This window comes from Megascapheus bottae, chromosome 30 (assembly GCF_031878675.1).
Source record: "Megascapheus bottae isolate mThoBot1 chromosome 30, mThoBot2.hap1, whole genome shotgun sequence".
NCBI lineage: Eukaryota > Metazoa > Chordata > Mammalia > Rodentia > Geomyidae > Megascapheus > Megascapheus bottae.
In genome coordinates, this window is record NC_143538.1 from 14,392,336 (window position 1) to 14,529,047 (window position 136,712).

The 136,712-nt window shown below is 46.8% G+C and overlaps 3 protein-coding genes across 7 annotated transcripts in view; 1 reads left to right on the forward strand and 2 right to left on the reverse strand.

Moving 5' to 3' along the window:
• Nucleotides 1-15,564, reverse strand: part of Abhd17c (abhydrolase domain containing 17C, depalmitoylase) — a 17,060-nt gene extending 1,496 nt beyond the window's left edge. Inside the window, exons 1-2 of the mRNA XM_090321533.1 lie at nucleotides 14,876-15,564; nucleotides 3,796-3,975 (exon numbers count right to left, since the gene is read on the reverse strand). Of these exons, the coding sequence (XP_090177659.1) occupies nucleotides 3,796-3,975; nucleotides 14,876-15,528 (833 nt within the window). The 5' untranslated portion in view covers nucleotides 15,529-15,564. The remainder of the gene's footprint in view (nucleotides 1-3,795; nucleotides 3,976-14,875) is intronic.
• Nucleotides 15,565-33,875: 18,311 nt separating this feature from the next.
• Arnt2 (aryl hydrocarbon receptor nuclear translocator 2) lies at nucleotides 33,876-100,959 on the reverse strand. 5 transcript variants are annotated; one of them, XM_090321650.1, is made up of 20 exons: nucleotides 89,887-90,033; nucleotides 88,044-88,183; nucleotides 85,609-85,723; nucleotides 84,099-84,146; nucleotides 77,376-77,589; nucleotides 74,447-74,660; nucleotides 60,840-60,942; nucleotides 58,099-58,164; nucleotides 56,924-57,009; nucleotides 56,339-56,415; nucleotides 54,381-54,515; nucleotides 51,155-51,229; nucleotides 49,878-50,029; nucleotides 45,568-45,640; nucleotides 44,670-44,793; nucleotides 43,803-43,902; nucleotides 42,575-42,713; nucleotides 41,720-41,885; nucleotides 36,567-36,703; nucleotides 33,876-34,670 (listed from the first exon to the last, which is right to left on the reverse strand). In XM_090321650.1, the coding sequence occupies exons 3-20, from the start codon at nucleotides 85,719-85,721 to the stop codon at nucleotides 34,572-34,574; spliced, it is 2,121 nt and encodes a 706-aa protein (XP_090177776.1). In that variant the 5' UTR covers nucleotides 85,722-85,723; nucleotides 88,044-88,183; nucleotides 89,887-90,033; the 3' UTR covers nucleotides 33,876-34,571. The 5 variants fall into 5 exon arrangements, with proteins under 5 accessions (XP_090177776.1, XP_090177774.1, XP_090177775.1 ...); XM_090321648.1 differs by lacking the exons at nucleotides 88,044-88,183; nucleotides 89,887-90,033 and adding an exon at nucleotides 100,792-100,956; XM_090321649.1 differs by lacking the exon at nucleotides 88,044-88,183.
• Nucleotides 100,960-106,907: 5,948 nt separating this feature from the next.
• On the forward strand, nucleotides 106,908-112,883 carry LOC150044510 (ubl carboxyl-terminal hydrolase 18-like). Its single transcript, XM_090321620.1, is given in 7 exon segments — nucleotides 106,908-107,115; nucleotides 109,417-109,496; nucleotides 109,708-109,856; nucleotides 110,216-110,318; nucleotides 110,746-110,916; nucleotides 112,001-112,132; nucleotides 112,830-112,883. Coding segments are annotated over 7 exon segments (897 nt in total).
• Nucleotides 112,884-136,712: the final 23,829 nt, after the last annotated feature.

Consider the following 136,712-nt stretch of genomic DNA (forward strand, 5'->3'; position numbering starts at 1 on the left):
AGGGAGGAGATGAAGGGGGAGAGAAAAAAGGAGAGAAGAGGAGGGGAAAGAGAGGAAGGACAGAAGAGGATGAGGAGGGGGGAAAGGAAGGGGAAAGGAGAAAAGGAAAAAGAGGAGGGAGACGGAGAGAAAGAGGAGAGGGAGTAGGAGGGAGGGGAAAGGAGAGGAAGGGGAAGGAGGGGGAGAGAGAAAGGGGGGACACTTTCATTACACACACAGGAAATAATGTCCCACCTGACAACACCACCTAGCGGATGTCATGGGCAAAGAACAAGGAAATTAGTATTCTGAGTTGTTGTTTTGTTTTGTTTTGTTTTAAATTAAAGACTAATTCCCACCCCCCTGAGCAATTTTAGGGTTACAGTAAAATTAAGAGGACATAGAGAGACTGTCCATGCACCCACATGACCAGGAGCCCCCACCAGAGGAATGCACCACATGACTACACTAAGCTAACCCTGCTTCCCTGCCTTCTTTTTCTAACAATTAATTTCTCCCTCATATACACTCAACTTTTCATTCTGGAATAAATTTGAATCTACACGAGACATATAGAGATAGTATAGGGTTTCTATATACTTCCCGTCTATTTCCTACAAAATGAACGCCAAGCATGACATGGTTTATTTGTCAAAGCTAAGAAACTAAGTTTGCTACATCATTACTAACAAGAAATTTGAGACTTTATTTGGATGTTATTTGTTACATAAATTCCCTTTTCTGTTTTAGGATACAATCAAGAATACATGGCATTTAGCTACAGCGGGGTTTTTTTTGTTTGTTTTTGCCAGTTCTGGGGCTAGAACTCAGGACCTGGGCACTGACCTTAGACACATTTTGCTCAAGGCTATCACCCTGCCACTTGAGCCACAGTGCCACTTCTGGCCTTTTCTGCGTATGTGGTACTGAGGAATTGAATCCAGGGCTTCGTGTATGCTAGGCAAGCACTCTAACGCTAGGCCACACTTCTGACCTTGTTTTTTTATTTAAAAGAAAAAAAAAAACTACTACTTAGCTTCACTGAAAGCTTAATGTGAAGCTTATATTGGGCTTCCAATTACTTCTGTGTATAAAAAACAACTCTCTCAGAGGATAAATGTCTGATATCTTCAAACATGGTACTTTACTTTAGGCTCTGAAGACACATTCAAGGAATGAATCAAAGGATTGTTAGCTTTGTTGGGCTGGGTGTCTGGATAGCTTCATTTAACCCACAAATAAATCAAGAAAAACAAATATCTCCTTTCTGTCCTCTTGCCAAAGATCTCTTAGCACTGACCTCTCTTTCTATAGTCCATCTCTGTCCAGAGTTACAAAAGAATATGCATGGGTACTGTTTGGGGAGTCTTTGTTAAAAGTAACAGCTAGCATGCACTAAGCATGCTCTGTACTTTCACATAGGATCTCATTTAATCCTCAGTGAATCACAGCCAGTGAGGGATGGTCATTTCCACATTATCCAGAAAGAAAGGGGAGCCAGGAGAGGATATGAAGTCGTAGACATGCAGCCATGGAGATAACAAGTGCTCTAACACCAATTACATGTTCTGAAGACTGACACGCAACCCACATGTGAGGATGACTCATGAACTGCAGCCACTTTGGGACAGATCCCATCGGCCACACCGTCTGCAAGGACAGCCACACCGTGGTGGCTTAGGAATCTTGTTTACAACTACACTTCCTTCCTTTCACTCAACTGAAAAGGTACTATTCCATCATCATGGTGGGCTTGCATCTGTGTTCACACTGCAAACTTAGGGGAATCTTGGACTGTCTACAGAGTATATCTGAAGTTTGATGCCATGGTCAGATCCTCAATGCAATGAAAAAAATATTAAAAATAACAAGTAAAAGAATAATCAGGACTTTGTGTTTATTTTTAATATTAAAAGGAATGAGAGTGTATCTCCTTCAAGAATAGGAAAATAATCAAGAAACTATTTTGCCATTTGGTAGAAATGCTAGAAAACATTCTATAGGCCGGGAGTGTGGCCTAGTGGTTCAGTGCTTGCCTAGCTTGCACGAAGACTGGGATTTGATTCCTCGGTACCACACACATAGAAAAAGCTGGAAATGATGCTGTGGCTCAAGTGGTAGAGCTCTAGTCTTGAGAAAGTCCAAGGACAGTGCTCAGGCCCTGAGTTCAAGCCCCAGGACTGGCAAAAAAAAAAAGAAAGAAAAAGAAAAAAAGTATTCTACAAATTCAGGTAGTGATCAAACTTAATGTGATATCAATAGTCTGCAATCTATCTTTCAATAGTTTATGCTACTGAATATGAGAAATAGCTTGTTTTTTCTGTTTTTAGTCAATCAACTTAATTAAGCCAATTACTTACCCTCTCTAAGCCTCAGTTTCCTGAGGAGTAAAGAAGTACAGCCAGTACAGAAATGCACAACAAACATCTGGTAAGTCAGACACAGCCTAAACTGTTGCTCATTATGAATAAGTAAGTGGTATTATCATGGATGTATTTTGAAGTATTGGGTAATTTAAGAGTTAGAAAAAAAAGGTTATTAATTTTGTTTACAGGGTAGCCCTGGCATTGCTTTCCCAAGACATGCAATAAACTGGCCTCTCATTACCAATTCAGCTCAAATAAGGCCACATTTGATGCATACTGGCCTACTTAACATTCCTAGACACACCACTAGAATGTGCAGTGCCATTTTCCATAATCCGGAGACAAACAGCACAGAACTGGAGTTCACCACGGAGGTAGTAGAGGGGTTTTTCCCGTGGAACGAGATAATCTGTACAACTGATGCTATGCAACAAAATGTTGTCCATGTTATCCATTTTCCCCTGGCAGTGGAAGAAAAGGGACAAGGAGCAGGTGGACAGAGTCCTGACGTCATATATCACTGCTTCTGCTGGCTTCTTCTGTCAGGGGCAAAATGAGCTGGGCACTGTGCTACTTCAGCAGTGCACTATGGGAAATGGCCAGGGCAAATGCTTTTTATTAACACTTCCCCATCTTTAAGGATTAAAAAGAAACCTACAAATTTTCAAAAAGAGGCTGCTTTACCATGTGTTTTCCCATGTGTTTTCTCTCGTCTATTACTGGGAACCAGGAAAGAGCAGCGGGGGTGGTCCACTGTTGCTCTGCCATCTCCACTGGGCTGGCAGGTGCTGCAGCATTTCTGCAACTCAAAGGGCAAGAGCAGCTGGAAATGGTGGCCAGTGGCATGTTCACATCCACTGCCTCTGCGGCTGGCTACCCAAATCACTTCACCTTTCTGTCCTTTACAAAGACAAGCTTTGTATGTTACCTTTCCCTTACCTGTCGCTGTCGGACTTGAAAATGTAAGAACAATTTCAGAGGTGTGCTTGCGTGTTGTTTTTGTCAGGCAGTGTTGGGACCACTACCAATTGCCTCATCACACATCTGTGGGTCACTCTTTCTGATTTAATCAGTAATACAGGTCCCTTCGAATGAATGAACGAATGGACACAGAACAAATGAATTGTGCTCAATAATACAGGTGGTGGCTCTGAATGAATGGGCCAATGAATGCTCAACTCTAAGCTGCCTCAGGTATGCAGGTGCCTTTTCTGTATTCTGTGTGGTAGGTTCAATCATTAGTCGTAGTTATCAGCACATTCAAGGTTCTCATATGCCCTCTGGAGACTTTCAGTGAGGCAGGGAGGCCAGCCAGCCTCGTTTCACAAACCCTATGGCCCCCAGCACACAGCCTGGTGCCTCTCTGCTCAGTAGACATTTAGGAGTGATATGTAGTTACAGCTACTCTAAATGTTAATCTCTGGCCAACTGTGCACAAATGTGAGCATACCTGGGGAAGGCGTCAAAGCAGTATGTTTTCCTGGTGTCTGGAAAAGCCACTCGCAAGCCAGACATGAGCGGGGAGTGGAGGATTACTGCCGCACACTCGTACCGCGAGGCCAGGTCCACAGTGGGCACAGTCCCTATGCTCTGGCCATAGAGGATGATGTTCTCAGGGCTGACGCCGTACCTGAGGGGACAAGAGGGCGCAGGCTATTAGCTGGTGGAAGGAGGGGGGGAGGGAGAATGAGAGAAAGGAGGAGAGAAGCAGAGAGGAAAGGACGGAGGCAGGGAAAGGGAGGGAGGGAGAGAAAGAAACAAACAACACCTCAAAACTACCACATATTCTAGATTAAAACCACAACATCTCACTGTATACTTTAACTTAAAATGAACAAAACTTGATTTTTTAAAATGTTAGAGGACAATGCTAGTACTAAATGATGAACATTCTACAAAATTTTGCGCATTTTTTTCTGGCTACTTAACTAAATGAATGTACTACAAATTTAATTTCAGTTCTACACATTCATCTCATCTCCTACTATTTCTTTTTAAATGATTTCTTTGATATCAGAAGTGAATTCTGCAGTAAAAATGAACACATGCTTGGTAAATTACAATTATTAAGAACTCTTCAGTGAAATCCTAATGATATGAAAGAGAATTCATCAGAAAGAGTCACTGAGAAACAATAGACACTGGAAGACAATTATATTTTCCTTAGCCTCTTCTCAGCTAGGTGCTTGCAAATCTTTCCATTTGTTCTGTTAGTTTTTACTTAAGTTAATACCACCTGGATTAGAGACCACCCCTCCAGGTCTCCAGGCACAGGCCCCTGCCAGGGCCTCCCCCATGGCTCCCATGGGCAGGATATGAAAGGAAGGTGTGATCTTTTTCCTCCCTTCAGGTGGGAGGCAGAGGTCACATGGTAAGGATATAGAATGCAGAATCAGTATGGATTTCTCACTTCTCCCAGCTTGCTCTAGCACGTATTTTTAGTCACTAAACCCAGCCACTTCTGTTTTGGAGGTGCTTTCCAGACACCAGTTGCTGCTTTGTGGTACCCCTATCACATAATCAGGGCCTGCCTATTAGAACAGGGTGTGGACAGGCTATGCCTGTCCAATAACCAGGGTTCTCCCCCCACTCACAAGGTTTTTATGCAGTCCCTACAACTTCTGCTTCTCTGTGCTTTTCCATGCTTTGGCTGCTCCAGCAGGTCTTCCTTCAATCTGTTCTGTCTCCTTGTGACTTCTGTGTATCACGGCATGGCAGATGAGGAGGCAGGTGTCCTAGTTCAGGAACTACTGACCTGGTTTTAATTCCCTATATCTCTCTGACTCACACTAATGGCACACTCTGACAGCTTTCCAGCTTCTACTTTCTTCCCAGAGCAGAGCCTGGGGAGACATCTTTCCCCTCCTGCCCTACTATCCCTGTCTGACCCTTGCTGCCCTCGCAGCCCTCCCTACACAAACCTCAGCACTCTGCAGTTCAACCCTGTATTTCCATCTCACAGGTGTCCTTGGAACCAAGAAACAAAACAACTCTTCTATGTCACTTTGCTGACCAAACTTCATAGCAAGTCTGAGGAACAAAGTCCATATCCTCACAGCAGCCTACCGCTGACTGTCTGACCTTTCTCCTGGGACCCTCCTGCTCCTGCAGGCTGGCTCCTCACCAACTCACTAATACATGAAAGGCCCTCACTGCTCTGGATCAGTCAGCTTGGCGGCATCTCTAGCTTTGAACAGACTGAAAATGGCCAAAGAACTAAACTTTATAGTTATCATTACAATGGGTACAAAATCTATTCAAGTTCAGAATGTTGGAGCTGGGAGATGAGTATCACCTGATCTAGGAAGCACATGAACATTAGTGCTTTTAGGCATGAGGTAAGATCACCTCAGCTCCAGCACAAGAATTTGTCTCCCAGTTCTTGTCAGGGAAAAGCTAGGGTCCTAAGTTACTACTCTAGAAGCAGCATGTGCCTTAGCAAAGCCACACACTGAGCTCTCAGCTCTCACACACAGGCTGCAGAGTCCAGGCTGACCACTGCATACAGATGTGCATCCAAGAGAAGCCTACAGGAAGAGGGAGGGCTGGGGCAGGAGACTGGGGAAGGAGGCTGGAGCGAGGGGAAGGGCTGGGGCAGGAGACTGGGGAAGGAGGCTGGACTGCCAAGGTGATGGTGCCCATGGGAAACTGGTTTGTTTTCCTTTCATTGTAAAGCTTTCTTTTCTTTCTGTGTCCACGACCCAGCCTGGCCTCCGAGACACATGCATCCTGTTTAAATGAATGGGCCCGGACTTACTTAGCCTTTGTCCAACCTTTCACATTTATCCTCAGAAGGAGCATGCTTGGCACAGTTCCTCTGGCTTTGAAGTCAGTATTTTAAATATTTCAGAGATGAAATCCTAGGGGAATGTCTGACGACAAAGGATGAAGATACACACAGAAGTACCATGAAGTGCAGAGGCCAGGGCATAAACAGGCCCTGTGTGACCACATAAAGTCCACGGGCAGAGAGGGAAAACCAAGCCTGTGCTTTCTGTGGTCATCAGCACACCCCCACTTTATCCTATGACCAGGAGGAAGCGTGAAAAGGCACTCACGACATAAAACACGGTTTGGAAAGCATTTTGGTGCTTTATTAGTAAAAAACTCAGAAATCTGTTTCTCCTGGTGTTAATTCCAATGGCAAAAACACAGGCAACACTGAAAATTCTCTGCTTCATTGGTGTTGTTTGAGAAAAGCAAAAATTTAAAGGTGGTGATGTTGGCTGTGGCTATTTCTTCTTGTTTCTAATTTGAAGTGATCTGGTTAAAACAGATGCTTATAAACAATGTGATTAATTAATTATGACCTCTGAAGTTTTAAAATGCCAAGCTAAGGTAGCACTCCACTGTAGTTATAAAGTCAAATAAGCCAACAATACTGTTGAAAGTAGCACCATGACTCCAATTCAACACTGAATAAACTATGTGCTCCTGGCTTCACAGAGGTGGGGAAACAAGGAAAAGTAGATGCAAATAAGAAAGAAGGGAAAAGGGAGCTGATAGTTGCCTTTAGCAGAAGTCAGAGCTTAAAGACAAGGTCAAAGGAAAGAGTGTGAAAGCATCAGAGGAAAGGCAAGCGTAGCTTAAGAGAACACCCCTGCTCAGGCCTGAGGAATTTTTCATGCTAGGAAACAACAGAATGTACAAAGAGGGCAGAACAAGGGAATGAAACGGCCTGGAGCTGGGCACAGACCCTGAGAACATGAATACTGGCTGAGCTCATTTCTGGGTACATCGAGACTCTCCCTCCCAGGCAGAGGCATGGCTGCCAAATGCTGAAGGCTCTCACAGGCCCAGCTTTGACTCAGAAATAAGAATCTGGGTAGAGCACCATCCAGAGCACTGGCTGAGCACAGCAGAGGGGAGAGCTGCCCAGGGTGACGGCTCCAGTCCAGGGCAGAGAGCCTCCGCGTCTCTCGGGAGGGGACCCTGGTCGCTGTGTAACAAAGGGGCACAATGCACTCAAATGGTTACTATGGTAAATTCTGTTTGATTTTAACACAACTTAAAAAGAAGAGGCAATTATTCCTCTTAAATAATGTCCTTATTAATACAATGGAAAATTCTAGTTCTCTTGAGGTCCAAGTGGGATTTTACTATGAAACACAGGAACAAACAGTAAATGTCATCTTTTATTGTTTAAAAAAACCTCTAAAATCTAAGTGCATTAAAATCGTAGTAGTATGTATTAAAGTTAAATTGTAAACATTAAAATTGCCTGTAGTTCCAGCTACTTGGGAGCCTGAGGCAGGAGGAAAACTATGGCTTATCTCAAAATATGTGTGTGCAAGTGTGTGTGTGTGTGTGTGTGTGTGTGTGTGTGTGTGTGTGTGCAGTGTGCATACAATCCTGTGTTCTTTACAAATCTAGTGGACCGTCTACTCCTGGTAGACCTTAGGGGGAGGCAGAAGGCAGAGGGAAGTCTGAGATCTTAAAATAACTCAATTCAAACATAACATTGACCCCTCCTGACGTGAAAACTCTCCTTGGTTAAAGCACGATGATCCTGCCATCCCTCTTCTTGGGAGATGAAAGGGCTCCATCATGAACATTACAGAAGACAGTCAGTGCACTGAGTGGGAGCGTAGGCAGCGATATCTTCCATTGGAATAAGACCTCCAACTTCTATATTTGAACACTCAAGGGCAGCTGCTACACCGGCCAGCTGCATACTAATGTGCCACCCCCACCCATCTGTCAAGGACACAGGATTTAGGATTATTCACCTCTAGAACCACCAAACAGCGGGCTAGGACTACATACTTCAGAGACCTAACCTACAGCCCTCCATTTCCTCTTTCAAGTCAGCCTAAAATAAGACCTGGAGTAATTTCAATGTTACCATTTAATTAAAATACTATGTAGTATATAAATTCGGTGAAGTAAAAACTTACCTCCTTATTTATCCTAAATAAGAAGCCGCTTCTGGCCCCTAAGAACATCATGTATTATGACATTAATAATTCAAAAAACCCACCTAACCACATTCCATTCCATTCACTCCACCATAACCACTTACGATAGGTACACTTATAACACAGTCTCTTGAGTAAATGCAAGAACCAGCATAAATAGCATCACATATATACAGGCAAAACTGAAAGCTCAGAGGTAAGCAATCAGAGGTGTGTCTGTGCACTTGTGTGTGCGTGTTGGTCTTGGCGCTTGAACTCGGGAAGTACAAAAGCAAACAAGGGTGGTGGTTAATATCTTGGACCTCACTAGTCAGCACTGTGAGGAAATGAAGTTCAGGTACTCAAAAGGATTTCTTTCCCCACCCCACTCTGCCCTTCTCACATCAACACTGTAGCAGAGGAATGCCACTGTACTGGAATGCTGCTGCAAGTCCTCTGGTTACCAGATGCTCCTCTGTGGTAACTATATTCAAGACTCATCCAAAAGTCAAAGTGGAATATTAAGACGGTCAGGGGCAAGGAGTTATTGATGGGTGGAACATATGGCTTAAAAACACAGAAAGGCCAGTAACAATGCCGTTCTATGTCTCAGGCTCGCCATAGGGATGCACTGTGTTACATCCACCCTTTTAAGATCTCTAAGGGTCATCAGACTGTTTACTTGCTGTAAACCATAATCACTTCCCTAGCAATGGAAAAGGTAGAACTTTAAAATCCAGTGATAACTGTGAAGCACTCATAGGAATCAGAATACCTAACCAGAGAAAGGACTGTGTCTCCTAATATCTTTGGCTATAATTCAGGAAGACTAACCTTCCTGGGAGTGAGTGGGGAGGTAAGGAGTTTTATGATTTCCTTTATTGGTGGCATCTTGTACTATCAATGCATCCTGCCGAGACCTAGAGATGCTCAGGACAAGGCTCAGTCCTCTACTGCAAAGCCCCTCACTTGAAGACCAAAGGGGCTTATACTTTCTAGGAACTTCAAGGGACCTGGCCTTCTGACTGCTAAGAACCCCAGGAGGGTAGAGAAGCTTCCAAGCTCAGGACCCAGGAAACCACAAGGCCAACTCAGGCTCTCCCCAGAGAGGAAGCCCTCTGTCAGGCACACTAACATTGCAGAGGATCCATAAAAATACTGCATTTTCTCTCAAAGATTTCAAATCTGCACCTAAACAGATCTAGCTCAGTAGAAAACACTAGTTCTTGTTTGAAGAACGGGAGTAAAAGATGTGGCCAAACATGGAAAGACTGCATTCCTGGTCCACTTGGATGCAGCTGTATTTTTTTTAACAACTATTTTTTATAGACTGACAAAAAGCATTAGAGAGCAAACTACAAAAGTGACCATGAACAGTGACAAACGCCGACTGGGTGTGATGCTATGACCCAGGAAGGAAAACTTGGCTCCTCACCTGCTTACCACAACACACGGCAAAAAGATACTGCAAGGACCAGCCATAGCTTCTGTCCTTGAGTGCTGTGCTCGCTTCCTTTTTCAAACAGCTACAGAAAGTACTGATGCTCGGGCAGAGAGGGGGGCAGAGCAGCTACAGGATGCAGCCTGCTGGCTACTGCTGGAGATAGACGGGTGCACACAGGGGGCTTACTTCCACATCTGCTTTTCTTTGCAAATAATGTGAGATTTTGTCATGCTGCTTTTGTTGTTGTTGTTGTTTTAGAATACAGCATGGGAAGGGAGAAAAGGGAGCACACAGGCCTCATAAGGCAGAAGGGATGAAGTTAGTCAGGGCATTAGTAGAAGATAATTTTAAAAGAAACTTTCTTGTAAATTCTGCCCTGTCCTTGTTATCTTACACTTAAAGCACCTATAATCCTTCCTTAATAGCCACAACCACATGTCCAGGTATCAGACAAACATGAGAACAAGACAGTCACAGATACACATCCAGAGGACAGTGGTCTGCCCTGAGACTAGCTAGCCTCAAACACGTATCACCTCACGAAAGGCAAACAACTCCTTGCTCCTCTAAACACCTCTGTGGCGTTTCTTGAAATGGTCCCAGACAGGTGAGATTTGCCATAAGAAAGTAAACTTTGTTTTCTGTTCCCTGGGTCCACATCATCCCTTACGGTGTCCACAGGCTGGGTCATACTTCCACTCCCCATCCGGGACAGAATGTCAGCAGGAAGCTGGGACTGTGACAGCTCCCGGCTGATACTGCTATGGCAGAGTCAAGGAAATTATGATCCACCCATTTTGTATCTGCAAACACTGCTAGCTGCAGTGTTTATGTATGTTTTTGTTATGTGTTAATATGTATCCAAAATGTGAACATATCTCACCACTGCTGCTGGTACTACTGTGGTTTGAGCCACTATCACCTCTCAGTCAGTAAAGTACTGAGTCATCTCCAGTCCTGTCCTCTGCATCCCAGACCTCTTCTGCTCCAACCCCTCTGACTTCACTGGAACTGGCCAGCCACACTTCAGTGTCTTCATTGTCAGGAGTCATTCCTGTGCAGTGCTAACCCCTAGTGCTGTAGGCTAGACCATTCCCTGGACGAGGCAGACCCTAACCACACTCTTAAACTTGCAGTCCGCACATCCACTCTCTAGTTCTCCCAACAGCAGGTGTGGTGGTTCAGGGACCAGTTATCAGGGGAAACGAAAAGGACGAAGGACAGGAGTCTTCAGTGTGGAGTATAGATAATGGAAAGGAGTGCTACATGGCTGGAATGCTGTGTGCACAGGACACAATCCCAGGACAACAGGAATCCTGGCTTTGCAAGGTCCCATTAAGCATCAGGAGAGGAGGCAAGGACAGAAGGCCTCAGTCCTTCTCACCCACCACTGCACACCTGTCTTATTCCCTGCCTGAATGTTTATTTTTAGCTAACCATGTCTCTAATCTATCTTCTTGAAGTGTTGAGTAGAAAAACTAATTTACTCCAATTAACATATGACAACATAATCATTTTTTACTTACTTTATTCAGCCTCCTTATACGATAAGAAATATGCTTAGAAATAATATTAAGTTTGAAATAGCTTAGGTTTAGAGCTGTAAGGACAATGGTGATAGTTAAACACCACTATCTCTAAATAGGGAACTTCAAATCTCCTTAAGTGACTATGACAACAGGAGTACAGTCAATTTTGTGAACCAAATCAGCGCAAAAATTTTATTTTGGCACCACAACCTTTGAGTCAACCTAGTTATCATTGTGTAGGGTTTCGATATGTCTATGATACTAATGGCAGTTTGGGATCAGTTGGAATTCTCCTGATTACTGATGGCTGTGGCTGGCATAGTAACACCGAACATTGAGAAACTTGCTCTGTAGATATGTTCTGAATACAGGCTTGCTCTACACATACACACACCCAAGAAATTTCACTGTAACCACTTACAAATGTAAAGTATGATCAGAATTGAGAGTTAGTTCTCTGAAATCCTCAGTGATCAGCAAGTCACTAATACACACAGGAAGGCCGAGTCTGAATGACCCAGACTTCCTGGAAACACGTTTCCAATTTCACCATGGTGCCACAGTCCTTTCACACTCTAGAGTGAATCAATAGTGTGAAAATTATCAATGCGCTCCATTACAGGGTCTTGAAAACTATGAGTCGGAGACACACAGCATTATGGGAATATTCAATATTTTAAAGGGAAATAAGTGGTTCAGTTCCCTTGGCCAACTTCAGAGAAAAGGCAAGATAATTCTCTCTGCTGAAGACTGTCCTGTTAGTATAGAGCCCCTAGAATATCCCGAGAGGTACAAAGGAGAAATGTGTCACCGGTCTTTCATCCCTGATTCTGCCTACAGAATCCAAATCCTCTGGTTCCACCTCCAGTCCTAAGAGTTACACCTGGAAACAACAAAGCAAGAGCAAGAGGCGGTGGTTGGCAAAGTAATTGTAGGTGTTAGATTAGGGGAAGGTTTCCTCCCCTTTAAGGATCTCCTTTAGGGACATAAACACCTTGATGGATGAAGTCCTTCTGTAGTATATACCACTCCCCAAAGCTCTTTGAGCCATAAGGACCAAACCCAAGGACAGCCTCTTTCCTCTAATCTACAAATTAAAACCAAATCATCTCTGCTCCTCTTCTACACCCATACCTGGTACACTAATCTTGAGCTAGGTATCAACACACAGGCAATGCATAACACTTGAGACCCATTTGTCTGGTTTTCAGCACCATCTGACAATTCTAGAAGCAGTCCTCAAAAACAGCCTCATTGTGTGGAAGGTATCATTAAGCGTCAGACATGAGGTAGTTGTGGCTCCCCGTGTTACTGCTCTTGCATTATCATTACTTTAACTAAGGCTCAAAAAGGTTAGGACAGCAGCTAGTCAGTGGCATGGGAAGGACCTCAACTCAGGTCTGACAGACTCCCAAACCTGTTCTTAATCACAAGATACCTGGCCAGAAATCATGGGCCTCGGGGAACAAGACTCCTCTTGACAGCTTTGCCTGTGCTCCTGGGACTGACGAGATGGAGACCATTTCAGGGGTAAATCTTCTAAAGGAAGGAAGAAGACTAGGACAGTTCTAGCTCCAGTCACTCTCCCCTTCCCTTACTCAAGGCCTGGCTGATTCCCATTCAAAAAGGCACCTGCTCCCCTCTGTTTTCCCTCTGTTATGTTGAGGTTCACTTACTGTGACTTTACTGTATCAGTGGCTTAAAAAAAACAAACATACATAGCTATAGCTCACGTATGGTGGGAGTTACATTCCAGAGACCTCAGGGTAGGTGAAAATCCACAAAGTGGCAACAAGTGAACCATGATTCAGCGAGGGATGACAATTCCATGCTGCTGGTTCGTGGATTTTCACCTCTCACAGGGTCTGTGGACCATAACTCCTGCCATAGGCGAGGATCACTGTAACAGCTGTTGTAACACCATGCTAAGTGTAAGCAAGCAGACCAAGTGCTACATCCTGATATGCCAGTCACTTGTCATTGCTATGACAAATGTTGAGAAAACTTAAGGAGGAAGGATTTTTTGGCGGTTGGCCAGTTCCTGCTTTAGGTCTGAAACATCATGGTAGAAGGGCATGGTAGAGGAAAGCCGCTCATCTCATGGCAGCCAGGCTCAAACAAGTGGGAAGAGGATGCACACACGATGGACCCATCGAAAGTACAATCTTGTTGACCCAATTCCTCTCATCAGGTCCCATCTTCCACCAGTTCTAGTCCCCCAACAGTCCAGTCAATTATGCCTTCATCACTGGATTATTGAAATGTAGACATAGAGGTAATTCAAAATTTAGCATTATCCAAAACAGTATCTGCTAATTCACCAAAATGTGCCAGAAGTCTTCGAGAAATAACTCCTATCAATCACCGACTTGTTACAAGACACAATTCAGGGCAAAGGCTCAGGCTTTCATCTGATAGATGGTTGACAAAGGAGCAATGTTTACATAAATTTTTCTATAAAATATGAAGTTTGAATTTTTTTTCCTATTTTTTTATTGTAATTAGTAAAAGGGTTACATGATATTTGCCAGATAGAAAGTGCATTAATTCACATACATTGATACCCTTTGACATGTCTTGGTACCCATTTCCCTCTGAAGTTTGAATTTTTATGCTCTACTTGTGAAAAGATCTGATGTCAACCTTATTTTTAATATCTATACTAACGGCAATTCTACCAATTAATCGTGTGTGTGTGCGCGCATGTATGAGAGACAGACTGACAGAGACACTTTCCTGGAACAGGCGGCTTTTAGGTACCTGTGGATTCTGCCCCACACATCAGCATATGGCACACCCTTATCTGCTAAACCATTTTCCTAAGGAGGTGGTCTTCTTCAGAACTGGAGAAGACCAAGGATCCTACAAGACACACGACTCACTTCCCTACTGGACAGGCCGCTTGCCCAGAAGGGCACAGGAGAACCTAAGAGCACACGAGAGAATGCAGATGGAGACAAACCACGCGAGTTGCCAAGTGTGTGAGGCGGGCGACAGCGTCTGAGAGGGAGCAGCAGAGGTCTGCTAGGGCTCTGGGAAGAAACCCAAGTTCATCACAGCAGGGCTGCGTCGAGCTGGGCGGGAAGGGGCACAGTCACAAATAGGTGACTCAGTCTGCTCACTCACAGACTTTCGTCTTGGCTGGGGGGTGAAACTCCAGCTCCAGGTCTGCTTGTTTCACCCGGTCCACCCCCAGGCCCCGCCCCAGCGTGCCCGCCCTGGAAGGGCTCAGTGAGCCTGGGCTCCGAGGGCGTTAAGTCAAGGTCAAGAGACCCCGGCGCGGCGCTGCCACCCGGGGCCAGCCGCAAACGGCCAGCCCAGCAGGGCCGGCCCGCCCCCTGTGCCCCGGGACGCCGGCCACCACCTGGCCCCCCACCTCCTCCGCGGCTGCCCGGGGAGCCTTTTAGAGGTCATCCCACCCAGCCCCCTGCCTTCACCGGGAAACGGCGCGGCAGACTGCGGAGTCTGGCCAAGGTCACTTCTGCCTGGGGACTCCAGGCTCGGGCGCGCGGGCTGCGTGCTTCCTCCGCCCGGTCCTGAAACACCCCGGGCGGCCAGTGGCGGGCGGGGGCCACGACCGACCCGGCCCGAGCCCGCCGCGGCTCCCCGCAGCCGCCTTGCCCCCGCCCGGCCCGCCCGGCCGCCCAGCCCGCGGCTCACCGCGTGCGCAGCGCCTGCCAGGCGGCGTCGATGTCGGCGTACAGGTTCTTCTCCGAGGGCTTGCCCGAGCTGACGCCGTACCCCGAGTAGTCGTAGGAGAAGATGTTGCAGTTGATGCGCGAGCCCAGGCCGATGTAGAAGCTGCACATCTGGCCCAGGTCCACGGCGTTGCCGTGGGAGAAGAGCAGCGTGTAGCGGCTGGCGGGCGCGCAGCGCACGAACATGCAGCCCAGCCGGTTGTCGCGGGCGGTGCGCGAGAAGAAGACCTCGACGGCGTCCAGCTCGCGCTGCGAGTACTGCCAGTCCGCGCGCTCGCTCAGGTGCAGGCTGCACGCGCCGGCCGCGGGCCCGGGGCCCGGCCCGGGCCCGGCGCCCTCCTCGGGCGGCGGCGGCGCCGGCTGGGCCGCGGAGGCGGAGGCGGAGGCGGAGGTGGAGGCGGAGGGGGCGGCGGCGGCGGCGGCGGCCGGGGCGGGGGCCGGGACCGAGCCCGGCGCGCCGGGGCCGCGCTGCTCCGGCGCCAGCACAGTGTAGGTGGGCTCAGGCGGCAGGAAGGCCAGCTTGGCGGCGATGCGGCTGGGGCACGGCGGGCAGCAGAAGAGCCAGCACAGCTCGCCCAGCGAGAAGCCGTTCATCCTGGGGCCCGGCTCGGGCATCGGGGCGGCCTGGGCCCGCCGGCGGCGGCCGGGCTGGCTGGCTGGCCCGGAGCGGGGCGCGCGGCGCGGCGCGGCGCGGGGCGGGCGGGCGGGCGCGCGGCGGCGAGCGCGGAGCGCGGAGGGCGGCGGCGGCGCGGCCCGCCGCGGAGGCGGAGGCGGAGGCGGAGGCGGAGGCGGAGGCGGGGCGGGGAGGAGGCGAAGCGGGGCGGGGCCGGCGCGCCGGGACCCGTCAGGGGCGGCCTCGCGGCCCGGGCGAGGCGGGAGCGGCCGCTGCCCGCGTGCTGCACACAAAGCCTGCGGCGGCCGCCATGGCTCCCGCGCGCCGCCCGCCCCGCACGCCCGGGGCCACTTCCGGCTTTCGGAGACGCGAGCCGGGCGCTGGGCGGGGTCCCGGAGGCCTGCGGGGCGGGCGAAGGCCGCACCTGTCTGGGCCCCCCCGCACCAGCACGGAACCCCCGCACCTGCCCAGACTCCCCGCACCTGCCCGGAACCCCCGCACCTGCCCGGAACCCCCGCACCTGCCCGGAACCCCCGCACCTGCCCGGACTCCCCGCACCTGCCCGGAACCCCCGCACCTGCCCGGAACCCCCGCACCTGCCCGGCCTCCCCGCACCTGCCCACTCCCCCCCACGCACCTGCCCGCCGCCCCCGCACCTGCCCGGCCCCCCGCACCAACCCCCCAGCGCCTGCCCGGCCCCCCCAAATCTGCCCGGCCACCCCGCACCTGCCCGGCCCCCCCAAACCTGCCCCGGGACCCCCGCACCTACCCTGGCCCCCTCACCTTTCCTGGGCTCCTCGCACCTGCCCGGCGCCCCCCGCACCTGCCCGGCCCCCCACACCTGCCCCGGGATCCCCGCACCTGCCCCGGGCCCCGGCCGCTCTCCACTCCTCCGCTGGAACCAGGACCGGGGTGCGGGGCAGCGTGTGCGGGTCTCGGGGTGATTGCCCCTTCTCGCCCCCTTCGCGGGGATTCCTTTCCCCCATCCAGGTCTCTGCTCGTGATGGAGATTTGGGGTGCCGCTAGGTGGAGGGAGGAGAGAGCCCCGTGGAGAGGCTGCCATCCGTTCAAGACCAGCGTGTGGATCCCCTGGGAGACCCTCGATGTGGATCCCCCGGGAGACCCTGGGTGTGGATCCCCCGGGAGACCCTCGGTGTGGATCCCCTGGAGACCCTCGGTGTGGATCCCCTGGAGACCCTGGGTGTGGATCCCCCGGGAGACCCTCGGTGTGGATCCCCCGGGAGACCCTGGGTGTGGATCCCCCGGATGACCCTGGGTGTGGATCCCCCGGGAGACCCTCGGTGTGGATCCCCGGGAGACCCTCGGTGTGGATCCCCTGGGAGACCCTGGGTGTGGATCCCCCGGGAGACCCTCGGTGTGGATCCCCGGGAGACCCTGGGTGTGGATCCCCCGGGAGACCCTCGGTGTGGATCCCCGGGAGACCCTCGGTGTGGATCCCCCGGAGACCCTCGGTGTGGATCCCCCGGAGTCCCTCGGTGTGGATCCCCCGGAGACCCTCGGTGTGGATCCCCGGGAGACCCTCGGTGTGGATCCGCGCTCGAGGGAGGAGCGCGCGGCTCCTTCGGTGATCCGAACCTCGGGTCAGTGTTTTGGAAAGGTTTCGGCGTCACGGGTGTCTGTTTCTGCTGCGTTTCACCTTTCCAGGGGACATGCCTTTACCTCCATCGCATCCTCTCTTTACCTGTGAAATATGCTCAACTGCTATACCGGGCTCTACTGTATTTAGCAATAAATCATATTGAGGTTGTCGTTTCTGTGTCACACGAAGTCGATTTTCTGGTCGTCACTAGGAATTCCGTCGCTTTGCAGTGCTGATTTCTCCAGAATTGTTTTGGTCTCGGTTTTTAAGTGAACTTGATCATGATGTGTGAGACAGTCTTGGCTCTGGTGCTCTTCTGACACTAGCGGAAGATTCAGGACTGTTTTGTGTGTGTCTTGAGAAAAAGAGGTAAATCTCCATGGAGTGGGGTTGAGGCTCATTGGTCAGTGTTTTATTCCGTAATGCAGGGCAGGAATAGAACTTCCAGAACCAAGATAATAGAGTGAGCAAAATTGTCATTTTAGACTAGATGCCCAGAACTGTAAGAATTCCACATGTAAAGCACAGCTGCTCACCCCTAAATGCCAAATCAAGAGACACAGTGAAGGAAAGAGGAAGGAGACTTCTTACATGGCACAGGCATGCCACTGGAGGAGGCAGTCAGTCATCTTCCCAGCACAGGTGTTAGCTACAGATTTAAATATAGGAGTGGGGGACCGGGCAAATACGCTCAGACAGCCCCAGTCTCTGTTCTGTGTCTCAGCTCTGGTGTGGGGGCAGAGTCCACTGCTTTGCCGCCCAAAGGGTGCAGCTTGGGGAGGGCAAACATGTCACTGACACCTGGCCCATGGTCTGGTCCTTTCTATATTGCAAAAACACAGGTGAAACATGGAGACTGGGACTCCCAAGATTTTTTTTTTCTTTCTGTTTTTGGTTAATTTGTGTTTCTAAATACTGAGTCAGTGGTTTTCAGCAAAAGTGATCTAAGCACCTGTTACATGGTTTCATGTCTCTTGGCCAATCTTTCTCAAACACCATTGCTCTCACCTTCCTTGGTAATAGTGGAAGTGCAGCTTAGGAGAGGGGCTCTGATGAGAGTCACTTTTTTATATTGAAGAGAAAGCCTTTTGTGTTACAGGTGTTCTATTGCAGTGTTTACATTGTTAGGAAACATTTAAAGCTAAGAGTTTGCCTATTTAGTCTCTGTGACTGTTCACAAAGTATTTTTGTGCATTGAGAATCATTATATTACTACAAATAAAGAAGCAGATAAAAAGCTTTTTATTTCCATCCGGTTTCCAGGGTACAGAAGTAGATAAGGGAGCACTAATTCCCCCGGGGAAATGTGTTTATTCATGTTTGTGCTCATGCTAACTCTAAGACTAACTTTGTGGGGCCATGTGCCATCCTGCATAGCCACCAAGTTTCTCTCGCCATGTACACACCGTGTGCATGCCCCTACAGCCAATGGGAAAGTCTGTGTGAGCACAGATTTGAGACACACTGCTTGGAGCTAGAGGGCTCATAATCAGAGACATCTGATTACACATCCACAACAGTGCAGCAGTGTGGAGAACCTTGACATTCAGCACAGAGAAACAAAGGTCAGGGATTTCCAGGGTTCCACCCTGTGTGATTCTTCCTAATTCTGTGAAATTGTGTAGAGTGAGGTCTAACTTTCGTGAAGTACTGCCGTGAGTCAGTCACTGAGCTGACCTGGGGAATGTGACTGTACACGCTCATGGTGTGATCTTTTACTTGGAATGGTTATGCCCTGCCAAACCAGCCAGGACGGATGAGCAAAGCAATATGCTAAGTAACTGACTGTGCAGGTTTCTTGGATAATACTGTGCCTTTCCATCTTCAAGTTTGTCTTCTATGTTGGTCTTCTGGTGTTGAGTTGCTTAAGATTGCCTAGATTTATAACAATAAGACTATCATTTGGTAAGAGAATGAGCTATATACTGTTGACCATGGAAGAAGAATTTTCATGCTCAAGAATCAAATCTGTGGGTCAGATCTACTGTCTTTGTTTTGCCCTTTCCATTTGTTTACTCTGACAGTGAATGTGTTGTGAAGTCAGGGACTTTACCTATCGTGTCTACTGCTGTTTCCTATAACTAGGAGGTATTATGTAAGAATTAAATTGGTCAACACTGAGTGACTGATTCAGTGAGTCTGTCAGCAGACCAGGCCTGCTCTTTCTGGTGTCGACAAGAATCTGCACTTGGGCTTGAGTCATGCTGAAGGAGGAGGGCCCTGGACGCTCCACTTCACCCTCTCCGTCATGTCAACCTCACTGCCAGAGTCATCCTGAGACACCAGAAGGGTGGGATTAACTATAAGCATCCTGTGACAAATGATAGAACTTCCCCTCAGGTAGACAGTGTCTTCTTACCTTGACCCAACATCCTGGGATTCTGACATCAGAACATCTCGGAGTATTGATCACCAGAGCACACCTTGGACCAGAGGCGCCGAAGCATACACACCAACAGAGTTAAGTTAACTTCTAAAGCCATTTATCAGTGCAAAAGCTTGGATTCACCTTCGTTCTTCAACACTACTTCATACTGATTTTCACTGTGTACTCAACAAATATTTATCAATGAAGTATGTATTTTTTAATAAATCATAAGCCACATCATACCAATAAAATAATAAGAGATGGGCTATATAGTACTGAAAAGAATGCCAGAGAGTGGTGGTTGTCACCAACATGGTCTCTGCTAAATTCCATCCCTCCCTCATTAAGAGGTTTATCTTATTCTTCCACTCCCTCAAAATTGGTGTTGCCTAGTCCTGTTTTGATTAAGAAAGTTAGGTAGGATTGTTCTGGGAGACTTCTATGCTTAGATCCTAAGAAAAGTTATAGTTTCCTTTTGATTGTCTTGACATGTTTCTTTGGAGGAAGCTAGCTTCCATGCTGTAAGGAAATTCAAGCTGTCCAAATGCAAGGTCTGACCAAGCCTCAGATCCTCAGTTGTTCCAGCTCAAACATCAGACATTTGGGTGAAGAAGCCTCAGGTAACACCAGTCTTGACCACCATCTGACTACAACCTTGTGAGGGGCTTAGAGTGAGAATGGCTTGCTGAGCCAATCCTAAAAGCCATGAAAAGCAGTAATCAATTTCCTGTGCCACCAAGCTTTGGAGTAGTATGTAACAGTATAAAACTGGATTTTATCATGCCATATGAAGTTCTCTTTTAAAAATAAGAGCTACCATGTGCTGTTCATAAAGGTCTGCAGACTCCTATTTCTATAATAGCTCACTTCCCCAATTTCTCTCTCTTTTGTCTTTGGAGATGTGCAGAATGGAGCATTTGAAAACTGAACTGAAACTCTGAAATAATCTCCAAATCAAGGTGCAGAGGGCAGAAGTTTTTCAGGGTATAAGAAACATAAATGAAAGTTCATAGGCTCTAAGGCCATAGGGTTTTGGGCCTTAGAAAACATGTGCTTAAGAATCTGCAAATCCCTTAAAAACAGGGGCTGGGAGTTTGGTCTAGTGATAGAGTGCTTGCCTAGTGTGCACAAAGACCTGGTTCAATTCTTCAGTACTACATACATAGAAAAAGCTGTAACTGGTACCCAAGGACAGTGCTCAGGCATTGAGTTCAAGCTCCCAGACTGGCAAAAAAACCCCAAAAAATCCTGCAAGACAATCTTATCATTTGCTGTTTTCAGCCTGACCCCATACCCCAGGGTAAGTTGTGGCAGAGCCAAAATTTCAGCACTGGGGCTATCTGGAGGCTCCAGACAGAGGATATATTTGGCAACACATGCACTTCAGTCCAGATTCTGGAAAGACTATGTCCTTAGAACAAGAGCTGTCTAGTAGTAACGGATGTAGCCTAAAGTCTAAGGGAAAACTATGAAGTTTGTTCTAACAAAGCCAAAAAAACAGTTCAAGTTTTAGCATAATCAAGGTGATTCACTGGCAATTTCACTGTAAATTCTACAATGTGAACCAGATTTGGCATACGATAAAATAAATCAACATACATACAAGGGGACAGGCAGAAAAGAGACCAATTAATTGTCTGGGGGGGGGGAGGGTGTTAGTCCTCAGTCCCTCCTGACCTGCAGGAGAGAGAAAACCCCCACCAGCAGGCCGACCAACCTCCCGCACCCAGCCCTCCCTGGCTGGAGGACAATCAGATGCATCAGGGAGACCTGTCAGGAACTCGTTTATTGAGGATGTACCTTCAGCTAATATAGGATGCGGGAGCCAATCAGCACAAAGGCGGGCAGGGGGGGGGGAGGTCCACGTGTTTACTCTCACTATAGGTAGAGACGGGGAACTGTCCAAGAGGTTGGGAGGGTTCGGGGCCTATCCCAGAGGTGGCCTTACTTTACATCACAAACCACAGCCATGCCTTCCTAACCTTGGCAGGCACCACCTCAGCCAGGTGCGGTCCCAAGGCCAGGAAGTGAGCATTGGGCCACGAATTAGGCCTCCTTTTCTACAGCATAGGTTTCCATTTCCCTGATGTGACGTGCTCCACAATTAGTAAGAAACGAGGCTGTCAATAGAGTCAGGTTGAGATGAACCCCGTGTTGGAATTCTCAAGTGAAGATGCCTTTGTATTAATATTTCTTAGAAAATAAGGGAAAAGATGACAGAGTGGATTAAAATAGTGAGTTTTAGTAAACAATAGCTATACATTCATACATACATACACACACACACACACACAGGCGAGTGTATCTGTGTACTGGATGTGCATCTTGGTAGCACTGAGGTTTGAACTCAGGGCCTTAGGTTTGCTGAATAGGCACTTTTCCACTGATCCATGCTTCCAACCCCTTTTATGACTAGTAACTTTGAAATTGGGCCTTGCCTTTTGCCTGGGCTTGTACTTTAACAGTGAACCTCCTATTTTACACTTTCTGCAATAGCTGGTATAACAGGCATGTGTCCCACGCTCCCAGTCTTAGGGATACTTTAGCCTCCGCTTGCCTGAAGCCTGGCTTCTCCTGGTCTCAGCTAGGAGGAGTGAGCCAGACACCCAGCTCTGAAATATATTTAAGATGTCTAAGTAGGCATTTTAGAAAAAGGAATCATAATACATGAAAAGAGAAATTTATTAGAAGAGCTTGATAACAGAGTGGTCACACAGAAAACAGGATACTTGGAATAAATCAAAGAAAATATGAAATGGAAGCAGAGAGATTAATAAAGTGGGAAAGTGCCTCTTGTCCCTATAAGTAGAAAGGACCAAAAATGTGGTAGAGGCCTGTTTGCACAAAATGGGGTGGCTGACATTATCCATGAACCTGTATTCACTCTGGTGAACTGAGCTCAATGGCATGGCAGGTAGATATTTAAAGAAAAAGAAAACAGACAACAACAGTGAGCAGATACCCATCAGATGCCCATCATCAGGCGTCCATGGGGAATCACTCCCGACACCTGAATTACCAACTTGTTTTCTGAAGAATGAAAGAAGAAATGGGATTATCATCTACTAAATAACTGGACTTTCTGATTGTTACAACTGCAGAACTTACTCTCCCCCAGAAAACCACAATTCACAGAGGAAGGGACTCCATGAGAAATAAATATAAACAAGCCCGGCCAGAGAGCAGGCAGGGGCCAGAGGTCCATCAGTTGATGTCATAGTGAAGTCAGACAAAGTGATTCATCGCTGTTAAGTTTGTTAGATGAGGGGGACCCCAGGAAGATTGTGGAAACCATGCTGATTACAAATGATTCCAATCAAAGCCACCATGCCAGGCACCCTTAACTTATGCTTTAATGAATAAACACAAGGAATGTTCTGGTAGCTGCTCTACCTTTGCCCATCCTCTGACACATCTGCACCCACACCCAGAATCACAGGAAGAGCAGCACTGCAGAAGTCCTGCTCCGCTGCCCAGCCCAGGCTGACACAGAGCATTTTTTTTCCAATCTAATTGACAGAGTTGTTGCTGGAGTCCAGACTCTGGACCCTCCCAGGTTCGTCCTTGCAGAGCCATGCAGGTGGACACAGACACCTTATTTTCTCTTTCTAGGCCAGTCACCTTCCTTATCACTCCTCTGTCCTCAGTCCAGCTTTTCAGTGGTTAATGAAAGGGAGTGTGATTTTTTAGTGACATTAGCAGAACTATAGGAGCCCCAAGAAGAGTGGATAACCTCCCCAGTCCTGCTACAGCAACCTGGTCATAGGCTGAGGGAAGACTTGGGTATAGAGTCCTTAGCACTGTACTGTTTGATATATAACTTGTTCTAATTATTTCATCCTTAGAAGCTGTGTTCCTTTGTCCTAGGGTTCACAGGAGCAGGCTCCTAAAACACCTGCGTTTCTCCAGGGCAATCTAGGAGGTAGAGCACCACAGAGTGCTCTGCTCCTCAGGCAGGCCAGGAAGACAGTGAAGACACTGCCGAGTCTACATCTCAGGAGAGAGCTGAGACCAGGGAATGGGACCAGGAACCGGGGGAGGAGGACTGCCTTATTCCCAGCATCTCTCCCAGGACCTCCCTCTTCCGCGGTGGCTGGATGCTGTCTGCCAGCCCACTGGCTCTGCATAGAACTGTGGCGCTGTGTGCTCAGTCATCTCTGTTTGAGCTAGGGACAAGACTCTCAGCTTCAGTCTGGCTCTAGTTGGCTCAGTGCAAGATTTCTGAGGGCCAGGCCTGTGGGCTCCTGGGCAGATCAGCCGGAGACTTGCTTTTACAGAAGGAAGTGTCCACCTTGATGTGGTACAAGTTTGCATCTCTTCTGAACACTTCCAGAAACAGTGCTGACTTCACTCCTAATTTCAGCTTGCCGGTCCTTTGTGGCATCCAGCCAACATTCTCAGAAAGAGAGAAAGGTGACGTGCACAGGGCTGGAGCCACTTAACGCAGCACGACTGATATTTGTGCAGTAGTTACAAGCCACATTGTGAAGAGTCTCGGGAAATGGAGGGTAGAGATGGTTGCACAACATTGTGAATCTATTTACGGTCACTAAATATACACTTAAAAATATACTTAACCATTATTAACTATTTACAAATAGTTAAAATGATAAATTTTAGGTGGTCACAGCTTTTTGTTTTTTGTTTGTTTTTAAAGATGAAGATTGGTTGGGCACAGGTGGCATAAGCCTGTAACCTTAGCTACTCAGGAGGCTAAGATCTGAGGATTGCAGTACAAAGCTAGCCCAGGCAGAAAAGTCTGTGAGGCCCTTATCTCCAATTAACAGCTGCAAAAAACTGGAGGTGGAGCTCTGACTCCAGTGGTAGAGTGCTAGCCTTGAGCAAAAGAAGGTCAGGGACATTGTCCAGGCTCTGACACTGAGCTCAAGTCCCAGGGATGTTTTTTTTGTTTGTTTATTTGTTGTTGTTTTTTTAATATGTAGCCTCAGCTACAAGGGAAGTTTTGTCTGAGGCAGGCTCCAGACAAAAACACAAGACCCTACCTGAAAAAAATCAAAGCAGGCTGTGAGCATGGCTCAGGTGGTGGGAGCTTCAGCCTAGCAAACACAAGGCCCTGAGTTCAAACCTCAGTAAATCCAAATTGGGTGTGGGGTGGTGGTGTAAGAGGATCTCAGGTGATTGCTAATCAACCTCCAGGCAGAGCTTAGGAAGGTCGGGGCCTTCCCAACGAGAATGTATTGCTCATAGAGTGAGGCAGCTTCTTCAGGCTCTGCCTCTGACCTCCTGTGAGGTCCAGGCGAATCCCTGAACTTTTTGAATCCTGTTTCTGCATGTGTAAAGCAAAGGAGTTTGGAATAATGAAGTGAGACTGAAGTTTTACTGTACTGAATGCACAATCATTCCAGTTTGCTCTGGCTTAGGGCGTTCCAGGATGTAAGATTCTCAGTTCTGAACTCATATCCAATCCAGGCAAAGCAGGGGGCTAGTCAGCTTTGCAGAGCCAGCACAGAGGTTTCTCAAGAATTTCAGTTGTTATTATTACTCCTATTATTACCCGCTAGTGCTGTGGGGGGGAACAGGGGGTGACTTTATCAGGCCCTCATCTATGAATTTGGTATCAATTAGCTTATTTTATCTCCATAATCAGAGAAAGGCAGGTAGCTATTACCTCATTTTTCTTGAGGAAAAAACAAACAGCTAGGATCTGAACTCAAGACAACTGAGTTAAGATCTATGCTATACAGTCTTAATCTATGAGCTATTTCTTCTTTCTTCTAATGTATTCAGCGCCATATTCGTTGTCACAGTTCGCAATACTTAAATAAGGCTCTTTCCTTGTTTCTTACAATTACCCTACTGCTACTATCATAGAAGAAAAAAGAGAAGGAAGGCTCACTGGTGGGAGGGAGAAGGACTTCTTCAGCACAACCATCACAATTGCCCAAACAAGGTAACTGGCTTGTCCCGGGTTTAGCAAGCCCAGGCCCCACCTTAGAGCCTCTAGTCCTGGCAAACCCAGCTTCGTCCGTGTAGCATGCAGGCCCAAAGAAGTCACAGACCAGAACAGAGAGAACTTGTGCTAAAGGAGTAAACAAAATAACTGGTGCCTGTTCAAACTTCCCACTTAACAAGGACGTGCAAAACAGTCCCATAAGCTTCAGTGTCTAAAGATGAATCAACACACCAAATAATAATAATGATCAGAATACAAGTTACAGGAAATTAGTACACTCATCCAGCTGGTGGCTTGGCAACAACATCCAAGGAGATGTTGTGCAGATGTGACATGACACAGTGTTGGTAACATTCTTGATGAAGTATATGTTGCACACATGTGTAGCACACAGCATGTGAGACAGAGCAGCTGACTTTCAAACTGTTTACCACAATGTAAAATTCTTGTAAATGTCACTGAGACCCTGAAGAGAACTTGGAAAAATAAAAACATCTGATCTGCAAGGAGAAAGACGGTGGTGATTCTCTTCTTCCCCCAGCCCATTTCCACCAATGCTGTTTAATTGGTTTGTATAACAGTGACCTACTTTTCTTTCTTCAATGGCCTCATTACTAGTCGCTATGAGGATCTAACAAGTAAGTCAAGGCATGTTATGACTGGCAGAATTCAAAGGGAGAGCTGGGCAGAAAAGAGAGGAGGCTAGTGAAGACTGAGACATGTGACCAGTGGTGAGTACATCTGCCCATCAGTGACTGGAAAAAGTGCTCTGACGACCCTAAAGGAAGAAGCCCATCCCAGTGCCTTAGTTGGCAAGGTTTGATGACTTGCTGAATAAATAATAAATGCTCTGGACAAGAGAACTGAGGAACTTCTCTTTTGAGAACCTTCCTCTTCCAGCTCCCACGCCTCTGCCTCTCACTTTGCCACGCACTGAATAGCATTTTTAACTATTTAGACTGGAAGTTGTTCCCCGGTACAGGATACAGAGCACTAGGACCCAGCGTGGGAAGAAGGTCAAGGCAAGCAAAGCCATGACAAAGGCACAGGCTACTTCTTGAGTCATAAAAATGACCCAACTAGGTGTTCAGAATGCCTTCTGTGAATTAAGCCATTTAATCCTCATGAGAACCCTAAAACAACCCTGTTCTACAGATAAGGCAACTGAACCAGAATTTGCCAACACTTGATAAGCTGGATAGTTCATAGTCGCAATGCAGTGACACTTGAGAAAGCCGTGGTGGACTATGTACTGTCCACCGAGTGTTATCTAGCTAAAGGAGGTGGTGGAGAATGACTCCATTCTTAGCCCAGCTCTTACTATTGAGATGTACCCCAAATGAAGCAGTTGGATGTTTCCCAAATTGGTTTCCATGCTGTAAGATGGATAGGCAGTGAGAGAAGTCTGGAAGAGTCTTCATCTGTAATGAGAAGATCTTCCTGTTAACTCTAGTTCTCCAATAGCATTGTGTACTGCTGGCTTAGGTCTACAGAGACAAAAATCCAGAGGAAGTTGAGGCTTCAAAGTCAGAAAAGATGTTATTTTGCAAAAGTATTTTCAAAGGAGAGAATGACTAAAAACAATTGAGGGGTTTTCTTTAATTTCCAAAGGAAATGATTCAATATATCCAAAGGTCAAGAAGGAAAGAGATGAGTTCAATCATGTCATAAACATCACAGATTCTGCAACTCTTACCAGCTAGTTGCAGGGCAGGGGGTGGAGGTCAGGGAGTCGGCTTAAGCTCAAGTGTGTGTGTGTGTGTGTGTGTGTGTGTGTGTGTGTGTGTGTGTGTGTGTGTATGCATTGCTTTAGGCTTCTCAAAGCTACTTAAAAAAAAACTGATTCTTAACCTTGACTCCATCAGATTTATCTGATGGAGCAGGCCTCTAGGAAGCCAGGATTGTGTTCAGCCTAGAGCTCCAGGTACAGTTGGGTTGTTTGCTTGTTGTTGTTGTTGTTGTTGTTTTTTTAATGTATGTGGTATTGAGGAATTGAACCCGGGTCTTCGTGCATGCTAGGGAAGCACTCTACCACTAGGCCAAACTCCTGGCCAGGTTGTTTTTATTTTTGCACAAAAAGTCTTTCCAGGGAGCCCTTCAAGGCATCAGAGTTGAGATATGTTGTTCTAAACTGTGGTTCCTGAGTTTCAGTACTCACAAAATCATATGGGTCATCTCTACACTGACATGTCCAGGCAGATGCAGTAGGTACCAAACTGTGGCCCCTCAAAGTGCATCTGCTCACTCATTGCCCTTCATGTCCTCTGCAGCAGGAATGGTGTAGTCCAGTTGCATGCAGGAACCCTCTAGCAGCTCTGAATACCCTCATGTTCTAACACCATCACGATCAAGCCAATTGAGATCAAAACTCCTATTACCACATAATATCAGAAATATGAGTTTCAGAAAGATAGGCTATGTATCTAGAAAGCAGAAAGCTGGAGCATTCATTAGATTTTTTCCCCTCCACTCTTCACATAGTCTGCAAACTAGTTTAGATACCTAGGTATCTAAGCCAGGTTTTAGGTGTGTTTTGATCATATTGCTGGAGGAGATTAGCACTTGAATCAGTAGAGGGACAAACAAGATTAATTCTCATCAATGAATGTGCATCACCCACTCTTTGAAGGGCCTTCTGAATTGAATTCAGAATTGAATTGAATTCCATTCATGTGGTCTTCCTTTGCCTAGACAGAACATAAATTGGGGAAGCAGGGCCTATTGGAGAAGGCTGGTAAATAAATCAACGTACAGCCAGGAACAAGAGCCCTGGGACTTTTCTAAGACAAATAAAGGTTTTAAAAGAACAAAATTCCTACTCCCAGATTAAGAAAACAACTTGCTGAAACATTTAAAAGAAATTCTAATTTTTATTATTAAAAAAATCCCCCAAGTTTCTCTCACCATAGCACCAGAAAAATATAGTGATGTTTAAGATGGGAAAAATTGATTTTCCAGTTAAGGAGGACATACTCTTTCTTTAACTGGTTCAATTCCATGGTTTGGCCCTACTCTTCCTTCACCCAGTTTCCTCGTTGCTTCATTTCCTGCTAACTTGCTGTTGCTCCTAAAGCTCCCAGTTCCTTCCCCTAGGAAATCAATTTTCCCACATTTGCCCTTTTGGAAGAGTGAGTCAAAGCTCAAGGGAATTGCCAAATGTTCCCCTTGTGCAGTCTAAGCTCTCTAAGGAATGAACCTCAAAATTAAGAGGTGAACAGAGAGGTGAAGGGGCCATCACTGCTGAGCTTGGCAGGGCATAGCAGAGGATAGCGCTGCAGGGGTTGAAATCACAGAGCCAGGATACAGAGTGTTTCCCGGGGAACCATCAAGGGTATAAGCTTTACAGAATCAGAGTCCAGCTCCAGACCCTTGAGAGATTGTACAGAACAGTCTCCCACCCCAGTGGATGCTGGGATTAATACACATTCTAAGCCAAGGGTCCACATAGGGAATATAATGCCAGGCTAGCCCAGACAGAAAGTCTGGGAGGCTTTTCCTTCAAGGAAGGGAAGCTGGATGTGATGGCTTGCATCTGCATACACGGAGATGATAAAGAGGCTAAAATAGCTCATTTGCAGGTTTGGCACATACCCTGGCCAGTTATTTTTATCCTAGAAGTAATTAGTGAAAAACATGTTAGAGATATAGCTTAGTAGTATTATGCCATTCTAGCAAGTGCAAGGTCCTGAGTTCAAATCCCTATAAAAAGAAAAGGAGAGAATGGGGGATGGAGGAGAGAGAGGAAAGAAGGAGGAAGGAAGGAAGGAAGGAAGGAAGGAAGGAAGGAAGGAAGGAAGGAAGGTAGGTGGATCTAGGGGGCAGAGTGAGAGCATACTGCATGAAATATAGAAGCTATGGGGGCACCCAAGTGCTGATTCTTATCCTAAGAAATTAGGATAAATTGCTGTATGTACCTGAGTTTAATATTTTGTAGGATCATCTCTCCTTTCCTTTTTCTCAGTTTCAAAACTATTTGAAGGCAGGAAATGATGGAAGCAAAAGGTAAACAAAATAGTTCCATCAGTTATTCACGCATCTTTGAGCAGATGGCGACTGCGCTGTGTGTGAGCCTTCAAGGCTGTGGCATCGGTGAGCACTTCCTTTGCCAGGACATTGCCTCACACTGGGTCGCTGAGTTTATCCCAACTCCAGAGGGTTGGACAAAGAGGAGGCATTTTCCAGATGCCAAAATAGCAAAAACAGCAATATGTTACAGATGATCGCTGACAGGGATTTGGGAAACAGAACAGCACATTAATCTGTTTTATTTTTTTTTAAATGTTTTCCCCTAATGTTTTATAAAACCACCAATAAAGAAACTCACAACTGAAAAACAAGTCCTGATGCTGAGCAATTGCAAATGCTCCTATTTGCCTTTCCTGATAGTTTCTGAAGTTCTGGCATTGGTGACTTAACAGTTTAACTACAGGAGGATTTTAAAGCACAGATCTGTCCACTGCTTTCCAGATACCAGGGAACTGGGGCTTTGTCCAGATGAGAGTAGCACAAGAAATTTAATCTGGAGGAAAGCAAGTACCTTGACTTCATTTTAATCCAGTTCTTCTACTGGGTGCCAAACACTGGATCAGACATCAGCGGCACAAAGGTACACTGGACCCTGACCTTCCAGGAGTCTTCAAGTGAGGAGTACTCAATAGATGATTCAGTATAAAGAAGTACCATGCATGGGCCAGAGTGCACAAGGGAAGAAATGGTACACCCAATTCAGGAGTCACTTTATTAGAATAAGCTTGAAGTATTCACTAATGATCCTCTGAGTTTCTTTTTGTGTGATGTGCCCTTTTCCTCTCTAATTTTGTTAATTTGGCCATTCTACATCTTACTTGTGGTTACTTTGGCAAATTTAGTTGGTTTGTCAATCTTATCTTTTCCAAGAACCAACATTCTTTTGCTGGGATTAGGGCTTGAATTTGACATTCACGTGCTAAGCTGGTGTCCTGCCACGAGTCGAGTCGTGTTTCCAGTCATGCTTCTGCTGATTATTTTGTCGATGGGTCTAGTGAGCTTTTCTGCCTATGCTGGCCTTGAACCATGGCCTTCTAGCACTCAGTCTCCTGAGTGGCTACAGGGAGCAGCTAGGATTTTAGTCATCAGCCAATGAAGCATGGCTAAGGATCAGATTTTTGTCTGATCAATTCTTTGTACTCTTTTTCTATTGTGATCATTATTTTTTGGGGGGTTTGACCTGTTCTTGTTTTCCTAAAGCATGAGATAGATCCTCAAGTTATGCAATTGAGACCTCTGTAAGTTTGTTTGGATGTGGTTTAAACCGAGGGCCTCACACTCACAAGTAGGCAGTGACTGCTGAGTCATGCCTCCTGAAGGAAATCGTACAAGTTTTTAAACAGAGGCAGTCATATCTGTACACTCCCTTATCAGCACTGTCTTTGTTGTGTTCCAAAGGTTGGATAGGTTCTATCTCCATTTTTACTTGAATCTAGGAATTTTTTGGTCCATGTATTTCTTTAATAACCTATTAATCATTCAGTATGAATGGCTCAATTTCTTTGTGTTTGGAGATTTTCTGTAGCTTCTCTGGTTAGTGATTTTAAGTTGTACTTTGTTGTGGACTGATTAAAAAAACTATAGGAAGTTCTTTTAATTTTCTTATATTTGTCAAGCATTGCTTTATGTCCTACCATACAATCTAGTTTGGAGGAGGCTCTCTGGATCCTGGGAAGAACTTGCATGCTGTAAGCACTGGGACAGTGCCATTTAATTTTTAGGTTTCCCCATTGATTTTTGCTTGATCTGGATAATCTGTCTATTCCATGTCACAGATGTCCAAGAACTATTGGTCTCCTTTTCTTTTCTAAGTAGTAAATACCTGCAAAAGGTGTCTGTTAGCATGCCTGCCCCCAACAACCTGTGGCTGATAGGCTCAGATGGGCAAATGAAAACAAGTGCAATGAAAAAAAATCCCAAACTGCAGCATTCACAAGTCTATTAAGAGTTGGTTTAAGCCATTTGTGTTCAGAGCAAAGTTAACTTTATTGTAATGAAATTTAAAAGGCAATTACATTAGTTACACATATACACAATCCACTTAATAACTGTTAGTCATAGAGAACATTCAAGAAATACAAATGATAACCCACAACACTGGTCACATCCATAAGAAAGCTAAACGAGATGATTAAGTGCTTATTGTTCACTTAAGCCTGCTTGTGAAGTCTTTTTTTCCCCCTTGAAGCAAACATATTGCTAAAGGAAGCCAGCTATTCCACCCCTGTGCAGCCTGTAAAACTTCTATTTGCTAGTCAAAACCCCGCAGACTCTGGCCAGCTGCTTGACCATCAACCGAGGTCTGCTACAAGCCCCATGCACACCTGTGTATGCAAAGGAGCAGGAACCTTGTGTGGTGCTCCTCACATTGCCCCTACTCCCAGCAGTGAAGAGAAAAGGTAGATACTCAGGCAGCTCATAGCTCCAAAGGGCCTAGAATTGGCCAACTCATTCATTCATCCAGCCAGGCAGGTTCTACTTTCCCCAGAGAAGCCTTTACCTCATGAACTCAAACAATGTTTCCTGCCTCAGCCTTCTGAGTAGCTGAGACTCCAGGTGTATGCAACACCTGGTTTATGCATTAGATTTGATAGTGACAGGGAATAAAGCAACCCCTCCCCCAAAAAACTCTTATGATTGAAATATTTTCTGGCAATACAAAGAGCCTGGCTTCAGGTGGTACTGTTAGGTAACGGCCTTGCTCTTTACGTGACAGGTTTTAGATGTCAGGGAGAGATGGGCCCAGGGAGGGGCATGTCCACTCTTCGAGCACAGGTCATTGGTTGGATCAAGTACTACTGAGGAGGAGTTGACCAGAACTTGCTTTTGGAGGCTGCCTCATCTGTGGGCTGAAGATGCCTTCGGAATGCCAGCCATTTTACTGATAAAGGAGGTTTGGATTCCTCAGTACAAGTTAGTGGTCAGAGCCCTCATTGCCTGAAATACTCACTATTCATAAAGTAATAAAAGGATTGAACTTGATATACGGGAAAGAAGTGAGAACACCCTGTTGTTCATATTGGTGCTGTCAATCCCTGAAACCAAAACCAGAAACAAAATCAGGGAGGAATGATATACAGAGTATTCTAGAACCTTCCCTAACCCACAGTGGTGGAGCCTCAGTGTGGTGTGCTATGCCCTTGCCAATGGCTCACATGGACCCTCTGGCTCTTTTCTGAAGAAAGTTATCTGATTGCAGGGTGAGAGGTGCCTGCAAATTCCATAGTAAAAAGGTGAGTCACAAAGCTAAAGTCTCTCTCCTGTCCAATCCAGCTTAGACACTTTCCAGGCTGAGACTACCTGGTTAGGCAGGTACTGAAGTCTGGTTTCCAAGAATGGAAAGGATGAGTGTGCAAGAAAGATCACTAAACACTATTAGAACTCCCTCCTCTGGCATTGAACAAGGACCCTGTCCTGTTTCTTCCGTTTCCCCTATGTGCCTGGCATAACCTAAACATGATCCAACTCCACACTCAAGGTGCTCACTGCTAGTGGACCCATAGAAAAGTCAAATTTTTCTTCATAAAGCAGAAGGCATGGGCTGGGAGTGTGGCCCAGTGGTAGAGTGCTTGCCTAGCATGCACGAAAACCTGGGTCTGATTCCTCAGTACCATATACATAGAAAAAGCCGGAATTGGTGCTGTGGCTCACATGGCAGAGCACTGGCCTTGAGAAAGCCCAACGACAGTACCCAGGCCCCGAGCTCTAGCCCCGGGACTGGCAAAAAAAAAAAGAAAAAGAAGGCAGCAAACAAACCCCCAGACTCCAAATTTATCCCCCAAACTTCAAACTCACAAACTAAAGGCCATCAAAAGCTTATCTTTATTTCAAGGAAAAATATTTTTTTGTTCTAAAAGCCATTTTTTTAACCTTAAAACAAAACATCATCACTTATGCTTACTGTGGAGGGCAAGGCAAAGACTGCTGAAGGCAGAGGCAGCACTTGGGCAAAATAGCAAGCCAAAGATCCTGGACTCGGCGGTCCGCTAGGCAGAAGCCTCTAAGTTGGCTCAGAGCTCACAAGTTGGCTTACAGTGTGTCCGTAGACTACTTGGGAATTCAAGGCCTTGGAGTCTGTGTAGCAGGAGCAGAGAGGTCTAAGTCCCCTTCCTTGCACTGTGCCCCCTCCAGAAACTACCCTACCCAGCCAGGGGAAGACAGAGGGCTCAAGTGGCCCAAAGAAAAGAGATTGAGAGCATCTTCCTCTGTCTAGGTATGCTGTTTTCACCACCATCCATACTGGTACAGAGGGCCCCCTGTGATGGCCTCCATAGGTGCCTCTCTGTAGGTGCTAGGTGGCAACAAGATCTTCCAGGGGGATCGGAGACCATGGGAGTCACCTACATGGAATAGCCTGGTGTTTACATGGGGTTCAGGGGAAGGAAAGCCTGGCTCTTCAAGAAGAGGGGCCTGGATCTTTAGTAGGGAGCTATACCTGAGTGACAGTGCTGAGGGCCAGTCTGCCAGGCTCAGCCTATCAGCCCAGCTCTCAGGCCTAGTTTTTGTGGGTGGAGGGGCTGCTGGATGAGGTGGGGCTGCACATTCTTGTTCTCACACTCACTCTGGCCACACAAGACAGACACAGCACAACATAGCCATCAGGATGGAAGTTCAGACCTCATTGCACAAGGTTCCTGGATCCCAGGGCACAATGGGCCCACAGTAAGACAGCAGAGCATGGTGGTGGTGGTTAGGCAGGCCGTGTCCCTATACTCCTTGCCTCCAGACTCTGCCATTTTTCCAGCTTTTGTGGAACCCCCATACAGTGAATGTAAAAAGCAAGAGGAAGCTTGATTTCTGCTTTAGGCAGGCCTGCTACGTCAATCTGGATCCTAAGAGAACTTTATAGGAGTGTAAATAGTCCACTAAGAGATTATTCACAACCAAATACCAGGACACAATAGGCTCACCTTCTGAACACATCCAGATAGAACACAATAAATACAACCTATTGTCCAGTGTCTAACAGGGCCCCTGGCTGAAGCCTTGGCTGCACATTATAACTGAGGAAGGCCATGCCTGGGGGCGGGGAGACAGGTCTTAGGGGACAAAGGTGCCCTGCACTAGGCATGCTCAGTGAGGGAGACCTCGTTCATGTGGGTGGTGATGTACAGCAGGAGCCCCGCTCTGCCCACAGCTACTCAGAAAAGGGTGGAAACATGCCAAGGTCAGCAAAGTCCTCGATGTTATAGTTGCCAGTCCCCTGGGTCGGGTCTCCGGGTATGGGCAGCATGTCCTGCAGAAGAGAAAATCGCCACAGGGGTCAGCTTCTTCCCTGTGCTCTGTGCATGTCCCAGGAGCCCAGCCTGCCACTCACCCTCATGGCCACCTCTCTAACAGGCAGCCCAGAAATGCTCCCTGGCTGAGGACCCCCCTGCAGGGGTCCTCAATGTCTAAGACCCTGAGAACTGTCTTCCTTGAAGAGCTGTCCTGTCCGCAGGCAAACAACACTGCACACAAGGCTGAAAGCTGAGCCAGGACCCAGGACAGACAAAAGCCCCACCTGACACCAGCGAGGGGGGGGGGGGCACATGATCAAAATGCAGCAGACTTGAACCACACAACAGGAGGAGGAGCCCAAAGTGTCTGTGACCAGTGCACACATCAGGACAGGATCAACCCCGGACTAATGGTTAGACTGCCATGTACAAGTCCTTTCACTGTCTGGGTGTCAGGCCTATCCACAGTAGTAGCAGTATTTCAGCTCCTGATGGTGAATGACCCATTGAGTATTTTCTCAGATTCCTAGCTCATTGGTGATTGTCAGTGAGAAAAGAATTCTGTGGACAAATAAATTTGTGAAAGGGCCTAGTGGTACAGTGCTTGCCTAGCATGCACAAAGCCCTGGGTTTGATTCCTTAGTACTACATACACAGAGAAAGCTGGAAGTGGTGCAAGGGTAGAATGCTAGCCTTGAGAAAGCTCAAGAACAGTGCTCAGGCCCTGAGTTCAAGTCCCAAGATTGGCAAAAAAGAAAAACTAAAAATAAATTTGTCTAACAGCATACCACCTCGTAAAAATCTGCAGGCCTCATTGGGCCTGATAAGTCTCTGCAAGAAAGAATCATAATGACCTGTTTTAACCAGTGTTTAATAGCCTTATTTGACCAAGAATTGTTAGTATTGTGTTTTGGAAGACTCCTGCTGAGAAATTCTGCTTTAGAGGGCTTCTGTGAGGCTTATGCTTGGTGAGGCCTACGGCCTGAAAGAGGAGGGAGGAGAGGCAGCTCCAGATCAGAGGAGAAAGGCCTGAGCAGGGGACCTGGGCATACTGGGGAAAAGGCCATGCGAAACCGTGCATGACTGGTCCCTGGCTCCAGACCCCAGCCTCCGAAGACGCTACCTGAACCAGTGGGAATGGAACTGGGAGGATGGTGGGGTCAAAGCAGCAGGAGTCTCAGCAGCCCCTGGGGTCGTGGTTCCTGCCTCTCTTGCTCTGAAGAGTAGGTGGTACCCTGGGCCTGATGGCAGAGGACTGGATTCCTGTTATAGAACCTGGTGGGAGCGGCCTGAGGGTGGCCATGGGCTGGTGGCTCCAATTTTCCAGTGGAGAGGACTCTAGCTGGAAGTCGAGCCACGAAAACCCAGGGGGCAGCACCCTGCTCGATGAGCAGTGACCCTCTCTGTCCAGTGACTCTAGGCTGGTGGGCCAATCAGGGAGGAATCCAATCGGGACCTGCCCAGGGCCAGGCTGACACTGGGGAAGAAACTTTAGGGATGGCCTTACCTGTCCCCGGGCCCTGGTGAGGAGCCAGAGCCAGGTTTCCAGTGACAGTGGAGGCCAAGGCACCTGTAGCTCTGGGGAAATGGGGATGAACTCTGCCTCAGGACAAGCCTTGCAGGTATCTGCAGCTCCTGAGTCCCTGCCTCCCAGCTCTGGAGTAGGGGTGGAAGTGTTCCAGGGCATCAGCCCAAAGGCTGCAGGCCCTACCCCTCCCAAGTTGCACCTACTTCTCTGGCGCCTGCAGTCTAGGCAGGCTGGGCTTCCTACTGCTGGGGCTTGTCTCTTCCAGGCAGGGAACTCTGGCTAGCTACGAAGTGGGCAGTGACAGGAGGCAAGGAGGAGGGGGACGAAGGTAGAGAGGAGGCGCCAAGTGCCTACGGGAAGGCAAGGTGGTGCTGGCTGGATTTACCTGGAACACTTCAGTCTGACCGGGCTGCTGGTGGGAGTGCTGCTCACCGCTCTGCTGACCGTGGTGCTGGCTTTGCCACTGTGACCAGACTTCCGAGGGCCGCCCCTGGAACTGCCCGCTACTTTGTCCACTTTCAGCTGAAAGATCCGACGTACAGGACACTTCCTTTAAAAGCCATCTGTGGTTCCAGGAGACCTAAGAACCACTGTAGCTTGAAGGGCCCCCTACTCCTGAAAGGCACATTCTCTCTATCCAGAGCAGGCTGAGAGGCACTGGCCACCTTTAACCCCTGGGTGGCAGATAATAAAGTGAGTAGGTAAGTGACAGAGCTCAGCCGGAAGGGTGGCTGGCCTGTGCTGCGAGCCAGTGACCCTCCATGCCCTCCTGGAGGACTCAGCGGGACCCGTGGTGTTGGAAGTCCTAGTGCTGACCAGGAGAGGTGAACCCACGTCCATAGGCTGCCCTGCCCAGCCTCCCTGGAGGAAGAGCACACAGACCTCACCCACAGCCTTTGTAGTGAGCCAGCCACTGCGGCCAGAGGCTGTGGGTGATGAATGCAGGGCGCGGCCATGACCTTCCTGTCAGGCCAGAGCTTCTCCGTGTATGTTGAGAGAGGAAAGGGACTTAGACACTGATCGGACAGGAAGATGAAGCCTCTGTGGGTAGCAGCTAATTTGTTTACAAATGGCAGCTGTTTTGCTTTTATCCACAGTTTACTAAAATTCCCAATGGCAAAGCAAAATATGAAAAGTGAGCACAATTTTGTCTAAAATATTTTTTAAGATTCAAACAGAGAATTCTTAAGAAAAAAATCCTTTAAAGAGGATAATCTTAAGGTACATCGAAGACCTTATGATTTTTTTCCTATTTTGTGAAATTAACATTGAATACAACCAAGTTCTCAGTGAACCTGGGTGGAGCCCATTTTTCCTGAACCTACTCTTTTCAGTAGTTGGGCTGATCATAAGCAAATCTCACCTGCCCATGCCCTGCCCTGGCAACCAGGTTAATCTGAGGGGAGGTCCAAGGAGCAGGGGAGAAGACTCAGTCATCTCTCTGCTTATCTCTGTCTCGGTCTCATACAGCCACCTACCTATGTTGCCTGAGGCACAAAAGACTTTAAGAAGTACTTACGCTCCATGTAACGACTCACCACTAGTGATTTTAATTCTGTGCATAAAGAGAACAGTTGGCAGGATTCTAGAAAATCTAGGCAGTTAGAGCACAAGGGTGACGAGCTTACTGCATGTAAAGGAATCTGCTGCAAAAATAATATCTGGTGATGTGAAATGCCTTTTCCTGATTCTCACACCAGGCCCCAAGGCTCAGGGGGAGCTGCCATAGACTTGTGGCCTGGCCTGACTTGGAGTTCTAGGATCTGGAACTGGCTGAGGACAGAGGGCAGACCTGGTACACGGACAGGTTAAATTAAATAAGCAGCAGTAGGAGGGCCTGTGTCCAGGAGACACGTCCACCTCGGACGAACCTGTTACATTTCAGAGCATCCAGACTGGGGACAAGACTGTCCACTGTAGGAAAGATGGATGGGCTCTGCTGTCCTTGCTGTAAAGCATAGGCTTCAGGGCTGTTCCCCATATTAGGCTGGTGACTATACACAAGCTTGTTCTGAGACACTGCTTTAGCAAGGTCTCCTGCTAGGCAGTGCCAGTCAAGATTCATTCCTCTGTGTCCCTCTGCCATCTAGGTCCTAAAGTCAACCATAGATATACATATTGCCATCTGAACTTTCCCTCAGGCCCAAGTACTATGCAATAATCACTCTGCCAAAGTCTGAACTGCCAAGAGCAATGAGTAGGCATCTGCTTCTCGTCCACCACCTATCTCCCTGAGTCCCCCGTGACTTCTTCTTGGAAATGTTTTGTTAACTTACAGGACTGCATTTGATTTGGGTTCTACTACTTCTGACATGACTTTTTCATGTGCATGACCAGATGTCTCTGATCCTTACCTAGGTGTCTCTTAACACATGACAAGAGTAGTGTGTGTGTGTGTGTGTGTGTGTGCGTGTGTGTGTGTGTGCGCGTGTGTGTGTGTGTGTGTGTGTGATGCACGCATATGTATATAGTCAGGACTTCCCTTCTATCAACATACTTTTGATCCCATGAACTGACTCATTCATTTCCTCGTTTTGTAACTATGTCCTGAGCTCATCCTGTGATGCAGGCTCTATCCTGAAACTGCACAGATGCAGGAAACAGGAATGTTTCTGTCTTGACAAGCTGCTACCTTGGGAAAGGAGCAAGAAGCAGCACAGGGGAGAGCTGCCATCACAGGGCTATGCAGAGTTAGGATGAAAACTATGTCAGTCTTGGCTATGCAAAAGGCTGTGCTAAGGCAAGAAGAGATTCATAGTTGAGCAAGTGTGAGGCTTATAGAAGGGCTGAAAAATCTTACAGACTAAAGCTCAATCTGTTCAAAGACATTTCAGAGAAAAGGCTTGCTTCACCCAGGCTCAGGACCCATCAGGAGCGTGATGTAGAACTCCTGAAGGTTTCAAGCAGGGGTGCAGAACACATGGATCAATATATTAAGGAAGGTCATTCTACCAGTGAGTGAGTAGCTGGATGACAGAAAGAGATCAGCCGAGAAAAAGAAACTCCGCAGCCAAGAGGAGAGAAGGAAAGCTATAGGAGGAGGTGGTGGGAAGGTGGTGCCCACACGTGCTAACTGCTGACCGTCAGCAGCAAGGAATGTGGCAGTGGACAGGGCCAAACCAGAGACAAGGGATGAGGAAGAAGGCCAGTAACAGCTCTTTCTAGTGGTTGGTACCTGTAATCCTAGATACTCAAGAGACTGAGATGGGAGGATCTCAGTTCAAAACCAGCCTGGGCAGGAAAGTCAGTGACACTTTAAGCTCCAATTAACCACTAAAAAGCTGAAAGTGGAGTTATGGCTCAAGTGGTAAGAGCTAGCCTTGTGCACAATTGCTCAAGGTCAGCACCCAGGTCCTGAGCCCTAGTACAAGGGCTGACTCTTGGTGGCAAGATCCAGGACAGAGATAGCCATATCATATTTCAGATTATTGAAACATTGTAGATTACCAAAACATTTTATAGAGTTGAAATGGCATTCTCCCTGGTTTCTCTCTTAAACCAAGTCTGGACTGGGGAGACAGCAAGGCATGGGAGGAGTGTGTTTCTTCCTGGTTTTGGTGGTTGGTGGTTGTGTTCCTCCTACAGTGTGTCTCTCAGCAGTGCTAGATTGCGAATCCCTGTCAACCAGCCCACCACTGCCTCACAGAAGCTTTCGAATTCCTGCAAACCGGCCTTTCACTGCCACACAGCAGTGCGACACAGACTCAAATTCCTGGCAAGCCTCACTTCCCTTTGGGGTGGAATTCTCAGTCATCTCGTTGGTGAGTTCTGAGGCCAGTCAGGGTCCAACTGCCTGGTGTACAGAGTTTCTCAGATCAGCTGCAGCCCTTGGTTTCTGGAAAGTACAGCCTTATGGCAGATACTTTCTCCATAGGGCTGAATCTCAGACTTTGCGCAGTAGGGTTTTGCCTTCCGAGTTCTTGCTCTGTTCCCGTCTATGTTCCTTCAGCCCTAGAGGTATTTCTCCACTCTTCCTTCACCACCGTTGATGCAGCATAAACCCTTTAAGCTTTCCTATTCTAATCAGTGGCATAGTTTCTGACTCTTGTCTGGGGCTCTGACTGACACACACTTTCCCTATTGAGCCTGTGAGGAAAATAAAGGCTTCGACTTCTCAGTTCTTACATCCGTGGCTGGTATGGTTTCCTGTTCTGCCTCTGGACTCTACATTTCACATGACTAGGCTTTGCTGTGACCTGAGTCAAGACGAAAGTGAAGATACTACTGGAAACATAAAGATCACAGTTGTACAGCCCAAGAGAGCTCAGTGGGAGTAGGTGGAGGACATGCTTTGGACTGACTCTTGGAAGCTCCTGAACAAATGAGCATGTGGTTTGCAGACAGGACTGAGAACCAGGAGGACCCTTTTCTCATCCAGCATGAGGACTCAGTTGACAAAGCTAGCCTGACAAGACCAGCTGCTGTGGCAGCACTGTGTGAAGTGACATGGTTTTCTTTCTGGCCCTGATGACTGCTCCTGGCCACCCAAGGGATGCCCTGTGAGCAGGGCTCCCGCCCTCTGCTTGCGCTAGCCAGTTAGGTAGAAAGGTCAGGATCATCTCTGCCATCTCCACGTGCTCTGGGATCCGAATGAAGACAACTGGCCTGACCACGGTCTTGTCTGGCAAGGTGCTGTCACATCACACTCTAGAAGTGGCCGGGAAATGCCACGCCAGGACCATAGGCTGTTCAGTGCAGCGGCCCTGCGTTCAGGAGGGGTGGTGAAGCATGCTTAGGAGCAGCTGATAATCTTACATTGTGGTCAAAGGCTACTGTACAACATTTTTAAACAAGACTGACAGGTGAAATGGAAACTTTCAACTGGACAAATGGAAATTTGGTTGCTTGAGTCCCACTTCATGGCCACTTCTGAAGGCAATGGGTTCTGTATAGAAAGGCCCTGTGCCCTCACTGCCGTCGGATGCCTCCCAGGGACAGCCTGGAGGAAGGGAGCTAGACTCCTCCTAGGAGAATTCGAATATGTAAAGTGTCTAGCACAACCTAGGGAGTAGAAGCTGGGTGCTCAAAGCAGCACCGAGGACTCACAAAATGCACAGAGAGTGAGCAGCTGGCCAGGGCTCCTGAGACCTGTACAAAACCCTTTATGGCCTGAGGCTTTGACAGCCAAATGAAGAAAGAGGTTTTTAGGGGCCACAGGGTCCCCTTGTAACATAAGAGTAATAGTGCTAGTGACACAGTTGGTTGTCTCTATGTTCTCTAGTTGTTTTTTTTTTTAAACAAGACTATACGGTTTTTAAAAATTAGTGTACTTAAAAGTCCCTGCCAAAGGCCATAATGGGTTGAAACAGCATTCAGAGATCAGAAACACAGTCCTTGTGCCTTAAAGATGACAAAGCCAGAGTCTCTAAGCCTCCAGGACCTTAGGAGCATCACAGGCCTGCTCCTGCGATGCAGAGAGGAGAGGTTCTTAGAAACTTCCAGACCTGGCCCAGCCACTTTGGGTCTTGGGGCTCAGCTCCTACATTAGGCATTTTTTTCTGGCTCTCCCAGGAATCTTTTCCCTTATTCCCCACCTACCGAACCCTGGAGTCCTGTTGGCGAGGCTGGAGTAGGCACTCCCACTTGGTGAGGAGGTCGCAGGGCTTGACAGAGGGCTGTAAGAAGAGGGGTCTGCTGGGTAGGCATGGCTCGTTCCGATCCCAAAGGGAGATGCCTGGGTCTTGCTGGACTGGGGTGGGATTTGCTACAGGTAGGATAATTGAAGAGAAGCAAGTGTTAGCAACAGACCTCCACACCAACTCCCCAGACTGTTAACACTCCAGGCTGCTGCTTGTCCAGGCAGGTGCCACACACAGAAGAAAAAGCTCCGTCTGGATTGATGGTGACACTCCCTGGCTGTTTTGGCTGGCCGCACATGCTTCTGGGATCAGCCCAGACACAGTGGTCTGGATCCCTATCCTGAGTATTTAGGGTAGGGATGGTTGAAGTTACTCCTACCCTATGGCTACAGAATTCTGGGTCCTTGGACTCGGGTTATGTGCCTCAGCATTATGAATACCAAGAACTTTTTTTCTCCCAATAGACAGTCATCCTCTCAGCAGCTAGGAGGGAGCTGGGTGTGTCACGTAGACAGGTTTTTTACAGGCACTCCCTGCTGTCAGAGGGAATTACGGGGGCTCCTTCTTTTAGAGTGGCTAACCCCTTCCTTCCTGCTTCCCTGAGGCAAGACTTCAGGGAGAAAGGGTGCTGCAGTCAGCAGCAGTGAAAATGCTGGGCCCCTGTTCTCACAATGCCTGAATTGTGGTGGCTGCCCTTGAATGGCAAGCTGCTGTTGGAGAGAGGTTGGCTCTGACTTGGGATCACTGATCCATCTTTAGTGCTGGGGTGTGAAGTAAGTACATGGCAGGTGTTCTGCCCCCAGGATGCCCATACCTGTCCTGGAAAGGGTGGACGGCTTCCCGTCCACGCCACTTGGCTCTGGTTCAGCTGCCGGGAGATCTGGGATATGTTCTGCCCAGTTGAGGAGGAGGACTGAATATCATTCACTCCAGGCACATGAACCACTGAGGAGCTAGAAAAGAAAACCCAGTTACCTGGAGGGAACAGCTGGTTTGTGGGTCCCTGCGGCCAGCTGCCCTCACTGGCCAGTTGTCTGCATGCGGCCACCCCAGGGCAGTAAAACAATGGAGAATGGCGCCCTCTAGTGCTGCCTTGTAGTCTTGCCACATCCACACTCTCGCCTCCTCTGGAGTCTAACAGCTCTCACTCCTACTCAGCCTGTACTTCTCCTTGCACAGTTCTCTAGAAGAGAGAAGATCTCAGGATAGAAATCAGTCTACCTGGAGCTTTCTGGCCACAGCTGCATCAGCAGCAGCCTATTTCTGGACAGTTTTTTGGTAGGGCCATCTTCCTGAATTGCCAACCAACCTGCCTAACTAAGCTTGGTCCCTTCCTGCATCTGGAGGCTCTGCTTAGGCTCTCTGGTCAAGTTCAGCAGAGGCTGGGCTTTGTGAGGTACTCCACCCTTTTGACATGGAGTCTGGGATCTCCTCATGAGCTTGGGGTATCTGGTGTGAAATGTGACTCTTTCCTTGAGGGCGTGGGGCTCTCTTTTGGCCACTCTCCCTTGTTAATGTTCCCATTTTCCCAGATGAAATCAGAGCCAGGCCTAGCCTCCAGTGATGACACCGGAATGCCCTCAGTGAGCTTCCTGGTGCCCCTCCCATGCTAAGTGGTCAGGCAACCTCTTTAGTGGTCTTTAGACTGAGGCTCCTCTCTTTTCTCAAATTTGGCCATAATCTCTGTGAACTATGGAATAGGGTGCTTCCTCCTACTTTGTCTGCTTCTTTTACTTCTACTGTTTCTTGGTTTTGACTAGAGACCAGTTTATCTCCTTTTCCTCAGCGGGTACCACAACAGAAAATCCTGACCTGTGGCTTTTTGGTCTGATAACAAATGAGTGACACTAAGCACCCATGGCAACTCACAGAGGCTCTCAGAGCAATGCCAATGTCTACAGAACCCTCTGCTCTGCCCAGGAATACAGAACAGGAACCAGCATCCTGCCTGCAGCTCCCAGACAGGACTCTGGGAATGATAAGGTCTTCTCTCGGGGGGGGGGCAGAGCATCTTCTCACCCCTCCCAGTTCCCCATGCCTACCTGAAGGCCTTGCCCGTGTGCCCGGAGGGGAATGGGCTCCCTTGGGAGTAGATCTGCTGGGTGCCTGTGGCAGAGGCAGAGCTCATCAGCTTCTTCTCCGCTAGGAAAAATGGGAGTCACAAGTGAGTCCCTGCCTGCAGACCTGGGGAAGGCTGTCCAGAACTGGTAGAGAGTGGCTGCAGCAAGGTAGAGGCATCTCCCTGCATTGGGCATCATATGGCCCAGGACCTTCTATGCACAATAGGCTATTGTTTTCCTAGGGTGGCTACAAGCCACAGGTAGTCAGGGCACTTGGAGAGTTAGGAAGATGTGTCTTTAACATCATTTTCTGTGATCCTTCCAGCTGTGTGGGAGGCTGTGAGAGGGTCTCAGTACATGGGTCCAGGCACAGAAGCTTTCTTCAAAAGGGTAACAAGGAGAGAACTCCCGCTGGCCTTCAGCCTCTAGGCCCTAACCAAAGAAAAAGGTGACAATCCCAGTCCTCACAGGTCTGTGGTGGGGACTCAGTATGTCAACATGAGCAACGTGACTAGGAAGGGACTAACTTTCAAACAGCATCTACACGTCTACTGTGATCTCACAATCCTCCTACTTGCAATTCCGTGCATAAGCAAGGATGACAGGTGTGCCGCTGCACTGTCCAGCCATGGGAGTCTAATGAACCTTTATGCCTAGGCTAATCTGGAGCCTCAATTCCCCAATTTCTGCTTCCCAAGTAGCCAGGATTATGGGCATAAACCACTGGGCTTGATCTGTAGTTACTCAAAACTTATATTTCCAGCCTCTCTCACTAAGAGTGGTTGTCTTCACATGGCCTGCAACCTGTAAACCAACCTGGCATATGACCACTGCCATCTAGAAACTTACATGCACTGATGCCTGCAAACATTTCAGCAAACCGAGGGTCTCTTTCCTGGGAGAAGATTGTATCTGCCTTTTCCACAGATTTTCCAGCCTCATGAACACCAGCAGATAGATTAGGGACAGGGACCTGTGGGTGTATGAAAACACAGCACATGTGTACCACATGTGAAGCACATGTCCTTCCAGTGGAGTGCTCCTCCAGCTGGAGTCATGGTCCTTTGGGCCTGACAGTGCTCACAGGTGGGAGTTTTCCTCTCTAACATGGCCAAAGACATCCCTGGCAGGAGTCACCAAAAGGACACCAGAGCTGATGGCCTTTTTGCATAGAAATGGAAAATCATGAGGCAAGTTAGTTCAGGAACAAGGTCAAACACAGACATGTGGCAGTGTCTCTGTGTGGCAACCATCAGAAGCAGGGAGTACGACTGGAGCAGTGGAGGGGAAAGAAGCATAGAGGAAAGGTGGAAGAAAGATGAGGCAACGCATTATAGGGGGAGACAGAGCATTACAGGAAGGGGACACTGACAAGAAAGGGGCACAGGGCCAAAGGCAGTAGACATGGATGGGAAGCCAGCCTACCAAAAAGGTCAAGAGTCTACTTTTTTGGCCTGTGAGCACAAGAGGACTAGTGTTCACACGCTGGCTTTCAAATTCCAGTCGACCCTTGATCACAGTACTTGGCCTTCCCAGGTCCTGTTGCCCCCACCAGTGCGCCTAAGGAGTCGCAGGGGGACCAGAGCATTCGTCTTACTGTAGAGGGCAGATGGGGCAGAGCAGCCCTGAATGGAGGGACTTGACTCAAGCTTGGGGCTGAACTGAGTCCCCGCGCTTGGAGTGGCTGAGTGCCAGTTCTTAGAGTTGGAGACCATTCCAAATGGGGAAGAACTTCCCAGAAATTCACCTGGGATAAGTCGTATGATGACAACCCATCTCTCTGGTGCACTTCCAGTTCGGCCTGCTGTTGCTGAAGTTGCCTACAAAACAAAAGAGGTAAGTATAGGCCAAGGTCAGAACACCTCCCTGGTCCCCAAAGTCTCAGTGGGTAATGGCTTCATTTCATGAGGGTTACAAGATGCCATACTAAAAAGAATTTAAAACAAAATTCAGTTGGCTTCTGCTAATTCACACCAAAAACTGGCAAGAGTTTGCATTATCTACTTCAACCTCAGACAAGAATTTCATGGTGGTTGCTTTACCCATATAGTAAAGTTAGGAAGCTGAAGTTCAAGAAGTTAGGTGGTTGTCAAGACCAGGAGGCTGAGAAGCGGTTTTCAGTACCAGATTGGCCACGGTGAACTTGGAAGGTGCCAGGGCGCTTCATTTGGGGAAACAAAAAGTTTACAGATGAAAGTGATGTTTGAAGTCTTGAAATATGGAACTCAGGTTGCTTTGAAGGGAGCTAGAGTCCTACAAAGCAGTGCCTTCAAGTGGGGAAGCATAAAATTCTAAATGTTCAATTCTCAATGTTCCAGGTGAGTCCCAGCGGAGGGACTTGAGGTGGAGGGTCTGGTGAGCACGCTGTGTAGAACTCCACCTAGAGAAGACATCTATTCAGAGAACCCTACAGTCAAGTGAAATCATGTGGGACACTGGGACGTAGCCATGATTCACAGCTCACGAGATGTCTGCCTTCACAGAGCTGAATCTCCAGAGAAGACAGATTTCACCAGGTATGGACTCTGAAGCACACAAGGAAAGTGAGGTTCTACCTGAGCATGTGATCTCCCCTCACCCTGGTGTGAAAACCTAGGATAAAGGAAAGAATAAAGCTGGAAGCTTGTGATTCCCTACCTGGAGTCTAAGCATATGTTGGTGGCATCATCAAACAAGGGTATTGGAAGCAATTTTCACATCTAATTGGTGAGCTGGGAGTTGGCATCTCACTTCTGCAATCCTAGCTACTCAGAAGACTGTGTTTTGAGGATCTCAATTTGAAGCTAGTCCAGGAAGGAAAGTCTGTGACAATTTTATTTCCAATTAACTACCAAAACCACTGGAAGCAGGACTATAGCTCAGGGATAAGAGTATCAGACTTGAGCCAAAAAGCTCAGGCACAGCACCCAGGTCTGGAGTTCAAGTCCCAGGACCGGTACAGAAAACAAACTGATACTTCAAACACCACCAACATAAAAAATAAACAATGTACTCAGGAGAAAAAGAGCTGTCACTCTGTACTTCTTGATCTTAGTTTGTTGTTTTATTTTTGGCTTACATCTTGGGTGTGACATCTTATTTCACTTGTAGGGCTTCTAATGTTGGAATGTAGGTAGATGTCCAGAACTTTACCAAAGTGTTCACATCTCTGTGACATGTACTTTCTAACAGATAAAGAAAAGGAGGCTCCAAGAGTTGAAATGAGTTTCCAGGAGGACACCGCTAGCTGTGGCACACAACGGATTGAGTTCCGGGTCTGTCTGTCTGTAGACCATGTGCTCACCCTTTGGTTGTGGTGGGAGCTGTTCCTCAACTTCTCCCACTCCACCACTTTGGGCCCAGCGGGGCAACATCATGAGCCGTACCACGCAGTAGAAGAACCCGCCCCTCCACTTTTCTTTTCCTTTTGTTGGATTGGAGCAGTGAACTCACCCTCTCAGCAGGAGTACAATGGGCTCTCTATGCACTTTTCTGAGAGAATTTTCCTAGGAACTCACCACCATTCCTTCCTGGGCTTGCAGAATGTAGCCCAAGTCCAGAACTGAGAGAGCAGACAGGACCACTGTGTGGGACCATGCCCTGGGAGGAGAGGGGCACTGGCTATCCCTTTCCCCTTGCCTAGCACACCCTGGTGCTTCAGGGAGGAAATGTGCATGCTTCTCATCTGCATGGCATCATAATGGCCTTGACAGGAGGCTGCGAGGCTGCTTCCATTTCTGTGTCTCTGGGCATGTAGACCAGGAACAGCTCCTTATCGGCAATAGAAATCAAGGTCTTAGGTGTGGATGACAAGGTCCCAGCATCTCAGCCTCATGCTCTGGGTCTGAAGGTCAGCAACTCTCTCCTACAGCCTTTGGGTTTCCAGTTCTGTAGCTGAGAGCATGGGAGAAATGCTGACTCCAGGCTTCCCCATGCTAAGAAAAGATTCTCATACATTTCATGGAGCTAGTAGAAAAATAAATCCTGGTGTGCATGCACATTCCAGGGAGAGAAATGGCTGACGGCAGCCATGGTCTCACTGCAGTACAGTGCTGTGATCCATTAGTGGGGGATGATGGCTTCGGACTGGAAACCAGTGCATCCGGCTCAGCTTTCTGCCGGTGAGATGCAAAAGTAAGCAGATGCTGTCAATTGCCGCTGATACTCCCTGGAGAAAGGTTTTTACTCACTCTGAGTGAGTAGCAAGAGCCATTAGGGGTGTTCAGAAGCTGTTATGGTTGTCCCCCAGAGAGCAACCTGGATCCGGCCAGAGATATCTGGGGCTCAGAAAGCCTTGCTGGCCAGAGAGCAGATGGTAGCCCCCTGCATGCGGAGCCATCTATGCCTATTGTGAAGGACTCTGTGTGACTTCATTCAGTTAAGGAGTCTGGGACTGGTTTGATCAAGGTCAGGCATGGTGTGGTCCTGGGGATGTTTCAGAGAAAATGCTCCCTGGGCCTCTTGGCTGGCTCAACAGGAGCCTGACAAAAGATAGGGAAACTAGGTAGGAGCCTCCATGAGAGCACAGCGGAAGGGGCAGAGGGGTATGTCACAAGGAGGGAGTGCGGCGCCTCTGGCTCTGCACCAGGTTGTCTTTCGGTGTGGCTGATGAGGTGTCACTGGCCATTCTAATTTTATGCCAGCTTATCTTTCTGTGCAGGTGAAGGAGAGGCTGGAACAACTCCCAAGTGTAGGGCTTGTGACTCAATGGTATCGCAGCCCTTTACTGACCCTCATCAGTAAGACCCTCAAAACTCCAGTTTTCAGGAAAAGGAAGCATATCACAGCAGGAACTGGTTTTAGGAAGATACATTACTTTGCCTCCAGGTCCCAGCAGGCGTATCTCCGGTGTTGTTTTCCTAAGCAGTGGGGCATGGCCTTTCCACTAAGCTCTGCCAGGACCTGAAATATGATCTTTTTTTTTTCTTTGCACCTACATTTTCTGTCTTCCTTCCACCTATCACTAACAGGTAACCAAGAAATTATCACTAAGAATGGGTAATGATTGAACAGCTTAAAAAGAATCATATGACTTAGAGCATAGATGAACTTTAATAAAACACATACACACCAGGTGTTAGTGGCTCATGCCTGTAATCCCAGATACTCAGAAAGCTGAGATCTGAGGTTCAAAAGATTTTAGGTTTAAAGCCATCCCAGCCCAAGCAGAAAAATCCGTGAGACTCCTATCTCTAATTAAGTTACAAAAAGGAGGTCTGCAAGAGGAGGTCTGCCTTAAAGTGGTAGAATGTCAGACTTGAGTGAAAAAGCCAAGCAAGAACACAATACCCTGAGATCAAGCACAAAATAGTATTGGCACAAAAACAAAGCAAAACAAAAGATGCACGTACAGCACAACAGGCACTTGTCCTATGAAAACCTGAGACCACTTTAGAACAATGCTATCACAAGAACAAGGACTCTGGTTCACACAGATACAAGGACATGACTGTGGGGCACACCCCACAGAGAAGTGGGATATGAGGAACACATAAGAGGAAGCAGGCTGTGCAAACATTATCACAGTGACTGACACTCAAAGCCAGCCCACGATTTGCTCAATGGAGTGGCATTCTGTGCTTTGGGCTCTTACAAACTTAAAGGGAAATAAGGAGGTACACAGAGGGGCACTCCTCACCACTCCTCACCTCCATTCCCTCTATTCTTGTTCCTTAGCCCTAAAGGGATTTCCAGCTGTAGGTGGGGCCTGGCAGGAAGAAAGGGCCACCAAACAAAATGCACAGCTTTACACATAGCAAGGGTGCAAAATTGCCAGAGAGGCGCCATCAGAAGGAGGAGCCAGAGGAGAGAAGAGCCATCCGAAGGAGGAGCCAGTGGGAAGAGGGGCCAGTAGAGGGAGGGTCATCGGAGGGAGAGGCCATCAAAGGGAAGGGCAGCAGAGGGAGGAGCCAGAAGAGGGAGAAGACGGTGGAGAGAGGCACCATCAGAGGGAGGAGCCAGTGGAGAGAGGGGCCAGTAGAGGGAGGGGCCACGCGGTGGAAGAATCGGCAGAGGGAGGAGTTAGAAGGGGCATGGCCAGCAGAGGGGGGTCAGCAGAGGGAAGAAACCCATACATACTTCACATTGGTGTTGGTGCAGATGATGTACTCAATCTCGTCAGAGTACGGGTTCTGGAAGGTGAAGCTGCTGGTGCGGATCAGCGTCCACTCCCGGTTCTTGGTGCGGAACCGGTACATGACCGACAGCACTTGGCCTTTCAGCTTCACCACCTGAGAAAACATTGGGGAGGAAGTCTGGGAGGGGATGGGGGGGATGGTGCCTCTCCGGAGGGAGAGGCACGGAGGATGGTGTGGCTGTGAAGACCAGGAAGACACTGCCACCAAAGACTGTAAGAGAGGGAGTGGGGAATGGGCTTCCTGCACAAAAACCATGGTGGGAGAAAGCAGCCTCACCTCCCAGACCATCACCATCATCAGCATCATCATCACCACCACCACAGTAGCTGTCATGATGAAAAAAGGAAGGGGCAGGGACGGGAGCAGGAGCTTGCCTTAAGTTTCCCCGGGTTCAGCTCTTCCATTTGATTTCTCAGTAAACTGATCCAGAGAGGGAATTGGAAAAACGCAAATTTCCTGGCCTTTGGCTTGGCACACTGTTACTGCACCAAATTCAACTTCTTCACAACTTGCTCATGTTCTAAGGTCTCATGTCCAGCTATTAAGGGCCTTTGTTTGCCTCCAGAGTCAAGAGCTGACCCCTAGCTGACATAGCTCTTCCCATGCTTTCACAAGAACAAGCCACTTCCTTTCATCAACACTGTTCCCCCACCTTGCCTGCTGGTGGCCAGAGCCCAAGGAACACAACCTCATCTGGCCATGGTCAGGCTTAAGCCATGACATCCCTGAGACTGCACGGCTGCTGCCAGCTAGAACTAGGCTGGGACTTCACTCTTGTGCATCCCTGCCTGAGAAATGAGGCCGCTGCTCACAGAGCAAGAGTAACGGACCACCAAACGGGACCAGATTCCTTCTTCATATTTTCTAAATCAACTAGGTTCGGACAACACCGATTGTTTACACCTCACATGCTGCTGGGTGAAGGGGCACTGGATGTGGTGATGTTACCAATGTGCCGCTGGATGAAGAGGTGGTAGATAATGTGACAGTGGTGTTCCCAGGTGTTCCAGTGCCTCCAGTCCTCACCCTGTTACCACCTTGCTATGTGACCTAGGTGGGCAGCCAGGTCTCTCTAGCCATGTACACACACGCCTGGCACATCCTAGGACTCACAGCCCTTTAGTCTTGTACACGTGTACCTGGCACGTCCTGGGACTTATACCCCTCTAGTCATGTACACGTACACCTAGCTATGTATGAGCCGCAATCAGTCAATACCTGCTGGAAGCTCTCACGCAGATGGCTCTGATCCTCAGGGTGACAGAATTCCAAAATGTCCTTTCCCAGAAGATCCTAAATAAAGATAGGTGCCAATAATCCCATTTTTTAATTTTGTAAAATCTATTCACCAAGGGAAAAAGAGGTTCATTTATATGTCCATCTTAAATTTGCCCTACCACAAGCTTTTTTTTTTTTTTTGTTTTTGTGCCAGGCCCAGGGTTTGAACTCAGAGCTTAGGCACTGTCCCTGAATTTTTGTACTCAAGGCTAGTGCTCTCTCTACAACTTTAGACATAGCTATTTTCTTGATGATTAATTAGAGATAAGTCTCATAGAGTGTCCTGCCCTGGACTGTCTTTGACCCATAATACTCAGATCTCAGCCTGCATAGCTAAGATTACAGGCATGAGCCACCATAGATTTTTTTTTTGCCAGTCCTGGGGCTTGAACTCAGTGCCTGGGCACTGTCCTTGGGTTTTCTCAAGGCTAGTGCTCTACCATTTGAGCCACAGCACCACCTCTGGCTTTTTATGTATATGTTGTACCAGAGAATCGATCCCAGGACTTTGTGCATGCTAAGCAAGCACTCTACTACTAGGCAAATGCTCCCGGCCACCACAGATGTTTAATAAAGCAAGGCCCACCAGTTTTGTTTAGGAGCCACCACAGAGCTGGCTTCTTCTACTCAAGACTCTATAATAATTACTCATTTCGCTAAGGCACTAGGATCAGTGATTTCAGAAGGCAATTTTATTTTTGTTTGCCTTGGAAAGGCAAACTGCAGTCAATATATTTTAATAAACATCAAAAGAAAGCACAATCATTTCATGTGGACAGATGTGTGGCTTATGAAAACTGAAATTGTTTAAATGTGGAAACTAGCTGTCTTGTAGCTGAGGCAATGAGGCTATCATAAAATAACCGTGGTATTAAAAGTCTGTTTGCCATCTATCTGCACTAATCAATGCTCTATTCGGCCTTAATCCAAAACAAAAGTGTTTCACAATTAGATAGAGAATAAAAAACTGGAAAGGAAACTTCAAATGTGTTATGGGGAAGTGGTCCATTTAAAGTCCTGGACAGCAAGGGTGTAAGCTGACTTGTTCACTGGAGCCTACAGAAGTACATATTGCCCATGTGTGAGCTGAGCCAATATCAATGGGTAGTCCACGAGCATGTCCAGACCATCCAGACATTCTTGGCAGAGTGTGACTGGCAACACAATGCCAACATATAAGTTTCCCCTTATTCCATCCTAGAATGTAGGATGAAGGGCTCTAATATTCTGGGTTTGCATTGTTTCTAGTGTGAAACATATATGTAGGACTGGAGTATAGCTCAGTGAGGTTCTGAATTTGAACCCCAACATAGCAAAACCATAAATAAAATGAAAATATACATGTAATTAAAACATTCATATCAGCGTTCCTCAAAATTTGCTCTTCAGAATACAGATCTTTTTTCTTTACTTTAAAAAGCTTTTTTTTTTGTATCTAGGTTTTGCTCTATTTTAAATCTCTGCTAGGAGAGCCCAAGGTTTCTACTGATTATGACAAATGAGAGAAACCATTGAGCCTATGTTCCTTTGAGTCTGGCTTACTTCACTTAATATGATTTTTTCTAAGTCTTTCCATTTCCTTACAAATGGGGCCATGTTGTTCTTTCTGACTGCAGCATAGAATTCCATTGTGTATAAATACCACATCCTGTTGATCCACTCATCAACTGAGGGACATCTAGGTTGGTTCCATATCTTTGCTATGGTAAATAGTGCTGCAATGAACATTGTTGTGCTAGTGGATTTAGTATGTCCTTGTTTCTGGATGACTGGGTAAATGCCAAGTAGTGGAATTGCTGGGTCATAGGGGAGCTCTATGTTTAGTCTTTTGAGGAACTGCCATACTGCTTTCCATAGTGATTGAATGAATTTGGACTCCCATCAATGATGCTAAATGAAAGGGCCTTCAGGATATAGAAACAAAAGCCATATAATGAGTGATTGTTGTCCTTAATGTACTATGTTGTCTCTCATCTCTTTTGCTGTCCCTTGGTTATCTCATATTGTTACAGTATTTCACCTTGTTATCTGATATATATATATATATATATATATGCTTATTTGGTTATTTGAAATAGGATAGGGAAGGGGGGGAAACAAGATGAGGGGCAGGGGTGGGGGGAGGGAAATGAGGACCAAGATATGAGAAAGGGTATCAATGTATGTGAAGTAATGCACCTTCTATCTGGTGAATATAATATAACTTTCTATTAATTACAATAGAAATAGACGGAAAAAAAGAAAAGTAAAAAAAAAGCTTTAAAAAAATTGCCTCCAGATTTAGGTCTCTACAGACCTTAAATATAATAAATACCTGTATGTTCTTCATGTAGAATGAATTGTCTGTAGTTGTCACACTGGCATTTTATTTTTTTCTGTGCACATAAACATACATGTGCAATGTCTATGTTGTGCTGCATGCATGTAAGCATGTAAGCTCACATGTCCATACACACCTAATGGGTTCATTGTTGAGCTTTTTGGCAGTTACTTGCAGAGATCATAGCACTTCTCCCCAAAATGTTTTATCATGTATCTCATAAAAAATGATGCATGCTCACAAAACTACAGCATACAAATACCATACCTAAGGAAAATAATATGTGTTTGATAAATTTACCCAATATCCCATGTATGTTGACATGAAACTTGCCTCCAAGGGTCCTCCCTAGCTAGATGTCTTCAGGCTGGGACGCAGCTCAGCTCTCCTGTTGCATGTAGTTGCTGAAGCTCTTTGGTGCTAACTACTCTTGCTTTTTTCTGTTTCTCAGGACAATGATTTGCTAAAAAAAATCTGCAACCAAGATCTGAAAAGGTGCCTCAACGTAAGCAGGGGATTAGAGAAACGTCAAGGTGGTATCCTAGCAAGATTCTGCAGAGTCTTTCGTGTTGTTAAACTTTGTAATAGATTGATTGATCTGAACTCTGGTGTGTAAAAAAATCAGCTGGAGAGCCATCAAGATCAGAAACAAAGATAACAAGTTAATCTGCAATAGTATAGATGTTTACAGTGAACTTTCTTTCTTTGAAAAGGTGTCACTCTATCCATATCTTTATATGATATTTCTTTACAATGTTGCTGTGTCGTATCTCAAGTGAGATAAATACATTTTAAGAAAAGTCAAGTTTCTAGTCAACTGCCACGAATTTGAAATTACCTACTGACCTGGGGTTGGTAGCCAATCACGCTAATGCATCTTGGATCCACAAACGTGATGATCCCATCAGAGTTATGTCGGGACAGGAATTCTGTGGGCACCGACATCCCATTCATATCCATGCATACAGGAGAGCTGGTCACCTGGAACAGGGGAGTCCACAGCCAAGGTGTTAACGATGGAGATGATGGAGATGGAGATGGAGATCAAGGAATGCCAGAGAGAGAGGGTGGGAATAACGCGTGTGGCTTAAACTTCTGGGTCACTGGCACAGAGCGTTCAGAGAGCTTCCAAGTGTTCCCTAAGCAACCAGGAATGCCCCTACCTGCCATGGTGGGGCACTGAAAACTTTACATCTCTAGCTAATGGGAAAAAGGGAACCTATAACTTCACAGAGCAGTTGTGGGCATAAAAGAGACCCTGCATGTTCAGCCTTGTCACCCTGCCCGGCAAACGGTGTTCCATACATTTTACACCCTCCCCTTCTCTTGTCTTTCCTTTCACTAAAAATGGCAAGTAAACTTATGTCACTGGTTAAAATATTCCAAAAGCACAGGTTTTCAGGTAAAATTTACCCACATATTCCTTTTTATTATCATCCTCAAGTAGTTGTACAAAGGAGTTACCACTTAAGAAGGCAGTTTACAGATACAGTGTATCTTTTTAAAAAAAGATTTTATTAACATTGACTTTTTTACATCATAGTTCAGATAAGTTTAACAAATAGGTATTCAAGAATGAGATTTCTGTGTGCAATCACTGGCACATAAATTTAAGGACAAAATTAAAATTAAGCTGAGAGTTTGTATGTCATAGATTCATATCAATCTATATAACATTGTGGGTATAGAGTATATAGCCCATTGTAGAGTTTTATGCCTATGTAGTTATATTTATATCTCCAAGTTCATGTCAATGACCTTGAGTACCCAAATATTGAGTCTTCGCTCTGTTTGGATGGATCTAAGGATACAAGACATCTTGATCACTCCTTTCAATATTCTCACCCATCCTTCCTGTACCCACCCATTCCCTCACTCTTCTTCATTTTGTAGGATATACACAAGATTCTTGACAGCATTCTCTCCCTCTTGTCCTCTTCATTCATCTGCGTCTTTCTCCTTCCTCTTGCCCCACCACTTTTGAATGCCCACTCCCTGGTCCATCAGTAAGGAATCCCTAGAACTTGTCATACATTAAAGGAATTGCTTGTTCATTTGTCTAAAAACATAGTCAAGCTTGGGAAAGCAGGGATGGAAGACTACTGTCCTCACAACTGCTCATTTTTCTCCCCTTGTCAGTTAAAGGTTCTCCAAGTCATGAGGACAACACTGTTGTCCACAATTCACTGCATGAGTCAGACCTTGTAGGGAACGAGCAAGCATTCAATCAAGTTCCCAAAGTGGGAACTTAGTGCTAGCAGAGCACGGAGGAGGGGTGGATGGTTTTGATTAAAAACATCAGGAGTTATTTTTGATGAGTCTTGAAGGATGAATAGATAAAAGTACACAGGAAGAAAAGGAAGTTTAAAAGAAGAACAAATACATGACAGGAGAAGGAACATTCTGTGGATACCCACAGAGGTGAGGAAGTGTAGGTTAAGCCAAAAGGAACAGTGGTTTAGGAAAAGGATGTGGTGAGAAAAGAAGGGTAGATGAAATTGAATGATGAACCTGGTCTGTATCCCGTGTGCCCTGGTGAACCACTGGGGGAGAATAAGCAGGGATGTGATGTAAACAAACTAGACTGCAATAACCAATCTACAACGATGAGCAACGGACTAATAAAAAATGTCAGTGCAGCACGACCTCCACTGTTGACAGCTTATCACTTGGCCTCAGCCCATCCCAGAGTGACACACAAATGCCAGTGAATACTGACTTCACAGGCATCAAATGTATAGTCCTTGTCCTTGGCCATAAGAAGGCCTAATCTGCGATGGAGACACCCAGAAGGGATTCCTTACCTGGAGTCTCCCAATTGCCACGAGGCAGTATTTACTGCCTTGTCCCACATCAGCGTCTTCATCAGGGATCGTCATCCCTACAGTGAGATATGTCAGCCTTATCAGCTTGCCCAAAGCAAGTGGAAAAGAAGGCAAGTGCTTGTGATTTCAGTTTGTGCAACCAAAACCCCCAATTCACTGCTGCTGCTCTGGACAGGGAAGCTAGCCAGTGACCTCACCAGCCCCCCTCCCACTTCCCACTTCTCTCTGCTCGATGTAGTTTCACAGTTCCAAAGCCACCATCATTGCATCTGTGAGTGATGCAGAAACAATGAAGGGAGATATGATTCAATTGTTCATCTAGATGTTTTCACAATTTTGTCAAAACCTTTAGTTAGGAAGGAAATTGCAGTAAGAAGCCTAAGTGATTCTTCCAAGTCACATAAACATTTTACTTTGCTGTCCACAGAGACTATGACAAAGATTGTTTTGTTTTAACTATCACAGAAAATAAGAGTTGTTTCCGGCTGCTTCTAGGAGCAGGTACTCTTTGGTCAGATATGAGCAGCACTCAGCCTTCTGGAAGATACCTTATCGTTCTCTTACCTGCAGGGGGCCAGGCCTTGATGTACCCTGTGCAGTGGACCACAGCATACTGGGCTTCACCCTCTTTCACAGGGCCAAGGCCATTCCTGAAGAAAGAACATCTGTGAAACTTTTCAGCACATGAGAACCATGATGTCATCAGCTTCTGTAGCCTCTAAGCTACTGGGCTCCCTTGTTTGTCTCTTCACTTCTGAATCTTAACTTCTCGTCACCCTGTTTTACCTCCTCCTACATGGCCTGAGAGTCACAAGTAAATTCTATTCAGCTTCACTTTCTTTTTATTTTTTGAATGTGTGTGTGTGTGTGTGTGTGTGTGTGTGTGTGTGTGTGCGTGTGTGTGTGTTAAAGTTGACATACAGGAGCTAGTTACATAATCAGGTAATGAGTATATTTTTTTCTTTTTTTTCTTTTTGCCAGACCTGGGCTTGAGCTCAGGGCCTGAGCACTGTCTTTGGACTTTCTCAAGGCTAGAGCTCCACCATTTGAACTACAGCACCACGTCTGGCTTTTTTCTATGTATATGGTACTGAGGAATCGAATCTGGGTCTTCGTGCGTTAGGCAAGCACTCTACCACTAAGCCAAACTCCTGGCCCCTACATTTCTTTTTGAAGAGTGTCACACCTTCCCTCGATATCTCCCAGTTATTTCCTCCCATCCTCACCCACAAGTTGTATAGTTCATTTTCAATATAGTGTTCAGTGAGTACCACTGCTGGGTTTGTTTACTCATTGTCCCTCCATTTCTGCACCTCCTTATCCTCCCAAAGTCAAATAAACTGACAGACAAGACAAAGATAAAGAAAATAAAAATAGCAACCAAGGGAAAAAAACCTGGTTTCCATTTCTTAGAGATCATTTTGATAAATATCTTATATGCTCATATGCACATAGGTATTGAGCCTCTGTGATCCTGTGGTCTCAATGTGTGACTGTCTAGAGATAATTTATCATGTCATGGTGCATTTTTGGCGTTTTACCATCCAGTATGTTTTCTTATAGGTATACAGGCACATTCTAGTCAACTTTACATTCTTGCCTTAGCCACTGCCTCCCTGGAGCACAACCTCAGTTCTCCCTAAACTCAGCCCCCTCTTCGAGTTGGGCCCCTGCCCAGCTTAGGACATCAACACCATCAACCTGCATAGTCCCAGAGAACACGCCAGGAGGGCACTGACCTGAACCTTTTCCTCATGGTGGTTATTCTGTTCAGGGGCAGGTGATCCAAGGGAGCATTTCCACACCTAAGATTTGACAGACAAAGAAGAGTGAGCAGAGGTCCAGGTAAGTTTACGAAACATACATTGCTGCTATCAAGTTCATGGGCCTCAATGGACACTTTTGTATACATTCAGGTATGACCTATGGACAATGCCCTGCAAAGGGAAGGAGCAGGCTTCCAGGCCTTTGAATTTTAATTGCCACCACAGAAAGGTAAGTTGATCTACTTTAAAGTTCACCTGGAAAGTATTTCTGAGCCTGCCCATTGCTCCTACACAATGACTGCAGAGAAGCCCAGCTCCACTGAGTCCTACAGCCCACTGCAGTAACACAGTGGCTCTCAGGAAACAAGGGGGGGGCGGAGCATGACAGTAGCAGTGTCTCTTCAGGCCCAAACAAAGACATTGACTCAAAACAGATGCTGTCAGCTGATGAATGGTAGCATCTTCTCATGCTTCCACATACAGCTGTGGAATCTCTCCCTTCCCTCCTTCGTGGTCCAATCCTGCAACTGTCTAGACAGCTGTAAGCCTGCTGATGGCAGAGGAGATTATAGGAACAGAACACAATGAGGGGTAGAACCAGATCTTTCTTTGTGTCCCTCTGGGAGCTAGGGAAAAAGAAGCAGCACTCCCTGCTCTGGAAGGACCTTCTCAGTGGACTTTCTAGTACCCCAGGTTCCAACATCCAGAGCCTACACGTGGCCAGGCTCTGGCCACTGGTGGTTACTCCTACTTCTAGTTTGTAAGTGACTTTCCATTCTCTAACTACATGGCAAGGTACAGCCTAGGGATCTTAACTTGAAGTACAACAAAGGTAGGGGTGCCATTACACTCGAGACCTTGGAAAGCTGCCAGACTTTGAAAAGTTTTCACAGCAGTCTGTGGCATTGTTGCCCAGGGATGCTGGCAGGATCTATGCCCTTTTCCTGCAGATTGTGCCCAGTGTCCTGCTGATATTAAGTTGCTTTATCAGCAGAGAAGGCTGCTTTTGGCAGATCCAGTAGTGTGGGCCTGGCACTTCAACAAGCAATTTGGAGTACACCTAGAGAGATGCCAGGGCAGAGAGAGGGCTAAATGGATTTAACTGATACGGGGCAGTAATAATGGCATTGTACACAGCTAACAGAAATGTATATATGACCATGCCAAGCAATGAATTCACAAGGGAATTGATTGGATGATGCAATTAAGAATTTGTTTCTGCTTCGGGTGGTGGTGCATGCCTGTACTCTTAGCTACTCAGGGAAAAAGTTCACAAGGCTCCATTTCAACCAGTAGAGGCTGAGATCAGGAGGACTGAGGTTCCAGGCAGGCCTATGTTGGACACAGTGGTGTATACCTATCATCCCAGCTACCACAGAAATTGTAAATATCAGGACCAGATCTAGGCTGGTCTGGGGCAAAAAGGGAGACCTATCTCAAAAATAAAAAGGGGGAGAAGAACGAAGAAGAGAATAATTTGTATTACCAGGGTACTATTGAATGTTTCTGAGCAAGGATGGCACTGGTGCCATTCACCAAGCACTGCAGGACAACCTTGCTTAACTTCATTAGCTGATAGCACCTGACCCTGGGAGAGTGCTGCTCATGTGACTCCAAGACCCAGTGTGCCCCTGCCAGATGAACAGGAACAGGCAGTGAGGCTCCACCCTAAGTAGAGGGGTTTTGTGGATCATGTATTATCACCCCAATACTGTCTTGTGACCTGAGGGGTGGTGATAGGGGTTTCACCTATGCCTTCTGGACCAATTCCAACTGGTCAACCTGGCGAGGGCAGGAGCAGGGCAAAGAACAGCTAACCCCAGATCCTGAAGAGTCATGTCTTTGAAGGGACCCCAATGCTGCTGTCAGAAGACCTAGCCAAGGGATCGGGGGCAGATGTGAAGCATCTTCTGTTGACCACTTTGTGGTTCCCTAGAGACCCACAAGTGCAGTTGCGGGCCTCACAGCAAAGCACATCAAACTGACCTTGGCCAGTGGCTCACAATGTTGGGCCTACTGGAGCCCTGCAGGGGTCAGGCAGCTTGACAGAAGGGAGAGGTCAGATAGTGAAGGCCAGTGTAGAATCTTTCAGCCTTGTAGAGGGGCTCAAGGAAGGTGGGTACTGTATGGCCAGGAAAGCCTGGATAGGCTCCTCCTGGAGGAGGATGAGGAGGTGGAAGTTGGCCTTGCTCCTTTGCCTGTAGTTCCAGCTCCTGCTGAGTTCCCTTCTGAGGTCAAGAGATGCAGCCTCAGTCTTCATGATTTGGATGTGAACTACTCCCCACAAGGCTCACGTGTCCTCTAAAGGGCTTGGTTCCTGGTTCTGATCACAGGGGCTTGAGGAGAGACTGGATCACGAGGGCTCTGACTTCATCCATGGATTAATCTACTGATGGACACATAATCTGACAAGTAGGAGACAGGGGTGTGCCTTGGTGGGACAGGCTGGATGCACAAACAGGAGAATTGTAGATAGCAAGCTGTGAACTATGAATGGGCAGAAAAGTGTTGTGTGTATGTGCGCGTGCTGTGCAGGGGTTGGGGAGCAGATGGGAAGAAGAAGGGCACGATTCCACAACAGACCAAGCAGTCTGAGGTCCCCGGAGAGAAATCAAGTCAACCCTTGAGACCTTCACAGAGCCCATGCTGGCTCTGAATGGCAGATCAGAGGGAGCATACCAACCATAGCCATGGCACTGCTGTCCCCAACAGACCTCATTCTGCAGATGAAAGAGCGCCGTGAACCCATGCACATCCGCATTGACGACTGCTGCCCCTCTTTCTTGACAGTTCCAGTCTTCAGGTCCAGGATCCGGCCTGAAAGAGAGAGTCATCATTGCCAGCTGCTGCCTGAGATCCCGAGACAGAACAGGGAGGTGGGAGAAATGTTCCAAAGCTCTGCCACATGAGGACAAGTGGGGCTGTACCAATTGCTTATTTCTTGGCATTCTCAACATTCTTTGGCAGACAACTTGCAGGACAATGAAATCCATACAATTCAAAATGCCTTGTTTTCTTCCGGGCAATCTACACTTGCTGGCTCTACTTTGTCAGATTCCAGAGCCTCAAGTCATTGTAATCTGGCTGTCTCTTCCCCTACTCCAAGCAGTGGTTGCCAAGGTCACCAAAGACTTCTTCCTGGCTAAATCCAAAGCACATTTTTTTCCTTTGCTTTATCCAACTGGAGTTTACCCATCCACACTGATCCCTTCCTAAACCCTTCTCTACTCTGGGCCTCTTACCCAGCATTCTGTGTTCTTTCTCTATCTGCCAGTTCACGGTTTAAGGACTCCCATCTTCAACTATCACTTTTTCTCATCCTGCCCATCCATCCCTTGTGCAGTTTTATCATATCTGAAGTTTTAGAGATCACTTTTGGATGCTCATGACCCTATATCTGCATGTCCACAAACACCTTCACTTCCTTTACCAGTTAAATCTATGATACTAGCAGATGACTACACCCAAAAGGCAGCTTCATTCACTCCTTCCAGAACACCTCCTAAACACCCGTAACAAGCATCAACACCAACTTGGATGTTTCCGTTGGGTGGTTGTTGTAAGCATTAAGTGAGCTAAAAGTGAAAGCTAATAATCTGGGGGAAGATCCAATGTGGTCTGTAAATGCTCATAAAAAATATGAAAATATCTTATCAGTCACCAATATTTCTCCTGGGACCTCTGGCTTATGCACTTCTCCCATCCACATAACTCTTGCACCTCTAAGCAAGGTGTGCACAGAATTCAACTGCATTACCAGGCTGGCACAGTCTAAGGGCTATGCACAGTCTGTGCAGGAGGCCCTGAGAGTCTGCTGACTGTGCTGTCAGCAGATTTGATATCTGTCTGTCTCTTTCACAGACTACTCCTTTTACAGCCCTTTTAGTGTAAACTGTCACTTGCTCTATCATCTACCAAATGGCCAAGGGTTTCAGCTGTGAAATAGGCCAGCATGAGAGTCTTTCAAATTCTGAAGGGTGCACTGAAAATAAATCACAGATGCACAGCACATGAGCAGCGGAACATGAGGAAATGAATGAACATGTTTTCATGATCTGCTATGGTGACTTGGAGATGGCTGCTTCAGAGCTGTTTCTCTTGTGCTTTTCTGGTTTCCTTGAGTACCCTAAGGCCTCTCTCCAGCTCCTCTGGAATGTAAATATCCCTAATTTCGTCTAGTAATTATGGGGTTTTTGGTTTTAATTGTTTAGATTACCTATAAATAGGTGAGCAAAGAAGGTGCCATTTAACATGTGTTGTGAATACAACACATCTTTATCAGTATCATCCCCATTGAGATGCTCTCACCTCCCTCCAACTCACCCCTTCCCTTACTCTTCTTAATTTTGTAGTATAAACAATGAATTTTTTTTATTGTGTTCTCAGTCCCTTTCCTCCTTCATTTATCACCCCCTTGTCCCCTGTCCTGCACTCCAGGTACCCATTTCCTATTGTCCAGTCTGTTGGGCTTTGACCTAGTCTTTCTAAAAGCTCTCTATTTGAGCTCTCTATAAAGTCTATTATACTTTGGTTAATTCATTTGTAAAGCACGTGTCCCAATGTGTTTACTTATAGATTTACAGGTACATTTTATCTACCACAAATGCAGAGAACTATGCAACCTTTGTTTCTTTGGGTCTGGATTATTTCATACAATTTTTCCCAAGTCTTTCCATTTCCTTACAAATGGTATAGCAGTAAGTGCTTTTTAAGAGGGGTTGTGCAAGTGAATTTTTGACAGACTGAGTGACAGTGAAGGTATACGATGGCAAGTGGCATGATCCTGTATGGTGGGATGTGCACTGGTCTCTGTCCCCAGGCTACAAGCTGGCTTGCAGTAAGTCTCCCACTGGGGAAGCAACATTGCTATTGTTTACACTGATGCAATTCTATGCTGGGTCACCATTTCTCCATTTTAGACTGTGGCACATCTTCTCTAGTCTTTCTCTTCCCTTCATTTGAGATGGGATGTTTCCTGTTGGAAATACAAGCTGTTGTTCTGTTTTTCCATGCAGACCCATACAAATGTACTCTCTGTATACCACATATGTGCACATTCTATAAAATATGTACATATGTATGTACAACAGAATTACCTGTGTACAACTGTACCACTGCTGAGTAGCTTCTCCACAATGGATTTATTGCATGGCATAAGGACATTTAAGGGCATCAATTCTAATCCCCCCATCTATCTCCACAGCTCAGTGATCCCCACCTTCAGTACTCTACCTACATACAGTTTTTGCTTTTGGTTTTTACTCCATGAGAGAGGGATAAAAACTATGATCCATTCACCTCAAAGGTTATTTTTATTATTTTTTTTCTACATCTAGATTTAAGAGGGTTCAAAGCAGAAGATGCTTTGGAGCCAAGGTCAGCCACTATGGCTTCTGCCACAGCCCTGGACCATCACCTATTTCTGTAAATGTAGCTTTATTGGGAAATAGATGCACCTACACAGGTGTTCATTGTCTAGGGTTATTTCCATACAACAATGACAAAGTTGAGTGACACTGATAGAAACCATATGAACTACAAAGTCTAAAATATTACTTGGTCCTTTACAAGAAAAATTAAAAAAAAAAACCTAAAGCAGAGCAACCTTTTCTGTGGGTGGAATCCTACATAACTGTTTTTAGTAAGCTGATTTTTTAAGTATCACTTTGGCTAGTAGTAACTTTGACAAAAAGAAGAATCAGAAGTTTGTCTTAGATAAGATCACAAAATAAGACTTTGAGTATATAAAAATGCTCCCCAGGCTACAAGAGAAATAAAAAATATCTAAATTAAAATTATTTCACCAAAAGAATCCTGAAGAAAACTGGAAATATCCTATCTTGGTTTAAAAAAGAGGAAAACCAACATAGCAAAACAGAGGAAAATAAGGAAAGAATGTTTAACAACAGAAAAAAAATCACAAACCAAAACCAAAAACAAACAAAACACACCAACAAACAAAACGCAATGTAGTGGCCTCATGATGCACAATATGTGATGTGGTTCCAGAAGAACATGGTGTCTCGAACCAGGAATCCAGGGCTAGAAGAGGCTTTGGTGATTGTTCTAGTGGCAATGTGTTCCCCTCAGGCGATTGACCCTCACAATCACAGCAGCTGTGTACACAGGAAAAAAAAAACACTGCACCACAGGACAGGCACCCAGGCAGCGTGGCAGAGCCTGTCCCTGAATAAACCAATGTCTCAAGATGTGTCTAGCAAGCCTTTCTGCTCCTGGAGTATTTTGTTCTACTTTTGGTTTTCAAAATGGCTTCCTTAGTTATAAATACAGAATTTACTGTTCTCAGTTCTGGAGGCTGGAGAGCTAAAGATCAAGACATTGACAGAATTGGTATGGACAGAGTATGCTGTTTCTTCATGTCCTAGAAAGAGCAAAAGGCCCCTCCAATCCTCTGTTATAAGGGCACTAATCCTACCAGGCTCTCATGAAATAGCAACTTTCTAAATCCAGCCTCTTATTACTGTCACACACAGGGTAAATTTGACCTAGGAATTTAGGGGGAGGTGGCATACCAATATCTTTACCACAGTGGCTCGGAACACCTTCCTCAGATTTTATTACCCCTGACAGAATATGAGAAATGGCAAACAGGCCAAATATATCAGCTTACAGGTTGTAGCCACTGTTCTCTCCAGATAGGAGGCGTGGCAGTGCTGCACGGGGGCTCACCTTCCCATCTCTCTCACACACACACCTGAAGTGTTTGTGAGAAGTTCTACTTTCTTTTACTGTGAAGGTCTAAAAAGGAGGCAACACTGTCTTACAGGGCACCACCACTCAGGTGAAGGGGATTGGCTGGTTGGTCTCTTGCTACAAGCTGGGTCAACCGTAGAACCTTCCTATTGACCAGTCCAAGGCAAAATGTGACTTTGGCCACCTTTTTCCCCCTTCAATTCAATAACTGGAACTTGGCTCTGTGAGCAACAGCAATTTGCTTCAGGGTGAACTTGGTCTAAAGGAATGAAAGTAACTCCAAAATAGCAATGAGAACATAATACAGCAGAAGAACTCCTCCCTGCTTTTTGTGTTGTGAAGAAAGCATCATGTAATAAAAGGAAAATCTCTGATTCCCTAGAATGTCCTGTAGGAAATTCATATGAATTGTATTTTTAAGTGTATGGATCACAATACAGTGTATTTTAGAAACAAAAACTCATAAGGTGAACATTATTATCCAATGACACCCATACCTGAAACTCAGAGAAAGAGGGTGCTCCACTTGGGGACTGAGTGTCCCTGTGATTAGGAAAGTACCAGTCCACATGAGACACACACTGGAAAGAGGAATTATGGAAGTCACAGGGTCTACTGGGGAGAGCCATGCTCCTGTACAAGACTGGAGGAACCGGCTCCAGGGTTTGGCCTAGTGATAGAGAACTCGCCTAACATGCACAAAGACCGGGGGTCGATTCCTTGGTACCACATACATAGAAAAGCCAGAAGTGGTGCTCTGGCTCCAGTGATAGCCCAAGGACAGTGCTTAGGCCCTGAGTTTGAAGGCCAAGACTGGCAAAAAAAAAAAAAAAGACTGCTGGAACTGTGGTCAGAATAGGAACATGTTTGTGGGAAAAGCACCCTCTAAACCTTGCTTTTTGACCAAGCAAGATGGTGCTATGTTTAGGTTAGGATTCTGGCCTGTGGCCACGGAACAACAAAAGAAAGAGGTTGGCTGAATTGTGCTGATTTAAATTAACAAAGGGGATTGAGTACTGGAACTAATGCCTGCTCCCCTATACCTGCTATCTAGGAAAGGTACTAAAGGCAAGTTGGCAGGCAGTGAGGCAGTGGATGACAGGAGGGCAGCCATTGTTTTCAGGGAACATCAGAGACCGTCTCTCATGAGCGATGAGAAGATCAAAGACAAGAATGCTGGATGTCCCTTGGTTATCTCATATTGGTATAGTATCTCACTTTGTTATCTGATATATTGAATTTATTTGTATTTGGATATTTGAAATTTGATAGGGAAGGGGGGAAAACCAAGACGGGGTGTGGGGGGGGGGAGGGAAATGGGTACCAAGACATGTGAAAGGGTATCAATGTATGTGAATTAATGCACCTTCTATCTGGCAAATATCATGTAACCCTTTTACTAATTACAATAAAAAAATAGAAAAAAAAAGAATGCTGGATGTGATTGAACATCATATCGAAGAGACAGAGAGCTCCAGTGCTGGGCATAGGCTGGGATACCTCAGCTCCCAGCAAAGTCCCAGAACTCTCTCCTGCAATCTCATTCCAAACATAACAAGGAACCACAGGGTGCCGCCTGCTATAGCTCTGTGACGTGCTATTTATTACAAAATCATCACCTCACAGTCTCTCCATAACCAGCATCTCTTCTGCTATTTAATCCATAGACAAAAGTACAAATTTTTCATCCTGTTTAGAATACGCTGGAGTGTGATTTAAAGAAACACATTCTTCCTTAGGGATCATGCTATAAGAATGTAAGAAATGCCAGGCTGCAAGTTTTAATTTGAAGGGTGAGTGTGCCTCTGGGCTACAGCCAGGCTGGCTGATGTGCGGCAGGAGGCCAGGCTGACATGGAATTCAGGAAGGCAAATTCACGTCATTCCTCCCTTCCTTTGCAATTTGGCAAATGAAATGATTTAAAAACAGACAAAAAATAGCAGAAAAATCTGTACATACACAGAACAGAGGCAGTGGCAGCGGCAGAGACCTTAACTAAATTGTAGAAACACTGAGGGTTTTCTGAAAAACCAGTGTACATGGAAGGGGCACAGGCAAGACACTCTCTGCATCCATGGATCCATATCTGCACCTTTGTGGACCTAATGTATTTGTAAAAATGCATCTGTACTACACATGGGCAGACTTTCCTCGTCACTAGTCCCTGAATATAGTTTAACAATCATTACATGGTATAACCATCCACTTTCTAGCACTGTAACAAATGCCTGAAACTTATTTTGGCTCATAGTTGTGAAATGATCAGTTTGTGTCATTACTTTGGTGGTATGGCAATCCATCTCAGGCTGGAGCCCCCAGGCATCTACCCATCTGTACATGGACCCCAAAGCATTTCTTTTCAAAGAAGTGCACATTACTGAATGCATCTCCATTTTGAGAAACACTAGAAATCTAGGATGAATAACAGGAGAAAATATCCACTATATTAAAAGAAAGGAAGTGGTCAGAAAGATTACAGTGAATATCACCCCACTCTACAGAGTACAATAAAGAAGACAATAGGATGAAATTCAACATTATCTTATCAACAACTGAGATCGTTCATAAATAAAAAGAAAAAAAAGACATTGATCATCTCATGACATCAGAACCGTATGTCGAAACTTAGGTAATAAATAGTAACATTCCTGAAAACTCCATCAATGAATTGGAGGTTTGAGAAATTCTCCCAGAAATCACAAGAGAAGCAAAAGAAAAAGGAGGCAATAAGCATGATGTGCCACAGGCTAAAACTGTAGAGAAGAGTGGGGAACCAGCCCAGAGACTGAGAACAAAGCTGCCAGAGGAGGAAGGCATGCCGGAAGGGTGTCTGCTTCTATTAGAATCAGAGTAACAGATCCACCCTCTCCTCTGAAGCCATCAAACTGTCAAACAGTAACTCCCAATAGGAGTCACCATGATGCTGACCAGAATGGCAGGAATGCCTGACAGTGAAAAAGAACAAAAGTCCTTACGTCTGTAAGGACAAAGCTGTAGTTATCAAGGATAAGTACAGATTTAAAGAAGTGGAGGCCAGCTCACTTGTCAGACATAGTTTCAACTCTGCCTTCATGCTGTCCTTGAGAAGGAAGCCCACTGGTCAGGGAGAGCCTGACCCTGCTCAAGATCACCAACGGGCTGGAAGTGATACCAGGATTCAAAGCCAGGATAGGATCTGTGTCCAACTCTTTGCTTACCATTGCAGGGCGGGGATAGGGAGCGGGGAGGGCCGGGGAGGCGGGGGAGGTTAGTCCACATGTCTGGGTAGTCCCTGGCCTCAGAAACAAGGTGAGCTGTACTGTTGAAGAGAATCGATTCCAAACTGAGCATAAACCCATTTTTCCAAAGCAGAAGGAGCCACTCTGCCACTGTAGAGGCTCAATCTAGGCGGCCTCCTCTGGGCATGGCACTAAGGGAGCTGTATTACCGAGAAAAGCTGGCCCCAGTGACCCCACAATGCAGAGCACTCAGCTCAAAGTTACAGAGTGACATTGTAAATAGTTCCCTGGAGAGTAATTTATGTCATCACCTAAAAGGGGAAGACTGAAAGCCATCTATTCAACAGATCACTGCCTGAGCACAGGACTGGCAGAGGAGGCTTTGTGTTGGAGTAGAAGAAAAGAATCTACAAAAATAAAGTCAAACTGGATGCAGATGTTTTCCTCAATTAGCCTCTACTGAAAAAGGAATGAACAGGAAAGTTCACTGCTAGGTGGAACTCTTTAACCATTTCTGTGAGTCATGACATTTCAGAAGGAACTGTGTCTTTCACTGGTGAAGTTAGGGGAAACTATTTTAATTTCCTTGATCATGCTGAGGTTTTTGCAATAAATCTATTTTTAACCAATGCTTTGCAAAACATGACTATCATGTGAGACTATTACTGACTCTAAACCTTACCTCCAGGAAGCAATGACTCAATGCTTTTTCAAACATTCCAAAATAATTAAAAATAATTATATCTGCCTAAAAACAATACTACTTCTTAGCTATTTTTGCCATAGTTTCCTTTATACAAGGAAGGAAAATGTCTTTGTCAACTTAATTTTTGAGTATCAAAGGGAATATAAAAGATATTTCACTAAGAAATAAGAACTCTTGCCAACAGGCCCTACAATGCTGATGCGGTACATTCTGCAATTATTTTACTGATTTTTTTTTAATATTGTGCTTGTTGGTCTAGTAAATTTAAAAAATGTTTTCATCTTCCAAAAATTTCTATCCTAGCTATAGAAGAGTTAGGACTGAACCTTAGATTATCTTGCCCTTTTGTTTCCCTTCCCTTTCTTCTCCTCCTCGCATTCTGTAGGATTCACAGCAGGGTTGCAGAAGTCCTCAACCTCTGGTTCAAATTGGAATCACAGTGACTGCTTTTAATATAAGTGCCAGGACTTCATCAAAGATAGGTAAATTCTGATAAATGCAATACATCCCCACATAAAAAAAAATGTAAAGGTCTAGAGGAATTCTCATGTGCATTGAGATAGAAAACGTGTGTGGGGACCCAGAGATAAACACATCTACAAAGCTGTAATAAATGTTCTACACGTGCTGTTTGGATATTCCTTATTCTTTGAAAAGTCACAATATAAAAATGATAATATAGAGTACCAACGTTTACAAAGTGAATCTTAACCTTTAAAAAAAAAAACGTACAAATGGTTCTTTTTTTTTTTCTGGCCAGTCAAGGGTCTTGAGCTCTGGACCTGGACACTGTCCCTGAGCCAATCTGTGCTCAAGGCTAGTGTTCTACCACTTACAGTGCCATTTCTAGGTCTTTCTGATTAGTTTGTTGGAGGTAATACTCTTTCCTGCCCAAGTTGACTTGAAACCACAATCTTCAGGTCTTAGCTTCCTGAGTAGCTAGGATTATATGTGTGAGCCACTGATACCTGGCTACAAATGATTTTTTTTAGGTGTTTAAAAATTATAGGAATCATCAGGGTTCGGTGGCTCTCAGCTGTAATCCTAGTTACTCAAGAGGCTGAGATCTGAGGATCAAGGTTCAAAGCCAACCTTGGGCACAAAAGGACCTGAGACTCTTATCTTCAATTAACCTCTAGAAAACGGGAAGTGGGGCTGTGGCTCAAGGATAGGGAGGTAGCCTTGAGCTGAAGAGCTCAGGGACAGTGCCCGGGCCGAGTTCAAGCCCCAGGACCCGCAAAAAACAACAACAACAACAACAACAAAAAAAAACCGCCCTTACAGGAATTTAGTCTGGCACCCATGGCTCATGCCTATAATCCTGGCTAGGTACTGCAAAGTACATAAAAATGCTCCTCTGGCTCCTTTACTGGCTGTGGCACTGCTGTGCCGAAGAACCTAGTAGCCCAGGCTAGAAATCAGCCCAGATTCATGAAATATTTTAACACAAAATATGAGAGAAAAACATAAACATTCTGGGGCATCAGCATGCTATATACACAGCAAGGCAAAACAAGGCAGGTTGTATAAATATTTAGCAAGAGAAAGAACTGAACTGGTTCCAAAGAAACATCTGGAATAACAGATCAGAGAAGCCTGCGGTTTGTAGTAGGAAAGTCTCTGTGAAAAGATGTAAAAACAACTGCTTGGGATTCTCAGATTCTACTCTCACGTGCATTTATCGGGCACCTCTGGCATCCAACTGTAAATGCTTTTCGTTGAAATGTGAGTTTACTAGCACTTGAGCAATTTGCAAATAACTAAACTCAAATAAATTTGCTTTCCTTACCATTAAAATGTTTCATTTTAACTTAAAACAATAGAAACTCGGCAACAGTGTTAATACTTAAGATAAAAATCCAGATTTGTTTTGCTTCTATGTTACCTAATATGGCAAGAAATTGCTGACAAGGCTTAGGGCTCCAGATTCTGGCATGAATCCAAAGACTGAGTGCTGGTGTTCCAAAGAAAATAAGCTATAGATGGGAAAGTATGGTTACTATGAAGCTACCTTCAGAGCTGACATTGGGAAAAGATCATTTTTTTTCCCAGACCTGATACTATAATGTGGAGTGCATGGTTCACAGGAACCCTGTGGGATCAATTGTCTACCTCACATTCCTTCCCTGAAGGACTCAACTGAACAGTTCAGTTTCACAGTCACACTTCCCTCTTTTCCCTTTTATGAAGGAGACCCAGCAACCTCAGGTGGGCTAGGACTGAATGTTAACAACTGCCAGCTATCCTCCCATGAGATGAATGCTGTCTGTCCTTTGGAGCAGCCTGCCCACTGGCGTGACTCCTGCTCTCCCTACGGTGATAATGTGGGCACTGCGGGTCCTTTGTCTACCATTTAACTCTGAATATGAAGAGGTGGAATGAGGCTGAGTTGAGATAAGTGGGTCATGAGGCATGTGACCTAGAAAGACAGACTGTGTCTTCAGCACTTTTTTGTCATGCTCTCAGCTTCCTGGCTGCCACCAGGTGAGCAAATTTTGCCACATACTCCCATTGCCCACTCTGCCTCACTTTCTTCCCAATGTCAACAATGAACTGAGACGACTAAAACCTTGAGCCAAAACAAGTACTCCTTTTAAATTGTGTGTCTCAGGCACTTTGTGTCAGTGACACAAAGTGTGGCTAACTCAGGACTGATACTAAAATGTGGATTGATCTGTAGGCTTTGGATAAGGTCATAATTCCACATTTCTGCAGAATTGTCCCATTCTATGCTAGGATCTGTACTTCTAACAAGTTCCTATATGTTGTTTAGGCAATTGGCTGAGGGACCACACTCAGGACCATTGCACCCTATCACACAGAATTTTGGAGCTCCTGGGTGTATATCTGCTTTCATTTCACAGCAATGATTCCATTCACCATCCATATACACTGGACAATTGAATACTGTATGAGCTGCTGGCCAAACCAGCTGTTGGTGACCCAACAACATTTTCGGCAATGTAATGATGGCAGAGGACTAAGGGACCTCATCTCTCCCGTGCATCAGAATCACCCAGACAGCTCAACAAAACACCAGTGCCAGGCCCCTCCCCTAATCCTGAGCAAGTGCATTTGTGCAGCCAGGGTTGATATCCCCCGTAGTAGATAAGAAGTACTGTATACATGTGAGTGAATTAATTATAGGGATCCTAGGATTGAATAAGAAAATAGAAGTAACCATCCTTCATTGTCCTAGAGATATCCTGTCTCACAGAGAAGCAGGGACACTTCGAAGTGAACATCTGTAAGCTCTTGTGCAAACAGCCCATTGAAAGATGTGCGAGCAAACTGCAGAGCTTGCCGAAAATGGTTCCCCGGTGGCCAGCATTCACGAGCTCCTATCTGTGCTCAGACCATGGCCTTGCCAAATCCTGTGATCCAAGGCTGAAAGTATCTCTGGACTTCGACAAAGCTCTTCAGGAGACAGCAAAGCTTAATCACAGCTGACTGGAATGTGTGAATCATGCGGGGTGGGGGGGGAGGGGTCCAGCTGAAGCCCTTGAGAACCATCCTGGCTCAGGTAGTCTCTAAATTATCACAAAGAATCTGATGTGGAAGAGGGTTTCATTCATTCATTTATAGCAACTTGGAGAATTTATTAGCGATGAGCTGGAGAGGCTGATAGTAAGGCACATTGCATCCCAACATGACCTTTCCACAGGCAAGTGTGAATGGATGAATACACTGTTAAAAGAAGTAGTTCCTGGAGAGAAAGGGAGTGAGGGAGGGCAGGATGGGGCGGGGGAGGAAGGAGAGATGGAGAGAGAAAATGGGGAGAGAGAGGAGAAGGAAGGAAGGAGAGGGAAGAATGGGGAGTAAGGGAGAGATGGAGTAACAGAAAGAAGTCAACCTTTGTTTGCATTCTCTTCTGCTGTTGGATAGTTCTATTTTGAAGTTATTACCTGTACTAATCCAAAATGCCGATCCAGTTCTCTGAGTGGAGTGAGAACTTACCTGAACCAAATTAGTACAATTCAGGAGAAATGCAAGTCAGAGCTAAATGAATCTTGAGTGGAAGAGGCCACATGGGAAATCCAGTCAGCTCCTCACAATGCATTTACCTGGGCTATTCTCAAGATACTTTGCATTTCTGCCCACAAGGATCAAAGTTTTCCAGAGTTCAGCCACCAGGAGAGACAGAGACAACTAGGTGACCCCATCATCCTCCAGGTATTTCCCTAATTACTCTGTTCCCTGATTACTCTCCAAACTCTGTCTGGGCAAATCCAGTGTCAGTCAGAGGCCCTGGCCAGCAGTGCCCTGGGCCTCTTCTTAGCTTCCCTCTATCCCCACTGAGAACAGATGTTCATGGCACTCAAGAGAGCTGCCATCCCTTCTGCTACCTGTTTTTACCTGACCTCTGCTTTCAGGTACAGTATCCACTCTATCTTTATTCAGAATCCATAGTCCAAATATCTCTAGCATATCAATGAAAGAAGGCAATTGCCACTTTCCGTACCACTCCATCTCTCTCTATCAGAAACACCTCAAATGCTCTCTGGGCTCAGATATTGTCTATCTGCTGAGTGCCAGTGCACACCCACGAGGTGCACGCCCTTTCTTCTTTGGAGGTGAGATTCTAGTCAGGGAGAATGACATACCCCACAGAGCAGAACAAAGATATTTTATATAATTCATCTAAAACTCATTATGAAAATATAAATGTGTTGCAACTTGACAAGTACAGTAGGGATCAACTTGTGAGTTTTGTGTTTGTTCATCTATGAGAAACACTAGATGAACACAGAAAACTCTATCTAGCTGAGCTGAGGCACATAGAATACTTCTCTTATTCATACTTTGCAAATCCACTAGCTATCTCAGCTCACTGATTGTTATAAGCCACAGTTATCAGTGTTTAGTGTATAGGCCTCTGGTTCCACAGGCCGTCCACCACTGTCAGCAACATCACGGTGACTAATCATGTTTATGTTTAACATTACTTGTGAATTTTTAATCATTGAACATGTAAAATAATGCTACCAATTGTAATGCACTTTTGCTTTTATCTGCTACTTGATGCACTATTCCATGTTGGACTACTAACCCACTTTCCTTCAGGAGTCCGAAAGTTTTTATTATGTGATTTTATATGGGAAAGTGATTTTTTAAGATGTATGCTATGTTAATTTAGAATGTACTATACTGAAACACTGCAATAAAAAATGACATTTCATGTAACTAATGGCTGAGTAATAAGCATCTATGATTAGGATCACCAAGAACCACACACTTGCAACAGAAACTTCATTACAGAGCCCACAAATTTATGTAATGAGCCAGTGATGACTCCTGGTGGTCATGTGCCTAACTATAGTTAAAACAGGAAAAAAAGCGATATAATATATATATGTTAAAATGGAGCTTTGAATGTTATAATGTGAATAAAGACATTGCACAAGCTAAATAAAATATATCCCCTCACCGTGCTCCAATGACTAATGCCTGTATTCCTAGCAACTCAGGAGGCAGAGATCTAAGGAATGTGTCAAAGCCAGCCTGGGCAGAAAAGTTTGTAACATTATTGTCTCCAATTAAGCACCAACCTCCTCCCCTAAAATATTTATATATATATATGCCTCACCATTCAGAAGTTTTAACAGTCTCTAGTTTTAAGACATGTTTATTGAGAGGGTTTTCCTCCCTCAAGTCAAAGCATCCTAGAATAAGCTAAGCCAACCTGTCATTGAGTTTTCTGAGGTGCACAGCTGCTCTCTCAGCTTCTCCACATCATCAGGATGCACTTGTTCATAGAGGGTACTTCCAAACCACTCTGACTGGGGCTGGTTCAGAACAGGGGTGACAGAATCAGACACATAAATCACTCGTCCTGTCTCAGCAGCCACTACAAACAGAAATCCATCGGCTGCTTCAAGGATGAGGTGCTTCAGTTCCTGGGGAAAAAAAGGACTGTGGTTAGCACAATGCACTGAAAGTCCTACAATAAAACACAGTGAGGGCTGAATAGAGGAAAAGGCTCCTGCTGCCTGTTCACTGAACTCTATGTATCAGTTCCCTAGGGGTGGAAGGACCCAAAGCCTGGAAGACATAGAAGTGCTAGAATCAGAGCCTGAGGAGCCTTGGATATTTCCAAGCACTTTGGTGGGGATGAGTTCAAATACGTTTGGTGAAAGCAGACTAAAAGCATTTGTAAAGGGAACATTTGTCTTGCTTATTTTTTCTATTTGGTATTTCTGCTGTTCTGTGTCTCGAGATGCTTACTCAGACCTGGACTGGGTCAGCAGTTCTATTTTCAGTGTCAGGAAAATCTTCCCAATAAATCTTTTTTTTTAGAATAATGGAGTAGGACGTCTTGGAGAGTACAGAAATCTCTGTCACTGGAGGAGGTCAAATGGCTTCATTTATACATTCATGGTTTCTCTTGTTTGCAAAGACTGCACGATGGTCCTTTAGGGCAGAGCCCCACTCCCTTTCCTGACCCTTCCAGTTCTATCCTCTCCTCCCAAGGTACATCTTTTGAGAGGATTTTTGTCTTCTTCCTCCAGTTATGGGAAAGGGGGCGTTGAGAGCATAGACTGTCATGGTCCCCTTGCAGTGAAAATGTGGACATGGAAGTTAACATCCTCAGCTTCTAGTATTTCACAGAAATACCAAATTTTTGTGAGGTTTTGTGAGGTTAAATAAGTACGTGTATGGGAAGACTTATAAAGAGCCCGACACACATGGTCCATGTTCCATAATAACACACATGATGATCATCACCCATGAAAGCAAGGCAGGCAGCTAGGCTGCTTCTTTCTCCCTCAACAGTAGTTTTGTTCCTCAACGTTTGTTACTTAGAGGCAGATTCAAGTCTTGGACTTGTAGGATTTTTCTAAGGATTAAAGAAATATAGAGGGTGAAAATAAACTTTCACTGACCCTTACAGCAAGCAGTGCTTAATAAATTTCTTTCTGATTGCCTACCAGTTGTTTATCTTCCACAGCCTACATGGTGGCCTTCCTCAGCAAATTTGCTGGATCTGTAGTCTATCATGACATTTATTTTAGAGGTAGAGACAGGCTTGAAGCCCATGCTCTGAATCACCACGGTCCATGTCCTTTCAGGGCTTATGTAACCACTGCCACATCTTCCTGACTTCTGAAGGTCACCTGTAAAGGTCACGTGCCCACCAGGAAGGATTTGAAAGGCACCAAGTAGGTAAAGCACTTGCTAAAATTGTCTGCCACAGAACAGACAGCAATAAATGTTGGCTTTTCTAGCCTGCTCCCATGACCTGTGTAGATTTCTCAGCTCCATTAGAATAAATGTCTTGGCACTAGGCCATCCCTGAGGCTCCACACTGTTCCCCTTTGTAAATTGTCTCTGCTCCCCTCTCAAATGAGTGTTCTGTGGCTCCTGCATGTCCATCTTGAGCGGTATCCCTGAGGAAACTGGGCCACTTCTGCTACACATCATTTTTAGCCTAACATTCTGTCTTCTTAAACACTCACCACCAAACGTTCTGCACTTTAATACACTTTGTACTTGCTAACTACATCTCTGACAAGGATATAATTTCACCTTTTCTCTTTCCATCACATACAAAGTGTTTCAAATCTATCACCTCACTAATCCTAGGAAAGCTCTTGAAATCAGGAAATCAAGAAGGTTCATGTTCCTTACATATATGGGCAAACTGGGGCTGGAACATTTGCTGATATGCCCCTTTGACTAACACATGGAAGGATAAAGACTCTGAACATAGGCTCCTGACTCATGTAAATCCATTGTCAAAATATCGTCTCACTATCTGTGTGTGTGTGTGTGTGTGTGTGTGTGTGTGTGTGTGTGTGTGTTTCTCAACTATTCCAAAGTTAGTACAGGTACAGAAAAAATAGTTTTTGTGTCCCACCAGCCAGTCTCCAGTAGACCTAGTTACTTCACTAGGCAGTCAATTGACTTTGGCTAATTTATTGATTCTTTGTAATTCTCAACTTCCTCACCTATAAGAGGGGCCAGGAGTGTGGCCTAGTGGTAGAGTGCTTGCCTAGCATGTATGAAACTCTGAGTTTAATTCCTTAATACCACATACACAGAAGAAGCTGGGAATGGGGTTATGGCCCAAGTGGTAGAATGCTAGTCTTGAAAAAACTTAAGAACAATGACCAGGTCCTGAGTTCAAGTCCCAGTACTGGCAAAAAAAAATACAGCAGACTTCTTCTTTGGACTAGATTAAGGAGCAAATGAAACAAGGTTCAGAAAGATGGATAAGATGCAACTCACAGTTGGCCCTGTAGATGCCTGCCAGCATTAGCTGTGCTGGTCATCACCACGGCTAGTACCGTGATTCACAGGAGGCTGACCCTCACTTGCCAGTCCAACACACAAGACCCCCGTGCTTTCTACGACTTCTTTCTGGGCTGGCACTAACTAAACACAATGATGAGTGTGCAATCCAGCATTTAGGGATACCTCATCAAGGTCTATGGGAATTACAAAACTAAAAGATGAAAAGATATGACACTCTTAAAGATGGTGTCTTGCTGAAGAGTGGAAGTAAAATTTCTTGGCTTTATCCCTTCCCTGAACCTCATCTCTCCCAGTGCAGTGACACCGCAGCTTTCCGACAATTACATCATCAGAGGTGGGTGGCTGAACACCGGTACCTGCTCAGTGAGGAAGGAAGGCTTGTATGCACCATCTGTAGATTTGTTTCCTGTGCCTCTCATGGACTTCATGTGAGAGACGGCCATGCGCAGAATGGTGAGCTTGTCTGGTTTCCGGGCCAGCGCACTGCAGGTGGGGACCATGTCCGAGAGCTCTGTGATGTACTGAGTCATCTTGTTCCGTCTGCGCCGCTCAATCTCACTGTGATTCTCTCTTCCCATAAGGCACAACATTAAGAGGGAAGAAAAGAGAAGCATCAGACCAAGTCTACCATCTAATGGGAGTAAATGACATACCACTAACACCAAGTTTGTAAGGGGTTAACTCCACCTGGCTAAGTGGGTATGTGCTGTGCAAGTAGCACTTGAGGCCTCTGCAGGGGCTCATCTCTATATGTGGAAACAGATCTCCACTGTCTTCAGTTATAGACTTTATATATTATCTTCTTGTAAGTACCTCTCTGGGTCGATGGACTTTTTAATAGGCATGAAAAATTTACAACCAGCCTTTGCCAAGTTAATAAAATGTTTTCAGTGGGTAGATGTGAGTCTATACAGGGGTATGCACAAGTACATACATACCCCCAGAGACGAGTATAATTACTGACTGGCTCCATATGTGGTTTACATACCACAAGGTAAGAAGCACTGTAAAACAGTCCAGGGCTTAAGATTTTTTTAAAAAACATTTATAATAGTGTAAAAGTGGTACACATGTAATAAAAAGTGCTTTAATGTATATTAATAATACATTGATGGGTAAGAACCTATACAACTATTCTATTTTTAATTTTCAGTACAGTAATTTTCAATGAGGCATATGAGATACTTGAACTTTATAAATAAGTGTTATGCTAGATGATTTTGCACACTACAAGCTAGTGTAAGTGTTCTGAGCCTGGGTAAAGCAGGGTAGGTGACCTATGATGTCTGGTAGGTCAGATTTGTTTGAATGTCTTCTCATTTCAATATTTTCAACTTACAAAAGGTTTTGTAAAATATAACACATCAAAAAACAGGGGCTTCCATATATCCTTACCATTTCCTAGTGGTATTTAATCACAATAGTAATGGCACAAATTCTCTTTACATAACATGACAAGGAAGCTTTTATTCTATTCCCAGCACATTTCCTGAAGCATAGTAACAGAGAAGGTGTGCCATGGCTTACTAAACAATAAATAACCAATTTAAAAAAGCACTCAGTAATTACTGGACCCAATATCTGTAATACGTTAAGCTGAAAAAACTAACAGAAGCCCTGGAGGAATGTTTCCATCTACGATTATTACCTTTAAGAGAGTAACAGTCAACCCTGTTCAGCAGATAAGACTGTTACTTAGGAGAAAAGATTGGTCTAAAAATATGTACCATTTCTGCAACAGGATTTAGAGTGTCACTAGTGCTCAGAGAATGATGACAGTACAGCAAAAAAAAGGAACAACCTCAGGCAAAACTGCCTCCATACACAGCATGCATTAACCAACTTGACACCCGTCCTCCTCCAGGTCTGGAGGACAAACATGCCAATCAGACCTGATGGCATGTCACTCACATGTGCTGAGGTCTTCTGTGAACCCAACAAGGGGCCCTGAAGTGAACTGACCCCAGTCTTCTACTGCATGCCTTCCACGCAAAGAGTCCTGAGCCCTGAGGATCCATGAGGTGCCAGGGGCGGCAGAGAAAACAACGACAAGAGAAACAAACAACAACAAAAACCAGGCCCTGTCCCTAAGTACAGGGGCTTTAGTTGGAAAGGCTAAACATATACTTTACACAATGAAAATCAAATGTAGGATGTGACCAAGTGCCCTAAACAGCACAGGTGAAACCACTAAGAGGAAGGGAGGGAACTGGAGAGAGGCTGGCACAGGCGCGGGGACTGGTAGGATAGGCAGCGGGGAGCAGGAAGATCAAAGAAGCACCTAGGGCAGTGAAGATCTAGGCCCTGATGGGAGGGAAGGGCAGGCCTCCAGTCCAGAAAAGACAGGCCCAGGAGTGTCAGAGACTGGGGAAAACAATCCTTGTCCTCAAGCACAAGGGCTTGTTAGAAAAGTAGCACATGAGCCTTGCTCAGTGGAAACCTGCAGCAGAATACGATGAAAGGTCCCAAAATTCACAGATTAAGTGAAAATCACATGATGCCAGACCATAAAGAGAAAACTATAATGAAGCCCAGCTACGACAGACCCCTGCAGCTGACTTACGGGAAAAAGTCAAAAGGAGGAGGAGACAGGCTGAGACCAGAGAGAAGATCCGTTGCATTTGCAAACTCATGTTCCCACACTTTAATTTCAATGAAATAGTACAAAGAAGCGGGAGTTCTACGAGGAGTGCGGCCTGTAACTCTGACAACCGATGGTGGTTCTGGGATGTCAGATGTCCCCATTCTGAAGCAATACTCAGGATGTCACTGCCCACTCACTGTTGGCAATAGAACCTGAGACTCCCTAGACAGTGTTCGACTCAATGAGCCATAAAAGTATGAAGGCACTGGACCACTCAGTGCAGTGGGAGGCTTTGGACTCTGCTTGAGTTTGGGCTCATGGCATGTGCTGGCAGGATGGGTGTCCACCCCAGGAGGATAGCCCTGCACTGACCTGGGAAGGAGAACATATTGCTATGCTGCTTGCCAGGGACTGGTGGTATGTATTCAGTTCTGCTGGAGATCGAGAGTTCACTTCCATCCACTGTTAGGGCCCTGTGGCTTGGTAATATCAGGTGAAGTTGAGCCAGGACCTTGTCAGTGGAGGCCAGGCAGGGAAGGAAGGCCACTCCGATTCTCCACTCCTTTTAGCTGACTGGTCAAGAAGTCCTCCTCCTATGATGTTCAGGCCATCTGTCTCTCATCTCCTCAAGGTTCTTTTTCATTGTCACTATTAGCTGCCCACACTGAAACCAAACACTCAAAAAGCCCCAGCTCGAGGAGGCATAGAACCAATCCTTCTCTTTCTTCAGGGCCTTGTCCTTCTCTCCCAAACGTCAGCCACCCTCTTCTAGTCTTGCCACTTCCACAATTTGACCACAACTTCCTGCTCTACCAGTTCTCTCCCCTCACGCTCCCACTGACATCTATTTCTTGACCACATACCCACATAGTCTCTGGATTCTTTGTCTTTTCTCTCACAATTACCAGCTCTTGTGGCTTTCTGGATCCAGGCTGCTCCTAGCTTCCCTGATTCCCTCTGCAGTTGCATTTCTAGCTTGATCCCTTCAATATCCTCTTGGTGATACCCTAACACCACCATGACCTCATCTGCTTAATCTTTCAAACCTCTGGATACCCTAATGTTTCTTCTCACATTGATGTGTTCCTGGGCTTCCTCCTCCCTCTCTGAATTATCTCTACATGTTCTTTTCATTTTTTTTTTATCCATCTGCATATGGCGAAGAGTTGTCCCCATTTATTTTCTCATATACCAGACAGTCCTCAGCTCTCTGAAATCTGGCAGGATCCTGTGAATTCCAGGTGTAGGGAGACACCCAACACAACAGTGCCATGTCTTTCAGTCACAGCCCCAGAGCATCAGGAACCAAATGTCAGAGACAGAGGTCAGGTCTTGGCCTGTAGCAAAGCAGGCTAAAGACCCTTTGTGATCCTGGGTAGTAATTCTGCAGTATGCATGTGAATGTGTGCTTGTATGTAGAATGGTAGGATGCTGGAGTATGTGTGTACCTGTGTGGGATGGTAGGATTCTGGAGAACGTGTGTGAGTGTATGTGTATGTATGGGATGGTATGATTGTGGAGTATGGGTGTGTGTATCTATGGGATGGCAGAGTTCTGAAGTACACGTGCATGTGTGGGACAGTAGGATTCTGGAGTATGCATGTGAGTGCATGTAGATGGGATGGTAGGGTTCTGAAGTACATGTGTGAGTGTGTGTGTATATGTGGGATGGAAGTATTCTGGAGTACACATGTGAGCGTATGTGCATGTGTGGGATGGAAGCATTCTGGAGTACACGTGTGTATGAATGTGACAATAAGATTTTGGAGTACGTGTGTGTGAGTGCATGCACATGTGTGAAATCAGGTAGCTGAGCTTCTCCCCTATTACTGTGCTGGTATGCCCCACAGTGCTAAGACAGGAACCATGTTTGTGTTCCTATATGATGAGGACCCGGTTCTCAAATCAAGCATTGAGACACAAGGTCTGATGATAGACAGAGCACTGACTTTGGGACAACCCTCCAGAGAAGACCATGAGGTCCTATAAACTCAGACCTATACTATTAAGTAACAGTGTATGTTGGACATGACCTACCTTTCTCCATTATTTTTAATGTGCACAGGAAAGGATGTGGTGCATAGAGGCTGAGGTTTGAACCCTGACTGTATGAAGTCTGACTCACTGACAGGTTCACGGACAGTGATAGTGTAGTGTTTCTGATTCTCATCACTCAGGCTCCTAGACAATGAACTCTTTGTAGCTTTGCTCCGTTATTTCATCACTGACACTGATCTTCAATGTCAAGCAAATGTCACTCCTTGTCTCTTTTCCTCTTTATACCCTGAGACTGCAAGGTCATCATTTCCTGAGGTTAGCATGCAATAGAATGTTATCTTGAGGGGAATTTTGACACAGAGGAATTGACGCCACTGTTTTCTTATAAAGGCAGACTGTACATGGCAAGATCAAGCCAGAGAAGGAAAACAGGTGGCCTCATTTCCAAGGCTAGCTCTTTTTCAGGAACAAAGCCCACTGTGCTATAAAGATGCATCCTAAGGAAAGGGGGACACCTAAGCTGGGATCCTGTCTGCATGGGCAAAAACAATACACACTGTGTTGTGTAGTTTTCTCTAGAAACTTAAGCCCATTACTGATAGAAATGTTCTCCATCTCTTCTCTACTCTTTCATCCAAAGCTGAGTCAGAAAATGGAAAGACAAGTTCTCAGAGCTTAAAGTTAGTTTATGGAGTGCATAGTCTTCTTGGAATTGTGGGAGTAAGTGCCACAGCCCTCTGTAGTTGTATAGGCAAAAATAACTGTCATAGGGTAGGCTGATAAAAGGCTTGCTTAGAACAAGGCCTTGGGCTGACTCTTCAGCACCAGGATCAAAAGAAAGTGAAGGAAAAGGGAGAAGGAAGAAGAGGGGGAAGGAAAAAATAAGAGAAAGGAAAAGAAAAGCTATTTAGAATGCTTTGATCTGGATGATTATGGTTTGAAGCCAGTATGGGCAGAAAAGTCTGAGAGACCCTGTTTTTTTTTTCTCCCAGTACTGGGCCATGAACTCAGGGCCTGAGCACTGTCCCTGGACTTTCTCAAGGCCAGAGCTCTACCACTTGAGCCACAACACCACTTCTGGCTTTTTTCTATGTATGTGGTACCAAGGAATTGAACCCGGGTCCTCATGCATGCTAGGCAAGCACTCTACCACTAGGCTAAACTCCCGGCCCTGAGAGACCCTATTTTAAGAAAAACTATGTTAAAAAAAAAAAAAGCCAAGCTGGGTGGGTGCCAGTGGCTCACACTTATAATGGTGGAGGATGGTGAGATCTGAGGATAGTAGTTTAAAGGTAGCCCAGGCTCTAAACAGAAAACCAGACAACTGGAAGTGGCACTGTGGCTAAAGGGGTAGGGCGGTAGCCTTGAGCTCAAGAGCTCTGGGACAGGGCCCAGATTCAGAGTTCAAGCCACACAACTGACAAAAAAAAAAAAAAAGCCAATCTAGAGGTTCGGCTCAAGTAGCAGAGTAGCAGCTAGCCTTGCAAGCAAGTCAAGTAAGCAAACCCAGCAAGCAAGCAAGACACTGAGTTCAAACCCTAGTACCATTAAACAACAATCACAAAACCCTTTAAAAAAAACAAAAAAACTAAGCCTCTCAATGCAATCTGTGGGTCAAGAATGAAGAACGAAAACCACTTCACTTAAGTCTTCATTAGCAGCTAAGGAATAGAAAGTCTGGAAAGTTTGGACAATATAGAACACCAGGTCAGGTCCTTCCATAAGTAAACTGGGTACAGATGGGAACTGTGCTAAGAATGGTGGAACTGAATTCATCTCCCTCTCATTACTGCCAATCTTCCAACTATACCTTAAAACCAAAGAAAGCACAAGCCGTGGGCCCATCTTGTTCTTTGTGGATCAGGCGTTTGTCCTATCACTGGGCTCAATGTCCAGGGACTTTTCTGTGAGGCTGACTGCCTGCAGAACCGCCTACAGGTCCACTAAAGAAGCTGTCATGTGGCCAATGAGGACCAAAGCCTAAGTGTTTCAGATGTCCCTGTTTCTCATATCCCCTTATTTCAGGAGAAAAAAGCACTCAATTTGATAGGTTTTCAAAGAGAATCCATTAAAGTTACTGCTTAACCTAAAAATAAAGCAAAATTAAGGGCTTGTTCCTTTGTGAAAAAACAAAAACAAACAAAAAAAACACCTTTTTTTTTTTTTTCTCCTGGTTTGGTTTTTGGTTTGTTGGGGTAAAGTTTCCCTCTATAGCCCAAACTGGCCTCAAACATGACAAACTTCTTGTCTCTAACTCCCAGGTGCTGGGATTATAGGCATGTGCCACCCATGCCTTGCTTGTTACTAAGCTTTTATTACCTAAACTAGGATTTGGCAAGATTGCTAACAGTTATCTGCCACCAGGCCAGATATTGGCACAGGGCATCCAAGCACAAGCAGTGTCTTTCCCAGTGTCAAAACAAGGTGAATACCTCTGTGTTCCAATAAGGTGAGACTGCGGCAACTGGATTAATTAAGAAACATAAAATAAACTCACCTTGAAAATTTACTGGGACCTTCACCATCTTCATCATCAAAGTCCATTCTGAAAAGTCAATGTCACAATTGAGCACTGGTCATAGGTTTAAAGCACACTTGGTGACATGAGCTATAGGAACAAAGCCAGCTTTATCCCATCAGATTGAGATTGAATGCTCCCAACCCTTTTAAATGGTAAAAATCAATATCTCTACACAGTGATCAAGTAATCTCAAGACAGAAAGAAGCATAATGAAAGGTCTTCATCATTCCATTTTTAGCAATGCTGGAGTACCATCTTCTCCCCTAGAACTCTACCCAGGCTGCCAATGGCTCACTCAGGCTGTGCTGGAAACATCAGCATCTTTGGGGTTACTTGCTTTCATCCACTTCATTTATTCCACACTGGCAATTCCTTTTATTTATAGCTTTTACTGTAATTTGTGGCATCTAAAAAGTTCCAGGATTTTTAAAATGAAAAAAAAAATTAAAGGTAATGAAATTATAAGGAAGAGAATGTAATTGCTTGAGACTTGGCTTGAGGTTTGGATGAATCTCAATAAAAGGGACATTTAAGGCCACTGTCCTGTTAACTCTAGCACCACACAAATAGTTATTTAGGAAGAGATGGTCATTTTGGGGCTTAAACGAATGAAGCTAGCTGTGTGCTTATTGAAACTCACCAAATAATTACTCACATTCCTTCTTTACCGGTCTCTCAAGAGGACATTAATACCAGAGGGCAAAAATGACTGCACAAAGAGAAGGGGAGGTGGGAAAGACCAGTGTGTAGTACTAGTGAGACAGACATGCACCCCACTCCATGCAAAGGCATTTGGGAATTAAGACACTAGGCCATTTGCAGCAGTTGTCTATGCTGTGGGCAAGTGGAAACACAACATATAAGTTGCAAAGTGAGGCAAATCCACCACCATGCTGCATGATTACCAAGCCATCCCCTCACTTTGCTGAAATTACTTGTGGGATACAAATGTCCTGACACCAAACCCATTCAGCATCTTGCAGACCTGTAGGATCACACTGCCACCCAGTGATCACAGTGGGGAAGAGCAATTTTGTTGTCTACATCAAAACCATTTCATTGTTAGGAAAGCACTTTGAAAACTTCATAAAACCTATTCAAGTAAACCTTAAGTGGATGGGAAATGTAGAATTATTTTTAAAATTCCATTCAGCTCAAATTGATATCATGGCAAGGAAGCTCCTGTAAGTTACAAAAATATTAGTCAGCCATCCTTCTTTGGCCAGCATGCCTTTGAAATGCATAAGGTGACAAATTGTCTTGATTCTCACCACAAGGATACACATATAGAAGTCCCCAGCTAGATGGCAAGGCTAAGCAAAACATGTTCGTATTAGGAATCTTGTAAAATCTAAACAGGATGCAAACTTTTGAGCTTTTACTCTGGTGTGTGTGTGTGGGGGAAACATAATACTTTCTTAATAGGTCAGGAATATCGCTCAACATTTTATGGAATCCTGTTTCTGGAAATTCTGAGGCTGCTTACCCGGAACGACGCTTTCCTCCACGAGCAGGCATGGCCCCTGACATCCTCACCTGTCCAGTAGCTGTCATGGAGGCAACAGGCAAGGTCACTGATCCAGGTAGGTCTGAGGCCATTTCTACAATTCAGCAAAGACAAATGGTGTTTGTCAATGCCGGAAAAACCCAGTGACAAACATAGCTGTCATGTGGTAGCAGTATCCTCACCAAGAGTCTGGCGCTGCTGCCAGGCCTAGTCCTAACACACATGGCCTGGTGAGTTTATCCTCCTACCCTGGACTCCTTTTCTGAAAATGAGGCTTCTGGGAAGTACCCCTGAGCGCCATGGTTAAACCCATCATTCAAAAGAATCAGTGTAGCTTAGCAACTTCATGAACCGCCTCCTGGTCACCTAAGAATGTGGCAGCAGGGACAGACTGAGAGGTCCAGCTACATAGGCACCAACCACTAGCACCTGCCATGAAGTCAGCACCTTGTGGTAGCATCTACAGATGCTCTGCCCTTGCCCTGGTCATTATATTCCAGTAGAAAGGCTGGTTCCTACCTTAGTGTAGAGCTCTGAAAGTCACAGCTATGTGTGGCTTCTTCACACACAATGGGGATAGCAAAGCCTGGGGCCTTGAAAGCACCTGTCTGGTTAGGGTGTATGGGAACCCATGACTATATCAGGTTGGATACTCCAGTACTCCCTAGCCAGGCCTCTCCAGAAATAGATGTTAAACAAGAAAGTCAGACACTAGATGTCACCAAGACATAAAAACAGTATCTACAGTAGCCTCTCAACCAGAAAAGAGAGTCTCAGCCAAACCCACCTGCCACTGCCCCTCTTGGTGTAAAGTTTGGGCAGGATACCCACACCTCAGGGAGGCCTTGGCAGACCACGCCCTGAGTCACCCTGACAGTGATGGGCTGCGCCCGCAGCCTCTATCTCCACTGACCTCCCCGCAAGCCTTCACCATGCAATTCATACCACCCAGTTACACACATGCACGCCACAAATACACAATACTCCACACGCACACACACACACGCACACACACACACACATGCGTGCGTGCATGCACACACTCTGCCCTGAAATGAATTCCATTCCTGCATGCTATTTAAAGCTTCACCTGGGCAGGGAAGAGCATATTTTCCTGCCTACTACCTAACATATGTCAAGAGGTGAAGTGGGCCAGGGAGGGAAACAAAACTTCTGGACAAGTTCTCCACAACCTCTCAAGTCCATATCCTAAAGACCAAGTCACAGTGAGCCTGAGCCTAACAAAGGGCTTGGTTGGGAAGGGCAAGGTGCAGGAACTTTGCCAAGGATCTCCTGTGCCACTGAGTATTTGCAACTTTCTTTCAGTACAGAAACAGAAATACATTAAAATGACAACAACACACATCAAATGCAAGTCCACCTTCAAAAGAGACTTAGACTTTACCATTGCATAAGCATCAAAAACAAAAAACAGAAAACTGTGGCACCAAGGCTGCACCATGGAGCTCCCTCTGTTTCAGGTCTCCCTCTCCCCTTCTCCTCCTGCCTTCTCTAGTCAGACTTGACCCTCACTCATTCCAGTGCTAGCCAGACAGGGTCTTCAGGCACTCCAGTACAGCTGCCACCATTGCTGGGACTGTATTTGATAACATTAAATAATCATTCTCTTACTCCACCTGCCACCTTTTCTCTGGATGTAGCTATTTCTGCTCCACCTTCTTTGTAGATGTGGTTCTCCATGCCTCATCTGTCTGTGAGATGTCTCTCACTCTTCCTTCTCTGGTATGTGCTACCCCCATGCCTCAAGATGTGCACTGGTTTTCTAGGTGTCACATCCTTTCCTTCTATCTTATGGACATCCTTCTAGGATTGTTTTGCCAGGTGATGCTCCTCGTCCAGACTCCAGGATGTCCTATGCAGGGTGTCCTTTCTGGAGTTAGTCCCTATGACTTCACCCACGGCCATGATATCAACATTGTCTCTTTGCAAATGAATACCAGATCCAGCCACTAAGTCCTGCTGTCACATCTCAGCCTCCTCACCCTTTGGACTGTCTGGCTGCTGAACTAGTCTTCCTACTCTACCTTTGCCCCTTCCATTCATTCCATTTTGAATCTGGACTGGACAAAGCTAGCCTTTTCATCCCCTTCCAGTGCATTCTCTTTGAATTTAACACACATATCTCTCACGGGATCAATGAGCTCTTGTGTAGTCAGCTGCTTCCCACCTCTCCTGCCTACCTTTCAAGCATGAGCTACACTGCCTTGTCCATTTCCTAACCACATAATGTTCTTTTCCAGCTCAGGGCTTTTGAACATGCTATGTTCTCCATCCAGAAATCTCTCTCCTCTACCCACTCATCTCCTCACAGTCACATAGACGCAACTCAAATGTCGCTTCTCAAATAGACCCCCTCCCCACCCCCAGTTCCTTAAGATTCACTCTCATGGTACCTGTACTTCTTCTGGAAACCAATAAAGATCACAGCTCCAGGTGAAAGCTGACAGGGCCAAAATAGTGGAGCCACAAAGAGAAAGATGATGTCACTGCCTGAAAATGATGTGTTAGCCTCAGCTCCCCAAAAGGGAAAATTCTAAAAAAAAAAAAAAGTGGTCACCTGATCCTCCTACACCTCACAGAGCAAAAAAATTTCTAGAGAAAGAACTAAAATATGGCTGGGCCAATTGTATATTCTCACCTACTGATCCACCATGCTCAGTAACAGGCAGCCCCTCTGTGACCAGCTGGCGGAACCCACTGCCACACCCTGAGCAGGCCACTAATTCCTCGTCCTCGTTCTGACTTCACTGGCTCTATTTCTCCACTCCAACTAAGAAGTGAGTTAATCAGAATGTTTCTCCCTGTTGCTGAGATTGCTAAAAGAAAATGGGTTCCATTTGGTTTACAAGTAGCATTTGCCAAGCTCTTATTTTAAATCAGAGGCTGCACCAGAAGCTGAACAACAGCCCAAGAAGAAAAACTTCCCTCCAAGACAAGTGTCCTTCAGATGGACCCTGAGCACTGCCTAAGGTGCAAGAGGCTGGACACAGTGGTGGGGCTGAATGGGAGCTTCCAGAGGCTTCCTGAAGGGGGCCACACCTGGGCTACCCTGACAGTAGATGGTAGAAATGCTAGAGGATTTGAGTACAGTATAAAAGATGGCTTTCCTGGCTGGGTACAGTGGCTCACACTTGTAATCCTACCTACTCAGGAGGCTGAGATCTGAGGATCAAGGTTCAAAGCCAGCCCGAGCACAAAAGGACCTGAGACTCTCATCTCTATTTAACCCCTAGAAAACGGGAAGTGGGACTTGGCACAAAGGTAGGGCAGTAGCCTTGAGCTGAAGAGCACAGGACAACGCCCAGTCCTAGGGGCAGGGTGATAGCCTGGAGCTGAAGAGCTCAGGGACACCTCCCAGGCGGAGTTCAAGCCCCATGACAACCCCCCACCCCCACCCCCGCCAAACAAAACAAAACAAAAAAAACATGGCTTTCCCTAAATGTGTTGCTTTGATTGCTCTCTGAGCCCTGCTGAGGAGTAAGCCTTTTTTCCATTTCCCATCAAGGAGCTTTCTGGCCTTTTCCACAATCACAACTCCCCATCACAAAAACAATCACCTTGTAATGATCTCTGCTCAGGACCCTCAGAAGAACCAGTGTCAAATAAAAAAACAGAAATACTAGTATTCACAGTATTCACAGTCTGTTGCCAAACAAGAATGTCCCCTACCTAGGAAGATGTACTTCCCATCTCAAACAAGGGACCACCACTGCTTACGCTTCGGCAAAGTTGCAATGAGGTTTTGAGGTCATTGTACAATCACTCCGAGGTAAGGATTTTGCAAGCCTCACTACAATACCAAAAACAGATCTGGCTTATGAAACGGCATCTAGCTATAGACTGTTTCACACTTCAAATTCAGACATATTTTGCTGAATTCATATAATATAGCACAGACAGGAAAAACCTGTAAAAAATGTGAAGCTTGAGAGCATTATGATGAACGAAAGAGAAAATGAAAACAGACATTTTGTTTCCCCCACTATTTCCTGTGAATCCAAATAAGATAGGTACTCTTCTACATTTGCATTATAAAACTAATTACATGCCAACTTCCACAATATCACCACACAGTACATTTTAATGATCATTCAAACATATCCAAATCCAAAAGGCTCTCTCTATGGATGAGAAAGGAGGAAGGGGAAGCAGCTAGCGGAAGAAAAATGCTCTCATCAATTTCTATCTCTTAGAACAATGTCATCACAGAAAGCACATCAAATATCACAACCCTACCTTTTAAGAAGGATTAAACAAAGGTCTTTCTTTCTTGTGGCCAACACCTTCCTAGAAGAATATGTGATCCTTGTAGAAGAAATGGCAGGAACCTCTGGGAGGATGTTGCTGCATTTGTATTCTGCTCAGAAAATGTCATCACAGATCTGTTTACCTTAACTGTGGACCATGATTCAGCCGTGACAACTGTCTTGCATACTGATCAATTTATTTGCAGTAAATTTTCAAGCATTAACTGCTTAGGTTCTGAAAGACCAGATACTCAGATTTTTGTACAACTGTAATAAATATACCTTTTAAATGTCTAGATTGCCATTTATATGTTTCTATGAAAAAATATCAAGTATTTTCTTGATGTAAAAGCAAGGAAGAGTCCTATCCTCCACTAGACAGAGGGCCAGGTGCAAAATTCTTCAGCTGACCCTTTGGGATGGGATTTTGTAGCATTATATACAGAAAAAGCAAGCAAACCAAAAATATTAGAGTGGGAGTCTGGGCCCTCTGAGTCCAAGAGCTTGCTAGGCTTTAACAGCTATGTCAGCACCTGCAAACATCCCTATCCCACAGGTTGGCTGGATCTGGCCTCTGAAGTGATTGCTGCTGTACCACAGGATCAAAGCTTTGGGCCCAGGCAACCATGAGCTGATAACTCTGAAACTGGGAGCCAAAATAAAACTTTTCCTTTTTTAGTTGTTTTCTTGGGTATTTTGTCATAGTGAGGAAAAGAAAACAGACAAACCCTCTTCTGACATCATTTCTGAACTTGCGAATGATCAATGATCATATTATGCAAGTCACCAATCAAATCTGTTTATAGTATAACAACATTAACACTATGAAGACACATCTCTTCTGCTAAACAAAAATAGGTGTAGGACAGTAAATAATAATAAAAAGCAGAAAGATTGCTATAGCGTATCCTAATTTTATAGCTTGTGGAATTGTTTCTCTTTTACCAGTCCTGGAGCTTGAAGTCAGCCTGGGTGCTGTCTTTGAGCTTCCTTGCTCAAGGGTAGCATTCTCTCCATAGAACCACGGCTCCATCTCTACCATTTTGCTGGCTAAGTAGAGAGAAGAGCTTCATGAACTTTCCTGCCTGTGCTGTCTTCAAACCACAGATCTCAAATCTCAGCCCCCTCAGTAGTGAGGATTATAGACCAGAGCTAACAGCATGAAACTGGAATTGTTTCTTATACTGGCCTTCATAACAATAAACCATTTTTAGAATTTATCATTATTTTTATTTGTCTCTGCTTAGGTTGTACATATTTTAGGGAAAAAAAACCCTTGCCCTCTTTGGACCCTATCCCTTGTTTAAGTCTGTTACCCCGAGGCCAGACATCCCTTCCTCCTGTCATCTTCCTCCTCCACCCTTGACTGTTCTCTACTTTCCCTGTCATTCACTGTCCCTCTTCCCTTCTCTTACGGTATCTCTTATTGCTTCCTTCCACACATTGATTTGTCTTTGCATGTCTTTGTCTTTTTGGATATTTCTGATTCCCACCTCCTCCAAGAAAAGAGTACCAGTGTACAGACACACAAACATCCACACAAACTTCCTTCCCAAGGTCTCTCTTCATTGCTTCTGTTCCTCTGTACTGACTTTTGGCTTTAAGTCTTGAATACAGCTGCATTAGTGTTGTTTGACTCTACATGAAGATGAATGTCAATAAAGTGCACTTCGCATGGACAATAGTCCATGTTATCCTGTTAACTGCAGAAAGAGTGATTCTTTTCAGGTAATCTTAGAAAACCAGGACAAATAGCATTATTGTTCAGAAAATAGAGTTATTCCTATGAAATGTTTTTTTCTAGAAAAAGGAAAAATAATATGAACATCTTCCCTGTTTACACAATAAATTGATTAAGAAAATCACATATCCTTCTACATAGATAAAATTCTCCCTAAGAAGTTTTATACAATAAAATGGTCTCCTCGTTGAACATACTCCTTGGTAAATATATTCATCCATCATTCAAAAAACATTTTGTTTTAAATTTTAAATAGTGAATTACTCTACAAATATTCAATATGCAAAACAGTAACACTGTTTACATGCAAGGCACAAAGATTGCTTTTTTTTTGTCAAAGTGGTTGAGGTACTTTCTGCTCTCTATAAGCCAAAGGAATCCATTATGCACAGCCCACTTTCTGCTTGGGAGGGATCAGGAGCTCTTGTAGAAAGGCTATTGTTGCCTAGAATGACAGGAAGCTGGGCAGGTGATGATGATAGGACCCATTTTCTGGCTACTGAGAGGAAGGCAGGACTCAGAGAAGTCTTGGGAACACCACCGTACTTCTCAGAGACTTCAGCTGAAGCATGAGGTTCACTTCAGCTTAGACTACCTTAGACAAAGGTTGGCACATTATTCTGTAGTATCTTTTAAGGTCTCTGGGACAAGTATCCAACTCTGCATGAATCCAAAGCCATGGACACTAGACAAATTAGTAGGTATGGCTGTTTCAACCTATAAGCGCCAAAATTTGAGTGTCTAGCAAATATCACATGTTGTGAAATATTACTTTTAAAACTGAAAATTAAAACCCAAAATTAGTCCTTGACTCAGATCATACAAAAACAGGAAGTATAACAGATATGATGTTATTTTCCAACCTGGGGAATCCCATCTTCTTTTCTCCCTAAATTGTCAGTGTTCAACTGAATGTAGGTTATAGAGTTCATTTCATCATTTGGGATAATATGCTGTATTTGCATTATTACTCTACAAATATTATTACACACACCAGTCAGAAGTGTAGTAGTCCTGAACTACATAGCTTTCTCTCTGGCCACCAACAGAGTGTGTGTTGTAATTATTATTTACAGCCAAAGCACATTTGTATTTATTCCTGGATTCATTGTTTTCTTAACACCAAAGAACTTCCCTTTGGGATCACATCACCTTCTTTTACAGATTCTTTTACTGAAGTCTTTAATTCCCTGTATTTATTGTCTGCAAATGCTTAGAAAAAAAAATCCAGCCAGATGCAGGTGTCTATGCCTATAATTCTAGCTAATTTTCTTTCTGTCTCAGCTATTTTTTACTTTTCACTCTGTTTCATTTAAGTTTGCATGTCTGTTCATCTTGCTTAGTATGTACTGTGGCTCAATGATGTCCACTGTGTTCAGAAATTATGTACCTGTTTTCATCAAGTACTGTAAACCTCTGTGCCCTTTGCTATCTGTCACTCGTTCTCTGTGTAAGAAGTACATCTCATCTCTCTGTCTTAGTCAATTTTCGTATTTCCTGACTCTGTCTCTCAGCTGAATTCTCTGTAATGTCTTCCACTTCACTTTCTAAGTCATTAAATTTCTGTATGCCTGTGTTTACTAATTTTATTTTTCAAAGCTATAATTTCCTGACAGTCTACTTAGATTAAATAACAGTCAGCCAGTTGACTCCTTTCTATTTTACCCCCAAATAAATGATGACTTTGGACATTCAAACAGCAAGTCTGGGAGCGATGAGGTAGATTTAATTTGATGGAGAAAATGAAGTAATAAAATAGAGTTTGCACTCAGCTGTCATCAGATGATTTATTTCAACTATACAGTGTCATTCAGTGCATTGTTTCATAAGGAGTGGATTATAAGTAAAAAGTGACCTACTTTGTATTGTATAATACAAGTAAATTAAAGTGTTTTGTAATTTTTTTAATAAATTCATGTTTTACCAGTTTTAATATTGGTTTTGTTGTGAGGGATCAGAGTAGAATGAGAGTTTATTTTGAAGAGAAATTTAAGGAAAGTAGAAAATTAACTTCCTAAAATAAATACATCTCTAAACCTGGATAGGCACCAGCAACCAAGACGACAAATCACATAGTTAATTACGTTTGAATGAAGATCCAATTGTTAATTTCTGTGTGTCACAGGCATTCCACATGAGCAGCTTACCTGAAAGGCTTTTCAATTTATATGTCTGGGAAGTTGGTAATTACTTCAACTCCCTACTGACTTTATTAGAGAAATGATCATCTTTGCACAGTTAGCTTATAATTATTTTATTTATCAAGTGAAGCTAGTACTTAGAGTAGGAAAGTATAAATCCAACAGATTAAAAAAATAGCTGGGATCTATACTCCACAAGAATTTTTGGAGACTGCTAACATACAGTAAAGACAACTCTAAGGAGTGGTTACCCAGGTATCTGGATATAGAGATGGATTCAAAGTCACTAACTGCCTTTCCTTAGCCTGAGCTACACACACCTGCAAGTCACCAAACCACAGGGTCACTTTTAAATAGTTCAAAAGGAACCTTGTGATTCAGTTTCAAGGAATTCTGGCTTTAAAAAATTAAATTCAGGAGGATGGGGTAGACAATTGGAGACTTGTAGGGTGGATGAATGTATTCATGATATATATGTGAAATTTGTGTGTGTGTGTGTGTGTGTGTGTGTGTGTGTGTGTGTGTGTGTGAAAATGAACTATGAAAATTGAGGGCATGGGTGGAACAGGGGGAAATGCAGGAAAATTATGAGATCAAGATGCATTGTACTTATAAACTGACATGTTGACTGTAAAACTACTTAAAGGTAATAATGAAAAAGTTACATTCATAGAAAAGCATAGCCAATTACAACTGTGAGGTAATATCACGCAAAGTCAAATTGAGTGACATTCTTCAAGGTAACTAACTGTGCTTGTCATAAAAGAGAAGGAACACTGCACAACTAAAGGAGGCACCACAACTTAATGTTTTATAACCCTCAATTAAATTCAGACCCAGAAAACATCTCTTTGCTAGAGGAACGATCGCTCTATATTTTCCTTACTTTAACTATGTTATACTGTAGAAAATAAAGCCAGTTTCTGTTCATTTTCAAAATAAGACATGTGACCCTGATTGAAGAGTTGCTTACACAGTGACAGGTTACTGGCATGTAACATTCATGAAGTGGAAGTTTTTCAAATAAATGCAGTAGGCAGATACACACTAGAAGGGGTGGAGTGTGTGTGTCTGTGTCTGTGTCTGTGTCTGTGTTTGTTTAAGAAGCAGCAGGAGGAAATATGGACCACAATAAAATGAGTAGGTGCCAGAAAGTACATACAAAGTCTTCTAACGAGGGGGGGGGACACAAGGGTGGGGGTATAGACATCTCAAAAGGTGCATACACTAACCTAATACCCAAAGTAATGAGGGAGGGAAGGAGGGAAGAAGTGGTCTTTACCTTAGGGAATGTATACCTCCAGGCAACCTCTTGAGGGAGGGCCTGCTACCCAGACAGCCTTGCAAGATGGTCACCTAAGAGTCATAAAAGTGTTGTGTCTGCTGTGCTTTTTGTGTCCCTATTCCACTCTAAGCTTTAGATGGATGAATGCTTCTTACAACACAAAAATGTTCACCCTGTGAGACTCTCCTTTTTGTGAGACACCCTGAAATGCTTTTCATGAGTGGGTCTCAATGATTTTGCATGGGAACTGTGACGCTAAGGCAATCCTCCCCCATCGTGCATGTAAGTACCTAACACATGGCTGACTGTATGACCACACAGTAAAGGTCTGTAAAAGAAAAAGAATCAGGCCTGGGTTTGAACACTACTGTGAGCACACAGTTGGCATTCAATTCATATTTGTTTAATTAGGTGGCTAGGCAATTAAAATAATTAATGTCTGGCCTAAGCCAATGAATGGCGAGTGGTGCCACTTGCTGCCACAGGGGATCTAGTGGGAGGAGTAGAGGGAGCTGCAAGCTTTGCAGGAGCAGTAGGCCCCCACAAACCCGGCAGGCAGCTGGAAGCAGGTCTGTCTTTTGTGATGCTGATCAGGAAAAGGCAGGCACCCCAAACCATTCCTTCAGCACTTTCTTTGCCCATAGGAAAGAGTTGGAGTTCACAAACCCTTCTGCTTGTTCTTTTGAATAAATTTGCATAGCTCGTCCTAAAGCTTCACAATTTGTGGATAATCAAACCTGTTTCCTACTCATGTTTCTGTCCAAATCCCAGCAGCAACAGCAAGCATGAAGCCTTTTGTGCAGGCAAAGCAGGCTGTGTTCAAAGAGGCTGGCTGAGCTGAATTGAAAGTTTTTTGTTTTTGTTTTTTTTTTTGCTGTTGTTGTTGTGAAATGATGAAAAAAAAAAAAGGACCACAGCTGTGATCCTTTATCATATTCATTCATTTTAGTCCTTGGGGAATTTGGAATCCATATAGCATGTAAAATAACAGCAACCGATTTCCAGACTGTGCCTCATTTCAAACTGCTGATGTTATAGAAACACCAATGTTATTCTAAAAATAATAAGGAAAACTTCTTGCAATTGTTATTTCACACTTAAAATAACTTCCATCATAAGTATCTAGTTCAAACTACCATTTTAGGCTGGATGTGCCATACATACATGGCTGAAATGCCATGTACACCGCAGGAGGCGGAGGCCAGAAGATCCATAGTTTAAAGCCAGCCTGGGCACATAGCAAGACCAGTCTGTAACAACAAGAAAACCAATGATTGCTTCATTGTTTAAAAAAACACCTTTGATGTTTTATTACACACTGTGATAGAATCCATAGCAGAATCCCTTGGTGTCTTTTGCAGTTGTCACTGCCAGAGTCCTGTGAAAAACTGTGTCCCCATAAATCAGAGTTCACCAACCTCAGTTCTGGTGGCATATGATTCCACCAGAGAGACATCATATACATATCATGTGAGGGGCTGCCCATGTACGGAATAACATATTGACCACTGTCCTCTCAAGCCTGGAGCACACCCACCTCTTGGAGCTGTTACAGTCAAAAATGTCCCCAGAGAGTTGAGAAACAACACTTGGACACACCTGAGCCTTTAAGCCCATGTTTCTCAGATGCTCTGCTAACCTGACACAGTGGAATATTTACAAAGAAAATAATAATGCCACTGCATAAACATTTTTTTAATGGAACACAATTTCAGTCTTCCTGAAGTATAGAACTAAGCTCCTGTTCTAATGTATGTACAGGAGAACTACATGTAACTTTCCTGATCTCATTTCAGTCATTCAACAAGTCCACTGACTTCTTAAATGCTGTTACATTTCCCCAAAATCTTGGCTTCAACTCAGGCAAACTTCTGTGCTGCTCTCTACCCTGGATGTGTCCTTTGATTGCTCCCTGGCCACTCTGCTTCTCAGCCTTTCCTTCTACCACCAAAGCCTTGATAAGAGATACCTAGGCATACCTGCTGATGCTCTCAACAGTTCTAGAGCTGTAGAAAGAAATCAGGGATTGTCAAATTGTGGGCGCGGGGGGAAGTATCATCCTTCATTATTAAGACTTCTTCAATCTCAAAACATGTGGACATGACCTGTCTAATGGCACAAGACACAGGGAGGAAAGACAAGAAATCCCCTGGCCCTAGGCTCTCCTGGGGACTAATTTGTTTGATTGGAAATGTGCAGTTCAGTCCAAGGAAGAAGATGAAAGTGTGACAATAGACATTGACTGATTCAGAGGACTTCATTGTACACTGCATGACCACTTACACCTTGTCTTTCCCCATCACCAGCAGCCACCCAGTTGTGAAGACAAAGCTCATGCCTCACTGCTCTCCATAACACTTTACCTAATGAACACGTGCCCTGCTCAACTTCAAAGGAAGACATGACATCACTGGAGCAACTGAGTTGTTTAGCACTAAGTTTTACACACACACACACACACACACACACACACACACACACACACACAGAGTATATTTACTTCTCTCATGGATGCTTTACTGTATCTTGCTGTTCCAGAGTCTCTTCTAAACAGTTGTCCACACTATCCCAGAGTGCATACTGGACTACGCTTCTCCCTTGCTCCATTCCTTAATGGCTCTTCATTGCTTTTAGCAGTACATTGGAACTCCTAAACCAAGATGCATGGCATTCTGTGAGCTAAGCCCTACTCATATCTCCAGCTTCTCATGTTTTCTCACCTGGCTCACATATTCAAGCCACATTGCCCTTTGTGAAGTTTCTAAATTGCCAACCTCTTCCCATCTGCAGGCCTTTGCAGGATCTCCTCCCTGTACTTACAATGTTCTTCTTTACATTTCTCTTCATTCCTGAGAGTGTGATGTAAATATCAACTTCTCACAGAAGACTCTGATAACTTTAAATGGCTTTTACCAAATCCTAAAGTACATTAAGAGGTTTGGTGATTCAATCTCAGGAATCATTTCTTCATAGCCATGACATATTTTATTAATAATATGGTTCCTTCTTGACTATTTAATGTACTATTTGATAACAGTGGCTGTACCAGTGTTTCTATCATCACAACCCCAGAAGCATTATCAGTATCTGACACATGGTAATTGCTCAGTAAGTATTGGTCAACAGCAGCTATAATCGCCACAAATTAGAAACAACTAATATGCCCTTTGGTAGTACATCTAATACACACACACATACACACACACACACACACACACACACACACACACACACACACACTTTTATGTGTGCCAGGCCTATGTCTTGAACTCAGGGCCTGGGTGCTGTTTCTGAGCCTCACTGTGCTCAAGGATAGTGCTCTATCATTTGAGCCACAATGTTACTTCTGGAATTTTCTGGGTAGTTTATTGGAGATAAGAGTCTCATGGCCTTTCTTGTGTGGGCTGGCTTAGAACCACAATCCTCAGATCTCAGCCTCTTGCGCAGCTAGCAGATTAGGGAGCTCTGAAACCTAGTTCATACCAACTAAGAAACATGAGGGTGTGAAGACCCAGCTTCATCTCTATCACCAAACTTCCAGAGTATTGCCACTGTATTGCAGAGTAGAGTCCCTCCAATTAATGTGTCAGTGTGCAGTGATCAGCTGGAGGGAAAAAAAGGTGGGTGGAAGGTGGCCTTTGTACCCTGAACTCAAAGTAGGAGCAGAAGTAAGTGCTGGCACCTCTGAGATCATTTAGCTGTATTTTCTAAGCTCTTATTCTGCACAAAGCAACACCTGCTAGAATGGAGGTGAAAGTAAGAGGATGAGGAAGAATTTAGAGAAATGTCATGTGACTCCTGCAAATAAGAGTGAGCGTGATGTTTTCAGGTGTCATGTTTTCCTTAGCTGTGAATTACTCATGAAATCTGAAATCTCCTATTTTGGAGATGTCCCTTGAGACTAAATCCTTGTCACAAAGAAGCTGGATACTTACATGTGGCAAGAACAAATATCCCTATAAATCCTGCTACCACAGGATGAAGATGGCTATTAGAAAAAGTGATCACCTGAAAGGATTTCAGCTGATAAACACTATGCCAAGATCTCCAGTATCTCTATCAAGAGAAAGACCCAGCTCTCACTGAATGTCAAGCAGGGTAGGTACTGACTGGGATGATCACCAAGTCCCCAAGGCCAGGCATTGGTGTGTTTAGCTTCACCATACCCACAGATGCTCCATCTTCATTCCATGGGTCACACAACCAGTTTGATGGACAGAAACTTTGCAACAATTATGCAATAGCATGTGGATCGTGCATAACACTTGAAATTCCATTTCTTTTTCAAATGTAAACCTAAAATATTTGCATTAGCTTTGCTTTTCCAAATTTCACTACATTCAAAGCTATCAATTTTCTGTTAATTTCTAAAACGCAAAACAGGTTGAAAGTTACTTAACCAACCAAGTGGCAACCAACGGTTTCTGTTAACAGACCTTCTTCCTTCTCACCACCCCATAGTACCTGCCTGTTTGTCTCCTTGGGCTCTTCCTTTGTCCTGATGCCAAATCTAACTAGTGCCAAGTCTGGACTTCACATGGCCACTGTCAAGTCTGACCTCACTAGCACCTGTCTCATTTATACCTTGCCTCACCACCTCCAGTTTTGCTACCTTTTGTCTAAATTATCTAGAATGTCCGGCAAATTATTCGTTTAGAATGAAAGTGATCACTTTACTTTCCTACTCTTCGCCATTGTGGTTTCTTTCTTAAGGCCAGAAGACTAAATCCATCATAATGGGAAGTGGCGCTGTGGCTCAAGCGATAGAGCTCCAGGGCTCAGAGTTCAAGCCTCACAACCGATAATTTAAAAAAAAGAAAGGAAGAAAGAAAAGAAAAAAATTCATCATATTTGCCCTTAGAGGCCCTAACGCCTAGCCACCTCCGTTGACCTGGATGTGAAATCTCCATAACCTACCAGTGCACCGACCCCTCCTGGGACCTCCCCACTGATCCTGGGAACCAAGCCTTGGCGGTTTGCACCTGCACAGGTCCTCAGCCAGGCTTCCAGCCCCGCAAGGTCCAGTGAGTGACTCGCGTCTTCCCTGGCTTCTGCAGAGGGACAGGACGCTTGAAGTCTCTGCCAGACACTGTGGTTACTGACCATCCCTGTCTCCAAGACGCACTGCCCCCGTCTCAAGTGACCCTCCGGAGCGCCGAGCTCCGCGGCCGGCCCCGCCTTGGCACGCAGCCTGTGGCGCCCAGCACTCCGCGCCCCATCGCAGCTGGCACCACATGGAACTTTCACAACTACACTGGGGTTTCCGTTGCTGTAACTCCCAAAGAGAGTTCCACTATACCAACGCGCCCTATTTGTGTTATCCGCGAGTGAGGGCAGATGTTTCGGGCAGGGGGCACCGCCAGCCCCTGGGAGGATTCGGACACTCAGGGCCGGTTGTGAAGGGCGAGGATGGACCCCGGGACTTCCACCCTGTCCACCGACTCTCCAAACTTTCCCTTCATCCGCGCGGTATCCGCGCTCACTTCGGCCTCCACCCCGCGCTTCCGGGGCCGCCGGGCCGGACGGAGGGGGGGGGGCGGGTCCCCGGCCAGGGCCAGCGACCGCGGTCCGGGCCCGAGCCGCGGGGACCGACGAAGCCGCCGCTGCCGGCGCTGGTGCGGCGGCGCCCGCTGACAGCGCTGCCCGCCGGGCGCCCGGGCGCGCACGGAACGCTGCGCTCGGATGGCGCCGGCTCCAGGCAGGGCCTGGGCCTGGGCCGCTACTCACCGGGAGGGTTGACGGCCGCCGGGGTTGCCATCTTGCTGGGGAGGACCGGCGCCCCGGGGGCGAGGGCGGCGCGGGGCGCTGCTCCGCCCGGCGCAGGCCCAGCGCCGCGGCCGCGGCCGCGCACACAAAGGAGGGCGCGAGCGGGCGGCTGCTCCGCGCTCTCGCCGCTCCCCGCCGGCCCCGCGCGCCCTCCGCCCGCCCCGCTCGCCGCGCCCCGCCCCGGCCTCCTCCCCCGCCTCGGTCTTTGTCGCGCGGCGGGGGCGCCGGGCCCGCGGCTCCCGGGTCCGAGCCGTAGCACCGCGAGACTTGGCGCCGCGGGCAGCGGGACCCCCCCTCCCCCCTCCCCCCCTCCCCACCTCCCTGCCCCCGCCCCGGCCGGGAGGCGGCGGCCGCCGGGCCCCGGGCGGGCGGGGAGCCGCGCAGGTGCCGGGGCCGGACCTCGGACACACCCCCGGCGGGGGCGAGCGTCCCGGGGCCGCGGAGAAGCGGAGGAGACCCGCGGGAGGCCGCGCTGCGGACGGCGGGGAACAAAGACGCCCAGGCTGCCGGCTTAGCGTGCCACGGCCGTGGCGCCGCGTCCTGCCCGGGGCGCCATCGCCTGGAAACCCCCGGCGCCCCCCGCGTCACGGGCGCCCCGTCCCGGAGCCCAGGCTCTGGCTCCCTGGCCCCCGAGGCCACGCCGCCCCACGGGCAGTGTGGAGATCTTTAACACGGTTTCCAGCTGCGCATCTTCGTGGACCTAGGGGACTCTGAACGTGGAGGCATTCATTTTTTTCTGCCACCCACCAGAAGGCCTGTGAGAGATCAAGGCTTCCAGGAGGCCGTCCCCACAGGGAGGGCTGTGTCCACGGACACGGCTGGACTGGAGAGAGCAGGAGGGCGAGCTGTGTCCACCGGGAAGGAAGAGGGGCCACAGGGCTAAGAAGTGAGAGCAGGAGGGCGAGCTGTGTCCACTGGGAAGGAAGAGCGGCCACAGGGCTAGGAAGTGAGAGCAGGAGGGCGAGCTGTGTCCACCGGGAAGGAAGAGCGGCCACAGGGCTAGGAAGTGACAGCAGGGGTGGAGAGCTGTGTCCACCGGGAAGGAAGAGGGGCCACAGGGCTAGGAAGTGAGAGCAGGGGTGGAGAGCTGTGTCCACCGGGAAGGAAGAGGGGCCACAGGGCTAGGAAGTGAGAGCAGGAGAGCGAGCTGTGTCCACCGGGAAGGAAGAGCGGCCACAGGGCTAGGAAGTGAGAGCAGGGGTGGAGAGCTGTGTCCACCGGGAAGGAAGAGGGGCCACAGGGCTAGGAAGTGAGAGCAGGAGGGCGAGCTGTGTCCACTGGGAAGGAAGAGCGGCCACAGGGCTAGGAAGTGAGAGCAGGAGAGCGAGCTGTGTCCACCGGGAAGGAAGAGCGGCCACAGGGCTAGGAAGTGACAGCAGGGGTGGAGAGCTGTGTCCACCGGGAAGGAAGAGGGGCCACAGGGCTAGGAAGTGAGAGCAGGAGGGCGAGCTGTGTCCACTGGGAAGGAAGAGCTGCCACAAGGCTAGGAAGTGAGAGCAGGGGTGGAGAGCTGTGTCCACCGGGAAGGAAGAGGGGCCACAGGGCTAGGAAGTGAGAGCAGGAGGGCGAGCTGTGTCCACTGGGAAGGAAGAGCGGCCACAGGGCTAGGAAGTGAGAGCAGGAGGGCGAGCTGTGTCCACCGGGAAGGAAGAGCGGCCACAGGGCTAGGAAGTGACAGCAGGGGTGGAGAGCTGTGTCCACCGGGAAGGAAGAGGGGCCACAGGGCTAGGAAGTGAGAGCAGGAGGGCGAGCTGTGTCCACTGGGAAGGAAGAGCTGCCACAGGGCTAGGAAGTGAGAGCAGGGGTGGAGAGCTGTGTCCACCGGGAAGGAAGAGGGGCCACAGGGCTAGGAAGTGAGAGCAGGAGGGCGAGCTGTGTCCACTGGGAAGGAAGAGCGGCCACAGGGCTAGGAAGTGAGAGCAGGAGGGCGAGCTGTGTCCACCGGGAAGGAAGAGCGGCCACAGGGCTAGGAAGTGACAGCAGGGGTGGAGAGCTGTGTCCACCGGGAAGGAAGAGGGGCCACAGGGCTAGGAAGTGAGAGCAGGAGGGCGAGCTGTGTCCACTGGGAAGGAAGAGCGGCCACAGGGCTAGGAAGTGAGAGCAGGAGAGCGAGCTGTGTCCACCGGGAAGGAAGAGCGGCCACAGGGCTAGGAAGTGACAGCAGGGGTGGAGAGCTGTGTCCACCGGGAAGGAAGAGGGGCCACAGGGCTAGGAAGTGAGAGCAGGAGGGCGAGCTGTGTCCACTGGGAAGGAAGAGCTGCCACAGGGCTAGGAAGTGAGAGCAGGGGTGGAGAGCTGTGTCCACCGGGAAGGAAGAGGGGCCACAGGGCTAGGAAGTGAGAGCAGGAGGGCGAGCTGTGTCCACTGGGAAGGAAGAGCGGCCACAGGGCTAGGAAGTGAGAGCAGGAGGGCGAGCTGTGTCCACCGGGAAGGAAGAGCGGCCACAGGGCTAGGAAGTGACAGCAGGGGTGGAGAGCTGTGTCCACCGGGAAGGAAGAGGGGCCACAGGGCTAGGAAGTGAGAGCAGGAGGGCGAGCTGTGTCCACTGGGAAGGAAGAGCTGCCACAGGGCTAGGAAGTGAGAGCAGGGGTGGAGAGCTGTGTCCACCGGGAAGGAAGAGGGGCCACAGGGCTAGGAAGTGAGAGCAGGAGGGCGAGCTGTGTCCACTGGGAAGGAAGAGCGGCCACAGGGCTAGGAAGTGAGAGCAGGAGGGCGAGCTGTGTCCACCGGGAAGGAAGAGCGGCCACAGGGCTAGGAAGTGACAGCAGGGGTGGAGAGCTGTGTCCACCGGGAAGGAAGAGGGGCCACAGGGCTAGGAAGTGAGAGCAGGAGGGGAGAGCTATGTCCACCGGGAAGGAAGAGGGGCCACAGGGCTAGGAAGTGAGAGCAGGGGGGCGAGCTGGCTCCCCAGCGTGAACCTTTTTGCAGAAGCAGCACATTGTCTCAAGTCTTTCCAGAGAATAAAATGGGGATGCGTAGGTACGTGTGTGTGCGTGTGTGGGGGTATGTATGTGTGTGTGCATGTATGTGCGTGCGTGTGTTTGTACATGTGTGTGCGTGTGTATGTGCTTTTGTGTGCACGAGTGCATGTGCATGTGTGTGCATGTGTGAGTGCTTGTGCATTTGTGTGCGTGTGTGAGTGCATGTGCATGTGTGCGTGGTGCGTGTGTGCGTGTGTGTGCAAGTACGCGTGCACGTGTACATGTGTGTGCATGCGTGTGCGTGCATGTGCATGTGTGCGTGTGCGCGTGCATGTGCGCGTGTGCATGTGTGTGTTTTTGTACATTGTGTGTGTGCATGTGCATGTGTTTGTACATGTGTGTGTGTGCATGTGTTTGTACACAGCATGTGTGTTGTGTGTATGTGCGTGTGTGTACGTGTCCGTGCGAGTGCATGTGCGTGTGTGTGTGTGAGTCCTTGGGATGTATTCTCAGACAAGCCGTGTCTTCCTGGAATAATGGTCACTGTTGATGCAGTAGCCTTCTAATTTCATAGACACTGAGTAGGTGTTCTGTGTGGAGAGTGAAGCTAGGGAGTGGGTCTACAGGGAAAGGAAAGCCCTATGAACCCTGCTGATGAGTTATGCTGTCTGTCTGTCCACTTTTCTGATTGTTACTGTGTACATATCCTTGATCCAGCATGTAGATAACTGCTACAAATTGGGATACTTGTTTTGTGGAGATTTGGGGGTAAAGAATACTAAGTATCTCTGAAATTCACAAGGAAGGAGACATTTTGTCTTACCTCAGTCACTGTACCTCAGAGTTACAAAGGACCTTTATGGTCACCCAATTCAGAGTTCCCAAGCTCTGGGTATAGCTCAAGGTCATCGCAGGATTGGTGTCAGGGCTGGGATAGGGAGCAATAAAGAAAAAAGAGAGGAATGGATTTTTTGAGCCTGCATTCATTTTGCTTCTCAGTTTCCCAGTGCTCAGTATGCTAATTGCCCTGAAACATTGATTGTGTATGAATTCTCCCCTTAAGTAAATAGTCTGAAAGGATCAGTTGTCATTGTCAAATGCCGAATGTCATTTACGCAATACAGTGGGTCCTGTGCTAATTATGAGAGTTGGTAGACTGTGACCAGTTAACAGGCTTAGGAATTTCACTCAACCTTTAAATAACCTAGAACTCTTAAATGCCAAAGAAAGCTGTTAATTTTGAAGGTGAGGCTTACGTTAAAACAAAACAAAACATTGACACAGATGCATGGATACTTAGTACCGTGTGAGTGCAAGGCCCCAAGAAATGACCCAGGGTTGGTGCTCTGTTATTTTGTTTTTGAGACACAATCTCAAAAGATTCAAGGCTGGCCTCTGCCTCTCAATTGCTGAGATTATAGGCTTGTGGTACCACTCTTAGCATGATACCCTTAATCCTCTAAGCTAATTGTCTGATGTAACTATTACTGTCATTGTTCAGAACTAGTAAGCAATGAAAGGAGATCAGAGAAATACTAAATGCATGTCACTAAATTTTAAGAAGCAAATCTGCAACATCTATTACTTTGTGATCCCAAAATATGCATTATGGAAAAGGCAAAACTATGATCAGATGTGGGCAGGAAAAGGTGAGGAATAGGTAGAGGACAGATGATTTTAGGACAGTGAAATCAAGTGTATGTTTCTGATGTAGTTGGTATAGGGTGACTACTAATGGGCAAGGTGTTTGGGTTCCTGAGGAAGAATTGCCAGTCAATCCTGGCTGAGTCTCAGCATTGACCAGAAGAACTTAATGGGACAGATGAAGACAGCAGCATGAAGAGAAAGAAGAGAGTGCAGCTAAGAGAACATCTCAGTCCCTGGGACTACCCTCACTGTCAGAAGAGCCTCGTTTCTCTCTTTCTCACTGTGCAGCAACATTTTTCTCACTGACAGTACTCTGGAGCCTCAGAGCCTGTGTTAGTAGGTCCTTGTCTCCTGTACTTCAGTTCCTACATCTGAAATGAAGCGAACAGTTTCTAGCCTAGCAGGTCGGGAGGACTGAGTGACGTAACCTGTGACATTGCTTTCAATGAATGTGTGGCAGATAGTAGCCATCCTGTTACCTGTGTGCAAATCCCTTTAGATTCAAGGTGCTGTTGCTGACTTGGGAGCTGGAATCTGATTTGGGAGCTGTACTTTCCCTTGCTTTTCATATTTTTTTAACTTAATTTAATTTTATATTTTAAATTAAATAATTTATTAACATTGATTTTACATCATATTTCAAATGACATATTTAACAAACAAATATTCAAGAAGGGAATGTCTATATACAATCACTGGCACTTAGATTTTAGAACATAATTAAAATTAGACTAAGGGTTTGTATGTCATAGATACATATTAATCTATGTAATACAACATGTCTATGGAGTCATAGTTTTTATGTCTATGTAGTTGTGTCTATATTTCCAATATCATATCCATAGCATTGGGTATGCAAATATTGAGTCTTCACTCTTGTACTGTTTGGATCTAATAGCCACATATTAAGCTTTTTACATTTTTATGTCTTCCTCTGATAGGCACCAAAGCCCTTTCCACAGGAATTTTGAGATCACCTGCATTCTCCCCTTTTTTCTTTCCTTTTTCCTTTCTTTCTTTTTTGGCATTCTTCCCCTTTTCAATGGCTCATCTTTGAGAGCAGCTGAGCTTATTTTCATTGTACAAAAATGTGTCATTATGGCATTACCATACATAATATACTTTGGTCAGATTTACCTCTTTTATTCCTTTTCTTATGCCTTCCCTCATTTTAAACAATAGCAGGCTTCCTTACTCTCTTTTCATACATGCACAGGAACCAGTTTGCCTGGACTTGCCCTCCTTCACACTGTCCCTGCCCCCCTCTGCTTGTTCCCACTCTGCTGGTCAAATTTTGCACTTGAGTGCACAGTTTATCCGTCCCTCTGTTCTACCCTTGAGCACGTATGTTACCCTTCACTGTAATGTGACTATGGAGCTGGGGGGTTCTCTGCACAGCCCTCATGGGGCACTTCTCGACCTTAGTTACCTAAGGTGCCCCATCCTCTGTCAGATGTAATTCATGGGGGGGACATATCCTGAAGATGGAAATTTTTTCCAAGTGATGTAATGCTCGCCTCACAAGGAGAATGGTGGGGGTGCAGAGGCTCCTGGCAGTTCTTACTTGACAGGATAGCAGTGCCCAAAGGAGCAGAAGAGCAAAGGAGAAGCGTCCCATTCCAGCTGCTTTTACTGCTAGAGAAGATGCAGGACAGCCGGCAGAAAGCAGTGTGACTCGTGGAGCTTGCATACTGTCTCCAGAGATACAATGTGCCATGTAAGATCTCCTCTAAGCAGTGGCTCCTGTCTGCTTATCTAAAGAGGGTGGAAGCCAGAGAGAAATTGTGGGAGGTAGAGGAAAGGTAAGGGGAGAAGAAGAGAGTGAGGGAGAGGAGGGGAGATGGAGGAGGAGAGAAGGTTCAGATGGGCAGTATTCTCTGATGCCATTGAGAATGATCAATTCTCATTGCTCATTCTATCATCACTTCAGCTCAGTGATTCGGTCCTCCTCTACTTCACTGTGATTCTGATCCTTTGTGTGTGACTGTTGACTTTTTTTGAGGTGTCATGTCTTTTCATACCTGTTGTGTTCCTATGTTAAGATTTGCTCAGCTGTGTGCCTGTGGCTCACGCCTGCAATCCTGCCTACTCAGGAGGCTGAGATCTGAGGATCACGGATCAAAGCCAGCCAGGCAGAAAAGTTCCAGTGAGACACCTATCTCCAATAAACTACTCAGAAGAAGCTGTAAGTGGTGCTGTGGCTCCAGTGTAGAGGGCTAGCCTTGAGAACAAAGGCTCAAAGACAGTGAATGTCCAGGCCCTGAGTTCAAGAAAAAAGATTTACTCATTTAAACTCAATTTGTAGTTTGGAATTTTGGTTGTCTGAAAATTTTCCATTGAAAATTTGTATTCTGGCAGAAATGGGTATTATCTGGGTTGATAATCCATTTATTGGCAGACCTGGGCTTGAGCTCAGGGCCTGAGCACTGTCCTTGGACTTTCTCAAGGCTAGAGCTCTACCACTTGAGCCTCAGCACCACTTCCAGCTTTTTCTATGTATGTGGTACCAAGGAATCGAACCCGGGTCTTCGTGCATGCTAGGCAAGCACTCTACCACTAGGCCAAACTCCCGGCCCTGATAGTCCATTTTTTACACTGGCTTAGGGATATAACTTAGTACTAACTCTCATTGATTCAATAACTTACCAAATATTTACAATAAGTAAAGTTCAGTTGGTATGTGAGAACTGACGTTCTTATATAATACAGTGGGAGACTGGAAGAATAAAAGATGACTAGGTGCCAGTGGCTCATGACTGTAATTCTAGGTAATCAGGAGGCTGAGATCTGAGGATCGCTATTCAGTCCAGGCATGAAAGTCCATGGGACTCTTTCTTTCAATTAACCACCAGAAAACTGGAAGTGGGGCTGTGGCTCAAGTGGTAGAGCACTAGCTTTGAGCTGAAGAGCTCAGGGACAGTGCCCAGGCCCGGAGTTCAAGTCCCATGCCTCTCTCTCACACACACACATACACAAAATAAGTAAAGAATTGCTAGGGCAAGAAAAGCTAGGGATAAAGAAGGAAAAAAAGAAGGTAGAATAAATATATAGTAGAATGCTTTGTAAGTGTAAGATAGGTAAAGTGAAAAGAAAAACTACAGAGAATGACAATTTTAAAAAGGGATAAAGCGTAAAACATTAAAAAGAAAGTCAGACACCTGTGGCTCACGCCTGTAATCCTAGCTACTTGGGAGGTTGAGATGTTAGGATCACCATTTGAAATCAGCCAGGTAGGAGAGTCCATGAGATTCTTAGCTTCAATTAATTACCAAAAGGAGCCTGGAAATGAGGCTGTAGCTGTAGTTGTAGAGTACTAGCCTGGAGCCAAAAACCTCAGGGCCAGTTTCCAGGCCCTGAGATCAGCCTGAAGAACTAGTCTTAAAAAAATTTTTTTTTCTTAGAATGAATATGTGTTGGCTCTATCAGCAAGATTTTAGCTGTGGTGTTGTCATCTCTGGGTCCTTTTGGAGTTCTGGTGTGACTGGGCATGCCCCGGGTGCAGTGTCCTGTGGTCAGGGAGCGAGGTGTGGCTGGATCTGTGCAGTGGACATCCCCAGAGGTGGTCTGTCCTCCTGGAACCCAGTGTGTCCACCCTGGCCCTGCCAGGCAGCTGCTGGTGCTGCTGGTGATGTCTGAGAACACAGCTGGCGTGTCAGAACGTGCTCTGCCTCTCCTGGATCCTGCAGTTGACCCAGTTCCTGCTCTGGCTATTCTGTGGCAGGCTTTTCCCTTTCTATCTAGGCTGCCAGTTTAACAGATCCTTCAGAGCATGTAGAGCGGATGGGTTGCAGACTTTGAGCCCTGTTCCATTCTGGTGTCATAAGTTTAAGAGGAACTGTCCAATTCGGTACCAAGAATACTTTCGTGTCCTAAGCGGCTCATAGGTAGTACATACTGAGCTTTGGCAGAGTCGGGGAAAGAGTAAAAGTCAAGTGGTGAGTGTTGGTGCAGCCAGGGCGTCTGGTCCTGGGACGTCTCCAGCGCCCTCACTACTGTGCTGTTACTTCTTTCTAACCAGTGTTTGTCCAGCATGATGCCGCTCAGCTTTACCTCACGTTCTGGAACCTAAGTAAGGATCAAATACCTGATATGGACTTGGTAAGCGCCTGAAGCTGGAGCAGTCAGAGGACCCGTAGAAGTCTCTCCCCATTGTTTATGCCACGTGCAGTGAGGGTTCCTCAGAAACCCGGTGTTCTTCCCCCCAACCCACAGCACCCTTGTGTGCAGGGCAACCAGCGTGAGGGGCTAGGCAGTCTAACAGGTCCAGCTCTGGACACCAGCCTAACCTGTCCTTGGCTCCTTCTTACAGGTGGAGAAGCTGCAGACCCTGTACACGATGCAGGTCAAGGATTCCTTGGTTTGCCTCACCTGTACTGGAGAGAGCAGTAGGACCAGCTGTATGCTGACCCTCCCTCTTCCCCTGTATGACATGGACTCAAAACCTCTGAAAACGCTGGTGAGACCTGGTGAATCCTCACACTCCACTTTGCCAGTGCCCTGTTGTTTGCGTCACTTCCCCTTGATATCAAAAATAATTCTGCTTCACTTGCATAGCTCTAGAGGGTCAATTTCATTGATCAGAAAACGTTCGCTCTCCTATTTCTACTTTTCTTATACTGTTCTACTAACAAGGGCCCCTCCTGTTTTTCCCCCCTCCAATTCATGGAAGGTCCTGGCACATGTAGCAGTAGTAGTGGGGGCTATGTAGAAGACTGCGGGGGAAAGTGGAAGCAAAGCTTGAACCCTCACCTTCAGGGGCAGGCTGCTTTCTTGATGGAAAGAGTCTGTTAACATTGCCTGTCCCTGTTCCCCTCCACTGGGCAGGAAGGTGCCCTGCACTGCTTTTTCCACCCTAGGGAGTTGGCCAACAGAAGCAAGTGGTTCTGTGATAACTATGGGTTGAAGACACGTGGAAACCAGGTACTCCAAATACTTCCACTGTGGGTTTCCTGGCCAAGGCTTCCCAGACACCGTCAGTGCCCTTCATGATGCGGGGTGGGGTGGGGTCCTGGTGGGGCTGGTGCCAGGATCCCTAGGCTTCCCATGTAGCTTCAAAGAGAGCAGAAGGGCGGGGGCAGGTGGGGTTTTCTCTCCAGTTTTAGACCAGCTCCCTATGACAGACGCCTGCTCCTAGGGTTTCAAGGGCCTGTGTGCAGCCCTGGGAAGCTCATGGCTTTTGTCTGAGATCTGTAGTGCTGTGACAGTCAAGTGTTACTTGAATCTCGGAGGAGCTGAACAGAGTCACCGATGGGAGCCTTTAGCCCTGCAATGTGTCCCTACACTACTCTTCCTGTGGAGAAGAGTAAACCACCAGCCCTGCCATTTCACATGATCTTTGCTTTTGCAGATATTGAAGATGATGCATTTGCCCCAAACTTTGACCATTCACCTTATGCGATTCTCCATTAGAAATTCACAGACTGAGAAAATCTGCCACTCCTTGCATTTCCCTCAGACCTTGGATCTCAGTCATGTTCTCCTGACTGAGCAACAAGACCTCAGTGAGGCCACGGAGCAGGTGAGGTATTCCCACCTTTCTGGATCCATCTCACCAGACAGGATTTCCTTCAGGCTCAGCTGCTGTAACCCCTCAGCTGTTAGATGGCACCTACTCAAGAATTCTCCAGGTCCAGGTTCTTACCAGCCAAGGCCAGTGACTGGGTCTCTTGCTGGCTTCCACTGTGGGGTGAGGTGAGCAGCTGTGCTGGGTGCACACTGGCTGAGGAAGGGCAACGTCTCAGGCAGTGAGGTCTGCCTCCTCTGAGCACCACGCTCATCCGAGAATGGACGCTGCTTGCTGGCCAGGCCAGGGGTGTACTGAGGAAGACAGGTGGTCCTCAGGTTGTTGTGAGTCACAGGAGCGAAGGTGTATTTCAGGCAGAGTGTTTGTTTATTTATTTATAGTGGCACTGCCTATAGTCTTTGCAGTTGGGAGACACAGGCCAGAGGATCATTGGTTCAAGGCCAGCTTGGGTTACATGGTAAGACCTTGTCTCACAAGAGCAGAAAGAAAGGGGCCAGAAGTGTGGTCTAGTGGTGGAGTACTGGCCCATCATGCACAGAGACCCTGGTTTGATTCCTTGGTTCCACCTCCATAGAAAAGGGTGGAAGTGATGCTGTAGCTCAAGTGGTAAAGCTCTAGCCTTGAGAAAACCTAAGGACAGTGCTCAGTCCCTGAGTTCAAACCCCAGGACTGGCAAAAAAAGAAGAAAGCAAGATGAAACAAAGGCTCCAAAATCGCCTTCCTAAACCCTTCCCCAAACAAAAGCAAACCCAACCCCAATGTTATCCACCCTTCTTTTCTTGGGGGTTAAAACAGATCTTTTCTTGGGGGATTTCCACGTTCCTCAGGGAGCAAAGATTGACCAATCCCTACTGACTGTATGCATGTATGCAATATAAAGCAAGCCATTATAGTTCTGGTTTATAATGTTTTCTTTTAAGTAGCTATGAGATTCTCCAGGTCAAGGACTTTTCTCTAGTACCTTTGAAGTACCAGTGCCTAGCACAGAGCAGTAACAAATGCATGGCAAAACATGCTTCCTTCAAGACTGGGGCTGGGGAAGGCGGGATAAATCACTGAGAGTCTTGTCTTCTTCCAGCCTGAAGGGCAGTATGAACTCTTTGCTGTGATCGCCCATGTTGGGATGGCCGACTTTGGTCACTACTGTGCTTATATATGGAATGCAGTAGATGGAAAATGGTTCTGCTTCAATGACTCCAGTGGTGGCTGGGTGAGGCTTATCATCCATGCTTTCTCTTGTTCTGAATTAGCCATCGCTAGTAAATCCTCAGCAGAGTTGAAGACACAGTATGGCCTTCTATTTTGTGTGTAGGAGCTGGGGAGTTCTATGGTTCAAAGCCATTCTCTATCTAGATTTATTGCTTTTTTTCTAGTCCTGGGGCTTGAACTCAGGGCCTGGGTGCTATCCCTAATCCTCTTTGTGATCAAGGTTAGCACTGTAGCACTTGAGCCACAGTGCCATTTCCAGCTTCTTCTGAGTAGTGTATTGGAGTCCCACTGACTTTCCTGCTTGGATTGACTTTGAACCACAGCCTCCTGAGTAGCTAGGATTACAGGCCTGAGCCACCAGTGCCCAGCTGGTTTATTGCTTTCTAAGAGTCTGCTTGCTTCAGTGTTTAGGTTTCTGGCCCTGTGGGTCCAGTGCCTTGATGTTTTATGCTCTGTAGGAAATGTGTGAAACCAGAAATTAGAAAGATGCAAAATAAAACTGGGGGGAAAAGTGTAAAAGTTTAAAGATGAGTGAGAACATTACAGAGGGCATTGTTATACAGGGCATCGTGTCACCAGCTGTCATCACAGTGGGCTTCTTTATAGGAGTCTAATGGGCAGATTACAGAGCCCTGTATTCCCTGAATACTTCCTGGCTACCAACTAGCTGCTGCTGTCTTCTGTGTGTGCTCTTCCAGTTGTCCTGGGAAGACATCCAGTGCACATACAGGAGAAATCACTACCGCTGGTAAGAGAAGCACATGCGTGATGGGGTGTGTTGGGTTCTCAGACCTTTATGAAAGTTGCATGGATGAATTATTGCCTTTCTTCTGAGCATTCCCTAGTTACTAAACCATTCTGTCCATCTTTCAACACTTATCCCATTACACCATACTTCTCTGAGAATGAAGGCTTCAGTGGTGCTCAGGTATAAGTATCTTCTGTAACAATGCACATGTGGTTTCTGGCCTCTTATTACCTCATCCTAATTTAACCTCTGAGCAAACGCCTCCTTGTGCTTTCATAATCGTAGCCTTCTCTACTGTGCAAAGCCTTTACTGATGCACTCAAGCAGATTGGTAGGAAATCTTATTTGCCCTCATTGCTTCTTGAGCATGCCTCCTTTATTACTTCCAAAAATGCCGGGGCCAACCGGCAGCAAACCAGGGTTCGCAGATTGGGGTTCCTGAAATAGGGGACAAGGACTAGGAAGAAAAAGAAGAGAGACAGACACACTAGGTCCGGGATGTCCGCAGTCCAGGCAAAGACTGACTAGACTGCCGCGTTTATTTTCCCCTCCCCCTTCTTCCCTCCTCCTCTCCCAGGGAACCTCCAGGTGTTACATTCATATGGTAATTCTCAGGTCATTTACATAGAATAGGGCCAGAAAGCAATAAGACAATATAGCCATCGTCTGATGCAAGTCAAGGTACAGTTTGATTCCACTCTGGCTCCCAACATGTCCCCCGTTTTTTATTTTAAAAGAAACACAAGTGCAATTTTTACTCTTTTCTATACCCCTAATTTATCCTGTCACATTTTCCAAAAATGACTTTGGTCCCTTGGTCCAACGGGGATTTGATGGGCGGAGATTCAACTTCCGTGACTTCTTCAAGCTGACTCAGGGGCGCCGTCTCCACGCTTGACCAGGGACCTTAAGAAGCCTAGCCTGTTTTATCAAGGGGTTGCAAGGATTAGACACCAGGAACAACAATCTACTCCAAACTAGAAATCATACTTGACATTCAACAACTGCACAAACCATCCTTGGCCACAACAGCGCAGCCTACCTAGCACCCATTTGCAAAGGCTTTTTCTTGATTGTCTGGGGAACTAAATTTCTGCAACCTTAACAATGCTTCAGTTGTCAGATCTAAACAGATTAATAGAGACACAAGCTTCAGATCCACAAACTTTTCCTGAATTTGTGGCTGGTGTCAAAAATAAAAAAATTCGCTCAATTAGGACTTTAAACTACCCACTATCACAGAAGATTGACAAGTTCCTGCCCAGTTATGAAAGGCACGGGCATTAGTAAGGCATGCTTACAAACTATTCTATGACCTCCCGGCTCTGATTAATTTGAATGGCCAAGCACAAGTGACTCTAAGATCTGACACCAACTCTGCCATCCAAGCAGAGGCTTTCCTGTCCCGGTAGTGTCTCTCCACACAGGGATAAACATCCCATTGGCATTTCACTTTGTTGGTTGCTGGATTTGAACTCAGGGTCTGGGCGCTGTCTCTCAGCTCTCCAGCTCAAGGCTAGCGCCCTGCCACTGTGAGTCCCGAGCTTGGTGCTTGAGTGCTTCCCCCCAGCTTTTCAGCTCAGAGCTAGCACTCTGCCACTTTGAGCTCCAAAGCAACTCTGTCCCAGCATCCTGCTGGCAGATTAGACACCACAGTCTCACAGGGACTTTGCTTTGCCCGGGCAGGCTCAAAACTGTGGCTTTCAGATCAATGAGTCTACAAAAGGCCACTTTACTCCAATTAGAAGCAACAAGGTGGTCAATACAGAAATAGTCTCTAAGCATGATCTTACCTGGAACTTGGTGAGGGCCAAACTTACATCTGAATGAGGATCTGCTGTCCTTCTCCATGGGCCTTCTGGAGATTGCTATAAAGTAACTTACAAGAGTAAGCTGAAATAGCAATTAAGCAATTACTTTGGTAGTCCTGATTTTCCTTTTTTCTCTTTCTTTAAACATTTAAGACAATTTCACTTTCAAATATTGTTTAGAAACCCATTTCCAATGTTCTTAAAACTTTTGCTGATACTGGCTTAAACAATCAACACCTTAGCCTTTATTTGCAATTGAAAAACCTTTAAGGGCACAAAGAACTCCTTCTGCCTTCAGGCCCCCTAGGGCTCAAGTCACTCCTCTTGCCTTTTAGAAAAGGGCTTTTTTTTTTTTTTTTTTGCAGTTTAGATTACTGTCTTAAACTCCAACAACAATTTAAACTCAAATAACAGTTTTTCCCTAATGCAAGAACTATAGACATCAGTGCACCAAAAGTCTAGGTCTGGACTTAGTTTCCTCTCTTTTTTTTTTTTTTTTTAAATACACCCAATAGCATGGAGATAAACCTTTAAACATTCCTTTAAAATACTAATCACATTATCCACATTTTACCATCAGATTTGCAAGAAAAGACAGACAGGCAAAATTTCTGACGTTAATGAACAATTTCACATTTAAATCTCTAATACATGTTTCCAAACTTTAACTTAAAGTAATAAATCCCAAATTCCCTAACATCTCTGTGCTAAACAGGATACAATGTTTACAATGTAAACAGTTGTATGCCTTGCAATAAAATGCAGATTTCAGGATCTAGAAAAATATTTACCAGTTTTTCTTTAAGACAATGCAATAATCCTTTGAGACATAGGAAACATTCAAACCTACTAATTTTCTTGAAGTTTAGACTTAGATTTACCCAATTGCTTTTGTGTTTCAAATGAGCTCAACCATTGTTTTATACAGCATGCTGACAATTTAACCTTGAACATGTTCACTCACACCCATTCGTACACACATTCATACTCAAAGATCTTAAAGCGCGCAAAATTAATATCGGCCGTTCATTTTCCGGAAATTTTAGTACCATGAGGGTTTTTTTGTTGTTGTTGTTTTTTGTTGTTTTTGTTGTTGTTGTTTTTGCAAAGCTTATTCTTGGAGGTGACAACCAGGTTTTTTGTTGTTGTTGTTGTTGTTTTTGTTTTTAAACAAAGCTTTCTAACAAGGCAACTTAGCTGAAATTTATTCTTCCAGAGTTTGTTTCTGATATCAGACATATTACTTTTTGCAGATGAAAGTTGGGTGGGAGTCTTAAACCTAGGAGAACTAAGACAAGTCTGTGTCCTGTCACCAAGTGTCTCTAGACTGTCACTTCAGCAGGTTGTAGGAAAAAGGAAACTGAACGAAGCCTGCAGCTGCTTTGTCTGGCTCTGCTCACCTCAGCTGCAGCGGATTGGGAGGGGCCATACCAGGCCCAGAAATGTTCAAATAAATAACAAGGATGTGTGCTTGAGTACGCACAGAAAAACCATAAGGATCCATACTTAGAAATGGTACCAATTTTAAAGACAAAACTGGACAAGGAAAAATATGTAACACGAACAAGACAAACGGAGACTTTTAAATAATCAGACATTGACATATAACAAGAAAATTGGACTCAATCAGATACACTTAACACAAAAAACATGAGCTCAAATGAATGTTTTCACCAAACAGTTATTTTTAGATTTAGACATGTCTTGCTGGTGGGACTCTCAGGTATGCCTTGTTATTGACAAGAAACTCAGAAGGGGAGGGGGGGTCAAGGCATCCCTTGACCACCCAGGCCTCTGTTTTAGGCCCACAGTGCACCTTTTCAAACAAACAAACAAAAATAAAATAAAATAAAATAAAATAAAACGCTGACATACAAGGGGGTCGGCCGACTTCTACTTACCTCTGGAGGCCTTTGCTTTTCACCTGGGCATCTTTTACAAAAAAGGTTATTAAGAAGAGGGCTGGTAAAGACAAAATAATGTCACATATTAAATTGTGTAGAGTCAATAAATATGTTAAAAGGTCCCTACATAATAGTAAAAGGAGGAGAAACACAGCTCATATGAATGTGTGGAACAAGTGGATCAGTAGCAGTCCCGATTGACATGCACAAATAACTCAGGTCCTTCCCACGTCGCAGGATGCACCACTGGAGGGTTGGGGGTGTAGGCCCAGTGAGTCACTGCTTGGATGGCCACTGTCACTCTCCACGATCCGAACGCAGCGTTCAGGCAGCCAGCGGGCGTCATTTTCTCCTTGTGAAAAAACACATACATGCCCTCGACCCCAGGTTAGAACAGGATCGGGTCCATGCCAAGCACCAGTTAGGGGATCCTTCCATTTTACTAAGGCAAAAGGACGCTGCGCTCTTTTTTCCCAGAATCGCTGAGCAGCAGATAAATTATTTGAATCCAAATTCAAAAAATTTAAAACAAATAAAGCATGATTAAGTATATTCACAGGGGTAGCGGGATATGACTCTCCTTTCTGTATTTTAGCAATTTGATGTTTTAATAATCCATTAGCTCTCTCCACGATGCCTTGACCTTGAGGATTGTAAGGAATGCCTGTAATATGAGTGATATTATAGGAATGGCAGAAGGATTGAAATGCTCGGCTTGCATAGCCAGGGCCATTATCTGTTTTTATTTGCGAGGGAATCCCCATCTCAGCAAAGCATCGAATGCAGTGAGAGATACAATGTTTAGTGGCTTCCCCAGCAAGGGGGGTGGCCAAGATAAAATTAGAATAAGTATCTACAGTAACATGAACATATTTTAATCGGCCAAATGATGGAACATGCGTGACATCCATCTGCCAAATGTGATTAGAAAGTAGTCCTCGTGGATTTATGCCTAAATGGGGGGCTGGTGAAAAAGGGACACAGTTGGAGCAAGTCTTAACTATTTGCCGCGCGGCTTCTCTAGATAATTTAAACTGTCGGCGCAAGGCTCGACTGTTTTGATGATGGATGGCATGTGACTGCTTAGCAAGTTCAACCTGAGTTAAGTAAACTCTGGTGGCGGAGTCAGTAACTGCATTGCCCTCACTTAAAGGGCCAGGAAGATTAGTGTGAGCTCGAACAAAGCCAAAAAAACAGGGGTGGTTGCGAGAACAAAGCAAAGTTTGTATTTGGCGAAATTGGATCTGAATATTGGAGTTAGTAGTTCCAATAAAGGGAACAGTCTCTATGACTTGAAGAGCACGAATTACATATTGACTGTCTGAGTATAAGTTAAAGGGCTCGTCTTGTAACAGGACGAGTGCTTGTAAAACAGCCTCTAATTCCACCTCTTGGGCGGAGGAAAAACCCGTAACCCAAGATTGAGTTTTCCCATTAATGGTCAAAGCAGCCTTTCCATTAGAGGATCCATCTGTAAATACCAAAGCAGCAGAAGATAAAGGCGAGGCCTGTACTATGGAAGAAAATAGAAACGTATGACACGCAGCAAATTGGAGAAGTTTGTTAGACTGGTAGTGATGCAAAATTTTCCCCGTATAATTGGCCCAAGCAATGGCCCAAGAATCGCAATGGGCAAATAGCCAATCTTGTTGTTGTAGATTATATGGGACACAGATAAAATGAGGTTCCTGACCTAAATATTTACGGGAATCCACTCGGCACATATGTATCAGATTAGCTACCAATTCGTAGTAGGGGGTCAGCACTTTGCCGGGTGTTGATGGTAGATAAAGCCATAAAAGGGGGCCATCCTGCCACAATACAGCAGTTGGGGAGTGAGAAGTAGCTAAAATATAAACTCCCCATGGTTTAGAATAGTCACAATAGGTCACTTGTTGCTGGGAAATTGCCTTTTCTACAATTTGGATGGCCCTCCTGGCGTCAGGATTTAATTCACACAAGGATGTAGGGTTGGTATCTCCTTTTAAGAGATCAAAAAGGGGTTTTAACTCTCCTGTGGAGAGCTTTAGATAAGGCCGAAGCCAATTTATATCTCCTAAGAATTGCTGAAAATCATGAAGAGTTCTTAAGTGGGAAGTTTTTAATTGTATTTTTTGGCTTTTAAAATAGTGTGGGCCTAATATATGGCCTAGATATGTAAAAAGGGGGTGTTCCTGAACCTTTTCAGCTGCTATTATAAGGCCAAAGAGGCTCAGATCTTGCTTTAGTTGTCCAAAGGCTTGTCGTACGACGATAGGGTCAGAACAAGCCAACAAGATGTCATCCATATAATGAACAATATAAACAGAAGAAAATTTTTCACGAGTGGAAGAAATGGCTCTAGCTACAAAACTTTGACATAAAGTTGGGCTATTTGCCATGCCCTGTGGGAGCACAAGCCAGTGATATCGCTTCATGGGTTCTTTAAAATTAACAGAGGGGACACTGAAGGCAAAGCGCTTACAGTCTTGAGGCGCCAGGGGTATAGTATAGAAACAATCCTTCAAATCTATAATAATCTTATAAGTATCCTTTGGGATTGCCATGGGTGAAGGCAAGCCAGGCTGTAGGGCCCCCATCAGTTCCATTGTGGCATTTATTTTTCTCAAATCCTGTAACAGCCTCCATTTACCTGACTTTTTCTTTATAACAAAAATTGGAGAATTCCATGGAGAGTTAGAAGGGGCCACATGCCCCAAGTCCAGCTGTTCCTGTACCAGCTGCTGTACTGCAATGATCTTTTCTAGAGAAAGAGGCCACTGTTCGACCCATACCGGTTGTTCAGAGAGCCAATTTATGGGATCAGCATGAGGGGGAGGGCAAACGACAGCTCCCGTCAAGGGATACCCCAATCCTTGTCTCGTAGGGTGAGACTGGGGTTGGAGTGGCTCTAGCTCCCCCTGTGCTGCTCGGCCTAGCCCCCTAAAGGGGAGGAGGCCTTGATCAAGTAACTGCTTAGTGACCGCAGCACTAGGACTAAACATATACACTCCCATTTTTTCCATGATATCACGACCCCATAAATTAATTGGCAGATGATCCAAGACAAATGGCTGAAAATGACCAGAGTGCCCTTCCTCATCTCTCCAAACAAGGATCGCACTGCTCTGCTGTGGGTCAGTTGCTTGCCCAACCCCCTGTAGGGAAGTCATAGAGGTTGTCAGGGGCCATTGGGCTGGCCAATGTTTTTTAGATATCACAGACACATCTGCTCCAGTGTCTAATATTCCTTTAAAGGGCTTTTCTTGTATAAATATAGTCATCTCAGGCCTCTCTTGTTTTATGCTTTGTACCCAATAGATATCAGAAGATCTAAATCCTCTCTGTCCACATGGGGAATTAGCAGTCTCCCCGGGAGGTAAAGGCACAAGTATTAATTGTGCTAATTTTTGACCGGCTGGGATCGATACCACGTGTTTCGGGGCAGAGGCCATAACTTTGATTTCTCCAGTAAAATCCTGGTCAATTTTGCCAGGTGTAATCTGTATCCCTTTAAGGGCTGAGCTACTTCGCCCTAACAGCAATCCAGCCACTCCCGGGGGAAGGGGGCCGAAGACCCCCGTGGGGAGAGCTTGTGTCCCCATCTCTGGGGTCAATACTGAGCAGGTGGAGGAACAGAGGTCCAATCCTGCACTTCCTGGGGTGGCACGGAGGAGGCCGGAGACTGATCTTGGGGGGTTGTTAGAAGACTGATCTTGGGGGGTTGTTAGAAGATGCACTTGTGGCCGAGAAGAGGGAGGGACTGCCCCATGGTTTTGCGGGGCCAGGGGCTGGCCCCTCCTCCAGTTTCCCGAAAGCGGGCGGCCATTGCGATCTGTTCTTGACCTGCAATCTTTAGCCCAGTGCTTCCCTTTACCACAGCGTGGACATGTGCCAGGTGATTTTTCTCTCTTTTGCCTGGCCTGGCGTGGGCATTGCGTCATCCAATGTCCTATTTGTCCACAAGAGAAGCAACGCCCTGGGGGTCTAGCATCCCGAGAATGCCGCTGACCTCTATATTTTAGAGACTCACTAACAGTCTTTCCTTGAGGAGCGGCGGCTAAAGTAAGGCCTTGTACATGGGAGGGTCCAATATCAGCACACAGTGAAATAAAGTCCGTGATTCCTCCCTTATTCCTATGGGGTCTGATAGCTGCCTGACAGGCGGCGTTGGCATTTTCATAGGCTATGTGTCTAACTATAATCTCCCTTGCATTCTCATCTTGTACTAGGCGGTCTGCAGTCTCCATTAATCGAGACAAAAATTCTAGATAAGGCTCATTTGGTCCCTGTTTAACTTCTACTAGATTTTTTGTACGATTGGAATTGCGTAACTTTTTCCAAGCCTCTCTCGCCGCAGCATTTATTTGTAAATAGGCCTCCTTTGCATAACCCAATTGATCTTTGGTGTTTTTATAGGTTCCCTCTCCTAACAACTGATCAACAGTGTAAGGCAGGTTCTTAGACCTATTTGTTTCAATTTTAGCCCGACACTGTGCAGTGAACTCTGTCTCCCATAATAAGTACTCTCCCGCACTAAGGCATGCTCTGGCAAGCCGCTTCCAGTCATTTGGGCATGCAATACCAGCACACGCGGCCTCCAATATTACTTGAGTAAAAGGGGCAGTTGGCCCATATTGGGAGCAGGCATTTTTTAAATCCTGTAATAGTTTAACAGGAACAGGTTGATGGTATACTTGTTCATCATGATCAACTAAACTAGGGAAGCATCGAGGCCCTGAAATACCTTCCCTCTCTCTAGCAGCCTGAGTCAGGTTTAATTGCGATTCACTGTGCCTGGTTGTAGTGCCTGTTAAAAGGGACTTGTTGCTAGGGCCTTTAGGCTTGCCTAAAGGTTGAGAAAGGGATTGAGGCCGTAAGGCTGCAGCCGGAGGCGGTGGGTGTGAGGGGTAAGGTTTAGAATCAGACACCATAGTGGCCTGAGGGTCATATTTCTTTCCTACTTCTGGGGGGGCTCTCTGCTCTGTCCCCATTTTCGATAGAAAATGTAGGATTTCTTCTAACTTCTTCTCCATCGTAGCCATTCGGCCCTCCATTGACTCATCATAACTTTCCTCCTTGATATTCAAACCTGAATTCTGATACTCAATATCTACTGGTTGTTGTTCCCTTTTCAAAATCTCACTTAGACTCTCTTGGGCTGCGGCATATGGCTCAGCCTCAGGTTCTTCAGAAGGGTCCTTTAACTCATAAAGTTCCCTTAATTCAAGATTAAGTTCAGCATCTTCATGTAGAGGATCTATGTATTTACTTACTAAATTCCATACAGTAGTAGCCTCTACTGGGGTCTTTTCGGGGCCATATACATCATAATAATCTTGAATTCTTTTTCCTATCCGCTGCCAGGCTTTTTGGAATTCCTCCTCTATAGACCTCGGGCATGCCTCCTTGAGAAACTGTAGGAAGCTCTGAAGCACCCCCTCTTCCACCCACGTTCCGTGGGCTTCAAATAGGCCTGTTAAGATCGGTAGAAATAACCCATGGCTATTAGCTTGACCCATAATTTTTACTCCTGACTATACTCTCTTAATAGTCCTACGATGTGTTACTCACCACAGGGAGGGGTCCTTCACCTTCGTCCCAGATTTTCAGGGTCCCTGTTCGGGCGCCAGATGCCGGGGCCAACCGGCAGCAAACCAGGGTTCGCAGATTGGGGTTCCTGAAATAGGGGACAAGGACTAGGAAGAAAAAGAAGAGAGACAGACACACTAGGTCCGGGATGTCCGCAGTCCAGGCAAAGACTGACTAGACTGCCGCGTTTATTTTCCCCTCCCCCTTCTTCCCTCCTCCTCTCCCAGGGAACCTCCAGGTGTTACATTCATATGGTAATTCTCAGGTCATTTACATAGAATAGGGCCAGAAAGCAATAAGACAATATAGCCATCGTCTGATGCAAGTCAAGGTACAGTTTGATTCCACTCTGACTCCCAACACAAAAAAATTTTTTTTGCTTATATGACTCCCCCCACCCCATTAGACCATGTACTCTTTTTTTTCATTTTTGGTGCTGGTTCTGAGTCATTTTTGGTGCTGGTTCTGAGGTTTGAAGTCAGTCCTGGGCATTGTCCCTGAGCTTTTTTGCTCATGCTAGCTCTCTACCACACGTCCTGCTTTTGGGTGGGTAATTGGAGATAAGGGCATTAAATACTTTCCTGCTCTGCTGGCTTTGAACACAAATCCTTAGATCTAAGCTTTCTGAATAACTAGGATTACAACTATGAGCCATGGTGCCTAGCAGACCAGGGGACAGGACCACTCTTCTCATCTTTCCCGGTCTGGCATAGTGACATGCAGTCAGTAAGCATCAAAACATACTTTTAATGGCTACGGAGGTGAAACTAGAGAGAAAAGCTGAAGAAAGTTAAGGCAGAGAGGTTTTTATCTGTGCCCATAGTGGCACTGGAGGTGGTACTGGAGGGCATACTCAGCCACACAAGGAGGCTTGATTAATTCAAAATTAATGGAGTAGGTGGCATTTATGTTTGATGCTCTCCTCTAACCTACTTTTCCTGTTTTTCTTTCATTTGTCCTGAGCATTTCTCTTAGGTACCTGTTCTTAGCCAATTTTGGCTTATTGACTCCTCTGTGATCTAGAACAGGGGTTAGCATACTTCACATGACCATGGCAGAGATAGTTCAAAGCCAGATAGGGTAGAAAAATCCACAAGACAGACTTTCAACTGACAACAGAAACAAAAAGCTGGAAATGGAGCTGAAGTGGTAGTGGGTGAGGCTTGAGTGAAAAAGCTATAGGACAGCACCTAAGCCTGAGTGCAAGGCCTAGTGGTGTGACCCAAGTGAACAGCTAGGCCCCCATTCTGGAGCCTCGAAAACCCTTGAAAATACCACCACCATCTGGAGAATAAGCATTCTTCACAGGAGCCTGTGGAGGACATATCTTATTCAAACCATCTCATTAGTGAAATAGGCACCATACACAGATAAAGTTGTTTCTCTCAAAAGGAGTGTAGAGTGTACAGCTTACTATAGGGGTAATGAAAACACATAAGATGCAAATGATTAGTGCTATAGAAATTGGAAAGAAGGGCCGGGAGTTTGGCCTACTGGTACGCTGTTTGACTAGCATGCACAAAGACATGGGTTCCTCAGTACCACACACATAGAAAAAACCCAGAAGGGTGCTTTGGCTCAAGTGGTAGAGCTCTACCCTTGAGAAAGTCCAAGTACTCAAGCCCTGAGTTCAAAGCCAGGACTGGAAAAAAAAAAAAAAGAAATTGGAAAAAAGCTGGGATTCCTTCTTTAGTAGAAATCTTGAGGCTGTAGGGAGGTCTAGGGCTTAGGATAGTCCATATACTCAGAAAATACATTCAAAGACACACCTGAGAAGGTTACAGAAATCCACAAACCTAGGTTAGGGTGAGAGAGTCAAGTCACAGAGGAGAGGACGGTGAGCACAGGCCCAGCACGCCCTCTGGTGGTAAGTGGACCTCGCTGCACCATGGAGGGGAGTTTGCGCTCTGGTGGTAAGTGGAGGTCACTGCACCACAGATTGGTCTAGGGCTGTGAGCATTCACCCAGAGTGCCCTCTGGTGGTAAGTGGAGGTCACTGCACCACAGATTGGTCTAGGGCTGTGAGCATTCACTCCGAGCGCCCTCTGGTGGCAAGTGGAGGTCACTGCACCACGGAGGGGAGATTTGTGAGCATTCACCCAGTTTTCCCTCTGGTGGTAAGTGGCGTCACTGCACCACAGATTGGTCTAGGGCTGTGAGCATTCACCCAGAGCGCCCTCTGGTGGGTTGTGGAGCTCATTGCACCATGGGGGAGGGGAAGGCAATGACCCTTCATGGAGAGCGCCCTTTGGTGACAAGCAGAGCTCACTGCACCACGGGGGGGGGGTGAAAGGTAGTGAGCATTCACCCAGAGCGCCTTCTGGTGGTAAGCGGAGGTCACTGCACCATGGATTGGTCTAGGGCTGTGAGCATTCACCCAGAGCGCCCTCTGCTAGGTAGTGGAACTCACTAATACACGGGGGGGGGGGGGGGGGGCGGGGAGGTGGTGAGTATTCACCCAGAGCACCCTCTGGTGGGTCGTGGAGCTCATTGCACCACCGGGGAAGGGTGAAGACATTGACCCTTCACGTCGAGCGCCCTCTGGTGGCAAGCCGAGCTCACTGCACCACGTAGTGGTGAAAGGCGGTGAGCATTCACCCAGAGCGCCCTCTGGTGGGAAGCGGAGCTCACTGCACTACGGAGGGGAGGAGGGGGTGAGCATTCACCCAGAGCGTCCTCTGGTGGGAAGCGGAGGTCACTGCACCACAGATTGGTCTAGGGCTGTGAGCATTCACCCAGAGCGCCCTCTGCTGGGTAGTGGAGCTCATTGCACCACGGGGGAGAGGCAGTGACCCTTCACGCAGAGCGCCCTCTGGTGGCAAGCGGAGCTCACAGGTCCATGGAGGGGTGAATGGCAGTTATCATTCACCCAGAGCACCCTCCTTGGAAGCGGAGCTCACTGCACCACAGAGGGGTGTAGGGCGGTGAGTATTCACCCAGAGCGGCCTTGGGTGGCAAGCGGAGATCACTACACCACGGGAAGGCGGGGAAGGTGTCGAGCATTCACCCCGAGCGCCCTCTGGGGGCAAGCACAGCTCACTGAATCATGGAGGAGAGTAGGGTGGTGAACGTTCACTCAAAGTGCCCTCTGGTGGCAAGTGGAGCTCTCTGCACCACTGGGGGGGGGAGGCGATGAGCATTCACTCAGAGCGCGCTGTCGTGGCAAGCGGAGCTCATTGCACCATGGAGGTAAGGAGAGTGGTGAGCATTCACCCAGAGCGCCCTCTGGTGGGAAGCGGAGCTCACAGCTCTATGGAGGGGTCGAAGGTGGTGAGCATTCACGCAGAGCTCCCTCTGGTGGGAAGCCCAGTTCACTGCACCACGGAGGAGAGAAGGTTTGTGAGCATTCACCAGAGCACCTTCTGGTGGGTAGTGGAGCTCACTGGAACACGGGGCGGGGGGAGGCAGTGTGCATTCACCCAGAGTGTGCTGTCATGGCAAGTGGAGCTCACTACATCACAGATGGGTGGAGGGTAGTGAGCAGGGGTCCAGCACGCCCTCAGGTGGAAGGCACAGCTCACTGAACCAGCAAAGGGTGGAGGGTGGTGAGCAGGTGTCCAGCGTGCCCTCTGGTGGGAAGCAGAGCTCACTACAATAGGGAGGGGTGGAGGGTGGTGAGCAGGGGGGTAGCGCGCCCTCTGGTGGGAAGTGGAGCTCACTACACCACAGAGGGGAGGAGGGTGGTGAGCAGGGGTCCAGTGCGCCTCAGGTGGAAGGCAGAGCTCACTGAACCAGGGAAGGGTGGAGGGTGGTGAGCAGGGGTGTAGTGTGCCCTCTGGTGGGAAGTGGAGCTCACTACACTAGGGAGGGGTGGAGGGTGGTGAGCAGGGGTGTAGTGCGCCCTCTGGTGGGAAGCGGAGCTCACTACACTAGGGAGGGGTGGAGGGTGGTGAGCAGGGGTGTAGCGTGCCCTCTGGTGGGAAGTGGAGTTCACTACACTAGGGAGGGGTGGAGGGTGGTGAGCAGGGGTGTAGCACGCTCTCTGGTGGGAAGTGGAGTTCACTACACTAGGGAGGGGTGGAGGGTGGTGAGCAGGGGTGTAGCGTGCCCTCTGGTGGGAAGTGGAGTTCACTACACTAGGGAGGGGTAGAGGGTGGTGAGCAGGGGTGTAGTGTGCCCTCTGGTGGGAAGTGGAGCTCACTACACTAGGGAGGGGTGGAGGGTGGTGAGCAGGGGTGTAGTGTGCCCTCTGGTGGGAAGTGGAGCTCACTACACTAGGGAGGGGTAGAGGGTGGTGAGCAGGGGTCCAGCGCGCCCTCTGGTGGGAAGTGGAGCTCACTACACTAGGGAGGGGTGGAGGGTGGTGAGCAGGGGTCCAGCGCGCCCTCTGGTGGGAAGTGGAGCTCACTACACCACAGAGGGGTAGAGGGTGGTGAGCAGGGGTCCAGCACGCCCTCTGGTGGGAAGTGGAGTTCACTACACTAGGGAGGGGTGGAGGGTGGTGAGCAGGGGTGTAGCACGCCCTCTGGTGGGAAGTGGAGCTCACTACACTAGGGAGGGGTGGAGGGTGGTGAGCAGGGGTCCAGTGCGCCCTCTGGTGGGAAGTGGAGCTCACTACACTAGGGAAGGGTGGAGGGTGGTGAGCAGGGGTCCAGTGCGCCCTCTGGTGGGAAGTGGAGCTCACTACACTAGGGAGGGGTGGAGGGTGGTGAGCAGGGGTCCAGCACGCCCTCTGGTGGGAAGTGGAGTTCACTACACTAGGGAGGGGTGGAGGGTGGTGAGCAGGGGTGTAGCACGCCCTCTGGTGGGAAGTGGAGCTCACTACACTAGGGAGGGGTGGAGGGTGGTGAGCAGGGGTGTAGTGTGCCCTCTGGTGGGAAGTGGAGCTCACTACACCACAGAGGGGTGGAGGGTGGTGAGCAGGGGTGTAGTGTGCCCTCTGGTGGGAAGTGGAGCTCACTACACTAGGGAGGGGTGGAGGGTGGTGAACAGGGGTCCAGTGCGCCCTCTGGTGGGAAGTGAAGCTCACTACACTAGGGAGGGGTAGAGGGTGGTGAGCAGGGGTCCAGTGCGCCCTCTGGTGGGAAGTGGAGCTCACTACACTAGGGAAGGGTGGAGGGTGGTGAGCAGGGGTCCAGAGCACCCTCTGGTGGGAAGACGAGCTCACTACACTAGGGAGGGGTAGAGGGTGGTGAGCAGGGGTCCAGTGCGCCCTCTGGTGGGAAGTGGAGCTCACTACACTAGGGAGGGGTGGAGGGTGGTGAGCAGGGGTCCAGCATGCCCTCTGGTGGGAAGCGGAGCTCACTACACTAGGGAGAGGTGGAGGGTGGTGAGCAGGGGTGTAGTGTGCCCTCTGGTGGGAAGTGGAGCTCACTACACTAGGAAGGGGTGGAGGGTGGTGAGCAGGGGTGTAGCGTGCCCTCTGGTGGGAAGCAGAGTTCACTACACTAGGGAGGGGAGGAGGGTGATGAGCAGGGGTCCAGCGCGCCCTCTGGTGGGAAGTGGAGCTCACTACACTAGGGAGGGGTGGAGGGTGGTGAGCAGGGGTCCAGCATGCCCTCTGGTGGGAAGTGGAGCTCACTACACTAGGGAGGGGTGGAGGGTGGTGAGCAGGGATGTAGTGTGCCCTCTGGTGGGAAGTGGAGCTCACTACAGTAGGGAGGGTAGGAGGGTGATGAGCAGGGGTGCAGCACGCCCTCTGTGGGAAGATGAGCTCACTGTACCTTGGAGGGCGTCCTCTGATGTTCACGTGGGAAATGTCAGTGTGGCATGTGAACACCATGTGTGGAACAGTGTGGTGGTCACACATCCATAGTTTTCCTTACATTAATTCTGTGTATGTGTGTGTGCGCACACACTGTTAATAGAGTTTGAATATAGGGATTGGGTGCTGTTCCTCAGCTTGTTTACTTAAGATGGTGCTGCAGTACTTGAGCCTCAGTCCCTCTTCTGGCTTCATATTGTCTAAATGTGTGTATGTATGGGTGTGTGCTTTGTCTCTCTGTGTTTTCCAACATGCATATCATTCTTTAAGCTCTTCTAACTCTGTTGGATTGAGGGAAAGAAGAAGACAGGAAGAGAGGGAGAGTGCAAACTCGTCTTCTCTCCCTTTTTCACTCGGGTTTGCAGTTTATGAGGGAACATGAAATAAACTAATAAACTAATCTTGGATGGAAGCTGTGAGACAGCGCTTGTTGTCTCTGAACACGTGGCTTCTGTGTCTCCCTGTTTTAAATTTTTGAAGGAAACATTGGTTGATGGAGGCAGAAGATGGAATGTTTTAATTTAAATGCATCCTTTACCAACTGGATTCTGTAAAGGTTTATTTCCCTCCTAACTGAAAACTGGAAATATCAACAATTCAGCCTGTTTTTTCTTGTCTTGCTTTGCTCTCTGGTCTAGTTTCCTGCGTGTTCTCCACTCACCCCCCCCACACCCCGCCCTAACATACTGATAATCTGGGATGCATGAGAGAGGCCATGCAAGGCCCTAAGTGACTGTCCCTAGTAAGTGTCCGTAGAAGCTCTGGGCCTGCCTGTCCCATTGGCTCTCCAGTTCTAGCGGCAGCAGAGTGTGCCGCACAGTCAGGTCTTCTGCTAGGCAAGCAGGTTGGCAGGCGGGCAGTGAAGCGGGAACCTCCTCGGGGGAAGAACCGGGCTGGGAGGGGAGGCCATGACCGGGGCTTGTCTTCCTCTGCTGGTATTGAGCCTCCAGGGCATCTGGAGGGGCTGTGGGGTTTCAGACACTGGACAACCATTTCTCCCCACCAGGTGCTCACAACCTGGGCCTCCATGCTTCCCTGGGTAGAAGTAAGCGGCGGCACTCGGCCTCAGGATCTGGAGCCCTCCAGGGTCACTCCACACCCACCCCTGGGTGAGCAACCGATTCCTCCCCCCCACTCCAGAACGGACAGCTGGTACCCCCATGTCCAACCCAGAGCACGGACTCTAAGCCCTGTCCAAGGCCAGCAAAGCAGACCACCCCCGGAAACTTTCCTGGTTCACAGGCTGCAGCTCTGTTCGCCCCACCTCTCCAGGTGGGAAGAGGAAGAGGCGGAGCTGAGAGGAGAGCAACCAGAGGCAGTGGGAAGAACAGCCAGAGAAAAAGGCGGGCTGGAGCCAGAGTGGGGCTGAGCCTTGAGAAGGGCGGGGCTTGTGGGGGGCTGAGCGCCGGGGGTGGGGCCAGGACGAGGAAGGGAGTTGAGCAGTCTAGGGTGGGGCTTGGAGAGAGAGCTCCAGGGTGGTGGAGCCAGGGTATGGAAGTGATGGTCTGGGGGCGGGGCTTGCGGGGTCAGAGCCTGAGAGGGGTGGGGCGGAGTGAGGACGTGAGGGGTCAGGGGCAGGGTGAGGATGCTGAACTGGTTTGGGGCGGTTCTGCCTGGGACCAGTCGGCCCGTGAGAGGCTCCAGTGCAGCTGCCTTCCTCTGAGCGGCATTTGTTCCAGGGCCTACAGAGCTGGGCGCGGCCCTCTTTGCCCGAGGCTGGGCGTCTATTGCCTGTTAGCCCGTCTTGTAAGGCGCCGGCAGCGTTTCTTATGGGGAAGCGCCTGAAGGAGGCTGTCTCTACCCAGACGCCGCGTGTGTGTGAGGAAGGCCATGTTAGGCCTAAGCCAGGCCTCCAGAGCCAGCTCCCAGTCAGAAGTGCGCTTTTTAGCCTAGGCAGGCCTGGGGCTGGGTGTGTGGTGGCTGTGAAAGTGTGGGGAGTGGGGCCTAGTGCTTTGTTTTTCCTCTTCCTGAAGGGGCTTCGGCCTTGTTAGGCCTAAGCCAGGCCTCCGGAGCCAGCTCCCAGTCAGCAGTGAGCTTTCAGTGTAGGCCGGGGCCTGGTTGAGAGTGGACAGGCACGGCAGCCCGCCCGCTGCTGCCTCCTCTTTTGTTTTATTTTCCTCCATTCAGGCCCTGGGACGGTGCCGCCACGGGAGGGAGTGGTCAGTGAAGATGGGGCCTAGGATGCTGCCCCTCCACCTTGAGGACGTGAGGGGTCGGGGGCGGGGCTTGCATGGTCAGAGCCTGAGGGGGGGGGGGCAGAGCGAGGACGCTGAACTGGTTTGGGGCAGTTCTGCCTGGGACCAGCTGGCTCGTGAGAGGCTCCAGTGCGTCCACCTTCCTCTGAGAGATTGGCATTTGTTCCGGGGCCTACAGAGCTGGCCTGAGGCCGGACGTCTGTTGCCTGTTAGCCCATCCTGTAAGGTGCCGGCAGCGTTTCTTTGTGGGGAAGCGCCTGAAGGAGGCCTTCTCTACCGGGACGCCACATGTGTGTGAGGAAGGCCATGGTAGGCCTAAGCCAGACCTCCGGAGCCAGCTCCCAGTCAGAGGTGCGCTTTTTAGCCTAGGCAGGCCCGGGCCTGGGTGTGTGGTGGCTGTGAAAGTGTGGGGAGTGGGGCCTAGTGCTTCGTTTTTCCTCTTCCTGAAGGGGCTTCGGCCTAAGCCAGCTCCCAGTCAGCAGTGAGCTTTCAGTGTAGGCCGGGGCCTGGTTGAGAGTGGACAGGCGCGGCAGCCTGCCCGCTGCTGCCTTCTGGGACGGTGCCGCCATGGGAGGGAGCAGTCAGTGCAGATGGGGCCTGGGCTGCTGCCCCTCCTCCTGGAGGACGTGAGGGGCCGGGGGCGGGGCTTGCGGGGTCAGAGCCTGAGAGGGGTGGGGCAGAGCAAGGAAGTGAGAGGGCGGGGGCGGGGCGAGGACGCTAAACTGGTTTGGGGCGGTTCTTTCTGGGACCAGTCGGCCTGTGAGAGGCTCCAGTACAGCCGCCTTCCTCTGAGAGAGCAGCATTTGTCCCGGAGCCTACAGAGCTGGGTGGGGCCCTCTTGGCCTGAGGCTGTTGTCTGTTCACCGGTCCTGTCAGGTGCCGGCAGTGTTTCTTTGTGGGGAGGCACCTGAAGGAGGCTGTCCTACCCAGATGCCGCGTGTGTGTGTGAGGAAGGCCGGGGCTCTTGAAGTAAAGCGGTGCTTCTTGCCAGGTCTATACAAGGCATGGGTGGGTGGTGGTTGTGAAGGTGTGTGAAGTGGGGCCTGCCACGCCCTGTGTGTCCTTTGTGCTCTTCCTGAAGGGAAGTCCTGGCCTAAGCCAGGCCTCCGGAGCCAGCTCCCAGTCAGCGGTGAGCTTTCAGTGTAGGCCCGGGGCCTGGTCAAGAGTGGAGAGGCCTGGCCGCCTGCCGCTGCCTCTTTGATTTTGTTTTACTTTTTTCATTCCAGGTCCGAGGACGGCACCGCCATGGCAGGAAGTGGTCAGTGCAGACTGGACCTGGGATGCTGCCCCTCCACAGCCTGACTTCCAGGCTCTGTCTGCTCTGGTAATGCTCCCCCTTCCCCACTTCTGGTCTGTGTCTGCCCCCATAATGCTCCCCCACCCCCACTTCCGGTCTCTGTTCACTCCCATAATGCTGCCCACCCCCACTTCCGGTCTCTGTTCACTTCCATAATGCTCCCCCTTCCCCACTTCTGGTCTCTGTCCGCGCCCATAATGCTCCCCCACCCCCACTTCCGGTCTCTGTTCACTCCCATAATGCACCCCCTTCCCCACTTCTGGTCTGTGTCTGCCCCCATAATGCTCCCCCACCCCCACTTCCGGTCTCTGTTCACTCCCATAATGCTGCCCACCCCCACTTCCGGTCTCTGTTCACTTCCATAATGCTCCCCCTTCCCCACTTCTGGTCTCTGTCCGCGCCCATAATGCTCCCCCACCCCCACTTCCGGTCTCTGTTCACTCCCATAATGCACCCCCTTCCCCACTTCTGGTCTGTGTCTGCCCCCATAATGCTCCCCCACCCCCACTTCCGGTCTCTGTCCCCTCCCATAATGCTCCCCACCCCCACTTCCGGTCTCTGTCCCGCCCATAATGCTCCCCCACCCCCACTTCCGGTCTCTGTCCGCTCCCATAGTACTCCCCTACCTCCACTTCCGGTCTCTGTCCGTAATGCTCCCTTACCCTCACTTCTGCTCTGTGTCCACTCGTGAAATGCTCCCCTTCTCACTTCTGGCATTTGTCCACCCAGTAAAGCTCCCTGTCTCCTGTCCCCTCCCCGTCTCCTGTCCCTCCCCGGTCTTCTGTCCCTCCTCATCTCTTGTCCCCTCCCCATCTCCTGTCCCCTCCCCGTCTCCTGTTCCTCCCTGTGCCCTCTGCCCTTCCCGTGTCCTGTCCCCTCCTGTCCCCCCCCTGCCCCTCTCAGAGCCTGAGGACTGGTGGTTGGGGTCATTGTTGGGGACATCATTCATTCTCCAGTGTGGACGTTGTTGGGGACATCATTCATTCATCCTCCAGTATGGAGGGCTTCTCCACATTTTATTGGGCATATCAGGATTTTGTCTATATTTTGGAGTATGCCTTCCCAGCCAGACAAGCACCTTGATGCTGAGCCATGTCCCCTGTTGGTCTCAGGAAGCCATCATTGCCTCAAGCCTGGCCCAGGATCTGCCTCATGAGGAGCTTGGTGGGGTAGCAGAAAGTGGGGGTAGAAAGTGTGGTCTACATGGATTTTTCTTTTTTTCCTTCTGTTGGCCCTACCCCAGATCCTGCTCAGCAGAAGAGAGGCCTCAGGATGCTGAGCCTTTGTTCTTCAGAGACTCTTTCACTTTACGTGCTGTGATGAGAAAAGATGAAGAACCCAGAACCTTTGAATCAATCGTAAGTGTAGGATCTGCGTGTACACTCAGATGTAGTTTCTTGCTCCCAGTCCACATCTTACATAGGGCATGGGGGTTAGGGTGTGAGGGGATGTGTGGAAAGCATTGTTTTTTTTTGCCAGGTTTTGGTGGTCTGTAATCCTAGCTACTAAAGAGTCCAAGATCTGAGGTTTGCAGTTCACACCTAGCCCTGGAAGGAAAGTTCTTGAGGGTCTTTATCACCAATAATGGGTAAAAAACTCTAAAGTGGAGCTCAAGTAGTAGAACGCCAGTCTTGAAAAAACATTTGTCGGGAAGAACACCTAGGTCCTAAGTTCAAGCCCCAGGACCAGTATAGAAAGATTTTTGTGTTTATTGTATAGGTCCAATACACATTTTATTAATCACACAAAGGTATTTTAATTTCTGTTTGGTGAATTCCTGGGATATTGTGTTCCAGGGTCTCTCACAAGCTGGGAAAGTACTCCAGCCTTTGATTTTCACAATTTCCAGCCTTTGCTGCATGTTGTCTTCCCGTGACTATAGGCACTTTGAGAAGAAAATGCACAGAGTCAGGGTAAAATGTGGAGAGACTGGAAGCTTGGGATTGTGAATACAGGTTTAGTGGGTATGGCCCAACTTAGAATGGCCTCGATGGACTTCATTTGAGCTTGTTCTGATGAACTCATGCCTTGCCCAGGCCTCTGGCCTCTGTCAGTGTCATCATGTTTTCATCTATACTTTGACCATCCTGGGGCCTGGAGAAGGGGGTGAGGGCATGTGTGATGAAGGGTAGTCTCTCCTTCCCTGCATTGTGAGTTGGTGCTTGTCAGGACAACTTTGATGACCCTAGGCTCCTACTTTGGTCTCTGAATCGTCATCGTGATTTCACGTCTGCTTTTGGTCATGTCCTTCTCAATGCCTGTGGGTTGGGGCTGAGGGAATGTGGGAAGTTTCATTTTTAATTACATAGGTCATGTACACATTTTGTTCAACATGTCAATGCATTTAAATTTCTTTTGGTGAATTTAACTTTTATTGTGTTCCATGGCTTCCTACCACTTAGGCAGCACCTCAACACAGCCTCACCCCTTTCTGTCTAGTGACTCAATCAGTTCCTTTAGACTGATGTTATATGTCAGTTTTCTAGTAGGAGCTTCTGTGTGACTGTTTCTGTTTTGTCTTCCTCTGTCAGTATACAGGATCCCACTGATCTGTGGAGCAGTTCTAGCATCTTCACCCTTCATTGTGTGTTGATTTCTTCTGACCGTAAGTACTTCGGGGGCAAAACTTGCAGAGTATCAGGAAAAAATGTGGAGTCCAGACACTGGGAATTGTGTCTCAAGAATCTGATTTTGTGGTCTAATGTTGAAGTGACCTGACTGACACATCCTACCCCTAACCTGCTTTCATAGACTCATGCAAAATTTAGGTCTCCAACTTCATGTCTTAAGTCTGTACTAGGTTTTTTATCTGTGCTTCCAGTGGTATTCATACCAAAGCCTGGTGAATGGAATGAAGACACGTGTGAGGAAGGGCAGTGTATGCTTTCCTGCTTGTTAAGTTGGCACTTGTCAGAACACCTTTTGCCACAGCAGGCTTATACTAAGTCTGTATCCTCAGCTCTGAGTCTTCACTGATCTTTTAGCAATGTCTGGTATAGGGCATGGGGGTTAGGGAGTGAGGGCATGTGTGTTTATGTTGTCATTATATACACCTTACACTTTTATTAGACATTCCAAGGTATTTCAATTTGCATGGGTGAATTCCAGTGGTATTATGTTCATAGCTCTCCACAGGCTAGGTCAGCAACTCCACATGAAGCCCTCCATTTTATGCCTCAGAAGTGGGGTTTTGTCAAGTTTCTAATAGTAATCTTTGGAGGGAAGCAGAAGGCATATCCTAGTACTTTTCCTTCTCTGTCAGACCTTCCAGGTCTTGTGTATCCTTAACCAGGCTCCTCGATGCCTAGCCTTTGTGGTGCGTTGCCTTCCTCTGCCTGTGTGCACCATGAGGAGAAAATGTTCCCAGTGTCAGAAGACCAACTGGAGAGGGGCCAGGAGCCTGGTCTAATGGTAGAGTGCTTGCCTAGTATACACAAAGCTTGGGTTCAATTATTTTGTACCACACTCAGAAAAAAGTTAGTCTTTGGTACCACAGACAGAAAAAGCCGGAAGTGGTGCTGTGGCTCAAGTGGAAGAGCACTTGCCTTGACAAAGCCCAAGGACAGTGCTTGGGCTCTGAGTTTAAGCCCAAGGACTGGTCCCTAAAAAAGGAAGTGGAGGAAAGGAGAAAGAAGAAAGGAAGAAAGAAGGAAGAGGGAAGAGAAGAAGAAAGGAAAAAGGAAGGAAGAAGGAAAAAGAAGAATGGATGAAAGGAGGAAGCAGAGGCGGGAGGAGTAGGAGCAGGAAGAAGGAGGGTGGAGGAAGAAGAGGAAGAAGTAGAAAGGAAGAGGAGTAGAAGGAGCAAGAGGAAGAGAGGAAGAGAGGAGGAGGAGGAGAAGAGTAGGAAGAGAAGAAGAGGAGGAGGCTACGGTGGCAGAGATGATGACAACGATAGTGACAATGATGACCACATTGGAGAGTCTTCAAGTTTTCAATTGCGAGCGTAGAATCTGGGTACACAGCCCAGTACCTGCTTTGGTGGACCGAGGTCCAACTTGGGTACACAGCCCAGTACCTGCTTTGGTGGACCGAGGTCCAACTTAGGCCCCCAGGGTCTTTGCTTTTGGTACATAGAGAAAAGGGGGTGAAAGCATTTATGAGGAAGGGAGGCCTACCCCTTCTTGCTTGGTAAATTGTGAACTGTCAGAACAACTGATGACTCTAGGCCCCAACCCAGCTAGCTCTCTGTCCTCAAATCCACACGCTCACTGTTGCCTAACCCATTTACCAACTCTTGACCTACTCTGTTCATACACCTGCCATGTGTACATGTGAGGGTGAGGGTGTGGGATAGAGTGCTATGTTTTTCTGTAATATTGGACAAAAGAAGACCACCTACCTCCAAGGATGCAGGACACTGCGCTGTCAGTTACGTTGGGGTCGGGATGTAGGTTAAAGAGTTAAGGTTGTTGTCTGGGTTGGTGGTAGGGGTTAGAGTTGTTAAGGTTACTATCGTTAGGGCTGGTATGGTTTAAGTTAGGGTGCAGAATAGACTTGTTGATGTTCATGGTACAAAAGATATACTTGTTGATGTTCATGGTGTGGTCTGGATTTGTTTAGGGGATCCATAACCTTAACATGTATCCTAAGCCACCCACCAATCCTAGGCCTTATCCTAAACCATTTACTAACTCAAATCAGCATAAGTGTGTTACTAACACATTTCAGCAACCCCAACCCATCCCTCAAAGCTAGGGGAGGAGCAGTACGCTTAAGGAATAGTGTTTTTAGTGTCAGTGGTGATGTTACATGGTTAGGGTTGTTAGGGCTACTGTGTTTAGGGTTGGTATGATTGAAGTTAGGATTCAGGTGTGGGGTGGTTGATGTGAAGGGTAGAGTTAAGGTTGGGTGCTATTGAGGTTACTCAGCATGGGAGTTAGAGTGAATTTTGTAGTCATGGTTCAGAAACAGGTTCGAGTAGGTGATGGGTTTCTGTTATCCTTACATAGCAGGTTAGTAAGTTAGGGTTAGTGTTAAGTGTTACAGAACGATAGGGAATTATGGTTAGTGAATGGGTTAATGTTATGGATCTGCTAGTCGTTGTGGAAAAGATTAGCAGTTGCATTATGGAATAGGTCAGGTTTAGGGTTGTGGCAGAGTGTAGGGAATGTGGTAGACAAAATGTGAGGTTGGGGAGGCCGTGGAGGAAAATGCTGTCATAAGGGTTCAGGAAAGGTTGAAGGTCAGGGAGCGTGTGAGGAAGAACTTTATGGGATGGGTTAGGGTTTGGATATGTTATGCAGCCGTCTTTAAAGTGCATTAGGGAACAGGTGAGGAGCAGATAACTTGTTAGGAAAGGGGTTATGTAGGGGTGGGTTAGGATTGTACAAAGTGTGAGTTATGCAGTTACA

Coding starts and splice junctions, on each gene's coding strand:
- Arnt2 (XM_090321648.1), bottom strand. CDS start 100,822: ATGGCAACCCCGGCGGCCGTCAACCCTCCCG. Junction 85,724..100,791: donor GGCGGCCGTCAACCCTCCCG/GTGAGTAGCGGC, acceptor GCTGAATTGTAG/AAATGGCCTCAGACCTACCT. Junction 34,671..36,566: donor GTCAGACTGAAGTGTTCCAG/GTAAATCCAGCC, acceptor TCTCTTCTGCAG/GACATGCTGCCCATACCCGG.